The sequence below is a fragment of the Rhipicephalus microplus genome, chromosome 2 (assembly GCF_043290135.1).
Source record: "Rhipicephalus microplus isolate Deutch F79 chromosome 2, USDA_Rmic, whole genome shotgun sequence".
In the NCBI taxonomy this organism is placed as follows: Eukaryota; Metazoa; Arthropoda; class Arachnida; order Ixodida; family Ixodidae; genus Rhipicephalus; species Rhipicephalus microplus.
In genome coordinates this window covers 280,887,304-281,003,827 of record NC_134701.1, presented here as the reverse complement: position 1 = coordinate 281,003,827, position 116,524 = coordinate 280,887,304, and the positions used below count along the sequence as shown (strand labels likewise).

Below are 116,524 nucleotides of genomic sequence, written 5' to 3'. Positions count from 1 at the left end.
TTGGATGCAAGAAGGAAGATTAAGCGATGACGTGTTATTCCCCGCGCCCTGCTTTTGAGGGGGAAATAAACAGCTCTCGGGATGCAACACTAGCGCTCCTCGGCCGCCAGTGAAGCTCATTCATCTTTCACTTTTCGGGACAAGAAATGACGTCAATCATGCGTCACACTACTGTCACCAGGGTCAAAACCCTTGGGCAAGCGTCGAGCAGGTGAGCGGAGCTTCGGCGCCGCTTGCTCGAGAACTACTCGAGAAAAACGAATGCCCAGGAGACTGGCTGCCCGAGTGAATGATCAGGTCAGGATCCAGGATCACCCCCCGACCCCCAACCTCCATAATTTACGCCACTGAAGCACAGAATAAATAATGTCCGGGCAGGTCCGACCAACGTTTCTAGAACTAGTTTCTAGAACTAGTTCTAGAAACGTTGGGTCCGACTGAGTAAAGGTAGGGAACAGCCCTAGCGCCTTCCCAACCCGGCCTCCCTCCTACGCACGCCTATGATTGTCGCCGCTTGATTGGGTGTCTCAACTTGCAGCCCCCAGCGCCGTGTTGCCTTATACCACCAGGTGATTTAACTTTCGCACCTTCCATATTTCCTAACAAAGCGCACGTATCAATGTTAGGCGACTAAGTCGACAGAGCTTTAGTGCGACACGTATAGTTGAAATGAACACTAGCACACGTTTTGGCGGCCCTGCTGGTGCTATACTCGTGACGCTGTGATAAACTTTAGCACTAGTACGTCTTTGAAGCACTTTTACATCGCACACTTCAGTTTGAGAAAAACAAAATATTGAATGTAAACGCGCGTAGTTTTTAAACATAGCATATGCTGCTGTTGGCAAACATCGTAGTTCTTTTCGTCTTTCAGTATTCTTGGTTTCGATTTCATTGTCTTAGAAATGTAAGAAACAAATAGGGGGCCGCGTCGAGGACTGTATTTATGAAGTTCTCATACTCGGGCACTTTCCACCCGACTTTGACAAGACTATTTTAAATGCCCAGACAGTCTGATGCTAACTTACTTGAACTATTTAGTTCATTCGCTCTTTCTCGTGTGCCGCAGTCAGAATCTACGAAGCTACCATCAGAGGCAGCGCGCGAAGGTGTATATAATACATATTTATGGATTTCCCACAACAGTGATGTGTGTGCATACATCCTCCATTTAATGAGAACATTGGCGACGCTCAAAACGCAGTGTATGTTGTAGTTCGCACATGTGTGAACTGAATCATTATTTTTTTTTACTCGCTTAGACCATTGTACATACCATGTAAATACGTGTCTGATATTGAATAAAGAGTATATACACTCACGCACGTGCATGTAACATGAACTGCTTCTGCATCACATGCCCAGAACACTTTTAATAAAGAGATCATCTCCCTTGCCGCATACCACAACATGCGAACAAGGACACCACTAACGCTTCGCCTTGCGTGCGTTTATACATGAAGTGGCAGAAGGACATATATCTTCTGCTCATGCGAACTTGGGCTTTCCTAGACGGCGGAGAAGTGTCTTTTTAGGCGAAAACCTTAGGTGGCCCCACCAAGTGCAGAAATTCACCGTCGGCGTGAACACGATAGATGCGAGGTCGCCATCACGCGATGACGTCACAGGTCATTAAAATTTGTGACGCCGCATGCTGACGTCATCATCACTTGGTCAAAAGTAGAACCGTTACGAGACGCGGGGAAACAGGCATAAGGTGCCCTACAGCTTGCAATGCCCCCTTAAAAACATTTATCCTGTTCGCTACGGGAATGCACCAACCTGGCTATTCGCACAATGAAACAGGGAACCGGTCGTGGCCGTATACTGGACAGTCAGGACTTCACTGTGGTAAGTTGCAGGTGACAGAGCAATAAGCAATGTTTAGAACAGAAAGCCTTCGGAAAATGTGCATTTCACCTTCGCGTCTGTGGTGAATTGGTAAAAAAGCTTGTGAGCTTTTACAAGGTCTTCAAACGACCTTGACCTCATTTGACTTTTATGGAACTGTCATTGAGCTTGAGCGAGACTCTCAGTTCAGCTTATCAATACAAACTTGCTTTAAATCTATGAAAATTTGGAATGTTATTCTTTGCCATTCCAGATATTGCTGAAACCCTCTATACTGTCGAAATTTGTAATGACATCGTCTTAAGGCGATTGGCATGGCCACAGCCTCACCCTGCACTAATCAGAGCTCCCAAGACGACAAATACAACATGGCGGATTTCGGCAAACATTCAATATAGCGTTCCTGCTGGAGCTTCCTTTCAAAAATATTTTTTGCAAGCAATAACGCTGAAATGAAGAAAGCATAATGTGGGAGCTTCGTGTGGCAATCGGCAGGGATAAAATGTCGAGCTTGTCACCGTGTAGCAGGTCTGCGTTCGTGAGTGTCAGGAGGCCAATCACCGTGCTTTTTAAAGAGCTGAACACTCGTAAAACTCAAGAAAAGGGGAAAAATCGCTTCACCGACGGAGCTTAGGACGGCACAAGAGGTAATGTTCTCCTTCACCCACCCTACCCGAAGGAAACTGCTGGACCAACTTTCAGTGAAGTTCATTCATTCATTCATTCATTCATTCATTCTGATGTGTGGGAATCTGTTCATTATCTTCACTACCAATGAGATAGATGACCGGACCCACAGTGTACCACTATAGTGTAGGATGCCGTATAGGTTAATAACAGACATACAGCATTACAAAAAGACTGCTATATGAACTCAATTTCTGCGATACTTGCCGTAGACATAAACACAGCCAAGAGAGTGAGCGTACGGCACATAAAGATACCTGAAATACTCTTGTGACACGGCTGAAAGAGCGTCCGTGGAACGATTTTGACATTTTGACAGCAAACCATTCAACCAGGCTGTTTCCCGCGGACTCTTGCTCTCGCGGACTGTGGTCGTCGCGCAAAAGAGACCTGTCAATCAAAGTAACCAGCTATCGCTCAGCACGAACAGAGCAAGCAAAAAAGTAATTTTCATTTTTCTGCAGACGGGCAACATTGAGTCACCGAAGAACTGGATAGTTGTAAATATTTAAAAGCCAATATACCATGTCGGCTAAAGATAAAGCCGCAATTTCAAATGCGTTTACACGCTGCGACTGCACGTAGCATCTCAAGGTGATACAAAAATTCCACTGTCATTTTGCAACTTCTTTCCATCGGGTGTATTTAACGTCGAGATTGGGATATCCAGATGCGGCCTTCTACCGTATAATACATGTACCCATGCCTATGGAGCCTGCTGTTTATTCGGCAAGGTTACTATGACAGTCGCTTATTTTTTTTTATTTGTGAAAGTGCGTAACCCGTATCTCTCTTGTTCTCTTCTTTATTACCTCTCTCCCTGCGTTCCATAGTAGGTCACGAATTGGATATTTATCTCTTGGTTGATCTCCCGCGTATGACACGTATATTATTAAGGCGCTAGCTGCTCTAGTGGAGTGGTTGATCTCTTCGGGTGTATACGCAGCATGTATATATTAATAAGGATTAAGTTGAGTGAACGAAACGTCTTGTTGGCTAAGAGATTTGTCCCTAAATAAAATACCGACATGCACACCGAGAGCTCACAAATGCCTGAAGCTCCGCCGTAATTAAGCATAAAAATGTTATGTTTGATGTCGGGGCACGTTAATGAATATCAGATGGACGAAACTTCCGGAGCCCTCTTATACTAAGGCGTCTATCATAATCATATCGTGGTTTTGGGACGTTAAATTATTATTATTATTATTATTATTATTATTATTATTATTATTATTATTATTATTATTATTATTATTATTATTCTTATTATTATTATTATTATTATTATTATTATTATTATTATTATTATTATTATTATTATTATTATTATTATTATTATTATTATTATTATTATTATTATTATTACAAAGAACGAGTAGCCGAACCATTCATGCCGCTTTTCTTGAGAAGTGGCATAAAGACTGGCGTGCGCTTTCTGGTTTCCGACAATCGCCGTCGTGAACAAAGCGAATATCCGGGGGGAAAAAAAGAGGAAATTTAATGCTACATCGAAACAATCGAATGTTACTTTAAAAGGTGACCGTTGAGGTTACGAAACAGGAAAAAAGTCACAGTTTGACCGCAAGGGCGAAGTGATGAGTGCGACAACGTATTGGGATGCCATGTGATGAACGGCAAGGTCATCGAAACTTGGAGCGCGTTGCCCAAGCAAAAAGGACGCACGAAAGGAATACACACAAGATCGGCGCGTACTAGCAAAGTTCACAGTGAGACACCGCGCACATCAACCATAAAGGACACACGAAACATTATATACGCACAGATATACAAAGTACGTGCACGAGCTAACAAGTGCCACAGTAGTTATACCATACTCTGTGCTTGAACAGCACGCTTTTTTCGCTCACGGGGCCCCCATTTGCAGCGAATTAAGTGATCTTTCCGTACTCCGCAACTTAAACGCAATCTTTCCGGCGAAAGCACATGGCACAAACTGCCCCCGCGAGAAGGTTAGCGTGTGCACGGGCAAGGGCGAGCGACCTCGCCCCAATAGGCAAAATGCAGGTTACGAGCCAACGCTACAGTATACACTGTACCACGGAGGAAGCTTCCACCGTGCACTGTACCAACGCACCGTGACGAGTGGGGCGCCATGCGCGCACGTCGCGCCATCTCGATGGTTAAGCAGACAACACGCTGATATTCCTCCGAGATTGGCGTATAGCCAGCGGTAAATGGTGTATTTATAAATAGCTCGCCGTTAGCATACTGCACGACGTGGGTTGTGCTGTGGCCGAACGGATGGCGCCGCGCGCTGCGGAGCGAAAAGTGACCCGTTCGGTTCTGCGTGTCAGAAAATGATTTTCTAAATTGACTGTTATCATATTGATTGTTATCATATTGTTATAATTGTGCATCTTATTGTTATCACATCTGTACGGGCTAGTTTAATATGAAAGTGGTCAAAACTGGTTGTTGGGCTAGTTCGTTATATAAGATAATTTTAGCGCAACCACTCGCAAACACTCACACAAACACCCGAGTAACACACAAGACACTTTATTGCTCCTAAATTTAGGAGCAATAAACAGTTAGTAGTAAGCGCCGAGTGTTGTGTGTGTTACTCGGGTGGATGTGTGAATGTCTGTGCGTTGTAGAGGCACGAGGTGGCGCTAAACAACTGGCCCGTAAGTAAACCGTGTAGAAGGACTGGGCCAGATTGTCACTCGGACCAATGATTGTCACTATTTTTATTTTACTCGCATACGTCTCAGTTTTCCGGTCACAGACAACGATAATTTTTCGCTGACAACCAACGACGTCAACACCAAACCTGGCATTTTTGCGAAACGAGCTCTTTATCGCCCTCGCGTTTAAAACAAAACTGGCATTCTGGTGTGCATATACCACCTGCCATACAAAAACACACATAAGCAAAACTAGTGTATGTACATACAATACCAAGCAAAATTCGCATATGTATGCATAATACAATCTTTATCGACGTGTATGCACACAAAAACAACTGGCAATGATCGCGAATTTGAGCACGGTGGGCTTCAGTCCCCGTTCCTAGACGAGAAATACGACGGACGCGCATGTACGTTCCTCGATAGGAAAACTACAGTATTCCCATGAAAATCTTCCTAATATTATGGGGCTTTTGTGACATAGTTACATGTTCAATTTCACGAATACCATGACACTACCTGGACTGCATGGTAAAGAAACATGAGTGTTGGTGAAATAAAGGCGTCTAGCATAGTGACGCCACTGCTACGTAAAGGCGGGTATCTGCCGAGAAATTGTACACTTTCCGAATGAAAACATATAAACAAACATAAAAGCGCTATTTGCAATAAATAAGCCCCGCCGCGGTGGTCTAATGGCTAAGGCACTCGGCTGCTGACCCGCAGGTCGCGGGTTCAAATCCCGGCTGCGGCGGCTGCATTTCCGATGGAAGCGGAAATGTTGTAGGCCCGTGTGCTCAGATTTGGGTGCACGTTAAAGAACCCCAGGTGGTCGAAATTTCCGGAGCCCTCCACTACGGCGTCTCTCATAATCATATAGTGGTTTTGGGACGTTAAACCCCACATATCAATCAATTATTTGCAATAAATAAATAAACCAATATTCATAATAAATAAATAAATAAATAAATAAATAAATAAATAAATAAATAGTAGCCTTGCAAGATTGCTGACCATTTTTCTATCGAGTTAGGAGCAGCACTTTTGAACATTTTGGTGAATCTATCTATTTGCGACACGGTTGATGAGGGGATGCTCGCAAAGGATCATGCTGGTGGGCCTGTCAATGCATAATAAAGGAGAGATCGGCCTTGTTTACACAATAGAACATAAAAAGAAATAGGCAAGACAGTGAGATAAATGCTGAAGTTGACCTTTCGTGTGCCTCTTTTATCTTCGAGTTGCCGATAATTCTGCGGTCTCCATGCATGACTTCTGATGCGATGTCGTGCGGATTTTCTACCGAGTAGCTCAAAATGCCCGCGAAAAAACGAAACGTTTGTTTTTGCAGCGCCATCTCGTGGCTAAAAAGCAAGATCTCAATGCTCAGGGCTTTGGCGTGTGACTGGGAGATGGCGCGAGTTTTCTATCTTACAATGCGTATGCACATTGGTTTGCGGTGGTCACGTGGTCATTACGTCCAGCCCACTACCGCCCGTAGACGGCGGCAACGGCAACCTGCAAGTTCGCCTCTGTGTGTATCTGCTTTGCCCTGTTTCTTTTTTTTTTAATTCATCTCTCCGAGTGCAATATCGGCGCGGGTAAAGAGGATCGAAATGGAAGTGTCCCAGAGCAGCTAAGTGGACGGTGAGTACGTCTCCGAACCCTTTTATATTGTCCGATGGGATTCATCCGGAAACGGGCGGGGAACCCGCGGAGCCGGAACAACCAGTCCGTGCGAAAAGGCCGGCTCGCCTGCTACCTTCGCTGTCACAGAGAGCGATGCCGGATGGGAGGCCGGCCGACTCGTCGGGCGGGACGCACGTTTTTCCACTCTCCGGCGTTTGTTATGCGCACCCCAGTGACCGCAGAGTCCGTGTGCGGTCAGCCGCCGACCCTGGGATGGTGTCCGGGAGCAGGCTTTGGAGCGGCGGGGACGAGGCCGCATTGGACGACAGATAACGGCCCGTGCGATGGATCGGCTCGAGAGCTGGGGAGAAAACTCTCCTGTGATGCCGAACATATCCGCTCTCGAACGGTGAAATGAGTGCGCTAAGCCTAGCCAACTAACAGCACGACCACTTCACTCGCTTTTTCGAGCCTCGTATTCGGCCGCGAAACTTCTCCGGCGCGAGCGTGGTCACGTTTCGTGCATTTCGTAGTTGCTGTCCTTCCCCCACAATCGAAGCTGTGCGGAGTGAATGTAAGTGGGATGCGGTGTTCTTACTGTGTTAAAGACGAATGAAACCGTGCTTTCCAAACTAGTGCGTGTGGCAAGTATATATATTTACAGTGTGCAGTACAATTGACACGCGATCACCCCTAAACTCCCGAACGAAGCAGCCTCCGTTGGGCCTAGAGCCAAGCTCCTTAAGTACTCTCTGCAGGTAGGCGACACGATCGTGCGCGTGGGGTAAAATATGCGAACCGCGTCGTGGTCCCGCATGCAGAAACCAAGTTCGATTCTCATCCAAGCGAGGTACGCCTGTTCGTTGCGCTCGTTTCGAAGCGAAAGTGCCGAGAAAACGCCCGAGCACTGCCCCCTCGCTCGAGAGTCGTGCAGCGGTAGCGCAGCAAAGCTCGCTTCCAGGATGAAAACGTTTAGGTCAGGCTTGTCGGCGCTCTCTCCGATGCGCGCTCCCGCGTCTGTTTTTCGACATGCTAGAGAGAACGCGGGTTTTTGCTGATATTGCCGGCCGCACGAGCACTGCTTCACTGTGACTCCTACGCGCGCGGGGCCAATTAGAGGAATTGCTTTCCGACTGTCCCTGTGCCGCCGTCGGCGGTGATGCGCTGCTGCTTGCAACCACTCCCAACACCGCCAGCCGTCGCGCTGGTCGCCCCGCAGAGCGGCTCTCGTGTGGTACGGCGATAGACGGTGTGATACCGACTCTAAAAAAAACTCTCTCCTTCGTTCTATTGTAAATCTCCTTACATGTGTGAATCCTTTCGTCGCCTTATCGTGGTCTTCCCTGCACTGACGCCAGCCAAGATTCGGCGAGGGCGTTGCATGGGCGCCCTAACGGGATGGATGTTTCGCACCGACTGCCGTCCTTGAAGCTGTAGTACAACTGGTACAACTACGCTACTCATTTTTTGTTTTTAGTGGAACGTGGTTTCGCGACCGCTTGCCCGTCGTCGAACAGCGTGCTTTTGCTCGGCATGGAATCTCTCTCGCGAAACTTCGACAGCCTTTACGTCATGCTCCTGCGCCTGTAATCCGACATGCTGTCACCAGCATGGGTCAGCATAACTTGTGGAGCTCACTCAGACTCGCTCATGATATATATTTTTAGCTTCGGACTCACTTGGACTCAGACTCGGGAATTTTTTTTTTTTTTTGAGCTGGGACTCACACTCACGAAAGTTTTCTGCAGCTGGACTCACGCCGACTCAGACTCACTGCTTAATTTGAGTACGAGTGAGTCCTAGTGAGTCGACTCACGAGTCCTTCAGCCTAGAATTGGCACCTTTGAGCATAGTGTCAATGATCCTTATCACCTATATCTCACGTAATCGATGCTCTTTTTGGTGTTGTTTGACATAGTATGTTCGAAAACGAGATCTAAGTGATTTCAAACCGGTAAGGTAATTTTTCATGGAAGAAATGACAGTATAAGATATAATGATAAAAAAATTTCATGGAAGAGTTGGTGGGGGGAAGTTCAAGGCCACCCTCTTTACGTAATTCACGCCTATAATTAATAAATATAAACGAAACCGTTTGGAATACCTGTGAGCGGGCTTGAGTATATAAACACGAATCCATTTAAGGCTGACAGTAATGCTGAAGATGACCAGATAGGGCCTTATGCCAGCAAAATAAAGTGGATAGTCACTCAGATTCGCCCAAGAAATAAATTTTTGCACTTTGGGCTCACTCGGACTCAAACTCACCGACATTTTCCTGGCCCAAACTCACTTGGACTAACACTCACGATTTTTCTTTTTTTTTCTTTTGAACCAGACTCACTCGTACTCAGACTCGCGAAAATATTACTCACCCGGACTCACCCGGACTCACCCGGACTCACCCGGACTCAGACTCACGGCTCGATCTGAGTCTGAGTGAGTTCGAGTTAGTCGACCGCTGACCTATGGTCACAAGTGCCTGCAGTGCAGCTGGGGCAGCTCGTCAGCGCACTGCAAATTAAATATTACATGCATTTTCGTCGGCGCTGTCGAACGAATATTTTCGAGTGTCGTCAGTCGAGCTCCTCCGTGATGAATTCCGGGCTGTAAAAAGCAAATAGCTCTCTTACGCTCGGGAACAAGCATATTTTGCGCTGGAAAAAGAATAATATAAAAGTAATAATAAATAATAATAATAATAATAATAAAGCTTCGCTGGCGGCTACTCGCATGCACGTATCAAGTGCGTCATGCCTGCCAAATAATAATAATAATAATAATAATAATAATAATAATAATAAAAGTGCACTCTTATGTATACAGAAAGAACGAAATGTAGCAACCCTGTTTTAGAGCCTGGCTTCAATACTTGCGCAATTTTGTTTTTACTTGAACCGCTTAGCTGTTTTTCTTCGTCAGCGCGATCTAATGAAGACGAGGAATGCATCGCACATGTCATTTGTAGCTCGCAAAATTTTGCTAAATTCGCTGCCTAAGTTCGTAAATGCGCTTTCTTTTTTGTGCGCTAATCTTCCTCTCTAGCCCACCATAACAAGATCAGGTCGCTTGTCGTCAGGACTCCACGCAGGCCAATTTAGTGGGCCGCGACTACCAAACCTTGGAAGGTGTACATGTCTCCCAAATCAAGTGTGGACCCAGAACTTTCGTTGAGGTCGTATATGTGACACCTCCAAAGACAAACGATGTGTATATCTAATAAATTCTTCTATTATAATCAACGAAATGTTGACTGTTTCATTGAAATATTATAAACATATATATCAACGATACCCAATAGGCGTGCAACATAGATACCTTGCGCCCTCATGAGTTACTTATAGTATTGTACACTTTACTATAATCTTAAAGAAGCAGGTACCAATGCCCTTCCCACAGTTTAATTACATTCACTTTCTTCCACGCAACACGTCTGGCAGACCGTCCGTGTGTGATCACGTCTGGCAGATCTGTGTGGCAGATCTGTCTGGTAGATCACGTCTGGTAGATCGTCTGGCAGATCACGTCTGGCAGATCTGTGTGACCATCTGCGCTAGACGTCCTCTGCGTAATGTTTTGCGTGATGTCGCGTACCAGTTGTAACGGTGTCATCATCGTTCGGTTGGTGATGGACAAATGGAAAGCTCAAACAGTCGGCATGGACGAATGCTTTGCGAGATGTCCGCGGAGTGGGTATTCGAGAGGGAGAGTGAAACAGTATAGGAGGAAGGAGGGCGGTGATGAAAGCGAGCGAGTGAAATCACCCGCCATTGCGCCTGCATGTCTGCGCGCACCGTCCTCAACTGGGTCATCTGGAAAGCGGCCCCGCCTGCGCGCCGGAGAAATCGTCGTCGTCCGATCCGGTATCATCAGCGTCGTAGGGCTTCCCGGTTTCCACAGGCTGCTGCCGCCGCTTGTGGACGTTGCGGCAGAAGCAAACGGCTTCGTTCGCATCGTGTCCTTTCACCGGTTTTTCTCTCCCATATATTTTTTTCATCCTTTTCTTTATGATCATCTTCTTCTTTCCCCTCTCAAACCTGTTTCCGCAGGCTTGCTTGTGGCTTCGCAGGCTACGCGAAAAGTAGACAACGTTGCCTGCTTCTATGCCCTCTTTATCAAAAAGTCCAGTCTCGGCAGCTGCTGTCCTGCGTGATGGTTTAGGCCAATTCAGTGCAGCGTCGCACAATCTAGAGACCGAGTGCATACTTGTTGGAAACCACTCGTATGACTAGTTTTCGTACGGTAGGCTGCTTAACCAAACCGGGAAAGAGATAGCAACGCGTGAATGGGTTCAGCAGTGGAAAAAGGTCTGATTATGCCATCAAAGGTCCTTTTACGCCGCGCTGCGAACTTCCAAGTGCATTGAAGGCAGTGCATCTATCTATAGAGAACTTCCATAGAGGCAGTGCACTCCCGTAGAGGCACTGCGAAGTTAATTCGCGAAAGCTATGGTTTGAAGCTACCGAAGTTCCTTCGCATTAGATGGATGCATCTTGGGTTGCGCAACTCTTGTGAATGGCCATTGAAGCGAATTTCTAGTGCGCTTCTGGTTGTTTAGCTCCAAGTTTTTGTCTCTACGTCTTTTTTTTTTTCTTGAAGTACCTGCGTCGTACGTGCCGGACAAGTGTATCGTATCCTCTTACCGTATAGATACCTCACTCAGAACGCTATCAGGTGGCGTGAATAGTTGATGAAGGTAAATGACACGTCCAAACATAATAATTATGACGTAAAAGTTACGTATGGTATAATTTGCCTCCGCCTCGTAACATTCTTCTGATTTTAAACTGACATATAAACTTTCCTCATTCGTGCTTAGCATATCATCGATTCTCACTGTACGTGGGATCTGCCAATTTTTTTTTTATTAAATTAGTTCAGCCAGCGAAAGGCAGTGAGTGGCAAAGTGGTTAGTTACAGAGGTGAAATGCCCGCGGCAAAGAATAAAGAGTGCGATTTGGTGCTGCAGTCGAATGATATCAACAAATAAATAATCTACCAAAGAAACAAGCACAGAAAAATTTGCAAAAAAAAAGAAGAAAAAAATCTTCCCCGCGCTTCTTATGCGTTCGTCGCGCTCCCGACGCGTTGCGAATCTTGGGAAAAGCACAGTGCTCTCACTTTCCGGACGCTGGACACGAGCTTTTCCTTTATTCGTGGAAGGCTTCGGCTACGCAAATCGTCGTCAAATTAGCGCCGCGCGCGGTAAACACACCAACGCCACCACGCGAGCGATTAAGTAAGTGCCACTGCATGTTCTGCTGCTGGAAAACTTTGCCAAAGGATTCCATTGCCATCGTCATTTATTATTCCTTAAGGGCCCTGGATTGGTCGTAACATAAAGGGGCTGGGGAGGGGACGTGGTAGTGAATTATATATACAAAGGTCACGGTCACAGATTCCGTGCGCAGGATTTTCCTTCAGGAGGAGAGGAAAGGGGGAGGGGCGAATGTTTGTCGCAGCGCCCCCACTCCGCCCCCATAGACGTTCGAATACAACATTTGGAGTAAGCTTAGTCGACATTGTTGTCGAAAAACATGCTTAGCCATAAACCTGCTCATTAGAAAATGACTCGAAAGGTCCGACTCAGTTAATGTATAGAACTGAAGTGACACCCCCTCACACCGGGGCGAACGCCGATGGCCCGAGTCTCACTTTCCTTGCAAAGGACACTGCATAGAAAAACGATTTTTCTGCGATCAGTAAGTTACAATGTCATAATACCGAGAGCCCGTACTCTAACCGACGCTTGGTGAGCGAGAAAACACGCAAGAGAGAGAGAGAGAGAGAGATAATTGGCGGCAGCGACGCAGAAGTAAGGTTTCCGCACCAGCTCAGCTCGCTGTAACGTCGAAGATTTCGATGGCGTATGCTAGAGCCTACATGTAGTTGTTTATTGGCAAAAAAAAAAAAAATTGTTTGCATTGTGTTCCAAGGAAACCCATAGTTTTAACATGGCGAAGTTCAGAAGATTTTTTTGAACCAATGCAGCCAAAATACGCAAGAAAACGTAGAGATGAGGGACTTCACAAAGACGTTCACATGCTGAAAATTATGCGTGACGGTTAATAATGGAAACATTGACCTTCATTTTAGGTTGTCGCAATTAACCCGCATGATGGCGAAATTAGTGGCAGTAGAGTTCTGAAAGGCAAAGTTATCTCTCGTAACTGACTTAATATTTTATTCTAGTGTGCCTTTGAAGAAGTCCTGAAATGATTTTCCTAGTTATGATTAAATGACCTCGTTATTGGAGCTTGTTGCTTCACAACTCGATTAGCTCAATAGTTAGTTTCGAATCCGTCAAGTGCGAGCGGAGTGACGGAGTTGTGTCGCACGCCTTAAGTGTTTTCTCTCTTGTCCCGAAAAACAGTCTGGTAGCTACTGAGGAGGAGATGGCAGGGGTAAAGAAGTTACGTCACGTTGTTAAAAAAAAAAAAAATCAGCGTGAACATGACGGGGTACGGGAAGAGAAAGATACAGTAGGAGCACTCTAAAACAACTGGTTTATTTTTAAATAAGGAAAAATATAAACTGAACACAAAAAAAAAACTCAAGCGTTCACAGAACATTTAGGTGACGCCAAAGAAATGGTTGAACTTGCGTGCCTCGCAATCTAGTAAACAAAACAGGTGGTTCAGATATACGGTATACCCTTCTTTTTGATAAATACTGCTCGAGAGAGTACACGTGTTCTTTTGTATTTGTGTGTCATCGTAATGACAGCGTCACTGAAAAAAACAAAACATAAGGTTTTCACCCACTTCATCTGCGATCGGCCGAAAAGTCTTAGGCAGCGCTCGTCCTTCTCTGTCCTGTTCGCGCTGATTTTCAGGGGCGAAGCTTCAACGCACTCGCCGCGGCAAGTAGAGGGGATGTTTCAGAACCCCTTCAACAGAACACGCAGGTAACGGAGGACACGGATCGCCCACGGATCTCTCATATGCCGTTGCGTTACCTGTCGAAGACGTGATCTGGATGCAATCGGAGAAGCCTCTGCGGTTTCAAAGGTCCGTTCGGCGCGGAAAGGGAGCGCAAGGTGCACGTACAGGGAATAAAATATTGACGGACAGTTCGGCCAAGATAGCTCTCTTCTCGACGATCGCACATGCTGCAGCGATAGTTTCAGAAACTCGTTTGCGTCCGTAGAAATCATTCCATTCGTCGGAGCAACTACAGTTTCTGAGTTGTACAGTATTCTCATGCATTCAAGCGCGACATCATTTATTTTTGGTCCCCAGAGATGATGCCGTCTCTGATCTACGTGTTCGAAATCACGTTCATGTGAAACTATGAAACGAAACTAAAGCAAACTACTTAGTCCTAAAGTTAATGCATAGCTCGTTCTTTCGTTTTTCTCTCTTAGACGCAACCTTAACCAAAACCAACAGATAACAAAACCAAGGAAAGTATTAGGGACGCTATTAGTAGTGTTGTAATTGCATTGCAGCAATAGCAATATAAATGCGAAGAAATTAAAGGGGCCGTAAAGGCGACTTTCCGCATGGCAGGGACCGAACCCTGCTACACCGGCCCCGCCGCGGTGGTCTAGTGGCTAAGGTACTCGGCTGCTGACCCGCAGGCCGCGGGTTCGAATCCCGGCTGCGGCGGCTGCATTCTCGATGGAGGTGGAAGTGTTGTAGGCCCGTGTGCTCATATTTGGGTGCACGTTAAAGAACCCCAGGTAGTCGAAATTTCCGGAGCCCTCCACTACGGCGTCTTTCCTAATCATATGGTGGTTTTGGGACGTTAAACCCCACATATCAATCAATCCTGCTACACCGGTGTAACGCGTACGATGCTCTATACCAACTGAACTACATGATTGATTGGTTGATTTGTGGGGTTTAACGTCCCAAAACCACCATATGAGTATGAGAGACGCCGTAGTGGAGGGCTCCGGAAATTTCGACCACCTAGTGGGTTCTTTAACGTGCACCCAAATCTGAGCACACGGGCCTGCAACATTTCCGCCTCCATCGAAAATGCAGCCGCCGCAGCCGGGATCAACTGAACTACAGTGCCGGTCATCCTCACACCTCTTCATTTCTCTCTGTCTTCGCGTGTAAACCGGGGGGGGGGGGGGGGGTATAGTCAGTGCCGTTCGTAGTATGCACGACGTTTAGTAAGGAACACTCTTCTTTTTTTTTCCCTCTCTTTCTTTTTTTTTTTGCCAGCTGGCGTCACGTAGCGTGTGATCTTTTTACTACCTGGCAGCTGGCAAAAAAAAAAGATAAAACAAACTCGCCTGCTCGCATACATGTGAACGTTGAAAATGAATTAACTTTTTTATTTTCCCTCTTACTCTCTCTGTGTGTTTTTTTTCTCGCATTAGGTGTATTTTAATATAAATTCAGTCTTAAACATATTTGTAAGGCTCACAGAAAAAGTACTCCACGCTTTCTTGGCCAATTGCCCTGAGTGATTATGAGCCATATTTTTTTTTAAAAAAAGGGTTGGTTTCTTCTTGCCTGCCGTCTTGTCGTCCACTTCATTTTTTTTTTTACAAATTTGCGTCCTACTAACTAGAATACAATCATAAGCCTACAAAAAATAGCGTCTTTGATCCTTTCCTTGGCCTTATTATCTGCTGGTTTTCACTGAGGTTGTCTCAAACATCCGAGTAGTTAGCATATGAACATCCTAGCAGCCGTATTCTCTGCAGCGCGAGACGTGCGCGAAAAAAACGTGCAGACACCAGTCGGGCAAATTTTTCGTCGCAACTGTCGTGGCGAGTTGGATTTCCGCTCACCGGTATCTATATTTTGGTCGGTTGCCCTTTACGCACGTGTGCTTTTGCAGCCTGTGTGTGCGTGCGTACATACGTACAACGGTATGCGTCTCGTTAAAGCTTCGTCGTCACTCACTGAGCGTCTGACAGGTGTCGACACGTGCGTCTGGATTGGAAAGAACGAAATAAAAGAAAGAGAAAAGGAAAGGAAGGAGAAAGAAGCGACAACTGGAGACATCGTCCAACCAAACGCCTGGCATGCTTGTTTATATGCGTTCAGGGTGGAAGAAACGAGAACACGTGGAGACTTGCGTAAAGAACACTCAATCAACAAGCAAAGCAGAACGAAGATCGAACGACTAGTACGTGTGGATCAAATCTGCTTCTCATAATTGATGCGAATCGAAACTTCAATAATAGGTTGTTTGAATGAATGACATCGCAATTATCAGCCTGACTAAGCCCACTGCAGGGCAAAGGCTTCTCCCATGATCAGACCAATCAACCCGGTCCTGTGCTTTCGGCTGCCACGCTACACCTACTCGGTCTCATCTGCCCACCTGATTTTCTGTCTCCCTCTCACGCGCTTCCCATTCCTTGGAATCCAGGCAGTTATCCTTGATGACCGGTGGTTACCCTGCCGACGCGCTGCACGCCAGGCCCATGTCCATTTCCTCTTCTTGATTTCAACTGTGATATACATAACCCTGGTTTGTTCTCTGATCCACTCTGATCTTTTCTTTTCTCTTAAGGTTACTCCTCTCATTTTCCTTTTCATCGCTCGCTGCGTTGTCCCCAATTTAACTTGACCCCTCTTTGTAAGCCTTCAGGTTTCTGTTCCGTAAGTACCAGTAAGATGCAGCGGTTATATACCTTCCTCTTGAGGGATAGTGCATGGCAATCTACCTTTTATGAACAGTGAATGCCTGCTGAATGTGTTCCACCCCATCCTTATTCTTGTAGTTAGTTCAGTCTCATGGTTTGGCTTCGCGGTTATACTTGTCCTAATGAATATGCTTTACAACTTCCAGTGTATCTCCACCTATCGCAAAGTGCTGTTTTCTGCCGAGATCGCTGCAGATTACTTTAGTTTTGTGCATATTAATTTTCATACCTACTCTTCTGCTTTCCGTGTCCAGTTCAGTAATCATGAAGTGTAATTCGTCCCATGAGTTACTCATCCATGCAATGTCGTCAGTGAATTGCAGGTTACTAGGACAGTCTCCGTTAACTCTTATTCCCAACTCTTCCCAATCTAGGGCCCGGAAAACCTCCTGTAAACACATGGTGAATATAATTGAAGAGATCGTGTCTCCCTGCTTTCCTCCGTTCTTTATTGAAATTCTGTCGCTTTCTTTATGGTGAACTATCGTGGCTGTGGATCCGCTGTAGATTTCTTACGGTATGTTTATATAGGTTTCGTTGATGCCTTGGTTCCGCAGTGCCTGCATGACTGCTGATATATCGACCGAATCAAATGCCTCCTCGTAATCTATGAAGGCTGTCTACCGGCGTTGGTTGTATTCCGCGCGATTCTCTATCGCCTGATTGTTAGTATGAACATGGTCTATTATTATGTAGCCTGCACGAAATTCTGCTTGGTCTTTTGGTTGATGGAACTCTATTGTTATCTTCATTCTATTAGCGATTACTTTTGTAAGTAGACAACTGGCACTAAGCCGAATGGTCCGTAATTTTTCAGGTTCTCGACGTCCTTTGTTATAAACTAAGGTTATGTTGGCATTCTTCAAAGATTATGGTAACCTCTCCTTCAGAAGACACTTCGTATACAAAGTGGCCTGTTTCTCAACTGGTCTGACTTTACCTGCGGTCCGAACCAGCGGTTTTGCCTCTTCACATTCTCTCTAGGGCTTTCTTTACTTCCTCTGTTCGTTACTGGTGGTATGCGCGATTCTTCTGCTTTACAGCTCCTTGCGTTATCACCCTGACTGTCTCGGCTGCTGTACAGATCACTCTAGAACTCCTCCCCTATCTCAACTATCCTATCAATATTGGTTGGAACTTTGCCTTCCTTGTGTAATAATTAATACATGTGATGCATTGAACTCCTTAAGTAGCGTAATGGAGTAAAGGCGACGTGAGCTATGGTGTGTATTTAAGTGCTGCTAAACCCATATTCTAGTCCCCCATAGCTCGTAACAAATGCCACGTAATGCACGTGCCAAACCGAAAGATTGAATCGTCGACAATGTTTGGTGTAACCATCCACGCAGAAGAGAATGGCTGTGCAGAGGCGCTTGCGCATTGATTCATTTCGGGACTATTTATACCATTGTGCCTGGCGGTGGCTAATCATGCATCATAATTCATTTTTCTGAAAGGGCAAATGTTCCGAGTGTTACAGTGAGCATCGGATCTCTTTTAAAGCTGAACTCGCAGCTAGGCGTACAACTAAATGGATAAGAAAAAAAAAAAGAAGGGGCCTAAATAACACAACAGTTAGGCTATGTGTGTTATGTGGTTCTCGCTAGCATAACGGTCACCCAGCAGCTAGATTAGCATGTAAGGCAAGTAGTCTAGCCAACATTTTTTAGCTTTTAGTTACAACATTTATTTCTCTCTCTCTACGCAAGCGTAAAATGAGTGTTTCCGCATACGTAAGGAGGCGCAGGTAATTTTCACAGCAGTAAGACTGCACGCCCCGAATGCGTTTATTAGTACTGCGCCAAGGAGAGCAAGAAGATGATTCAGCTCGCCATCCTTGGCTGCTGTGCTCGATTGTGACGTCAGCGCATTGATCATTAAAGCAGAAATAGTTAGCCGCAGATGCGTCCACAGCCTATGGCGGTTGGCGTCACATGTGTACAGGAGCGCGCACGATGCGAAGGAAATATACCCGATAAATCATCAGCATATATTGTCGCGCGATCATTTACGAGCTCGTAGCGAAGAGATTTGCTGAAATGTGAGAGAAGATGTTCGGTTCTCCCCCCCCCCCCCCCAGCTCCTCCCTTTTCGCCACCGCACTCATGAAAATGGCTGATTTTTTTTATTGTCGGACTATGATCGAATGATTGACTCCATTGATATATGGTTCAGCAATACTCATTGACTTGCTTCAATACTTCGTCGACAATATTTCTGTTGAGCACTATGCAATAAAAAGTGTCATTGATTCATTTGTGCTGAAATAGAAAGAGGAAGTGTTTTGTAAACGATATTTCTGTTGTTTCGATATCGAGTTCATTGATGGCTTTTCAATTGAAAGTCGCGGGCCAATTTTCAGTCCAGGTCAACAGTTTCCTCAACGGTATTTTAATTGAACCATCACGTATTTTCGATGCCATCTGTTGTCATTGCTCAATAACTTCTTGTTTTTTTTGTTTTTTTTTAATTGGAATTTTTGCAAGGGCGGCACGTTTTGCTCTCAGCGCAATCGTTGCTGCGACACGCGTCGGTGGAATACCGTGAATTTTGCGTATTTTAGGTGTCCGTATAGTTACGAAACAAAAGCAAAAAAAAAAAAAGGAGCGATCGCGGGTGTGTCGTATACTTTCTCCTCACAGTCGCCCCGCCACGGTGGTCTAGTGGCTAAGGTACTCGGCTGCTGACCCGCAGGTCGCGGGATCGAATCCCGGCTGCGGGGGCTGCATTTCCGATGGAGGCGGGAATGTTGTAGGCCCGTGTGCTCAGATTTGGGAGCACGTTAAATAACCCCAGGCGGTCGAAATTTCCGGAGCCCTCCACTACGGCGTCTCTCATAATCATAAGGTGGTTTTGGGGCGTCAAACCCCACATGTCAATCAATCAATCAGTCTCTCATTATGGTCGCCATTTCGAATATCGGCGCGCCTGAATAAATGCTCGGTGGCCAGTCACCGGAGCGATACGCAAATGACATGGCGGATAAGCGTCTTTTTTTTTTTTGTAATTTGATCCTGTCGGCGCTATACACGTAGCGCAGAAGTGTTTCGCATGAAAGTATATAGAGGGGAAAGAAAATACCTTTTTTTGCGTACCACTACTGCGCTATAAATAGCCTTCGCAAGATATTAAACCAGCTATATAGTCCAACAACTCGCTATTTCGAAGGGAATCGCTCACAGATTGCAATCACTGCTCGACAGCAGTATTCGCGGCTCGTATACCGAAGCGCCTTCATATTAAAAAAAAAAAAAAACGGCTTTCGCTAAAATGTTTCGCAAGAGGATGCTTCAACCAATCGTAAATGTGAATCATATTCGCGAAGCCAGCTGCTCGCCATTTGAGAAACGCACTTATGCAAGTAAAGTTTTGGGAAACAGACAGACGATCAAGTGGGGCCCTTAAAAAAATAATAGTAAGACTTGCGCGAGTGAACTAGCTTTGTTAGCGTGCACTCCCGAACAGTTGTCACCGGTGCAGCGCTTATTCGCACCTCCACGGCACGAGGTCGTGCTGCTTTGAATTGCTTTGGCGTAATTTCAATGTGGGCAAATTGCTATAAAACTTTCAGATATCTATATATTCATTGACACACTTTAGTGTGGTATTTGGTGAAGATTACCCGCCACGGGGGTCTGTGCGTAGTTAACTCGACTGCTGAGCCGAAGGTCGCGGGATCGAATCCCACACTCTTAAAAAAAGCGCAGTGCTACTTACTAACTTTGAGGTACTAAATTATTGTCACAACATTCTTTACCTAATTAGTAACTGCAGGTAGTAGACCACAGACATTTACTACCTCTAATTGCTTCTAAGGTAGTAAACGTCTGTGGTCTACTACCTGCAGTTACTACTGTAGTAGTGAATGTTGTGACAACAATTTACTACCTCAAAGCTAGTAAGTAGCACTGCTTTTTTTTTTTAAGAATGCAGCTGCGGCGGCTGCGTTTCGGAAGTGGCGAAGTGCTAAAGGAACGTGTACTTATATTTAGGTACACGTTAAAAAAACCGCGGCGTGGTCGAAATTTTCGGTGCCCTCCTCTACGGCGTATCTAATAATTACATTGTGGTTTCGGGACGTAAAATGTCAATCGCATATTGCGACGCTTAAAAATGACAGCCCTCCACTGCAAGGCGAGGTCTACATATGAGTGGCGAACACAATATAGCGTCCGATATGACGTCTGGTTTGGACTGTACGGCAGTCGGATCGGACGTGCGTCACACTGGGCAGACTTGTGTCGTCCGTGCGGTCCGCGGTGATCACGTCGTTGCATCGCCACAGCCAATGGCAGCACGGGAGCAGCACGGGAGCAGCGCGACTGCCCTGAAGGTGCGCCATACAGCGCTTTTTTTTTTTTTTTGAGGTGAGGTATTCTTTATTTATTTATCGTGAATACATTAATATCGAATACATTATTTATCGAAACTCCTGCCCCGTGTCCGCCGTTATAGTCCTTTCCAAGGTTGCACTAACGTCAATGCTGACGGCCTGCTTGCGCACAAGTTCTCTGGCTGGAAAAACAACATTCGCCACGTCACCGTTAACGCGGCAGCTATGAAATGCAGCCCATCGGTATTCTAAATTCGAACAGGCTTTTTTTTTTTTTTTTTTTGCTGTGAAGAGTACTACGCTAGGATAACAAAAATCTGAGAAATAGGTCTGGGCCACGCAGCAGGCAAGGCAACAAAAGAAGGGGCGTAGTGATAGAGACTGTTCAAACTCCCCCCCTTCCCCCCCCCCCAATTTTTAGTGTTGCATGCGGATATATACATGCAAACGCATGAGCATACATGAAGTGTAGTTCAAATCCTCCCCTTTCTCCGAAAAAGAATGTCTGACTACGCTACTAGAACAGAAGATGGGCGGGGCAACATGACGAAATCGTAAGCAGAACAACGTATCGGACAACGAACTACTTGTATTCCGGTTCATATTAAAGGTACCCTAAAGTGCAACAATGCATTGGTTTAGACTGATGAAGTGAACTCAGAACTTCAAATGTCGTTCATTTCACTATCGTAGTTCATTATTTGTGGAGAAAATCCATTGATTGATGACGTATCGATGACATATCGCTGGTCTCGCCGATATCTCTGCGTGTGACGTCAAGGATTTCAACGTCTACTTTACGTATTTTGGCAGCCTTGGCTCAACAAGTTTTCTTGAAACTTGAAATTGTAGTTAAGTCGTCGGAATCGGTAAATTTAAGTCAATTTTGTTTATTTTAAGGTCGATCGAACCTAAAACCAATTAGAGCAATTAAATCAAATCAATATGGATGCGAAGACAAAGAAGAACACGCTGGATATCACAGCGAGTTATTCAGAGGGGCAAAATTAGGGTTTACGCAGGGATAAAATGAGGTCGTTTGGTGGAAGACGGGGTAAATTAGGGATCATTGGCAGATGCCTTCGTCCTGGAGTGGACACACCTATAGGCTGAGAATGCTGGTGTTGTTTATAGTGATGATAATGATGATGATGATGATGGGCGCCATGTCGACGGACTGACTATCGCCGATGGACTGACTATCTGGGAGCCTGTGGCACACACATGCTACATAAAGTTCAGATAACGTAATCAAGATTTTCCAAACACCCCCACAATCAGATAATTAGAACAATGTTCCTTGCTCTGTGACAATCTGTGAACCATTGTATGCATCCAGTATATTATGCGTTGAATTGTACCATTTATGGTACAATTCCATGCATTATATACTGTCACAGGCCCACCTGTATACTGCATGTGACCGTCCCCCCTCACCCGGGGCCCGTGTCATATCGCTAATTAAATTAAACAAGTAAACTCGACTCTGGAAAATCACCAACCCTCAGATTGTGGGGCAGCGATTCCACATAAACGGAGCCAAGTAGGCACCCGCAACCAATGAGGCACTGGACCCGCGCTTTTACCGTCAATGTGGACGTTCTCTCTCCAAATAGCTACCATAGCTTCACAAGAAATGTATGCGCACTCGATTAGAATTAATTTAAACGCGTCCTATAACGCAGCCGGGCAACGAGGAAGAAACGTGGCGTGCCAAAGCGCCGAGGAAGAAAAAAAAGAAAAAAGAAGCGAGCGAAACAAGCGAAAAGTGTGGCACATCTAAAAACACATTTACACTTGGTGTACATGCGTGACGTAAAAAAACTTGCGTCAATTATGCATGCGTGCTCGATAGTGTGCAAAATGACCGTGCATAAAAAGAAGAAACAAAGAATAAAGCGGAACTCCGCCACGAGTATATGGGTGATAAAGTTAGAACACCGGCTACGCGTTCGTCGGAGTCGCCCGTATGTTCCGGGAGGCGATCTATCTACATAGTGCCCCTTTGATTATTTGCATTAAATGCGGGACCCGCTCGTGCTCGGTGTATACATGTAGGGCATGACAAGACTAGTGACGCACTCGCGGGTTTGGTGGTTACCGAGTATACCGAGATAAGTACCGAGGGGATGGAGTGTGCAGAATTGAGGCATATACGGATACACGAAAGTATACACGTGCGCAGATTGCAGACGTAAAACGTGGCCATTGCGCAACACGATCTCGCGGACGTCAGAGGGAGTCGTGCCGTCTCACTGCTGCCTGTGCCAATTTCGGCGCTTCTTCCGTTAAATTACATTTTGCGTAGTTTCAACACGTGCAACTGCAGTGCAAGCGATCTATATCGACGGTGTCGCGTAACCACGCTGTGGTAACAATGAGAACTAACTGACGATAATGAAGAGGAAAGTAGACGGGCGATGCTGTTTGCAGTAATTATGATATTAATGTGAATAAAGCGAACGTAAAGACTTGCTGCCGGCAGGGGCCGAATCTGCAACCTTCGAACTACAAGTTGAGCTACAGCAGCAGTCATCCCCCACCCCCACTCCGGCTCGTCTACTTCATTGGGTACGCATTGTTCCTTCAAGCAGTCGTGGGACGCGCTTGAATAACGCCGCAAAAGACGCCGCTTGCGTGTACAGCGTTGTTTGCGTGTTTTCTTTTTTCTCGGACTTTTATGCTGTTGTTGAAGTACCGTGTACGCAAACGAACTAGCTCAGTATACCACCTTTATATAGAAGACAGCCTGCCGTCTTATACGCGCGCTTGGGTGTGGTGCGCTGGTTGTGGAATTCAGGAACTAAAAAAAAAAACGAAGCTTGCACGAAGCCGCACAATGCTTGAAGCAGCGTATAGCGGGACGATTCTGAAGACTAATCCATGGGTTTTCGTACCCTGTATCTTAGTTATAGGTGCTGTCGCTAGGTTGCTTCTATCTATGCTTGGCTGAAGCTATAGGTGATGCTGGGCTGTTTGGTTTGGTTTGGTTTGGTTTTTTATGGCGCTTAGGTAGCTTAGGCCATCATGCACCAAACGCATGTATCATTCTCTTAAAATGTTGGGAAGCCTCGCCGAGTCCTTGCCTAGGCAAGGGCCTCGAGGATACCAACCGGGTCTAAAAAACCTCGACCGTCTTCTCAAAAGTGGGAAGCCCTATACGAGGTGCTCCTGCGTATTTAGACGGTGCAGTGTATACGTTTAGAGTTTGTCTAAAAAAAAAACCTGCTTCTTTTAGGAAGCAAAAAAACTTCTGCGTTATCAAGAAGCGCGTCTTCACTTAAAAGCAGTGCGGGATGAAGAGGTGTATATGTTCATTGTAAAATACAATAAAATGTTTTTTTTTTTCGTAATTCTTATAGTTTAGTGCATGACGGTAAAATACGATTTACTGATAGCTCGCCTCCGCATTTCGTAGACGCGGAGGTTTGTCGAATATAATGTTTGAAGGTTTGTCGAACACGAATGGGACAGACCCTGCAGCCAAATTTACGCGTTGATTCCTCAGCGCAGAGTGGTTCGAGTTAAACCACGTGACACTGAAATACACGCCACGGATGTTTAAACTGCAGAGGCAGAAAGAACCCCGCTCGGAGACGAAGCGTTTGCACTGTTCACGCATATACACGGGTACATCGTCGTTGGCGTATACGCCTCCCATTGCTTCGGGTTTTTTTTTTTCCCCAGCTGGCTTTCCCATTGGTTAGTATATTCTCTCGATGTGCGTAATGTATACTCGTGGTCTACAGCTCGCCGCCGCGTGGCGCTTCGCGGCCATTTGTCGGGCTAACTGCTGCCTATACTCCATTTTCAGTGGGCTGCTCAAGAGTATAGCGGAGTCTGCTCAATTCGTACATGTTTGCGATGTTGGTAGTTTCATGATAGGCCGCAGTGGCATGAACGGGCCGCCAAGCTAGGCTTGGCGGTCCCTACGTGGGATTAAGCCGGGTGGCGCGGGGTATCCTGTGTGCGTCTTCTCTGGATCAAAATAAAGTTTTAATCATCATCATCATCATCATCATCATCATCATCATCATCATCATCAGTCCGCTGTGGCACATACCCGTTCTTTTTCTGATGGGTCGTACACATTGCGGTCATGGAGCGTCGCTCCAAGGCCGTTTAACAGCGTCGCTGTTAAATGTCACCCTTTCCGTCGTTGGTACCGAATCCGCGGCTTCGAATTACCCGTTAGATTATACTCTACCATTCGAGCTACAACGAAGGGCGCTCGTCGCCTGTCTACTTCTTTGTATGGGGTATTTATGCGTATACTTAATACCTGCGAGTGTTACCCCCGTATTCAGAAACGCTCCTCGACTCTAATTCCATCCTTCACTCGAGTGAGCCGAGCACTACGCCACTGCTCGACTGAAAATGACGCTGCGCTTCTCAAAAACCGCTGCAGAATTTCGCAGATATGCAGTGACATGTTCGGCCAAGAGACGACGCTACCATCGACTTTTTCGAGTCGAGGAGAGCACTTGAGTGAAGGAGCGTTTGTGAATACGGTGGTTAGTCTGCGCTTCTATAGCTATATGCCAAACTTGGAGGCACGTTTTGTGCAAACAAGGCGTTGCCGATGTCGTTGTTGGATCCGCAAACGTCGTAATTTCCCGGTTAGCGAACATGACGAGTGCAAACGGCTTTTGCACTCGTCATGTTCGCTATAACCGGGAAATTACGACGTTTGCGGATCCATGCATGTCCGCCGTAGTTGCATCAATCACTGTGCAGGTCTCAAATGAATCGGTTGGCGTCTGGTGGCGCCACGAACGGTTTCCTCGTTACATGCCGGTGTGGAAACGCTGTCGTGCTTTAATGCCTAGGTTACACATACGAAAACAGCACTTTAAACACCCATGGCGGAAATATATATATATATATATATATATATATATATATATATATATATATATATATATATATATATATTCGCACTCAAGGACTCGCGACAAAAGCATACATTGCATAATGATGCGTACTTCGATGCTGCCAAAATTGCGTCAGTGAAGCAGTTACCGACAAAACACCTATATCGTTTTTCTTATTACGTTGTTTTGAACGCGAGGCTGGAAAAGTTGGCGCTATAACGTCGGCGTGACGTGCTATAGGCACCATCAACGGAAGCGTCATCTGCTTCGGGTAGAGTCACTCTACTTCGGGAGCACCAGGGGAGCACGAACGTGTTTTGAAAGCGAAATATTGGAATGCCGCTTGCGCTATTATGTGATCGAATGGAAGGTCTTCTCTTTTCAGTTGTCCGCTTGACAACACGCGAAACCGCTGCATTATGTATAGCCTTCCCTGAAGGCTTCTGATAAGGCAGACCAGCACTAGGTGGCGCGATGCACGACGTGCGCAACGGAGCACTGTGTCGCGGCCTTCATCCGTGCCGAAGAAGCTCCGTTAAGATTGGATCTTGAAACTCATGAGAGAGAGAGAGAGAGAGAGAGAGAGAGAGAGAGAGAGAGAGAGAGAGAATAAAGATGAAAGAAAGGCAGGGAGGTTAACCATGGCTGAGCCTGGTAGGCTACCTTGCACTGGGGAGAGGGTAAGGGGAATAAATGTCAGAGACAGAGAGGGGGGGAGAACTGTCACTCATGCCGTCTACAAAACGGCAGTTATGTGCCTAACATCACACATGGTGAGTCACATCCGTGTCTTAATCAATTGAGCACATTCCTTGCATTAACCTGTACGCGCGGTTCCATACACCCAAAATCTTGCCGATGGTACAGTGTCCTCTTCTAGTACACTGTACCGATGGTGAAGCCATGATGGTGCCGCTTGCGGTCTCAAGCAGCAGACTTCTGAAGGCTTGCGAGAAGAGGAGTGATGGTGTCAAGCAGTTGCAACACGCTTTGAGCGGTCGGTGGCAGTATCTTGCTCAGCAGCGCACGCATAGCACTGACCAGGGTGCTAACCATGCCGATAAGCTGTCCTTCGTCCGTCAAGTTATGAGGTACCGATGAAGTGTCCCTCACTGTCGAAGTCTGATGCATGTGATCAGGCGCCTAGCTGTATCTTTGGGATTTCGCACCAAGCGTCACCTGCATTCCTGGTAGAGGCATCATTTTCCTTTTAATCAGAATGAAGTGTCAGCTCCACTGCTAGCAGAAGTGCCTTTGTTCTTGGAACCGACAGCGCTTGGCCAGAGTGGGAAGGTGGAGGTGGTTTTGGACGTGCTTCGCGAGGCGACCAGGCTATCGTGGTTTTGGTGCAGCGCCGGCGACGGGACCGTCGTCGCGTAATGGATGCAGGTGCTTCTCGGTATGAGATGTCCTCTCTGGCCCTTTTCTTCAGTATTGTTAGCTCCTTTCGAATAAAAGGACAGTCCTTCGAAGAGGCATCATGTGGCCCATTGCAGTTTGAGCACTTCAGAGTCGTGGCCTGGCACGTGTCCTTGTTGTGGTGCCCAGTGCATCGGGAACAGATACTAGAGTTCGTGCACACACCACTTACGTGACCTAACTTCGTGCACTTCCAGCACTGAAGTGGTTTCGGTATAAAAAGGGCGAACTGTGTGTCGGAAGTGCACGGCCCACTTTTACATGTGATGGAAGTGATTCGCCCTTCAAATGTAATTCTTACGCATCGTGATGTTCCGATACGACATATACTTGTAATAATGGCATCTTCCGAAGCCGGCCTAATCAAGACTGGTTGGTCCGAGTTGGTATAATGGCTTCGGCAACGTCATATTGCTCGCTTCTTTGCTCAGCGGTATATGAGAGCGGACTTTCATCCCATTAAGTTCTGTTACTTTACGAAATCTGTCAAGCGCAGTCACATGGTTGACGTCAATCGCTAGGATGTTCTTTTGGCTATTCACTCTTACTTCCTGTACTTCATTCGGCACCAGTGTCTCTAGCTGTGCAGACACGGCTTGCCGGCCTCTAAAGTTGTCACTAGCGAGAACTGGCACGAAAAGGATGGTTAATACCTCGGTATTCCGCGAAGATCGCGTGCTGGGCTCACTCGAATTGTGTGACGGGCTCAGAAATAGTCTCGTTTCCTTGTGGTTTCTGACGAGCTTGAAGTTGTCGTCCCCTGCTTCGTCACTGCTGACGTAGTATAGGGTTCGGTGTCATCACTGTCAGCGCCGCTCTCGGAGCTGTGGCGCTTCTTAGAAGCAACACCCGTGGTCATTCCAGTGTCCGGCAGTCTTCCGTATAGGACTCTATCTCCATCGCGCACCAGCAGGAGACCGCGCTGGACAGGCGAAATGAAAATTATGCACAAAAAAAACCATGGAACTCAAACATTCGGCATTCTGCCACACCAGCACTTCCTTGAAAATTTCATTTCGTAATGCCAACTGCCATAAGCAGCAAAATCATCAGCCGAGAGCCAGGCAATCAAATAGACGTGGTCCAGCACGTGCTTAGCATCCTGGAACGCCAGTGGCCGAAAACGGCGCCCCCACGGGTTTGACGCGAGTAGGTTGCTGCTCTGGGACGTCCGAGCACGCTAGTGTATCGCTTTAATCCCCCTACCCCTTACCCCTTTATGCCGGATCGTCAATAAAGTTGTTTCACTCACTCACTCATTTCGAAATTGCTGGCTGCATGCGCCTGTTGTAGCTGATGGCTCTTAACAATTTTTTTTTGAAACTCAAAAAAATCGTTAAGAGCCATCAGCTTGAACAGGTGCGTGCAGTCAGCAATTTCGAAATGAAATTTTATGCTTCGGATTAGTGCTATATATGGTGTTCGATGAGCAGCAGAAAGTGATCACCAATACACTAGCTCGTGCACGCTAGCCGTCTAAAGACGTCTTTCTCCTAAAAGCTGGCCCATATGTTGCCCACTGCTCGCAATTAGGTTGATTCACTCCCAAATTCAAGTTCGCCCACCCCCACCCTATTTGTTTTCTACGCAATATTCTTTGTATGAATCCTTGCCCAGAACGGTGCCACGCCTTCCGCGCTATGGACGTAATTTTGCCACCGAAATTGCCGCAGAACTTACGAAAAATGCCGCATTTCGTAACTCCGCGTAATTGCCTCCATATCTTGTTTTTACTGCGCTTTGCATCTTCTTAATGCAATGAATTTTTAATTGCGACACCTATAGCTCACTCGGAGCCTTTTTATACCGTTGTTGTTTGGAGTCCAGCCAACGTTGTTATGTGACATTTGTTCGCTTTGGCAGTGTACTGTGCCGCATGTTTCGCCTCGTAGTCTATTTCTTCTATATAAGTAAGCCTACAGTCTTTGGCTTTGTTAATAAACGAAGAAAGAAAAAAAAAGAAATGCCCAAAAACGTATACAAAAAGAAAGTCTTGGTGATAAGATTTGAGCGTCCACGCAACAACGGTTACTTGGTTTTAAATATTCACGATGTGCTGCGCCCGCATGATAGCTTAAATGAGGGTTCATTCTGACGTGCCCCATTTATTTATGCAGACAGGTCAATGCGAGTCATGATGAAGTTGGTATTCAGGGATTGTCTGCCTTTCACTCAAGAAGCTCGATTGCGGATACCCGTCGCGACAACCGCTCGCACTCACACAGTGAGCGATTGTGTGATTTTTTTTTTGATCATCCGAGATTCTTATGTTTACTGAAAAAATCTGCCTGCGTTTCGATAGCTCTCACAGAAAAGTTCGAGCATCCACGCAATAACGGTTACTTGGTTATAAATATTCACGATGTGCTGCGCCCGCATGATAGCTTAGATTAGGCTTCATTCTGACGTGCCCCATTTATTTATGCAGACAGGTCAATGCGAGTCATGATGAAGTTGGTATTCAGGGATTGTCTGCCTTTCACTCAAGAAGCTCGATAGCGGATACCCGTCGCGACAACCGCTCGCACTCACACAGTGCGCGATTGTGTGATTTTTTTTTCTATCGTCCAAGATTCTTATGTTTACTGAAAAAATCTGCCTGCGTTTCGATAGCTCTCACAGAAAAGTTCGAGCGTCCACGCAACAACGGTTACTTGGTTTTAAATATTCACGATGTGCTGCGCCCGCATGATAGCTTAAATTAGGCTTCATTCTGACGTGCCCCATTTAATTATGCAGACAGGTCAATGCGAGTCGTGATGAAGTTGGTATTCAGGGATTGTCAGCCTTTCACTCAAGAAGCTCGATAGCGGATACCCGTCGCGGCAACCGCTCGCACTCACACAGTGAGCGATTGTGTGATTTTTTTTTCTATCGTCCAAGATTCTTATGTTTACTGAAAAAATCTGCCTGCGTTTCGATAGCTCTCAAGAAAAGTTCGAGCGTTCACGCAACAACGGTTACTTGGTTATAAATATTCACGATGTGCTGCGCCCGCATGATAGCTTAGATTAGGCTTCATTCTGACGTGCCCCATTTAATTATGCAGACAGGTCAATGCGAGTCATGATGAAGTTGGTATTCAGGGATTGTCTGCCTTTCACTCAAGAAGCTCGATAGCGGATACCCGTCGCGGCAACCGCTCGCACTCACACAGTGAGCGATTGTGTGATTTTTTTTTCTATCGTCCAAGATTCTTATGTTTACTGAAAAAATCTGCCTGCGTTTCGATAGCTCTCACAGAAAAGTTCGAGCGTCCACGCAACAACGGTTACTTGGTTTTAAATATTCACGATGTGCTGCGCCCGCATGATAGCTTAAATTAGGCTTCATTCTGACGTGCCCCATTTAATTATGCAGACAGGTCAATGCGAGTCGTGATGAAGTTGGTATTCAGGGATTGTCTGCCTTTCACTCAAGAAGCTCGATAGCGGATACCCGTCGCGGCAACCGCTCGCACTCACACAGTGAGCGATTGTGTGATTTTTTTTTCTATCGTCCAAGATTCTTATGTTTACTGAAAAAATCTGCCTGCGTTTCGATAGCTCTCACAGAAAAGTTCGAGCGTCCACGCAACAACGGTTACTTGGTTTTAAATATTCACGATGTGCTGCGCCCGCATGATAGCTTAAATTAGGCTTCATTCTGACGTGCCCCATTTAATTATGCAGACAGGTCAATGCGAGTCGTGATGAAGTTGGTATTCAGGGATTGTCTGCCTTTCACTCAAGAAGCTCGATAGCGGATACCCGTCGCGGCAACCGCTCGCACTCACACAGTGAGCGATTGTGTGATTTTTTTTTTCTATCGTCCAAGATTCTTATGTTTACTGAAAAAATCTGCCTGCGTTTCGATAGCTCTCACAGAAAAGTTCGAGCGTCCACGCAACAACGGTTACTTGGTTTTAAATATTCACGATGTGCTGCGCCCGCATGATAGCTTAAATTAGGCTTCATTCTGACGTGCCCCATTTAATTATGCAGACAGGTCAATGCGAGTCGTGATGAAGTTGGTATTCAGGGATTGTCTGCCTTTCACTCAAGAAGCTCGATTGCGGATACCCGTCGCGACAACCGCTCGCACTCACACACTGAGCGATTGTGCGATTTTTTTTTTTTTATCGTCCAAGATTCTTATGTTTACTGAAAAAATCTGCCTGCGTTTCGATAGCTCTCACAGAAAAGTTTGAGCGTCCACGCAACAACGGTTACTTGGTTTTAAATATTCACGATGTGCTGCGCCCGCATGATAGCTTAAATTAGGCTTCATTCTGACGTGCCCCATTTAATTATGCAGACAGGTCAATGCGAGTCATGATGAAGTAGGTATTCAGGGATTGTCTGCCTTTCACTCAAGAAGCTCGATTGCGGATACCCGTCGCGACAACCGCTCGCACTCACACACTGAGCGATTGTGTGATTTTTTTTTTATTGTCCAAGATTCTTAGGTTTACTGAAAAATCTGCCTGCGTTTCGATAGCTCTCACAGAAAAGTTCGAGCGTCCACGCAACAACGGTTACTTGGTTATAAATATTCACGATGTGCTGCGCCCGCATGATAGCTTAGATTAGGCTTCATTCTGACGTGCCCCATTTATTTATGCAGACAGGTCAATGCGAGTCATGATGAAGTAGGTATTCAGGGATTGTCTGCCTTTCACTCAAGAAGCTCGATTGCGGATACCCGTCGCGACAACCGCTCGCACTCACACACTGAGCGATTGTGTGATTTTTTTTTTATTGTCCAAGATTCTTAGGTTTACTGAAAAATCTGCCTGCGTTTCGATAGCTCTTACAGAAAAGTTCGAGCGTCCACGCAACAATGCTTACTTGGTTATAAATATTCACGATGTGCTGCGCCCGCATGATAGCTTAGATTAGGCTTCATTCTGACGTGCCCCATTTATTTATGCAGACAGGTCAATGCGAGTCATGATGAAGTTGGTATTCAGGGATTGTCTGCCTTTCACTCAAGAAGCTCGATTGCGGATACCCGTCGCGACAACCGCTCGCACTCACACACTGAGCGATTGTGTGATTTTTTTTTTATTGTCCAAGATTCTTAGGTTTACTGAAAAATCTGCCTGCGTTTCGATAGCTCTCACAGAAAAGTTCGAGCGTCCACGCAACAACGGTTACTTGGTTTTAAATATTCACGATGTGCTGCGCCCGCATGATAGCTTAGATTAGGCTTCATTCTGACGTGCCCCATTTATTTATGCAGACAGGTCAATGCGAGTCATGATGAAGTTGGTATTCAGGGATTGTCTGCCTTTCACTCAAGAAGCTCGATTGCGGATACCCGTCGCGACAACCGCTCGCACTCACACACTGAGCGATTGTGTGATTTTTTTTTTATTGTCCAAGATTCTTAGGTTTACTGAAAAATCTGCCTGCGTTTCGATAGCTCTCACAGAAAAGTTCGAGCGTCCACGCAACAACGGTTACTTGGTTTTAAATATTCACGATGTGCTGCGCCCGCATGATAGCTTAGATTAGGCTTCATTCTGACGTGCCCCATTTATTTATGCAGACAGGTCAATGCGAGTCATGATGAAGTAGGTATTCAGGGATTGTCTGCCTTTCACTCAAGAAGCTCGATTGCGGATACCCGTCGCGACAACCGCTCGCACTCACACACTGAGCGATTGTGTGATTTTTTTTTTATTGTCCAAGATTCTTAGGTTTACTGAAAAATCTGCCTGCGTTTCGATAGCTCTTACAGAAAAGTTCGAGCGTCCACGCAACAATGCTTACTTGGTTATAAATATTCACGATGTGCTGCGCCCGCATGATAGCTTAGATTAGGCTTCATTCTGACGTGCCCCATTTATTTATGCAGACAGGTCAATGCGAGTCATGATGAAGTTGGTATTCAGGGATTGTCTGCCTTTCACTCAAGAAGCTCGATTGCGGATACCCGTCGCGACAACCGCTCGCACTCACACAGTGAGCGATTGTGTGTTTTTTGTTTATCGTCCAAGATTCTTATGTTTACTGAAAAATCTGCCTGCGTTTCGATAGCTCTCACAGAAAAGTTTGAGCGTCCACGCAACAATGGTTACTTGGTTATAAATATTCACGATGTGCTGCGCCCGCATGATAGCTTAGATTAGGCTTCATTCTGACGTGCCCCATTTATTTATGCAGACAGGTCAATGCGAGTCATGATGAAGTTGGTATTCAGGGATTGTCTGCCTTTCACTCAAGAAGCTCGATTGCGGATACCCGTCGCGACAACCGCTCGCACTCACACAGTGAGCGATTGTGTGTTTTTTGTTTATCGTCCAAGATTCTCATGTTTACTGAAAAATCTGCCTGCGTTTCGATAGCTCTCACAGAAAAGTTTGAGCGTCCACGCAACAATGGTTACTTGGTTATAAATATTCACGATGTGCGGCGCCCGCATGATAGCTTAGATTAGGCTTCATTCTGACGTGCCCCATTTATTTATGCAGACAGGTCAATGCGAGTCATGATGAAGTTGGTATTCAGGGATTGTCTGCCTTTCACTCAAGAAGCTCGATTGCGGATACCCGTCGCGACAACCGCTCGCACTCACACAGTGAGCGATTGTGTGTTTTTTGTTTATCGTCCAAGATTCTTATGTTTACTGAAAAATCTGCCTGCGTTTCGATAGCTCTCACAGAAAAAGTTCGAGCGTCCACGCAACGACGGTTACTTGGTTATAAATATTCACGATGTGCGGCGCCCGCATGATAGCTTAGATTAGGCTTCATTCTGACGTGCCCCATTTATTTATGCAGACAGGTCAATGCGAGTCATGATGAAGTTGGTATTCAGGGATTGTCTGCCTTTCACTCAAGAAGCTCGATTGCGGATACCCGTCGCGACAACCGCTCGCACTCACACAGTGAGCGATTGTGTGTTTTTTGTTTATCGTCCAAGATTCTTATGTTTACTGAAAAATCTGCCTGCGTTTCGATAGCTCTTACAGAAAAGTTCGAGCGTCCACGCAACAATGCTTACTTGGTTATAAATATTCACGATGTGCTGCGCCCGCATGATAGCTTAGATTAGGCTTCATTCTGACGTGCCCCATTTATTTATGCAGACAGGTCAATGCGAGTCATGATGAAGTTGGTATTCAGGGATTGTCTGCCTTTCACTCAAGAAGCTCGATTGCGGATACCCGTCGCGACAACCGCTCGCACTCACACAGTGAGCGATTGTGTGATTTTTGTTTATCGTCCAAGATTCTTAGGTTTACTGAAAAATCTGCCTGCGTTTCGATAGCTCTTACAGAAAAGTTCGAGCGTCCACGCAACAATGCTTACTTGGTTATAAATATTCACGATGTGCTGCGCCCGCATGATAGCTTAGATTAGGCTTCATTCTGACGTGCCCCATTTATTTATGCAGACAGGTCAATGCGAGTCATGATGAAGTTGGTATTCAGGGATTGTCTGCCTTTCACTCAAGAAGCTCGATTGCGGATACCCGTCGCGACAACCGCTCGCACTCACACAGTGAGCGATTGTGTATTTTTTGTTTATCGTCCAAGATTCTTATGTTTACTGAAAAATCTGCCTGCGTTTCGATAGCTCTTACAGAAAAAGTTCGAGCGTCCACGCAACAATGCTTACTTGGTTATAAATATTCACGATGTGCTGCGCCCGCATGATAGCTTAGATTAGGCTTCATTCTGACGTGCCCCATTTATTTATGCAGACAGGTCAATGCGAGTCATGATGAAGTTGGTATTCAGGGATTGTCTGCCTTTCACTCAAGAAGCTCGATTGCGGATACCCGTCGCGACAACCGCTCGCACTCACACAGTGAGCGATTGTGTGATTTTTGTTTATCGTCCAAGATTCTTAGGTTTACTGAAAAATCTGCCTGCGTTTCGATAGCTCTTACAGAAAAGTTCGAGCGTCCACGCAACAATGCTTACTTGGTTATAAATATTCACGATGTGCTGCGCCCGCATGATAGCTTAGATTAGGCTTCATTCTGACGTGCCCCATTTATTTATGCAGACAGGTCAATGCGAGTCATGATGAAGTTGGTATTCAGGGATTGTCTGCCTTTCACTCAAGAAGCTCGATTGCGGATACCCGTCGCGACAACCGCTCGCACTCACACAGTGAGCGATTGTGTGATTTTTGTTTATCGTCCAAGATTCTTAGGTTTACTGAAAAATCTGCCTGCGTTTCGATAGCTCTCACAGAAAAAGTTCGAGCGTCCACGCAACGACGGTTACTTGGTTATAAATATTCACGATGTGCGGCGCCCGCATGATAGCTTAGATTAGGCTTCATTCTGACGTGCCCCATTTATTTATGCAGACAGGTCAATGCGAGTCATGATGAAGTTGGTATTCAGGGATTGTCTGCCTTTCACTCAAGAAGCTCGATTGCGGATACCCGTCGCGACAACCGCTCGCACTCACACAGTGAGCGATTGTGTGTTTTTTGTTTATCGTCCAAGATTCTTATGTTTACTGAAAAATCTGCCTGCGTTTCGATAGCTCTTACAGAAAAGTTCGAGCGTCCACGCAACAATGCTTACTTGGTTATAAATATTCACGATGTGCTGCGCCCGCATGATAGCTTAGATTAGGCTTCATTCTGACGTGCCCCATTTATTTATGCAGACAGGTCAATGCGAGTCATGATGAAGTTGGTATTCAGGGATTGTCTGCCTTTCACTCAAGAAGCTCGATTGCGGATACCCGTCGCGACAACCGCTCGCACTCACACAGTGAGCGATTGTGTGTTTTTTGTTTATCGTCCAAGATTCTTAGGTTTACTGAAAAATCTGCCTGCGTTTCGATAGCTCTTACAGAAAAGTTCGAGCGTCCACGCAACAATGCTTACTTGGTTATAAATATTCACGATGTGCTGCGCCCGCATGATAGCTTAGATTAGGCTTCATTCTGACGTGCCCCATTTATTTATGCAGACAGGTCAATGCGAGTCATGATGAAGTTGGTATTCAGGGATTGTCTGCCTTTCACTCAAGAAGCTCGATTGCGGATACCCGTCGCGACAACCGCTCGCACTCACACAGTGAGCGATTGTGTGTTTTTTGTTTATCGTCCAAGATTCTTATGTTTACTGAAAAATCTGCCTGCGTTTCGATAGCTCTCACAGAAAAGTTTGAGCGTCCACGCAACAATGGTTACTTGGTTATAAATATTCACGATGTGCGGCGCCCGCATGATAGCTTAGATTAGGCTTCATTCTGACGTGCCCCATTTATTTATGCAGACAGGTCAATGCGAGTCATGATGAAGTTGGTATTCAGGGATTGTCTGCCTTTCACTCAAGAAGCTCGATTGCGGATACCCGTCGCGACAACCGCTCGCACTCACACAGTGAGCGATTGTGTGTTTTTTGTTTATCGTCCAAGATTCTCATGTTTACTGAAAAATCTGCCTGCGTTTCGATAGCTCTCACAGAAAAGTTTGAGCGTCCACGCAACAATGGTTACTTGGTTATAAATATTCACGATGTGCGGCGCCCGCATGATAGCTTAGATTAGGCTTCATTCTGACGTGCCCCATTTATTTATGCAGACAGGTCAATGCGAGTCATGATGAAGTTGGTATTCAGGGATTGTCTGCCTTTCACTCAAGAAGCTCGATTGCGGATACCCGTCGCGACAACCGCTCGCACTCACACAGTGAGCGATTGTGTGTTTTTTGTTTATCGTCCAAGATTCTTATGTTTACTGAAAAATCTGCCTGCGTTTCGATAGCTCTCACAGAAAAAGTTCGAGCGTCCACGCAACGACGGTTACTTGGTTATAAATATTCACGATGTGCGGCGCCCGCATGATAGCTTAGATTAGGCTTCATTCTGACGTGCCCCATTTAATTATGCAGACAGGTCAATGCGAGTCATGATGAAGTTGGTATTCAGGGATTGTCTGCCTTTCACTCAAGAAGCTCGATTGCGGATACCCGTCGCGACAACCGCTCGCACTCACACAGTGAGCGATTGTGTGTTTTTTGTTTATCGTCCAAGATTCTCATGTTTACTGAAAAATCTGCCTGCGTTTCGATAGCTCTCACAGAAAAGTTTGAGCGTCCACGCAACAATGGTTACTTGGTTATAAATATTCACGATGTGCTGCGCCCGCATGATAGCTTAGATTAGGCTTCATTCTGACGTGCCCCATTTATTTATGCAGACAGGTCAATGCGAGTCATGATGAAGTTGGTATTCAGGGATTGTCTGCCTTTCACTCAAGAAGCTCGATTGCGGATACCCGTCGCGACAACCGCTCGCACTCACACAGTGAGCGATTGTGTGTTTTTTGTTTATCGTCCAAGATTCTTATGTTTACTGAAAAATCTGCCTGCGTTTCGATAGCTCTCACAGAAAAAGTTCGAGCGTCCACGCAACGACGGTTACTTGGTTATAAATATTCACGATGTGCGGCGCCCGCATGATAGCTTAGATTAGGCTTCATTCTGACGTGCCCCATTTATTTATGCAGACAGGTCAATGCGAGTCATGATGAAGTTGGTATTCAGGGATTGTCTGCCTTTCACTCAAGAAGCTCGATTGCGGATACCCGTCGCGACAACCGCTCGCACTCACACAGTGAGCGATTGTGTGTTTTTTGTTTATCGTCCAAGATTCTTATGTTTACTGAAAAATCTGCCTGCGTTTCGATAGCTCTCACAGAAAAGTTTGAGCGTCCACGCAACAATGGTTACTTGGTTATAAATATTCACGATGTGCGGCGCCCGCATGATAGCTTAGATTAGGCTTCATTCTGACGTGCCCCATTTATTTATGCAGACAGGTCAATGCGAGTCATGATGAAGTTGGTATTCAGGGATTGTCTGCCTTTCACTCAAGAAGCTCGATTGCGGATACCCGTCGCGACAACCGCGCGCACTCACACAGTGAGCGATTGTGTGATTTTTTTTGTTTATCGTCCAAGATTCTTATGTTTACTGAAAACATCTGCCTGCGTTTCGATAGCTCTCACAGAAAAAGTTCGAGCGTCCACGCAACGACGGTTACTTGGTTATAAATATTCACGATGTGCGGCGCCCGCATGATAGCTTAGATTAGGCTTCATTCTGACGTGCCCCATTTATTTATGCAGACAGGTCAATGCGAGTCATGATGAAGTTGGTATTCAGGGATTGTCTGCCTTTCACTCAAGAAGCTCGATTGCGGATACCCGTCGCGACAACCGCTCGCACTCACACAGTGAGCGATTGTGCGATTTTTTTTGTTTATCGTCCAAGATTCTTATGTTTACTGAAAACATCTGCCTGCGTTTCGATAGCTCTCACAGAAAAGTTTGAGCGTCCACGCAACAATGGTTACTTGGTTATAAATATTCACGATGTGCGGCGCCCGCATGATAGCTTAGATTAGGCTTCATTCTGACGTGCCCCATTTATTTATGCAGACAGGTCAATGCGAGTCATGATGAAGTTGGCATTCAGGGATTGGCTGCCCTTCACTCAAGAAGCTCGATTGCGGATACCCGTCGCGACAACCGCTCGCACTCACACAGTGAGCGATTGTGTGATTTTTTTTGTTTATCGTCCAAGATTCTTATGTTTACTGAAAAATCTGCCTGCGTTTCGATAGCTCTCACAGAAAAGTTTGAGCGTCCACGCAACAATGGTTACTTGGTTATAAATATTCACGATGTGCTGCGCCCGCATGATAGCTTAGATTAGGCTTCATTCTGACGTGCCCCATTTATTTATGCAGACAGGTCAATGCGAGTCATGATGAAGTTGGTATTCAGGGATTGTCTGCCTTTCACTCAAGAAGCTCGATTGCGGATACCCGTCGCGACAACCGCTCGCACTCACACAGTGAGCGATTGTGTGTTTTTTGTTTATCGTCCAAGATTCTTATGTTTACTGAAAAATCTGCCTGCGTTTCGATAGCTCTCACAGAAAAGTTTGAGCGTCCACGCAACAATGGTTACTTGGTTATAAATATTCACGATGTGCGGCGCCCGCATGATAGCTTAGATTAGGCTTCATTCTGACGTGCCCCATTTATTTATGCAGACAGGTCAATGCGAGTCATGATGAAGTTGGTATTCAGGGATTGTCTGCCTTTCACTCAAGAAGCTCGATTGCGGATACCCGTCGCGACAACCGCTCGCACTCACACAGTGAGCGATTGTGCGATTTTTTTTTATCGTCCAAGATTCTTATGTTTACTGAAAACATCTGCCTGCGTTTCGATAGCTCTCACAGAAAAAGTTCGAGCGTCCACGCAACGACGGTTACTTGGTTATAAATATTCACGATGTGCGGCGCCCGCATGATAGCTTAGATTAGGCTTCATTCTGACGTGCCCCATTTATTTATGCAGACAGGTCAATGCGAGTCATGATGAAGTTGGTATTCAGGGATTGTCTGCCTTTCACTCAAGAAGCTCGATTGCGGATACCCGTCGCGACAACCGCGCGCACTCACACAGTGAGCGATTGTGTGATTTTTTTTGTTTATCGTCCAAGATTCTTATGTTTACTGAAAACATCTGCCTGCGTTTCGATAGCTCTCACAGAAAAAGTTCGAGCGTCCACGCAACGACGGTTACTTGGTTATAAATATTCACGATGTGCGGCGCCCGCATGATAGCTTAGATTAGGCTTCATTCTGACGTGCCCCATTTATTTATGCAGACAGGTCAATGCGAGTCATGATGAAGTTGGTATTCAGGGATTGTCTGCCTTTCACTCAAGAAGCTCGATTGCGGATACCCGTCGCGACAACCGCTCGCACTCACACAGTGAGCGATTGTGCGATTTTTTTTGTTTATCGTCCAAGATTCTTATGTTTACTGAAAACATCTGCCTGCGTTTCGATAGCTCTCACAGAAAAGTTTGAGCGTCCACGCAACAATGGTTACTTGGTTATAAATATTCACTATGTGCGGCGCCCGCATGATAGCTTAGATTAGGCTTCATTCTGACGTGCCCCATTTATTTATGCAGACAGGTCAATGCGAGTCATGATGAAGTTGGTATTCAGGGATTGTCTGCCTTTCACTCAAGAAGCTCGATTGCGGATACCCGTCGCGACAACCGCTCGCACTCACACAGTGAGCGATTGTGCGATTTTTTTTGTTTATCGTCCAAGATTCTTATGTTTACTGAAAACATCTGCCTGCGTTTCGATAGCTCTCACAGAAAAGTTTGAGCGTCCACGCAACAATGGTTACTTGGTTATAAATATTCACGATGTGCGGCGCCCGCATGATAGCTTAGATTAGGCTTCATTCTGACGTGCCCCATTTATTTATGCAGACAGGTCAATGCGAGTCATGATGAAGTTGGCATTCAGGGATTGGCTGCCCTTCACTCAAGAAGCTCGATTGCGGATACCCGTCGCGACAACCGCTCGCACTCACACAGTGAGCGATTGTGTGATTTTTTTTGTTTATCGTCCAAGATTCTTATGTTTACTGAAAAATCTGCCTGCGTTTCGATAGCTCTCACAGAAAAGTTTGAGCGTCCACGCAACAACGGTTACTTGGTTATAAATATTCACGATGTGCTGCGCCCGCATGATAGCTTAGATTAGGCTTCATTCTGACGTGCCCCATTTATTTATGCAGACAGGTCAATGCGAGTCATGATGAAGTTGGTATTCAGGGATTGTCTGCCTTTCACTCAAGAAGCTCGATTGCGGATACCCGTCGCGACAACCGCTCGCACTCACACAGTGAGCGATTGTGTGATTTTTTTTTTATCGTCCAAGATTCTTACGTTTACTGAAAAAATCTGCCTGCGTTTCGATGGCTCTCACAGAAAAGTTCGAGCGTCCACGCAACAACGGTTACTTGGTTATAAATATTCACGATGTGCTGCGCCCGCATGATAGCTTAGATTAGGCTTCATTCTGACGTGCCCCATTTATTTATGCAGACAGGTCAATGCGAGTCATGATGAAGTTGGCATTCAGGGATTGGCTGCCCTTCACTCAAGAAGCTCGATTGCGGATACCCGTCGCGACAACCGCTCGCACTCACACAGTGAGCGATTGTGTGATTTTTTTTTTATCGTCCAAGATTCTTATGTTTACTGAAAAAATCTGCCTGCGTTTCGATGGCTCTCACAGAAAAGTTCGAGCGTCCACGCAACAACGTTACTTGGTTATAAATATTCACGATGTGCTGCGCCCGCATGATAGCTTAGATTAGGCTTCATTCTGACGTGCCCCATTTATTTATGCAGACAGGTCAATGCGAGTCATGATGAAGTTGGCATTCAGGGATTGGCTGCCCTTCACTCAAGAAGCTCGATTGCGGATACCCGTCGCGACAACCGCTCGCACTCACACAGTGAGCGATTGTGTGATTTTTTTTTTTATCGTCCAAGATTCTTATGTTTACTGAAAAAATCTGCCTGCGTTTCGATGGCTCTCACAGAAAAGTTCGAGCGTCCACGCAACAACGGTTACTTGGTTATAAATATTCACGATGTGCTGCGCCCGCATGATAGCTTAGATTAGGCTTCATTCTGACGTGCCCCATTTATTTATGCAGACAGGTCAATGCGAGTCATGATGAAGTTGGTATTCAGGGATTGTCTGCCTTTCACTCAAGAAGCTCGATTGCGGATACCCGTCGCGACAACCGCTCGCACTCACACAGTGAGCGATTGTGTGATTTTTTTTTTATCGTCCAAGATTCTTACGTTTACTGAAAAAATCTGCCTGCGTTTCGATGGCTCTCACAGAAAAGTTCGAGCGTCCACGCAACAACGGTTACTTGGTTATAAATATTCACGATGTGCTGCGCCCGCATGATAGCTTAGATTAGGCTTCATTCTGACGTGCCCCATTTATTTATGCAGACAGGTCAATGCGAGTCATGATGAAGTTGGCATTCAGGGATTGGCTGCCCTTCACTCAAGAAGCTCGATTGCGGATACCCGTCGCGACAACCGCTCGCACTCACACAGTGAGCGATTGTGTGATTTTTTTTTTATCGTCCAAGATTCTTATGTTTACTGAAAAAATCTGCCTGCGTTTCGATGGCTCTCACAGAAAAGTTCGAGCGTCCACGCAACAACGTCACTTGGTTATAAATATTCACGATGTGCTGCGCCCGCATGATAGCTTAGATTAGGCTTCATTCTGACGTGCCCCATTTATTTATGCAGACAGGTCAATGCGAGTCATGATGAAGTTGGCATTCAGGGATTGTCTGCCTTTCACTCAAGAAGCTCGATTGCGGATACCCGTCGCGACAACCGCTCGCACTCACACAGTGCGCGATTGTGTGATTTTTTTTTCTATCGTCCAAGATTCTTATGTTTACTGAAAAAATCTGCCTGCGTTTCGATGGCTCTCACAGAAAAGTTCGAGCGTCCACGCAACAACGGTTACTTGGTTATAAATATTCACGATGTGCTGCGCCCGCATGATAGCTTAGATTAGGCTTCATTCTGACGTGCCCCATTTATTTATGCAGACAGGTCAATGCGAGTCATGATGAAGTTGGCATTCAGGGATTGGCTGCCCTTCACTCAAGAAGCTCGATTGCGGATACCCGTCGCGACAACCGCTCGCACTCACACAGTGAGCGATTGTGTGATTTTTTTTTTATCGTCCAAGATTCTTATGTTTACTGAAAAAATCTGCCTGCGTTTCGATGGCTCTCACAGAAAAGTTCGAGCGTCCACGCAACAACGTCACTTGGTTATAAATATTCACGATGTGCTGCGCCCGCATGATAGCTTAGATTAGGCTTCATTCTGACGTGCCCCATTTATTTATGCAGACAGGTCAATGCGAGTCATGATGAAGTTGGCATTCAGGGATTGGCTGCCCTTCACTCAAGAAGCTCGATTGCGGATACCCGTCGCGACAACCGCTCGCACTCACACAGTGAGCGATTGTGTGATTTTTTTTTTATCGTCCAAGATTCTTATGTTTACTGAAAAAATCTGCCTGCGTTTCGATGGCTCTCACAGAAAAGTTCGAGCGTCCACGCAACAACGGTTACTTGGTTATAAATATTCACGATGTGCTGCGCCCGCATGATAGCTTAGATTAGGCTTCATTCTGACGTGCCCCATTTATTTATGCAGACAGGTCAATGCGAGTCATGATGAAGTTGGTATTCAGGGATTGTCTGCCTTTCACTCAAGAAGCTCGATTGCGGATACCCGTCGCGACAACCGCTCGCACTCACACAGTGAGCGATTGTGTGATTTTTTTTTTATCGTCCAAGATTCTTACGTTTACTGAAAAAATCTGCCTGCGTTTCGATGGCTCTCACAGAAAAGTTCGAGCGTCCACGCAACAACGGTTACTTGGTTATAAATATTCACGATGTGCTGCGCCCGCATGATAGCTTAGATTAGGCTTCATTCTGACGTGCCCCATTTATTTATGCAGACAGGTCAATGCGAGTCATGATGAAGTTGGCATTCAGGGATTGGCTGCCCTTCACTCAAGAAGCTCGATTGCGGATACCCGTCGCGACAACCGCTCGCACTCACACAGTGAGCGATTGTGTGATTTTTTTTTTATCGTCCAAGATTCTTATGTTTACTGAAAAAATCTGCCTGCGTTTCGATGGCTCTCACAGAAAAGTTTGAGCGTCCACGCAACAACGGTTACTTGGTTATAAATATTCACGATGTGCTGCGCCCGCACGATAGCTTAGATTAGGCTTCATTCTGACGTGCCCCATTTATTTATGCAGACAGGTCAATGCGAGTCATGATGAAGTTGGCATTCAGGGATTGGCTGCCCTTCACTCAAGAAGCTCGATTGCGGATACCCGTCGCGACAACCGCTCGCACTCACACAGTGAGCGATTGTGTGATTTTTTTTTTATCGTCCAAGATTCTTACGTTTACTGAAAAAATCTGCCTGCGTTTCGATGGCTCTCACAGAAAAGTTCGAGCGTCCACGCAACAACGGTTACTTGGTTATAAATATTCACGATGTGCTGCGCCCGCATGATAGCTTAGATTAGGCTTCATTCTGACGTGCCCCATTTATCTATACAGACAGGTCAATGCGAATCATGATGAAGTTGGCATTCAGGGATTGTCTGCCTTTCACTCAAGAAGCTCGATTGCGGATACCCGTCGCGACAACCGCTCGCACTCACACAGTGAGCGATTGTGTGATTTTTTTTTTATCGTCCAAGATTCTTATGTTTACTGAAAAAATCTGCCTGCGTTTCGATGGCTCTCACAGAAAAGTTCGAGCGTCCACGCAACAACGTTACTTGGTTATAAATATTCACGATGTGCTGCGCCCGCATGATAGCTTAGATTAGGCTTCATTCTGACGTGTCCCATTTATCTATACAGACAGGTCAATGCGAATCATGATGAAGTTGGCATTCAGGGATTGTCTGCCTTTCACTCAAGAAGCTCGATAGCGGATACCCGTCGCGACAACCGCTCGCACTCACACAGTGAGCGATTGTGTGATTTTTTGTTTATCGTGCAGGATTCTTATGTTTACTGAAAAAATCTGCCTGCGTTTCGATAGCTCTCAAGAAAAGTTCGAGCATCCACGCAACAACGGTTACTTGGTTATAAATATTCACGATGTGCTGCGCCGGCATGATAGCTTAGATTAGGCTTCATTCTGACGTGCCCCATTTATTCATGCAGACAGGTCAATGCGAGTCATGATGAAGTTGGTATTCAGAGATTGTCTGCCTTTCACTCAAGAAGCTCGATTGCGGATACCCGTCGCGACAACCGCTCGCACTCACACAGTGAGCGATTGTGTGATTTTTTGTTTATCGTGCAGGATTCTTATGTTTACTGAAAAAATCTGCCTGCGTTTCGATAGCTCTCAAGAAAAGTTCGAGCATCCACGCAACAACGGTTACTTGGTTATAAATATTCACGATGTGCTGCGCCGGCATGATAGCTTAGATTAGGCTTCATTCTGACGTGTCCCATTTATCTATACAGACAGGTCAATGCGAATCATGATGAAGTTGGCATTCAGGGATTGTCTGCCTTTCACTCAAGAAGCTCGATAGCGGATACCCGTCGCGACAACCGCTCGCACTCACACAGTGAGCGATTGTGTGATTTTTTGTTTATCGTGCAGGATTCTTATGTTTACTGAAAAAATCTGCCTGCGTTTCGATAGCTCTCAAGAAAAGTTCGAGCATCCACGCAACAACGGTTACTTGGTTATAAATATTCACGATGTGCTGCGCCGGCATGATAGCTTAGATTAGGCTTCATTCTGACGTGTCCCATTTATCTATACAGACAGGTCAATGCGAATCATGATGAAGTTGGCATTCAGGGATTGTCTGCCTTTCACTCAAGAAGCTCGATTGCGGATACCCGTCGCGACAACCGCTCGCACTCACACAGTGAGCGATTGTGTGATTTTTTTGTATCGTCCAAGATTCTTATGTTTACTGAAAAATCTGCCTGCGTTTCGATAGCTCTCACAGAAAAGTTTGAGCGTCCACGCAACAACGGTTACTTGGTTATAAATATTCACGATGTGCTGCGCCCGCATGATAGCTTAGATTAGGCTTCATTCTGACGTGCCCCATTTATTTATGCAGACAGGTCAATGCGAGTCATGATGAAGTTGGTATTCAGGGATTGTTTGCCTTTCACTCAAGAAGCTCGATTGCGGATACCCGTCGCGACAACCGCTCGCACTCACACAGTGAGCGATTGTGTGATTTTTTTTTATCGTGCAAGATTCTTATGTTTACTGAAAAATCTGCCTGCGTTTCGATAGCTCTCACAGAAAAGTTTGAGCGTCCACGCAACAACGGTTACTTGGTTATAAATATTCACGATGTGCTGCGCCCGCATGATAGCTTAGATTAGGCTTCATTCTGACGTGCCCCATTTATTTATGCAGACAGGTTAATGCGAGTCATGATGAAGTTGGTATTCAGGGATTGTCTGCCTTTCACTCAAGAAGCTCGATTGCGGATACCCGTCGCGACAACCGCTCGCACTCACACAGTGAGCGATTGTGTGATTTTTTTGTATCGTCCAAGATTCTTATGTTTACTGAAAAATCTGCCTTCGTTTCGATAGCTCTCACAGAAAAGTTTGAGCGTCCACGCAACAACGGTTACTTGGTTATAAATATTCACGATGTGCTGCGCCCGCATGATAGCTTAGATTAGGCTTCATTCTGACGTGCCCCATTTATTTATGCAGACAGGTTAATGCGAGTCATGATGAAGTTGGTATTCAGGGATTGTCTGCCTTTCACTCAAGAAGCTCGATTGCGGATACCCGTCGCGACAACCGCTCGCACTCACACAGTGAGCGATTGTGTGATTTTTTTTTTTATCGTCCAAGATTCTTATGTTTACTGAAAAAATCTGCCTGCGTTTCGATAGCTCTCACAGAAATGTTCGAGCGTCCACGCAACAACGGTTACTTGGTTATAAATATTCACGATGTGCTGCGCCCGCATGATAGCTTAGATTAGGCTTCATTCTGAGGTGCCCCATTTATTTATGCAGACAGGTCAATGCGAGTCATGATGAAGTTGGTATTCAGGGATTGTCTGCCTTTCACTCAAGAAGCTCGATTGCGGATACCCGTCGCGACAACCGCTCGCACTCACACAGTGAGCGATTGTGTGATTTTTTTTTTGATCGTCCAAGATTCTTATGTTTACTGAAAAAATCTGCCTGCGTTTCGATAGCTGTCACAGAAAAGTTCGAACGTCCACGCAACAACGGTTACTTGGTTATAAATATTCACGATGTGCTGCGCCCGCATGATAGCTTAGATTAGGCTTCATTCTGACGTGCCCCATTTATTTATGCAGACAGGTCAATGCGAGTCATGATGAAGTTGGTATTCAGGGATTGTCTGCCTTTCACTCAAGAAGCTCGATTGCGGATACCCGTCGCGACAACCGCTCGCACTCACACAGTGAGCGATTGTGTGATTTTTTTTTTTTGATCGTCCAAGATTCTTACGTTTACTGAAAAAATCTGTCTGCGTTTCGATAGCTGTCACAGAAAAGTTCGAACGTCCACGCAACAACGGTTACTTGGTTATAAATATTCACGATGTGCTGCGCCCGCATGATAGCTTAGATTAGGCTTCATTCTGACGTGCCCCATTTATTTATGCAGACAGGTCAATGCGAGTCATGATGAAGTTGGTATTCAGGGATTGTCTGCCTTTCACTCAAGAAGCTCGATTGCGGATACCCGTCGCGACAACCGCTCGCACTCACACAGTGAGCGATTGTGTGATTTTTTTTTTATCGTCCAAGATTCTTACGTTTACTGAAAAAATCTGCCTGCGTTTCGATGGCTCTCACAGAAAAGTTCGAGCGTCCACGCAACAACGGTTACTTGGTTATAAATATTCACGATGTGCTGCGCCCGCATGATAGCTTAGATTAGGCTTCATTCTGACGTGCCCCATTTATTTATGCAGACAGGTCAATGCGAGTCATGATGAAGTTGGCATTCAGGGATTGGCTGCCCTTCACTCAAGAAGCTCGATTGCGGATACCCGTCGCGACAACCGCTCGCACTCACACAGTGAGCGATTGTGTGATTTTTTTTTTTATCGTCCAAGATTCTTATGTTTACTGAAAAAATCTGCCTGCGTTTCGATGGCTCTCACAGAAAAGTTCGAGCGTCCACGCAACAACGGTTACTTGGTTATAAATATTCACGATGTGCTGCGCCCGCATGATAGCTTAGATTAGGCTTCATTCTGACGTGCCCCATTTATTTATGCAGACAGGTCAATGCGAGTCATGATGAAGTTGGTATTCAGGGATTGTCTGCCTTTCACTCAAGAAGCTCGATTGCGGATACCCGTCGCGACAACCGCTCGCACTCACACAGTGAGCGATTGTGTGATTTTTTTTTTATCGTCCAAGATTCTTACGTTTACTGAAAAAATCTGCCTGCGTTTCGATGGCTCTCACAGAAAAGTTCGAGCGTCCACGCAACAACGGTTACTTGGTTATAAATATTCACGATGTGCTGCGCCCGCATGATAGCTTAGATTAGGCTTCATTCTGACGTGCCCCATTTATTTATGCAGACAGGTCAATGCGAGTCATGATGAAGTTGGCATTCAGGGATTGGCTGCCCTTCACTCAAGAAGCTCGATTGCGGATACCCGTCGCGACAACCGCTCGCACTCACACAGTGAGCGATTGTGTGATTTTTTTTTATCGTCCAAGATTCTTATGTTTACTGAAAAAATCTGCCTGCGTTTCGATGGCTCTCACAGAAAAGTTCGAGCGTCCACGCAACAACGTTACTTGGTTATAAATATTCACGATGTGCTGCGCCCGCATGATAGCTTAGATTAGGCTTCATTCTGACGTGCCCCATTTATTTATGCAGACAGGTCAATGCGAGTCATGATGAAGTTGGCATTCAGGGATTGGCTGCCCTTCACTCAAGAAGCTCGATTGCGGATACCCGTCGCGACAACCGCTCGCACTCACACAGTGAGCGATTGTGTGATTTTTTTTTTTATCGTCCAAGATTCTTATGTTTACTGAAAAAATCTGCCTGCGTTTCGATGGCTCTCACAGAAAAGTTCGAGCGTCCACGCAACAACGGTTACTTGGTTATAAATATTCACGATGTGCTGCGCCCGCATGATAGCTTAGATTAGGCTTCATTCTGACGTGCCCCATTTATTTATGCAGACAGGTCAATGCGAGTCATGATGAAGTTGGCATTCAGGGATTGGCTGCCCTTCACTCAAGAAGCTCGATTGCGGATACCCGTCGCGACAACCGCTCGCACTCACACAGTGAGCGATTGTGTGATTTTTTTTTATCGTCCAAGATTCTTATGTTTACTGAAAAAATCTGCCTGCGTTTCGATGGCTCTCACAGAAAAGTTCGAGCGTCCACGCAACAACGGTTACTTGGTTATAAATATTCACGATGTGCGGCGCCCGCATGATAGCTTAGATTAGGCTTCATTCTGACGTGCCCCATTTATTTATGCAGACAGGTCAATGCGAGTCATGATGAAGTTGGTATTCAGGGATTGTCTGCCTTTCACTCAAGAAGCTCGATTGCGGATACCCGTCGCGACAACCGCTCGCACTCACACAGTGAGCGATTGTGTGATTTTTTTTTATCGTCCAAGATTCTTACGTTTACTGAAAAAATCTGCCTGCGTTTCGATGGCTCTCACAGAAAAGTTCGAGCGTCCACGCAACAACGGTTACTTGGTTATAAATATTCACGATGTGCTGCGCCCGCATGATAGCTTAGATTAGGCTTCATTCTGACGTGCCCCATTTATTTATGCAGACAGGTCAATGCGAGTCATGATGAAGTTGGCATTCAGGGATTGGCTGCCCTTCACTCAAGAAGCTCGATTGCGGATACCCGTCGCGACAACCGCTCGCACTCACACAGTGAGCGATTGTGTGATTTTTTTTTTATCGTCCAAGATTCTTATGTTTACTGAAAAAATCTGCCTGCGTTTCGATGGCTCTCACAGAAAAGTTCGAGCGTCCACGCAACAACGTCACTTGGTTATAAATATTCACGATGTGCTGCGCCCGCATGATAGCTTAGATTAGGCTTCATTCTGACGTGCCCCATTTATTTATGCAGACAGGTCAATGCGAGTCATGATGAAGTTGGCATTCAGGGATTGTCTGCCTTTCACTCAAGAAGCTCGATTGCGGATACCCGTCGCGACAACCGCTCGCACTCACACAGTGCGCGATTGTGTGATTTTTTTTTCTATCGTCCAAGATTCTTATGTTTACTGAAAAAATCTGCCTGCGTTTCGATGGCTCTCACAGAAAAGTTCGAGCGTCCACGCAACAACGGTTACTTGGTTATAAATATTCACGATGTGCTGCGCCCGCATGATAGCTTAGATTAGGCTTCATTCTGACGTGCCCCATTTATTTATGCAGACAGGTCAATGCGAGTCATGATGAAGTTGGCATTCAGGGATTGGCTGCCCTTCACTCAAGAAGCTCGATTGCGGATACCCGTCGCGACAACCGCTCGCACTCACACAGTGAGCGATTGTGTGATTTTTTTTTTTATCGTCCAAGATTCTTATGTTTACTGAAAAAATCTGCCTGCGTTTCGATGGCTCTCACAGAAAAGTTCGAGCGTCCACGCAACAACGTCACTTGGTTATAAATATTCACGATGTGCTGCGCCCGCATGATAGCTTAGATTAGGCTTCATTCTGACGTGCCCCATTTATTTATGCAGACAGGTCAATGCGAGTCATGATGAAGTTGGCATTCAGGGATTGGCTGCCCTTCACTCAAGAAGCTCGATTGCGGATACCCGTCGCGACAACCGCTCGCACTCACACAGTGAGCGATTGTGTGATTTTTTTTTTATCGTCCAAGATTCTTATGTTTACTGAAAAAATCTGCCTGCGTTTCGATGGCTCTCACAGAAAAGTTCGAGCGTCCACGCAACAACGGTTACTTGGTTATAAATATTCACGATGTGCTGCGCCCGCATGATAGCTTAGATTAGGCTTCATTCTGACGTGCCCCATTTATTTATGCAGACAGGTCAATGCGAGTCATGATGAAGTTGGCATTCAGGGATTGGCTGCCCTTCACTCAAGAAGCTCGATTGCGGATACCCGTCGCGACAACCGCTCGCACTCACACAGTGAGCGATTGTGTGATTTTTTTTTTATCGTCCAAGATTCTTATGTTTACTGAAAAAATCTGCCTGCGTTTCGATGGCTCTCACAGAAAAGTTTGAGCGTCCACGCAACAACGGTTACTTGGTTATAAATATTCACGATGTGCTGCGCCCGCACGATAGCTTAGATTAGGCTTCATTCTGACGTGCCCCATTTATTTATGCAGACAGGTCAATGCGAGTCATGATGAAGTTGGCATTCAGGGATTGGCTGCCCTTCACTCAAGAAGCTCGATTGCGGATACCCGTCGCGACAACCGCTCGCACTCACACAGTGAGCGATTGTGTGATTTTTTTTTTATCGTCCAAGATTCTTACGTTTACTGAAAAAATCTGCCTGCGTTTCGATGGCTCTCACAGAAAAGTTCGAGCGTCCACGCAACAACGGTTACTTGGTTATAAATATTCACGATGTGCTGCGCCCGCATGATAGCTTAGATTAGGCTTCATTCTGACGTGCCCCATTTATCTATACAGACAGGTCAATGCGAATCATGATGAAGTTGGCATTCAGGGATTGTCTGCCTTTCACTCAAGAAGCTCGATTGCGGATACCCGTCGCGACAACCGCTCGCACTCACACAGTGAGCGATTGTGTGATTTTTTTTTTATCGTCCAAGATTCTTATGTTTACTGAAAAAATCTGCCTGCGTTTCGATGGCTCTCACAGAAAAGTTCGAGCGTCCACGCAACAACGTTACTTGGTTATAAATATTCACGATGTGCTGCGCCCGCATGATAGCTTAGATTAGGCTTCATTCTGACGTGTCCCATTTATCTATACAGACAGGTCAATGCGAATCATGATGAAGTTGGCATTCAGGGATTGTCTGCCTTTCACTCAAGAAGCTCGATAGCGGATACCCGTCGCGACAACCGCTCGCACTCACACAGTGAGCGATTGTGTGATTTTTTGTTTATCGTGCAGGATTCTTATGTTTACTGAAAAAATCTGCCTGCGTTTCGATAGCTCTCAAGAAAAGTTCGAGCATCCACGCAACAACGGTTACTTGGTTATAAATATTCACGATGTGCTGCGCCGGCATGATAGCTTAGATTAGGCTTCATTCTGACGTGCCCCATTTATTCATGCAGACAGGTCAATGCGAGTCATGATGAAGTTGGTATTCAGAGATTGTCTGCCTTTCACTCAAGAAGCTCGATTGCGGATACCCGTCGCGACAACCGCTCGCACTCACACAGTGAGCGATTGTGTGATTTTTTGTTTATCGTGCAGGATTCTTATGTTTACTGAAAAAATCTGCCTGCGTTTCGATAGCTCTCAAGAAAAGTTCGAGCATCCACGCAACAACGGTTACTTGGTTATAAATATTCACGATGTGCTGCGCCGGCATGATAGCTTAGATTAGGCTTCATTCTGACGTGTCCCATTTATCTATACAGACAGGTCAATGCGAATCATGATGAAGTTGGCATTCAGGGATTGTCTGCCTTTCACTCAAGAAGCTCGATAGCGGATACCCGTCGCGACAACCGCTCGCACTCACACAGTGAGCGATTGTGTGATTTTTTGTTTATCGTGCAGGATTCTTATGTTTACTGAAAAAATCTGCCTGCGTTTCGATAGCTCTCAAGAAAAGTTCGAGCATCCACGCAACAACGGTTACTTGGTTATAAATATTCACGATGTGCTGCGCCGGCATGATAGCTTAGATTAGGCTTCATTCTGACGTGTCCCATTTATCTATACAGACAGGTCAATGCGAATCATGATGAAGTTGGCATTCAGGGATTGTCTGCCTTTCACTCAAGAAGCTCGATTGCGGATACCCGTCGCGACAACCGCTCGCACTCACACAGTGAGCGATTGTGTGATTTTTTTGTATCGTCCAAGATTCTTATGTTTACTGAAAAATCTGCCTGCGTTTCGATAGCTCTCACAGAAAAGTTTGAGCGTCCACGCAACAACGGTTACTTGGTTATAAATATTCACGATGTGCTGCGCCCGCATGATAGCTTAGATTAGGCTTCATTCTGACGTGCCCCATTTATTTATGCAGACAGGTCAATGCGAGTCATGATGAAGTTGGTATTCAGGGATTGTTTGCCTTTCACTCAAGAAGCTCGATTGCGGATACCCGTCGCGACAACCGCTCGCACTCACACAGTGAGCGATTGTGTGATTTTTTTTTATCGTGCAAGATTCTTATGTTTACTGAAAAATCTGCCTGCGTTTCGATAGCTCTCACAGAAAAGTTTGAGCGTCCACGCAACAACGGTTACTTGGTTATAAATATTCACGATGTGCTGCGCCCGCATGATAGCTTAGATTAGGCTTCATTCTGACGTGCCCCATTTATTTATGCAGACAGGTTAATGCGAGTCATGATGAAGTTGGTATTCAGGGATTGTCTGCCTTTCACTCAAGAAGCTCGATTGCGGATACCCGTCGCGACAACCGCTCGCACTCACACAGTGAGCGATTGTGTGATTTTTTTGTATCGTCCAAGATTCTTATGTTTACTGAAAAATCTGCCTGCGTTTCGATAGCTCTCACAGAAAAGTTTGAGCGTCCACGCAACAACGGTTACTTGGTTATAAATATTCACGATGTGCTGCGCCCGCATGATAGCTTAGATTAGGCTTCATTCTGACGTGCCCCATTTATTTATGCAGACAGGTTAATGCGAGTCATGATGAAGTTGGTATTCAGGGATTGTCTGCCTTTCACTCAAGAAGCTCGATTGCGGATACCCGTCGCGACAACCGCTCGCACTCACACAGTGAGCGATTGTGTGATTTTTTTGTATCGTGCAAGATTCTTATGTTTACTGAAAAAATCTGCCTGCGTTTCGATAGCTCTCAAGAAAAGTTCGAGCGTCCACGCAACAACGGTTACTTGGTTATAAATATTCACGATGTGCTGCGCCCGCATGATAGCTTAGATTAGGCTTCATTCTGACGTGCCCCATTTATTTATGCAGACAGGTTAATGCGAGTCATGATGAAGTTGGTATTCAGGGATTGTCTGCCTTTCACTCAAGAAGCTCGATTGCGGATACCCGTCGCGACAACCGCTCGCACTCACACAGTGAGCGATTGTGTGATTTTTTTGTATCGTCCAAGATTCTTATGTTTACTGAAAAATCTGCCTGCGTTTCGATAGCTCTCACAGAAAAGTTTGAGCGTCCACGCAACAACGGTTACTTGGTTATAAATATTCACGATGTGCTGCGCCCGCATGATAGCTTAGATTAGGCTTCATTCTGACGTGCCCCATTTATTTATGCAGACAGGTCAATGCGAGTCATGATGAAGTTGGTATTCAGGGATTGTCTGCCTTTCACTCAAGAAGCTCGATTGCGGATACCCGTCGCGACAACCGCTCGCACTCACACAGTGAGCGATTGTGTGATTTTTTTTTATCGTCCAAGATTCTTATGTTTACTGAAAAAATCTGTCCGCGTTTCGATAGCTCTCACAGAAAAGTTTGAGCGTCAACGCAACAACGGTTACTTGGTTATAAATATTCACGATGTGCTGCGCCCGCATGATAGCTTAGATTAGGCTTCATTCTGACGTGCCCCATTTATTTATGCAGACAGGTTAATGCGAGTCATGATGAAGTTGGTATTCAGGGATTGTCTGCCTTTCACTCAAGAAGCTCGATTGCGGATACCCGTCGCGACAACCGCTCGCACTCACACAGTGAGCGATTGTGTGATTTTTTTGTATCGTGCAAGATTCTTATGTTTACTGAAAAAATCTGCCTGCGTTTCGATAGCTCTCAAGAAAAGTTCGAGCGTCCACGCAACAACGGTTACTTGGTTATAAATATTCACGATGTGCTGCGCCCGCATGATAGCTTAGATTAGGCTTCATTCTGACGTGCCCCATTTATTTATGCAGACAGGTCAATGCGAGTCATGATGAAGTTGGTATTCAGGGATTGTCTGCCTTTCACTCAAGAAGCTCGATTGCGGATACCCGTCGCGACAACCGCTCGCACTCACACAGTGAGCGATTGTGTGATTTTTTTGTATCGTGCAAGATTCTTATGTTTACTGAAAAAATCTGCCTGCGTTTCGATAGCTCTCAAGAAAAGTTCGAGCGTCCACGCAACAACGGTTACTTGGTTATAAATATTCACGATGTGCTGCGCCCGCATGATAGCTTAGATTAGGCTTCATTCTGACGTGCCCCATTTATTTATGCAGACAGGTTAATGCGAGTCATGATGAAGTTGGTATTCAGGGATTGTCTGCCTTTCACTCAAGAAGCTCGATTGCGGATACCCGTCGCGACAACCGCTCGCACTCACACAGTGAGCGATTGTGTGATTTTTTTGTATCGTCCAAGATTCTTATGTTTACTGAAAAATCTGCCTGCGTTTCGATAGCTCTCACAGAAAAGTTTGAGCGTCCACGCAACAACGGTTACTTGGTTATAAATATTCACGATGTGCTGCGCCCGCATGATAGCTTAGATTAGGCTTCATTCTGACGTGCCCCATTTATTTATGCAGACAGGTCAATGCGAGTCATGATGAAGTTGGTATTCAGGGATTGTCTGCCTTTCACTCAAGAAGCTCGATTGCGGATACCCGTCGCGACAACCGCTCGCACTCACACAGTGAGCGATTGTGTGATTTTTTTTTATCGTCCAAGATTCTTATGTTTACTGAAAAAATCTGTCCGCGTTTCGATAGCTCTCACAGAAAAGTTTGAGCGTCCACGGAACAACGGTTACTTGGTTATAAATATTCACGATGTGCTGCGCCCGCATGATAGCTTAGATTAGGCTTCATTCTGACGTGCCCCATTTATTTATGCAGACAGGTTAATGCGAGTCATGATGAAGTTGGTATTCAGGGATTGTCTGCCTTTCACTCAAGAAGCTCGATTGCGGATACCCGTCGCGACAACCGCTCGCACTCACACAGTGAGCGATTGTGTGATTTTTTTTTATCGTCCAAGATTCTTATGTTTACTGAAAAAATCTGTCCGCGTTTCGATAGCTCTCACAGAAAAGTTTGAGCGTCCACGCAACAACGGTTACTTGGTTATAAATATTCACGATGTGCTGCGCCCGCATGATAGCTTAGATTAGGCTTCATTCTGACGTGCCCCATTTATTTATGCAGACAGGTTAATGCGAGTCATGATGAAGTTGGTATTCAGGGATTGTCTGCCTTTCACTCAAGAAGCTCGATTGCGGATACCCGTCGCGACAACCGCTCGCACTCACACAGTGAGCGATTGTGTGATTTTTTTTTTATCGTCCAAGATTCTTATGTTTACTGAAAAAATCTGTCCGCGTTTCGATAGCTCTCACAGAAAAGTTTGAGCGTCCACGCAACAACGGTTACTTGGTTATAAATATTCACGATGTGCTGCGCCCGCATGATAGCTTAGATTAGGCTTCATTCTGACGTGCCCCATTTATTTATGCAGACAGGTCAATGCGAGTCATGATGAAGTTGGTATTCAGGGATTGTCTGCCTTTCACTCAAGAAGCTCGATTGCGGATACCCGTCGCGACAACCGCTCGCACTCACACAGTGAGCGATTGTGTGATTTTTTTGTATCGTGCAAGATTCTTATGTTTACTGAAAAAATCTGCCTGCGTTTCGATAGCTCTCAAGAAAAGTTCGAGCGTCCACGCAACAACGGTTACTTGGTTATAAATATTCACGATGTGCTGCGCCCGCATGATAGCTTAGATTAGGCTTCATTCTGACGTGCCCCATTTATTTATGCAGACAGGTCAATGCGAGTCATGATGAAGTTGGTATTCAGGGATTGTCTGCCTTTCACTCAAGAAGCTCGATTGCGGATACCCGTCGCGACAACCGCTCGCACTCACACAGTGAGCGATTGTGTGATTTTTTTTTATCGTCCAAGATTCTTATGTTTACTGAAAAAATCTGTCCGCGTTTCGATAGCTCTCACAGAAAAGTTTGAGCGTCCACGCAACAACGGTTACTTGGTTATAAATATTCACGATGTGCTGCGCCCGCACGATAGCTTAGATTAGGCTTCATTCTGACGTGCCCCATTTATTTATGCAGACAGGTCAATGCGAGTCATGATGAAGTTTGCATTCAGGGATTGTCTGCCTTTCACTCAAGAAGCTCGATTGCGGATACCCGTCGCGACAACCGCTCGCACTCACACAGTGAGCGATTGTGTGATTTTTTTTGTATCGTCCAAGATTCTTACGTTTACTGAAAAAATCTGTCCGCGTTTCGATAGCTCTCACAGAAAAGTTTGAGCGTCAACGCAACAACGGTTACTTGGTTATAAATATTCACGATATGCTGCGCCCGCATGATAGCTTAGATTAGGCTTCATTCTGACGTGCCCCATTTAATTATGCAGACAGGTCAATGCGAGTCATGATGAAGTTGGTATTCAGGGATTGTCTGCCTTTCACTCAAGAAGCTCGATTGCGGATACCCGTCGCGACAACCGCTCGCACTCACACAGTGAGCGATTGTGTGATTTTTTTTTTTTTTGATCGTCCAAGATTCTTACGTTTACTGAAAAAATCTGCCTGCGTTTCGATAGCTCTCACAGAAAATTTCGAGCGTCCACGCAACAACGGTTACTTGGTTTTAAATATTCACGATGTGCTGCGCCCGCATGATAGCTTGGATTAGGCTTCATTCTGACGCGCCCCATTTTTTTATGCAGACAGGTCAATGCGAGTCATGATGAAGTTGGTATTCAGGGATTGTCTGCCTTTCACTCAAGAAGCTCGATTGCGGATACCCGTCGCGACAACCGCTCGCACTCACACACTGAGCGATTGTGTGATTTTTTTTTATCGTACAAGATTCTTATGTTTACTGAAAAAATCTGCCTGCGTTTCGATAGCTCTCACAGAAAAGTTCGAGCGTCCACGCAACAACGGTTACTTGGTTATAAATATTCACGTTATGCTGCGCCCGCATGATAGCTTAGATTAGGCTTCATTCTGACGTGCCCCATTTGTTTATACAGACAGGTGGTTCCGCGTGCTCACAGGCGTGCTGCAGAGCCCCTTCAAAAGGTCGAAGGTTCGTCGCAGTTCTCCGTCCCTGCTACATCAGTGAATGTGGACATTCGACAGAAGTCTGTCTGCTTGGCTGTGAAACTGGGAGATGATTTTATACTCTAACCAATAGTTTTGAATAAACCCGACGTTTCAAAACTGGCTCGATTCCTTAAGGGTGACTGCGGGACTACGTGGTAGCGGCGTCTTCAAAATTTTTGAAGAAACCCGACGTTTCGAAATCGACTTGGTTCCTTCCTCAGGGTTGACTGCGGGACTACGTATAGCAGCGGCGTCTTCCAAGTGCTTTGAAGACGCCGCTGCTATACGTAGTCTCCGCAGTCACCCCTGAGGAAGAAACCAAGTCGGTTTCGAAACGTCAGGTTTTTTCAAAACTTTTGGTTGGAGTATAAATCGTCTCCCTATACTATATCAGTGTGCTGGGTTAATTTTGCGCCCCCCCCCCTCTTCCTACCTACGCGCTATTCGCACCACACTGAGCGGGACACCTGCCGCATGCCAGCGGAGGGTGGCAGGTGTCCTGGCACGTGCGGTGCGGCTTTGTGGGTAGAGCGTGGATAGTCCCAACGCCGACTAAATTTCAAGGCCGAAAGGCTGCCGCAGTGACGTCTGAGGTTGGGGGCCCAGTTGCCCAACTGAGCATGCTCAGTAAGACTTTTTTTTCCACAACTTTTATTCGGCCCAATCAAGCCGCAGCAGCTGCGAGAGCGGGAGCGTTTGTTCTCCTAAAACGTGAACGAAACACAGGCTGTCCGCCTGTGAAAGGCCCCCACCCTCTGACGTCACTGCGGCAGCCTTTCGGCCTTGAAATTTAGTCGGCGTTGATAGTCCGTTATGATTCAAAATGATGGTCTCTCGCGCCGGACCGTCGGTGTTTCTCTGTCCTTTTCCGTGTCGCGTGTTATACTAGACAGTCAACACTGCACAGTCCTGTATTGATTGATTGATGTGTGGGGTTTAACGTTGATTGATTGATATGTGGGGTTTAACGTCCCAAGACCACCATATGATTACGAGAGACGCCGTAGTGGAGGGCTCCGGAAATTTGGACCACCTGGGGTTCTTTAACGTGCACCCAAATCTGAGCACACGGGCCCACAACATTTCCGCCTCCACCGGAAATGCAGCCGCCGCTGCCGGGATTCGATCCCGCGACCTGCGGGTCAGCAGCCGAGTATTTTATCCACTAGACCACCGTGGCGGGGCTTCTGTCTGAATGGTGTGATAAATGGGTGTAAGTTCATTGTATATATTTTGGTAAACACTGTTTGCTCTTGTATTATATTAACTGTTCCTACATTTGTTAGATATTTGATTGTTCCTGAAATGTTTCATATAATTTAGTTACTTATTGTATTGCCCTCCTGTTACGCTCTCAGATTAGAGCATCAGTATTCGAAATCAATCAATTAATTAATATTCACTTCAACGCGAAGGTCGTCTCAGAAACGAGGGTGCACGACTTACTGTACGTGTTTCGGGTGGCTGGTCACTATGGTGTATTCGGTGCATACCGTGTACTCGCGGTTTGATTGATATGTGGGGTTTAACGTCCCCAAACCACCATATATGATTATTTCGACCGATTATTTCGAAAATTTCGACCACCTCGTGTTTTTTTTTTTTTTTCAACGTGCACCCAAATCTGAGCATATGGGCCTACGGCGTTTCCGCCTCCATCGAAAATTCAGTCGCGGGATTCGATCCAGCGACCTGCGAGTCAGCAGCAGAGTACTTTAGCCACTAGACCAGCGCGGCGGGGCGTGTTCTCGTGGTCGAACACAACCAGGAACAACGATTGCCGGAGGAAGTCTCGCGACATAGCGCAGATCGCCGAGCGACCATTTTTGTCGGCGTCCTATCGCGGGGCCCTCGAGACATTGATAAGACATTGCCCGGTTCCTTTCAATCTTCCCTCGCGTCGTTTGCGTTCTCAGTGGAGTGACCTGACGTAATAAATCGTTGAGCACCGCTTCGTCGGCTGCGCAGCCCGCAATGCATACATAAGAAAACGGATCACAGATTAGTGTTTAGTTGAACGAGTAATGTACAACAACCTCGGAAAGGAGCAGCGCTTCGAGATTGGTAATAGTGCACTTGAAGTTGTAAAAGACTATGTCTACTTAGGGCAGGTAATAACCGCAGAGCCTAACCACGAGATTGAAGTAACTAGAAGAATAAGAATGGGATGGAGCACATTCAGCAAGCACTCTCAAATTATGACAGGTAGATTGCCACTATCCCTCAAGAGGAAGGTATATAACAGCTGTATCTTACCGGTACTTAGCTACGGAGCAGAAACCTGGAGACTTACAAAGAGGGTTCAGCTTAAATTGAGGACGACGCAGCGAGCAATGGAAAGAAAAATGGTAGGTGTAACCTTAAGAGACAAGAAGAGAGCAGAGTGGATTAGGGGACAAACGGGGGTTAAGGATATCATAGTTGAAATAAAGAAGAGGAAATGGACATGGGCCGGGCCGCGTAGGCAGGATAACCGCTGGTCATTAAGGGTAACTAACTGGATTCCCAGAGAAGGGAAGCGGTTTAGGGGGAGACAGAAGGTTAGGTGGGCAGATGAGATTAAGAAGTTTTCCGGGTATAAATTGGCAGCAGCAAGCACAGGACCGGGTTAACTGGAGGAACATGTGAGAGGCCTTTGTCCTGCAGTGGACGTAGTCAGGCTGATGAGGATGATGATGATGATGAACGTGATTATACGACTGCACGCTGCGGAAAATTCGCATGCGGGGGGGGGGGGGGCGCTCTGCCTCGTTGTTATGTTCGTTCCGAATATAATCGTTGTTAGAGCTGCGGACAGTGTTTCGTGCGTTCTTTGAACCATATCTGTAAGCCTCGACACAAGGTCTCGCAAGACTTGAATGCGTAAAAATTTTTCGGCCGGCCTCTAAAAACCTGTTTCATTCCTTATAAACTTTGCGGTATGTACAGTACTGTCTACTTTTAAAGGGAACACTCGAATAAACGCTGTCCATATTGCTGGCCCTGGCCAATGTATAACGAAACAATCTTCAGCGGCACGTCACGACTCTGATTGATTGATATGTGGGGTTTAACGTCCCAAAACCACTATATGATTATGAGAGACGCCGTAGTGGAGGGCTCCGGAAATTTAGACCACCTGGGGTTCTTTAACGTGCACCCAAATCTGAGCACACGGGCCTACAACATTTCCGCCTCCATCGGAAATGCAGCCGCCGCAGCCGGGATTCGAACCCGCGCCCTGCGGGTCAGCAGCCGAGTACCTTAGCCACTAGACCACCGCGGCGGGGCGCACGTCACGACTCTGTCGAGAAGAGTCGGAACTGCCAACCACCTGCAGCCTTCTGCAAATCTAAGCCACTGTTATTCTGTTAGAGAACAAAGTACAAACATGCTGAGCATGCAAGTGTTCCTTTTAACAGTGAACCCGTCTGTACGTATTAAATCGTACCATGCAGTGCAATGAATCGTTAAATATTTATAATAACAGAAACCCGACTTTTCGCCAGAAGGGTGAAGCCATGAATGTGATAGCAAGAAATGGAAATGTTATGCGAAGTAACAATATAGTGACCATTAAATCGTACCATGCAGTGCAATGAATCGTTAAATATTTATAATAACAGAAACCCGACTTTTCGCCAGAAGGGTGAAGCGATGAATGTGATAGCAAGAAATTGAAATGCTATACGAAGTAACAATATAGTGACCATTTCACGATGCAGGTCCTCACGTTTGGTGTCTATGCGTGTGCCCGCTTGATTTAAACGTTGTACGTTCACTCCGATTTTACGTTTCATTACGCACCGTTGAAGTTATCAAGTATTCGATAATTAATTCGAAAGACACCTTTGTTTACAATATAACACTTCGGAATTCGCCAGAAAGAGACCGTGTACAAAAATAAACTGTATTTTGCGACCGTGCAGAGGAAAAAGAAAAAGTAGCAGTATGATGACGCAAACGAAACGCACGATGCTTTCTGCAACAGAAATCTTCGGAGCCTTAGATAAACTCATCACGTTTTCCGGCATTTTACCGCAAGTGCAATGTTTTCCAAAAAACAAAAATAAATAAGCATTCGGTTTTTCTCTGTAACTCTGTGGTACACAAATGCACAAATAAGATTTTTTTTCCTTTTGGAAAAGTTTCAATGCACGCTTCGGACTTCTTAAGACCTTATGTGTCGTATAGTATAGGCGTATAGGCGTCAATCGAAAATTAAAATTTATCCTCGCTTACGTACTCCGATGCCAAGGTCGATTTTAGGGGTGAGCGCCCCGAGATGCGCGCCGTTATTATTTAAGAAGGTTATTATACACGAACCAATCAACGACGACCCTCACAAACGTGCATCTGCCTACAGCAGTTATTTCATTTATTTTTCTGTTTATTAGTATGAATGAATTTATATGTATTAGATTAAGTATCCATGGCTACATTTGTATGTAACTGCATGTTTACGCGTGGTTAGGGGCACCTCTCTCTCTCTCTCTCTCTCTCTCTCACACACACACACACACACACACACACACACACACACACACACACACACACACACACACACACACACACACACACACACACACACACACACACATATATATATATATATATATATATATATATATATATATATATATATATAATAAGGGAAAGAAGTGTATACCTAAGGGCTTGTTTTTTCGTGTTTTAACACAATATTAATGAGACCTAACAGACAGTAATGCCAAGGAATGTACAGGGGAAGTTATCAAAACCAATGGAACGTAAATAAGAAGAAAGAAAAGTGGATGAAAAAATAACCAGCCGTGGGCAGGAATCGAACCTACGACCTTCGAATAACGCGTTCGAAGGTCGTAGGTTCAATTCCTGGCCACGGCTGGTTATTTTTTCATCCACTTTTCTTTCTTCTTATTTACGTTCCATTGGTTTTGATAACTTCCCCTGTACATTCCTTGGCATTACTGTCTGTCATATCTTATATATATATATATATATATATATATATATATATATATATATATATATATATATATATATATATATATATATATATATATATATATATATATATATATATATATATATATATATATATATAGGGACATCCCCTTAACATAGCCATTTTTGGCTTTCTATGCCAGCGAAAAAAATTCATGGGGTGGGGGGAGGGGGGCACGTGCTTGGTACGCCACCCCTTGGCTACGCCCCTGATGGGGCTTCCCAGTTATCACGCAGCAGTATTTAAAAAAGAAAGAGAGGAAAGGCGTGACGCGATGTACACCTAGTGCATATCGTTCCCAGTATACTGAAGTAGCCGCTACTAATTATCTCGTCAATCACTTTTACCTAATTAGTCTAATTATATCTATAACTCATAAAGTGTTCACTTAATTATCAAAATGATAATCAGACAAATGTGCACATGTTGAAGTGACATCTGTCGGGGCTATTTCCGACAACGCATTAATTGCGTGCTCTGTTTTTTTTTGTGTTAATGAAGAAAGCCAACGGAGTGTGAAAATTAACGCGTGACTGCGCTCACACCCGCCAAAGAAGGCAGCGCCCTCAAATAATCTTACTGGAAGCAACCGCTTTGCCTCTTTTCTGACGGCGTTTTGCACATTGCGAACGGCACAGATCAGATGCCACCGACATGTGTCGCTGTTTTGCAGGGATTCCTTCCGCTTGATTGTACGTCGCTATCACCCATTCACATCTTACGGTCAACTGTTCGCGGTCACATCACTGTTCTGATTAAAGCGATTACAGCCTGACTGTGTAAGATCAAGGTGGCGCGTTTCTTTGGACGGGACGTGGTAGATGGCGCGATCCGTTTTAGAGGCGAAGCTCCTTGATGGGTACTGGCACAAAAACCTTAGCCTCGCGTTTTTCTGCTGCAATGCGTTGCTGGAGACATGTTAGTCATGACACGACCCATCGTTATTTGCAGCATGCGACAGATAAATAATTACAGGCCCCTCATTATCGATCAGTCTCAGTTTCGGTTTGAGAGAGTTCCGAAAACTGGGTGCAACTGTCGCCACCTAGCGTGTGCAGCTCTTGACCACGTCAGCGCACAGAACTGTGACGCACTTCCGCACGGTCCGCATCGAGAATTACTTTCGAATAGGAAACGGGACTGGAATGTCGCCAAACACAAACCTTTCTAAAGGCTGTTTCACATGCCGCGATTGCAGCGAAAAAAAAAAAAAGTCGTTCCGTTCGCTCCAATCGCTCTGTTCGCAGCCGTTGCTAATGGCGGTTTTGTTTCACATGCGCCGCGAAGGGTCCACGATTTTCGCTCTGCGACTGGAGCGGCGAGTTCTTGCCACCGCTCTTAGTGACAGACACGACTGTAATATAATAATATGTGCATTATGATATCATGAAGTTTGCGTGAACGGTAACGAAGGGCCCACTTGTTTCGTTATTGAAGAACACTTTCCAGTCGAAATTCATTTTAAAATGCACAGCATCGGCCATTACCAAAACAAACACGTCGACTCTATTTCGACGGCTTGACCGGACCAGCCCTATTTCGACGGGTCTCGCCAAAGATCGCTCCCGCCGCTGCGATCAGAGCGAAAATTTCCAACATAATGGAAGCTCGCCGCGGACCACTGCGGTGGGAGCGAACTGCCTTTTTTTTTTTTCGCTGCGAGCGAATTTGCAGCCTGAAAATAGCTACTTTTTGTGTCATGTGAAACGGCATTAAGCGTGCGCCACGGCCACACACTCACAACCAGCCGCCGAGAAATATAGACTTCGGGAACTAACGCGGCAAAAGAAAAATGACGGCTGTGACGTCATGATAACTTGTTTTGTTGACCGCAGCGTGGTGACGTGAGGGAAGTAGGGGGTCACCTCGGAATCCCCTCCGAGGGTGTATAAAGCGCTATGCAGTCGGTCGCTCACGCAAACTACGAAATGAATTAAAAATTCGTTCCATGCTATATTCGCTGTTGATATCTTGCAGATGATATACGAATGTTCACGAGAATCGACTCCGCAGGCTATCTCGGCCCCGAAATTTTGTGTCAGTACCATCCAGCCATGCCAACCTTGTCAGTCTGTCCATCCCTTGTGTATGTGGTTGTAGGTGGCCACTGGTGGCACATACCCACCACCCGCTCTAGAGCGGTTTGGTTCCTGGTCTGACGGTCCTGGTCTACCCGCTCTAGCGCGGGTCATGGTTCCTGGTCTGACGTTCGGCAATGCGGTCTTGTGCATGAGATCAGAAGTTCAGGCAAGATTAGAAATTAAGCAACGTGGTATAGGTAGGCTTGCTTTAGGGGCTCACGGGAATACACCAAATCAGGGAGTACAAGGGTATATGGGATGGACATCATTTGGGGACAGGGAAGCTAGCAGCGAGATAAAATTTGAGAATCGATTGAGAAAAATGGGGGAGGAGCGTTGGGCTAAGAAGGTTTTCAGCTACTTGTACATGAAGAATATCGATACAAAATGGAGGAACCGAACCAGAATCATTGACGGGTAAATACTTAGAAAACAGCAGGGGGCCAAATCAAAAACAACTATCGGTTAATAAGAAGGTGAAGGAAACGGAGACTGACATGTGGATAATTGGCATGATTAAGAAGTTCGCACTAGAGATCTATCGAACTTTTAAGGAGGAAATCGCCAAGGAAAGGATCTATGATAATACTCGGGGTAGTTCTCTACTGTTTGAGGCCAGGACGGGAGTACTGCGAACCAAGACATATCGGGCCAAATACTAAGGTGTAGACACCGTATGCAGTACGTGTGGAGAGGAAGAAGAAAATGCCGAACACTTGATAATGTTCGGTAAAGGGCTTCACCCTATAGTTCAGGATGATGGCGCACAGTTTTTCAAAGCACTGGGGTTTAGTGACAGGGAGGGCAAAATAGACATTAAGCGGGTAGAAATAACTAGAAGGAGGTTATCTGATTGGTGGCTAAAGTGAAGGCACGAGTGAAAATTAAACTGTTCACTGCAAAATACCTGTTCTCAACTTCACTATTTAAAGGGAAAAAAAAAAGATAAATCTAGTTGTTGGTTCACTAAGTATTACGGCTAGGTGGCGTTAGCCGCCGCCCGATCTAAAGGGTACAGCCACATCAATCCATCCATCCATAAGGGATGCTGGCGCTGAACGGCCGCACGTATTAGGAAGCCCGCGAATTCGTGTTTTTATGCGAGTTAATTTGCAGTCGCGCTTCTTGACGGCTTCACGAGTGCAGGGAGGACGAGAAGTAACACGAACATAGCGGCGCGCTGATTTCACCGGGCTCTGTCAGGCCGAGCTATACCGGTTTGATATATGCGTTCGAGTTTTATAGTATGCGCGTTTTATTTTCTTTTTCAAGCTATCAAAACCCCATTATTTGCATGTCTCAGTATATAATACTGCTGTGTACCACTATGCATATCTGACGAAAAAAAATCAGATTGTCTTTTTTTATTTTTTAGTGGTTACAAAATAAAAAAAAAATCGTTGGTCTTCTTATGGATTCACCTGAGACGACTTGTTTATTTGTAGCCTGGAATCCATGGCACATACCCACTGTGTAGGATTTGCCAAGAAAACATATAGTATACTATAAGCGGTAACTGCACGAATGATTACAAAAAAAAAAGAGAAAAGACAAAGATGTAAAACGAAGACATTATCAAAAAATAACAAAGATTTAGAGAGTGAGAAAAAAATGAATTCATTATTATATTAATTATACCTTGATTTCGGGAGCCGACCAGACAGCTGAGCGTGCCAAACCCGATTAATTTGGGATTTATTTCTCATATTTATTGAAATTTCGAAAATTACTCTCCGACTCTTCCTTATTTTTGAGTATTTGTTAAATGGGGCCTTATGTTGAAATCTGTTTAGCGTCTGGAACGAAACTGAACACCGCATCAAATACATCTCTGTGGCGATTTCCCAAAACGGAGGCACCGAAATTGAGAACAGTTTCTGTGGTAAAGCTTAAGCCGAGCTTTGCAAACGGAATAGCTAGAAGTCGTTTCTTAATTACTGCGTAGTTACGATAGTTTCCTAGCATGTTTCGTAGTATGTTCGATAGTTTCCGATTCTTCGCAGAACGGACAAATAGGGGAGAGTGTCAGACCAGCTCTGTGTAAATATAAAAATCTAATGGGGGAACATGGCACCGCAGGGGCGTAGCCAGAAATTGTTTTCGGAGGGGGGGGGGGGGGTCAGAGGCATCAGCTTTTCTCATAGACGTCACTGTCGGGGGTAGTTTAAACAAATGGTGCACATGTGTCATGAGATCCCCCCTCTTCCGATGCGATTGGTTGTGAAGAGAGTAAGCATAAGTATTGCAAGAATGATTGATTGATATGTGCGAGGTTTAACGTCCCAGAACCACCGTATGAATATGAGAGACGCCGTAGTGGAGGGATCCATAAATTTAGACCGCCTGGCGTCCTTTAACGTGTAACCAAATCTGAGCACACGGGCCTACCGCCTCCATCGGAAATGCAGCCACCGCAGCAGGGATTCGATCCCGCGACCTGCGGGCCAGCAGCCGTGTACCTTGGCCACCAGACCAACGCGGCGGGGGCAAGCCATTGATCTCCTGGGTAAACTAAGACACGGATGTGAGTTCGGAACGGTGGTGAATACGTGTGTAATGGAAGGAGGACAACGCGCCAAGTTCCCAGAATGCGTACGTCGTGCTGTTTCTGCACACGGATAGTCCACACGGATAGTCCACACGGATAGTCCACACGGATAGGCGTGCGCAGATGATCAGTGTTTTTGTTTCCCGGCGTCGCGATGTCTTGACGTTAGCGTTCTCAGTAGTGGGTGAAAGTTACAGCTATCGGGTGAGCCATGCCCTACAATCTTGCCCCGATTTTATCGAGGGAGACACTCCGTTGCGCGACAAGGCGGGAGGAGGTGGCGAATGTTTTCAGGAGGTCGGCAGAAGTGCAGTCGCACGCCTGATAAGTGTAATTGTATAGGTACATAAGAGTAGACACAAACTACTATAGGTCGTTTTATCGTAGCGCTCGTCTCTGACGCGCGCATTGTTGGCTAACGCGCGCATTCGGTCGTCAGTGGACAAACTTCCCCGTTTGTTTTTTTGTTTTCAACTACACCGCCATGACGCATTTGTTGTGCGGTCCCTCCCCGTTTGCACAATTACGAGTTCTCGATATAGATGATCTTTCCTTGCAGCTATAACGTCGTGTACGGAGAATAACGACAGGAAAAAAAAAAAGAAAAAGAGAAGCTACATCGTCAGGAATCCCTGAGCTGGCGGAGTGATCGACGATCAAGGCGGTTTCCTCGTCGTCCGAGTGTGGCGCGTCCCGTAAAATTCGCCCCCCTTTTACGTAGTTTCGCGCGAAGTATCCTCAAAGTTGCAGTCGCGAGGTGATTACTAACGCCAGTTATCAAAGCACGGCTGTGTATAACTGGTATTCAATTAGGTGGCGAGGGAGAGGTGTAGAAAGAGAGAGAGAATTCGGCGGCCTATACGTGTGACGAGACTTCATCTGTCGATTTAGCAGCGTTGCGTTCGGGAGAGAGAGCGATTCATTAACGGCGACGACAAAGACGTTAGAAACTGTCCCGCGGTCAACGTTCAAACGTGGTAACGTAATTTACTAGTTATGTGCACACGGCTGGAACGTCAAGATGACGTGGGATAGTATCCCAGCTTAAATGAACGAACTAAGCACTCGCAACAACAAAAAATAACAATAAATTGCGCCTGTTTTTCCTCGCAGTGCACAGCGGAGCAATAGTTTAACTCACCCCCTCACCCTCCCACTATCGGTCCTCCTCTCCTCATTGTTTGCGTCGGTGCCAAACTTGAGAGCGCGCCGCGCCGGTTCTTATGTTTTCGAATGCCCGTGTGCGTACACAGTGGCTCGAGAGGAGCTCCACTGTGCGCACCTCCGCGCCATGGGATCCTCAGGTCTGCTACCGGCAAAAGCCGAACAGCCGTCGTCGCAGGCACACAACGAAGCGACGCGTGCCGCTAAGGAGCGGAGCTCAAGAACTGCACCATACGTCGGTGAGCGCACGGATATACTATAAGGTGGTTTCCGTACTTTCTGGCCTCGCCGAGTTGTTTGTTTCAAGCGATAGATACTTATTTGAACAAACCCCCCCCCCCCCCCCCTCGTCGAAAACGTTTGTCATAAAAAAAAAAAAAAATGTTCGAAGGCTGGACTCTAGCGATTCATGCGAGGTTTCTTGATTCTTTTATCTACCGCGGACCCCTTGACAACTCCTTGACTATTTTTCTCGTGATGTCCTGCGTGTCGTCTTGAGCGTCACGTCCTACGCATCTCCAAGGCCTGCGCGTACGCTCTCATGAGCGAATTTCTGTACGGACACATGATCATGCTGTAACATCGAAACCCGCGTACAAAAGTGTATATATATATAACGGGTTTCACCACAAAGTTGGAGCTCGTTCATTACATATATGATATTAAGGACTGAGCCCGCGGGACTTTACAGCCGTGAGTCTTTTTTTCTTCCGATTCCATTAATTTCAAAGCTTTTTTTTTTTTTTGCACGTAGTCAATGTTCTGCAGAACCACGCCTCTCCCGTGTTGTCAACGGAATCGGATGATTGACCGCGAATGGTTGTTGGTGAAAGTGGTATATGTATAGGTAGTATTGAGAAAACGACATCGATACACTGTTTAGTGTATAGTGTGGTATATACCACATATAATGCTTATTTAAGTGGGTAATGCCACTTTTAGTTTTCGTGTCACAGTAAGCTGAGCTCGTTGATAGCCGGCGTTGTGCAAGCGCGCGGACTGCCACGAATAATTGACGTTTTCTGTGCCCTAATTAAATAATTACCGAGTGTTCTCTTCGCGTAAAGAAAATTCAAACGCACCAAGTGAGGGCATCACCTGGGGCCAATTAACGCTGCGGGGCGTTCCCCGCCATAACTACCAGTTTTGAGAGGCACTTCGTACACCCTTTCAATTATCGCGTCAGCAATGTTCTAATATACCAAAGTTGCTGTGGAGGGATCGAGGCACTTCATTCCAATGTGTTATGCAGCAAAAAGTAAACGGTGGCGATGAGGAAAAATGAAATGAAATGAATGAAACGCGCATGGTCGGCCCTGAACCTTTGTATATTTTATATAGTATATAGATCACCGTCGACGATGGCTTATGGGTTGAGAGAGGCTGGGCGCCGTCTGCTTATTTTCATATATAACACGTTCCCCTCCTTCAAAGATCCGGGCGGTGTTTATGCATAATTGTAGGCGATCGTCCACGCCTGGGAAACTTCATATTTAGCGAAGTAACCTTGTTGAGCGAGTATTATTCCAATCGGGTCTGTCAAAAACCAACGAAAATTTTTCATGCTGTGTTTTTCTTAGCTGAAATGTGGCTTAGCCTGGATCGTCTCGACGACAGACTGCTTTTTGTCCATTGACATAAATGTGAAACGCTTGCTGCAGTGAAGCTGTTATAAGGAAAGGTCCTCAGAGGTTTTCATGCAGCGTATTCGCCGAATGGTGACGGCGTCGTCAGTATGATAATTCGTCTATAGAATATGCTTTAAGACGCAATGATTAGTGAATATAAAAGTTACCTATAGCGCGTATGTCAATCGAATACTAGGCAACTCACATGTGCTTTTTTTTTACCAGGGTGTTTTTTTTTTTTCTGTATATGTACAGGGTGTTTCAATGTGTCCAATATTCTTTAAAGATCAGCCAAAGGTGTTATTTTCTCGCTTTCGTCACAGTTGTGTTTACTGGCTGGCATTTTAAGAGAGTTGAAGACATCATTTGTAAGCGTAACTTATGTAAGAGTAAGTACATAATTAATTTTTCAGTTATCGGAGTTAGACAGTTAACTCAAATGGGAGAATTTAAGTCCTTCATGCGAAGAACCCATTGCCGCTTTAAGATTTCGGAAAAGTGGCCTCTAGTAATAACTGCGAATTATTGAAATTATGTGAAATCCTGTGGCGAAACCGAAACCAAGCGACCAATGAGCGTAACAAGCAGTCGACTACAGTAACGTCACTGTTCAAAAACAGCAGTTGCTGGGGTGCAGTTCTTCCCCTTTCGTTAAGGAATGTGCCCCATGCGTGCTGTAATTGCAAGCGTAACCCACACACCCACACAGCGAAGTCGGTTGATATAACAAAGCTCCCTCATTTCGGACGTCCCAGACGAGTAAGGCAGTTGCGCTCTTTCGCGCTTCGATTTCGGTCTCGCCACATAATGTAGGAGAATTTCGTTATTTCGCTGTTATATACTAGAGGCCACTTTTTCAAAATCTCAAAGTGGCAATTGGTTCTTCGCACGAATGACTGCAATCATCCCATTAGACTTAATTACCTAACTTAATTACTTAAGAAGTTAATTAAGCTATGTTTCCAATTACTCTTCCAAATGATGTCTTCAACCTTCTTGAGATGCCTGCCGGTACAGAAAAAGCAACTGCGAAGGCAGCGAGCAAATAGCGCCTTTTCCTTTTTTTTTTTTGAAGAATATTGGACACAATTTCTTGAAACGCCCTGTATATAGTCCGCACTCTTCCTCACGTCGCCTCGTTTGTGTCGGCACTTTCTAAAATGTCAGCCGAGAGTTAGCACTGCGACACCAGCCTACGTGCCCTGACAAGAAATACTGTTGTGGTCTGAAGTAGAACCAAAACATAACGAAACCGCAACATGGACTTTCTGACATTTTTTTTGTAGAGCCGCCACTCAGCGGCCAACCGCGTCAGCGCCCGACCCGAGAACAGCTATAACGACTGCTGCGGCTGTTCAAGCGAGGCCGCTAACTGTACACAGTGCACGGCAATTCAGTCTCTCCGATGGAAGGTTGCGTCGCTGCACCCGACGCACTGAGACGGGTGCATCGAATGTCAACACGACAATTAATGATTCGACACAAGCACTCGCAGTGACGGAAGTGTGTGTATAGACGATGCTGTTTGCCGCATGCAGTATACACGTGTGATGTAGCATGCCAAAGTGCACGAGACTCCTTTTTCTGTGCGAAATCTCGGTATGCTTGGTCAGAGCCCTATGAAATGGTAGATTATTATCGATTAAATTGCAGCACAAATCTAGATGTGGTGGCGATGTGGTGATGGTGAAAAAAAGAAGAAAAAATAGCAATGTGATCTCTAACTTTCCATTGATTTATTGCAAGATGGTACAAAGGCTATGTACCATTCTCCCCCCCCCCCCTCTGTGAAGCACCAAGCAACATACTATTACACATCACATCATTGTGATCACACCTGCTAAAAACTAACTTAGGACAGAAGGAAAATTCCTCTGTCGCTGACACTTGATTCCCCCAGTTTCCTGTAATACGATAGGCCTCCAACAAGTCTCGCGCGACCACGTTTTACTTCGTTTTGTGCATTTTCGGGTGCGCAGACAACAGACTATAGCTGAAAAGCGTGCTATCCCGAAAAGCTCAACGCTTATTGCTGGCATGGTTTACGCGTTTTATGAAGCGCCGCAGCAAGAATGGAGAAAACGAGAGAGAAACTGCGTTTTTTTTTATATTTGGGCTCGTAGTGGCCGGAGGGGTCCTTAAGAGTGAGAAGCCCCTTTCCGTCGACGCTGCATTGCTTTGCATATACTCGCGCGTGTGCGAACTGCACATGCGTGATACATTTTAGGAGCGAAGCTCCTTAAGGCGTGGGCTGTGCGTCCCCTGTATGTAGCCACCTCTCGTTCAGTTCTAAGTATTACGCTAGCCACCGCCCGATCTAAAGGGTACAGCCATATCCATCCGTCCGTCCGTCCGTCCGTCCGTCCGTCCGTCCGTCCGTCCGTCCAAAAGATGCAAGATGTTATAAACTAGACGGCGGTACGTGTAGTTGATTATGAAAGATGCGAGGTGTTATAAAATAGGAATGATGCCACATATGGCGCGTGTCATCGTTCGATATAGTGCGGCGACGTACGCTAGGGGGAGCGTTGCAATAAAATCGAGTGGGCAAAATGTACGGAGGATTCATGGTTTACCAGGTTTACCTCCGGAGCTTCGCCCACTCATCATCATTCACTTCGTGGATATGGCGACATTTTTTTCTTCATCGCGCGATTGCACAGCAGGACCCGTGTTTTTGTGGGCGGCGCCGAGTGCTCGGCGGGTGACCACGCGAGACAATGGAGAGTAACGTAGGCGCACTCGTCGAGTACGCGAGGGGCCGTGACAGGAACGGCATTGTTGGCGTGCTTTCTCTCGGAGCGCGTATACTCGGTCGACAGCTTCCCGGCGCGCAACGCCAGCCGCAAACACTGGCCGCTGAGCCAGCGTGACGGAAGGCGGCCCGCCAGCTGCGACAACGCACACAGGTCCCCCGATATCGTGCACCCCTGTGCACATGCTGTTGCACTGTTGCACGATCACTTGGTGCTCGAGCACAGCAGTTTCACCTTCGCAACACTTGGGGATGGAATGGAACTTTGCGCAATATTAATGGCGCTATGATTATGACGGACGACGTTGTGCAAATGTGGCCCACTTGGGGTTCGTTAACGTGCACCAAGTATACGTACGCTCTAAAAAAAGAGCGAGTAAAAAGGTTGTCTTTTTGTCTCACAACAATAATCGTCATCAATATTGCGTTACATCCTAGGGCTATTGCCCTGCGCCCGGTACATTCCGGTAATTATCGACATGCCCATTATCAGGGTTATATTGCATTCCCGATAGGAAAGTGGCCAGCGCCGAGTTTTCAAAAACGGAAGCGCACGCAAGCCTGATGACGATTATTGTTGTGGGACAAAAGGACACCCTTTTTACTCGATATTTTTTTAGAGTGTACACAAAGAATCGGCTTTTGGGCGAGCTGGTTATTCGTGATGAAAGGAAATAGCGCCAAAAAATGTGAGACATGAAGAAGAAAGCTATACAGGAATTGGGTTACACTGTAGCTTTCCTCGTCTTGTCTCACGTTTTTTTTTTTGTTTGTTTTTCTACTCATCCTCGTAGGTGGTCCTCTAGACTTCTGCCTCCATCGTAATGCCGTGGTTCGAATACTGGACCTTCGGACTCGCAGTCGAGCACCATGGCCACTATACACTACCATGGCGGGTTCACTGCGATACCAAGGGACGATGGGAAGATTATTACGCGTGGATGAGCAATCGCGAGGACGACTTTGCCTCGTTACGACGAAACACAGCGTAACTAAGTTACGTTAAAGCTTTAGAGCGTTGTATACTATAAAAGCTGCGCGTATTACGCGTTTACAGAGATGGAGGTACCGTCTTGGAAACTGCTTGCACTAATTCATTTTAATTCGGAATTGAGCATTTGTGAGGCACAACATGCGTGCGCGCGCAAACGTTGCTGAGCAGCGTATATAGGTTTGCCCGACAGGCGCAACGATCAGCCAAGTGCACGCGATGCCTCGAAAAAAAAAAAAAAAAACTCGTTATAGCTCGCCCGAGAGAACTTCACGGAACCGGGAGAGCCCGATAAAGGAAACGCAGTTTTGCTCTCTTGCAAAGGGGAAAAAAAAAAAAAAACTAACATTGCTCTGACACTCGAGCCGGCGGTAGGCGGAGAATAGGAGCACGCGATGTGGTGCGTCAGTCAGGTGCAATCGCCGGTGAGCCAGTGTGTTCGCAGGGCAGAAAGTGGCGGAAGGGACCCGTCAAGCCGCCTACGATCTCGACGAGGCATTTCGAAATGGGCGTGACAGATCACTAGAGTGCACGCCGCTGTCATGATACATACACGCGCCCAGACACGTCATCGGTGCAGCAAAAGTTTGGGAGGAGGGTCGGTTTTTCCTTTTCTGAACATTTCTTTACGCCCTTTGTATGTAGTGTATACTATACAACACACACGCACACGCGTGCGCGCGCAGAGAGAGAGAGAGAGAGAGAGAGAGAGAGAGAGAGAGAGAGAGGGGGGGAGAGGGAAGCTGACCTGCCAGGAAGAAAGTTGATTGATTGATGGATTTGTGGGGTTTAACCTCCCAAAACCACTATGTGATTATGAGAGACGCCGTTGTGGAGGGCCCCGGAAATTTAGACCACCTGGCGTTCTTTTGCGTGCACCCAAATCTGAGCACTCGGGCCTACAGCAATTCCGCCTCCATCGAAAATGCAGCCGCCGAAGCCGGGATTCGATCCCGTTACCTGCGGGTCAGTAGCCGAGTACCTTAGCCACTAGACTACCGCCGCGGGTCGGGGCGAAGTTGGCGATACCTTCCGTGGACCATGAAGGGCACGCCTCCGCACAACACTGGACTCCCTTCTCCACACACGCACATGGGAGCGTGAGAACTTTGTCCCTTTTCCTGCAGCGAAATCCCAAGGCACTGCGCCGTGTCGGCTATAGGCAGACAGAAATTAGGCACCTTCTTCCTTTTCCTTACGAACCACTACCACCACCGAATCCTTGCTGCGCTCCTGATGGACACGTATTGTAGCCAAGGGGAATGACGCTTGGTGTACTGTAAAAAAATAATAATAAAATAAACATGCGGAAGGTGCACCGGAATGTTTTGAGCTCTCTTTATTTCAGAGTTAATTTCTTTCTCAATTTATACTGATATGTCCACTTGCAAAACATATTTAAAAAAAAATTGGGTTGGTGTTTGAATTTCGCCTTCAAAAGGAATCGGGTTCCGTGCGCGCTGCCTTCTCAATTGCTAACCTGGCTTCGGTTCTCGGTGGATGCCACCAACCGTGCCCCAAGAAAAAACGCGTCTGCGTACGTAACATTGGCCCCTTCAAACTATGTCAGAATGCCTTCTGCAAGTATACTTGCGCGCACCTGTGTCCGCTACGCCCTAATTGTTCCATTTACAAATCAGCGGATGGCACACTACGCGTCTCTAAGGAAAAAAAAAAGAAACTATAAAGTGATTACGTACGATAAAAAAAAATCAGTTTTTCTTGCCCCATTAAATTTTCACTCCGTTGCATTTTTGCATAAATGTAGATGTTACTTCTTTCCTCTCTTAAGCAACAGTACTATGTCTTTGTAAATGTTACTATCTGCAATTGTTATCTCCCTCTCTCACAGTTGAGAAAAACCAACGCCGACTAAATTTCAAGGCCGAAAGGCTGCCGCAGTGACGTCAGAGGTTGGGGGCCCAGTTGCCCAACTGAGCATGCTCAGTCAGACTTTTTTTTCCACATCTTTTATTCGGCCCAATCTAGCCGCAGCAGCTGCGAGAGCGGGAGCGTTGGTTCTCCTAAAACGTGAACGAAACACAGGCTTTCCGCCGCGTTCGCGGCGTAACTGGGCCCCCACCTTCTGACGTCACTGCGGCAGCCTTTCGGCCTTGAAATTTAGTCTGCGTTGGAAAAACATATGAGCCCTCGATAAATACCCGCGCCCACCCTCTTTTTTCTCTCCACCTGTAAAGGGTTTAAGCGCCTCGCTTGACTTCGGAGCCCTGGAAGCGCAGCTTGTGTAAGGTAGCCGAAACCGCAAGAGGGATCCCCTTATAGGTCGATTTAGTTGCTTCGTTAGAATTTGTTACAGCCCATGACTGCCTCTCGATGCTGCGTCAGTCGGGCGCGTTTCCGTGACAGCGAGGGCGTTGGCCCCGCCACGCGGCGGCCGGTCTGCGCGTTTCGAAGGCCCGCTCTCGGGCAATCGACCGAGCAGCGGCGATCGTCTGTGCCGCCTCGCCAGACGGGGGAAGCTTAGCCACAGTGCGTGTCGCGCTTCCTATCTTTTTCGAAGGCATGCACTGCGCCGTGCTCCCGACCGGGTTGCAGAAATTAGGTGCCTTTTCTCATCTTCTAACCACTACCACCACCACCTTTTTCGACTCTGGACCGCAGCCGCTTCTGGTGTCATCCTAATCGCACCGATGCCGCTGACAGAACCGATAGAGCCTGTCGCATCCCGTTTCCCGCAGTGACCCGGCTGCTGTATTCGCAGGGGGGGGGGGGGGGGTAGTAATTTTAAGTGAAAAGAAGAGAAAAGTGAGCTCAATAACTGTCTCTCAGGGGGAGGACACCTCAACAGTAGCCCATGAGGGATGGGGGTAGAGAAGGGATTAAAAAGATAGGATAGGAGCGCTTACATGGTTCAACTAACGCTTTCAATAAGTCATTTTTACCTACTGCCATTGAAGACTGGAATAACCTGCCTGAATCCATAGTGCACGAACAAAACCCCTTAAAATTTAAACAGCTAATCACAAATCACTTGATATGTTAGTTAATTTACAATTGTTGCCGTTTTATTCCACGTATATATATATATTTCCTTCTGTTGACATTGTTTTTTATCATGTAGTTCACTTTCGATTATGCTTTGTACCATTGACAGTCATGCATCTGTTGAATTGTGTTTTTGCCTCCCCCTTATGTAATACCCCGCAAGGGGCCTTTAAGGGTTCAATAAATGATGATGATGATTAAAAGGCAAAGAGATAGAGAGAGATGAAGGAGAGAGGGAGGCGCAGGGACAGCGAACGACGGAAGTAAGGAGAAGACAGGAAAGATGGACACGGTTGCAGGAGTCCGAGGACGGGGCACCACTGGCGAGAGCTCTTGTGAGCGTCAGGAGATGGCGTAGGGCAAGTCCAGTAGACCAGAGCTACGCTGTCGTCGAAGATCGGCTAAGGAGATGGCGTAGGGCCAGCCCAGTCGGCCAGAGCTACGCTGACGTCGGAGATCGCGAGAGCACGACCGGTCGGCACGGAATCCAGCGAGCGAGTGTATTCGCAGTTCCGGTAGCGCGCGCCGATTATACTTCAAAACGCAGCAGTGCTTTTTGTACGCTACCTTCTTTTCATCTCCCTATCTTCTAATTCACATTTCCACAGTGTATACAGGATAGCAAATCTATCGCGTGTGTAGTTGACACTCCTGCCTTTCCATCCGTTTCCTCTTTCCTCATTCTTTTGCCGACCTGGGCGGTTTTCACGTACGTAGACGAACATATTTTATCGTATCTACTCAGTGTCGACATGAACCAAGGAGCGCTTCATACAAATCACTCCGAAGATTTTGGTGCTGCTTTTAAATTTCGTCGCGACTGATCTCATTACTTTCATTCGGTATTCGCTAGTGATAGCTTGCACCATGAACGCCCGTAGTCAGGAATGTTTTTCAGATGTGGGGGGGGGGGGGGGATATCATCGAATTATGTCAGCCTGCCTCGAACCGGTCTGCTTATTTGCATACGCAGCTCTCTTTTGCTTTTTCCTAAAGCGTACATTTTTCTCTACTATCGATAGTTTTAATACTTGGACATTGAGTAGACGCACTCTATAATACTTCCAAACGTGACATCAGGTATATATGGTAGGTCACGTGTATTGTTCGCAATCCTTGTCCTCTTTTCTCCATTCTTGCTTGTTATAACATGGTCTTCCAGTGGCCGTGGCTCTGAAACTTGAGATATACCGCATTCTCAGACACTAAAGCTCATTGTACGGCTATTTTCTTGCATGTCAAAAGAACACCAGGGGCTGGAATTTAACCTGGAGCCCGCCTTCGCCTAGCGTGCCTTGTAATCAGATCGCCCTTTTCACTACTCCCGTCCCCCGTGTTTTTCTCTCGTTCTTTTGTTGCTCGTGTTTGTGTATAGGTATTTTGTGTTAAAAAAGTAAAAAAAAAGGTCCGACTGGTTTGCGAAGACGCAGCTTCAATATCGCAACGACGTAACCTCGGTGCGATTCCCCCCTTTGCCATTTTTTTCGTTCTCTAAGCGTGACAGGAAAAAAAAAAGAAAATACTAGAGAAACAAAGAAAATGTTGCATAGCAATCAGCTGCGCAATCGAAATTCCGTGAGTGCTGTGTGCGCTCTCAAAATTGCCGGGAGAGCGTCGTGGACTGACGTTGTCGTTGTTGTTGTTGTTGTTGTTGTTGTTGTTGTTTTTTGTTAATACCTTCTGTCATTTGTTGCGCCACACACGAAAAAAAAAAAATGCCTTGCCGCGGAGAAGTGCCCGCTAAATGAGATGGTGAGGCGATGCCATCAATCGAGTCGCGAGAAACGAAAAGCGAAGAAACAACGATCCATCAGAGACATCGCGAAGTTGCCGTTAACATTAGCCGCTTGCATAAAATCTCGCCAGGTCGATTACTGCTTGATCGTTATTTACAGAACGCCTTTTTTTTTTTTCCTGATTGTCACAGCTTACGCTCACCCGTCAACAACAGGTTCTACCATTATACGCAACCTTTCCGAAAGATAATCGTGATGCCCCTTGCAAGAATAACTATTTGGAAACGCCGTATTTGATAAAAACATCAGTATATAAGGGCCGTCGAGCGAGCAGACGACCTTGCAGGGTTCCTTCTCAGTTGATATATCCTCGCTTCGGTTCTCGATGCATGCCTTAGCAGTGTCGTATAAGGAAGTGAACAACTGTGCGCGTAACAGTGGCCGTCTCGAACTAATGTCCACTGCAAGTACGTCACAATTGTTCCATTAGCGAATCGGTAAATGGCTCAGTATGCGTCCATGAGGCAACACTCGAACATATATGTTTACTTTTGAGCACTTTGAAGTGGGTGGGCAGCTTCAATCACCCACCCGTTGACGCTTGACGCGATTCTACACTTCCGCCACGCAAAATTACACGCGTTAAGAAGACTCCTTCCTCTACGTAAAGTGTGTGTGTGTGTGTGTGTGTGCGTGTGTGTGTGTGTGTGCGTGTGTGTGTGTGCGTGTGTGTGTGTGCGTGCGTGTGTGTGTGCGTGTGTGTGCGTGTGTGCGCGTGTGTGTGTGTGTGCGTGTGTGTGTGTGCGCGCGTGTGTGTGTGTGTGTGCGCGTGTGTGCGTGTGTGCGTGTGTGTGTGTGTGTGTGCGCGCGTGTGCGCGTGTGTGCGTGTGTGTGTGTGTGTGTCAATCATGAAGCGACATTTTGCAATCGCAAATTAAGCCTAGCAGGCTAGGCCTCGTGTATACGCCGAGCGTGTTGAACGGTAGTAAAAGTAACGGGTGGCATGGTATGATACTGCTGCACGAGTTCGATTGCTTGATTGATTGACATGTGGGGCTTAACGTCCCAAAACCACCATATGATTATGAGATACGCTGTAGTGGAGGGCTCCGGAAATCTCGATCACCTGGGGCTCTTTAACGTGCACCCAAATCTGAGCACGTGGGCGTATACATGCAGCACTTTCGCCTCCATCGAAAATGTTGCCGCCGCTGCCGGGATACGATTCCGACTAGTTCAATTGCAACACGGAATATCGATTTATTACGGTGGTGATGAGGGACGTTCTCGTAACCGCCAGACCTGCAGCAAATAGGTGCCGCAGTTCTCGGGGCATACTGTTGCGCCGAAATCTAAAGAAGATTTAACAGATTGCGTGTGATGTTTAGACGGTTTCTTTTCCCGCTTCATTCTTGAGCGTGGCACGCGCACACACGCACACACACGCACACGCACACACGCACACGCACGCACACGCACGCACACACGCACACACACGCACGCACACACACACGCACGCACACGCGCACGCACACGCGCACACGCGCGTACCGTAACCGCTACACTACCGCGGCGGACGTTCAACAAAAAAAACGCAGTTTGATACACTAGTCCCCATAAGCTATGATGCAAGTATGCTTGCTGAATTGTAGAAAACAGCCTGCATTTATATTACGCTAGCCAATTGTGAAGATATGTGTTTTGTCCGTGCCTACATATACAGGGACACTAGTCAAATATTTTACGCTAGAGTGCAAGCTTAATGTATGGCAACGTCTAAAACGATAATATTATCAACAGCAGTGCCCTATATACTTACTAGAACATTAAGGTAAATGCACGAGAACACATGCGCTACGCGTATAGGCCATTCGCTAAATGATCCCGATGACGTGAAAGGTACCGACTACAATTATTCACTAGTAATCGAACTAGCCGCACTAAATTAAGAACCTTCCGTGCGAAAAGAGACGCATTAAAATGCTGCTCGTTCGTTTCTGTTTGATTTATGGGAAAAAGAACCGCTAGACGTTACTAAGGGGAATGGCGCGAGCGGCTCAAAAGTTCAATTTTCGCCTGGTTATAAACTTGTGCCATCTAGCGGTACCCAGTTTAACCAAGCACGTCTGCCATCTCGGAGGCCACGACAGGAAATTGTTCAGCGGCTGTTATTGCTGCTTTGGCTCCCGCCGCTGCTTTCGTTTTTCCGCTACTAGTGTCGGCGGCCGCGCAGTAAAGCCGGGCAATTTTGTGCACGGCAACAGTGACGAGAGACGTTCCTCTTGAGGCGGGTAATTAGAAGTGCGCTAACCCGGAACCACTAACTAAAACGTGATTTTATTTCAAAATAAGCACAATTCCTTTGCACAAAAGTAACACTATACGAGGTTTCTGGACCGCAATTTCAACAATCAACGTTGAATTGATAGTTGCCTTTAGTGTCACTTTAATTCGTCGTCCTAGGGATGTTGGCTTTATTTCTTACTCTGGTGTGTTATCTATGCTTTTGAACCTTAATACAAAAAAATCATGTGGTCCCGACAGCATTCCAAACATATTTCTTCGTCGCTATGCTGAGTCACTGGCTAAATTTCTTGTTGTTTTATTTCGTACTTCTTTAATGTATGGCGAGCTCCCCGAAGACTGGAAGATAGCTCTGGTTGTACCTATCTTTAAAAAGGGCGACCGCCTATGTTTTCAAAATTACCGTCCAATATCACTAACATCTTCTTGTTGCAAACTAATGGAACACATTGTCGCCACTCGCATTCTTGAATACTTAAACGACCATAATATTCTAACAGGTTTCCAGCACGGGTTCAGGAAAGGGTACTCCACCGTCACACAGTTAGTTACAGTATTTCATTCGTTTGCACACACCTTAAACAACACCGGTCAAATAGATGCAATATTTCTAGACTTCAGTAAAGCATTCGATAAGGTACCACATGACAAATTAATTCTTAAGATGCGAAATATTGGCCTCCCCGAAATTCTGGTCACATGGGTTGCAAATTACTTGACAAACCGCAAACAACTGGTCATAATAGATGGAATAGGGTCCGGCTATCTTGATGTCACTTCGGGAGTTCCTCAGGGAAGTGTGCCGGGTCCATTGCTTTTCATACTGTATATAAATGATATTGTTAATGAAATTACAACTGGTGTGCAAATTCGGTTGTTCGCGGATGATGCAGTCTTGTTTCGGGATGTTTCGTGCTGTGCTGATCAGTGTGAACTTAATACCAATCTTACTAATATACTTGAATGGTGCAAGAACTGGGGAATGGTGCTGAACGCCGACAAAACACTGTATCTTCGCATAACACGAAAGAAAGTTCCGCACGACTATCAAAACACACTAGGAACATCGCCATTGAAACAAGTCACCAGTCATAAATACCTTGGTGTCACACTAACCAGCAATCTCTCGTGGAATTTACACATTGACAATATTTGCTCATCTGCCTTTCGTAAGCTATGCTTCTTAAAACACAAACTCAGAAATTCCCCTTCTAACGTCAAGCTCCTCAGCTACTTTACTTTTATTAGACCTAAGCTCGAATATGCCTGTATAGTCTGGGACCCCTACACTAATCACAACATCCGTAAAATAGAAAGAATTCAGAGAAAAGCTGTAAGGTTTATTTATTCTAAATACTCACGTACTGATTCTCCCTCACAAATAATGCTTGCTAACAAAATCCCCAGCCTTGAATCCAGGAGAAAGTACTTCCGTCTTGATTTCCTTTCTTCACTAAGTAAAGGTGCACTGTCCATTGACCCATCTCCGTTCTTGTCACCGTTACAAACAAGACCTACTAGGCACCACAACCCGAATGCTTTCGCCCCATATTTTGCTGCTACTGACACCTTCAAGTACTCTTTTTTTCCGCGTACGATACAAGAGTGGAATGAATTACCCCCTGTATAAGTGCCTTGTTTGCTTGTATTGTTTGTATTTTTGCATTTTATCTTCTTGTGCCCCCCTGCTTGGACCTAACCATGGTCTGCAGTATGTATTAAATAAAATAAATAAAATAAATAAACTTAAGTTGTAGCCTGTCAACTGTTAAGTAAAATATATGGGACGTCACCATTTTGTGTGACTCTTTGCAAACTTTCCTTGTCCCCTGCAGTGGCCAAACGCGCGTCTCTGCAGTTCGTACGATTCCCAAGTGGCGATCGCGTTTTGTTTCATTTATTCCAGGGAACGTACAGGCAAGTAAAAGTACCAGAATTGTATAGCAAGACAAACCCCCAATGTCATTATTCGAAAAAAAAAATCAGGAATTCGTTAACTTCTGGTCCTGTACATGGAGAGTACGTCGCGCTTAGATTTATGACTTGCAACACAGGAGCGCGTGGCCTCACGAGCTCTAAAGAGGCGCATGGCTTAAACTTGCTATCATTTCCACCACTAAGTGGTATATTCTCAATTGGCATCACGATAAGGTGTGAAAACAGCATTCAGTGATGGAAATAAAAACTAGTGAAGCTATATGGTTGTTATTTGAGCTCGAGAAGCCGCGCACTCTCGCGTTTCAAATATGTGTAATGAGCGCGACTGTATACACGGGGAATGAATTGGGGCATATCTTGCATGGTAATCTCCCACCTAAAACTAGCGTTACTACATCACTTAATCTACAGTAACATTGCCCGAAGCATTGGAGCATTGGTTACTGATAGGAAAAAAGCAGCCCATGGAGAAGGGACGTTGATTTAGCCCTCATAGGGAAATGAGAACACAAATAAAATAGAAGACACGATAATCGCATGCTGGTGTCCGCACATCAGTGACCTCCGCGAACAAAGCGACGAAATCACAGCCGCGAAAATCGGTTTATGCTGCATATGACACTTTCGACTTTTTGATGTAGATCTAACGGTGCGAAACAGTATTTAAAAAAAAAAAAGAATCAGGAGTGCTTTTTCTGCCAGAAAAATGGGGGAAGCAAAGTTTGGCGTGTGCGTGCCTAACATGCGGCTTTTTTTTTTTAATTCTATGATGAACCCTTTCCCTCCCCAGCGGAAACGAAACGGCTGTGATTGTTTACGGGCGGTGTGTGAAGGCGCGCCTATACGCAGTTGGCGTCGTGCACCTATAAGGACTCGCGTTCTGGCGCTCGGAACGTGAAGTGGTGCGTATACACATTCTTGCAACGACTGAATGTGGTTACGCGCAATGACAAGTTGTCCGCGACAATAGATCAGACTGCCACATCAGAAATGGCTGATCGCCGTCGATCGAAATAACGATTTGATCGAGAGAGAGAGAGAAAGAGAGAGAGAGAGAGAAAGAAAGAGAGAGAGAAAGAGAGAGAGAAAGAGAGAGAAAGAGAGAGAGAGAGAGAGAGAGAGAGAGAGAGAGAGAGAGAGAGAGAGAGAGAGAGAGAGAGAGAGAGAGAGAGAGAGAGAGAGAGAGAGAGAGAGAGAGAGAGAGAGAGAGAGAGAGAGAGAGAGAGAGAGAGAGAGAGAGAGAGAGAGAGAGAGAGCGTCGGTTGTTGCAAAACGGTGAACACGCATTTGAACGGCCCACCTTCGAGGGCCACGTTTCTTCCGGCACCGAGGTTTTTCGCGTACGACAACGCCGCCGAAGGCCGCGTGACGAGATTTCAATTTCAGTTTATTATTCATTTCAAAAAAGTAGTACAGTAATATTAATATACAGACGAGGGTCCCAAAGTTAAAAACTGTGACGGGACCCTCGATGCATTATAACAATCAATAAATCAAATCAAGTTAACAAGCAACGAGTGAATGGAAATCAATTATACAATATAGAGTGATAAGTATTTATTATAGGCTAAGTGACACATCAGGGAACAAAAAGCAAGGCAAACAAGGAAAGAAAAAAGAAAGAAAGAAAGAGATTCTCTGGACAAAACGTGATGTTGTCGCGGAACGCCTTCAGGTCGGTGCCCGCGGATGCCCGCACTCGCGGCCCTGAGCAGCAGCAGCAGCCGCGGAGTTGAGGAAGCGACCGGCACACGGCGATCAGCTCAATCTATTTGGACGCCTTCGGCAACGACTCGTCCATATCGCGACATCCTGCGCGCTTCCGCCTTCATCTCGCTCGAGTGGCGGCGTCCCAGGCGGAGCGTCGCTCTGCTGCGAAAACACGGCGCGATAAGCGCGCGCTCCTTCTGTGAGCATTTGAAGCGTCCGTCCCCGATTATCATCTTGTCTCGCTCGTGTTCCGTAGTGCCGCCACAAGTACACGTCTGCCTTCTTGTGTGACTATGCGATTCCTAAGAGAGAAAAGAAGATAAAAGTGAGCCCCGTAACTGTCTGCATCACACTGCGACACCTCAACAGTAGTTCACGAGAGATGGGGGTAAGGAGGGATTGAAAGGATAGATCTAAAGGTATAGAGAGAGAGGGGGTGAAAGGAGAGAGCGTTGCGCAGGGACAGCGAGACACCTTCACTTCACTTTATTACCTTAAAGACCCCCTGGAGGGGATATTACATAAGGGGTGGGAAACATACAACAAATGTAATACATATGCAGGATGGGTACAAGTATGAACAGGGGTGACCAATACAGAAATAAAATAATACATGTGCATGATCAGTATACATATTAACAGGCGTAACACCTTGCCAAAAAAAAAAGACAAAATGAGAACCAGTGGCACAAAAAGGAACAATGTAATGTACTCAAATTGAAAATAAACAAGTGACATTTTGTGTAAATGTTGAGTGGCACATTATGGTGGCGAGATCAGTGGAAAGGCCATTCCAGTCGGAAGCTGCACGAAAAAAGGAGGAGGCGGAAAATGTCGTGGTATGGGCGCGTGGCCGGCCGACATGAAAGGAATGAGTGGTGCGGTGACATGTGCGGGCAGGAGGCAAGATATAGAGCGGGTGGCCGAGTTGACTGTGATAGAGCTTGTGGAACAAAATGAGGCTGGAAACTCGGCGACGAATGTCAAGGTTTGAAAGATTGGATCTAGAACCAAGGAGAAGATAGCAAAGGTGGACACGGTCGTAGGAGTCCGAGGACGGGGCACCACTCAGCGAGAGCTCTTGTCGGCGTCAGGAGATGGCGTAGGGGGAGCCCAGTCGGCCGGAGCTGCGCTGTCGTCGGAGATCGCGGGGGCACAACCGGTCGGCCCGAAATCCAGAGAGCGAGTCCGTGCACGTCTACCTTCCAACTTTTGTGGTAACCGGTTCTCACGTGTTGCGTGTCGGGCGTCTCGTCCCTGACGTGTAGATACACACCTTCTTTCGCAAAGCTCCCCCGTTTGTTGACCGCACGTGATTATCATGGAGGGAAATGCGAATAACAATTTTGGGGTTCCACCTGCCTCGATAAAGCTCGCCGTAGTCCCGAAATGATGCTGGGCGCCTGGAGTTCTTCCAAGTGAACCTACACAGTACGGAGGTGTTCTTTCACTTCGTTGCCATCGAGATGCAGCTGCGCTGGACGGCAATCGAACCCGCACCCTGTAGCTTAGCTTCGCGACATTTTTATAAGATATGCGACGGTTTGCGCGAATCCGAAACAGTCTAGTATGTGTGTACATCCAGATACTAAAGGGGCCATGGCATGGTCACGCAACAATTTGTGGTTATCAGCGAAAATAAAAGTAGGGGGCCTATCTTGCATATACATATATGAAAAGGGGACTAAGAATATTCGAGTGCAAAACAAGCCATGCTCACCGCCGGCGGCTGCCGTTTTACCGTGGCGCGTGTGACGTCACGTGCTGCGTCCAGTGGAGTCATCGTCTTCGACCATATGCAGTCCAAGCCGCTGCAAATCGTCGTCTTAGTGCCAAGCTAAAAAAAAAAAGCGAAAATAGCTCGATTACACGCACAAATGACCGCGAAGCAGAATCGCTCGCCTGAAAACAGACGCTTGCTCAGCAAGCTATACTTGCTATATACGTCACGGTGCATATTAGAACTGTACCAGTGTTGCCGTACTTTATAAGGGCGCTCGCGTATTTAGAAAAAAAAAATATTCAAACACAGATTAAGTGCGCGAACAAAGGCGCTGAAATTTTGCCAGCTTATTTGCGAACGCACGCGGATTAACCCCCGTAACACTGATTATGATCCAAAACACGTGATAAAGTTTATTCTTCCAACTACAGCGGCGTATTTCTTGAGCTTGCATAACTATCGTTAACACGCATGAGCAGTGCGATGTGGCATCATGAGGCATCGTGAAAGAAGGTGTTCTGTCGCTTTCCGAAGGCTCTTGTCGTTTTAAATTTAGCGCCCACTTTGCTCATATATGAAATAGATTTCATGGTGTTCACACGTGATGGCAATTCAGCGTGTAGTGCCTCGAATGACAAGATAATCTGCGCGCGCACTTCGGCATGATGCACTGGCGTATGCGTTAAGATTTCATTAACGACGTTTAGTGACCACAAGGAGCGCGTTCTTACAATTTGGTTAAAATCACAGACGCTGACTGATTGATATGTGGGGTTTAACGTCCCAAAACCACCGTATGATTATGAGAGACGCCGTAGTGGAGGGCTCCGGAAAAATCGACCACCTGGGGTTCTTTTAACGTGCACCCAAATCTGAAAACACAGGCCTACAACATTTCTGCCTCCATCGAAAATGCAGCCGGAATTCGATCCCGCGACCTGCGGGTCAGCAGCCGAGTACCTTAGCCACTAGACCACCGCGGCGGGGCAAAATCACAGACGCTGCGTGACGTTTGGAAGGAGCCCTATGGCACATTGACTCGTCGTTTGCGGTTGCTCTGATAGCCGTGTAAAACTCCTGTGAAGCAACCAAGCTGGGTTTCGCGATGTCCTTTACTACGGGCCTTTGTTGCGTTAAAGCTAATAAGTCAATTTGTTTAAACGATCTTCAAGCTGATATTTAAAAAAAATATATTTTATGTCAGAACAGTCCAATTGTGCGTATGCAAATTGATATATGGGCTCTAGCATGCATTGTGAAAACACGAGGTCCCGCACGCAATCAAGGCAATTTGAGTATACATTTGATGCAGCCGGAGAAGTAGCTCATATTATATCGAGCAGCAGATGAGCGAAGGTATAAGCGAGCCAATTGAGCAGGGCGTGTTGTTTTTATTCAACCGCTGATTCATTACTGCCATTGAAGTTAATTTTCTCCCCCAATCATGATTACGATGACCGATACCAGTCTTGCGAGCTGCCCCTCAGAATGAACGCCCGCGTGTTTTCATTGCCCGAACGATTGTCGGCAATTGCTGGCATTCTGCCACCGGCTCATTCACTTAGCTATAAAGCTGAGGCTTAATTAATCGCATGCCACTGATCCAGACAAATCTAATCTAAACAGCTAATAACAACCGCGTGTTGGTAATTTGTACACCTCTCCACGTGTTTCGCAACACAACAGCGCCCGCTGTAGCACAAATACCTTCAACTTTAACTTACGTGCTTTCGTGGGTGTCGACCACATTTTGTTTCGGGGATGTAACCCCTTGTTGCATCGCGGTGGAGGAGGAGGGAGCGCCCCTGTTGCGTTCCTCCCCTTGCTAGCGCCCATGCGTGCATTAACTATTCTTTAATAAATGTGTTTAGTTAAAGAGATGGTGCACCTATGTGTGGCTCTGGTTATCCTCTAGTCTTACGTGATGACCGTCGTCGTGATGTCAAAAAATCACAAAACTATACAAAGTCAGCGCATAAACTGTAATGTTCACAACTCAGTCGCAGCACATCGATGAATATGTTCAGGCAATCGGGAAGTTCGCATAGCACCACATTCCGTTTGTTGGAACTATTATACTACATCGAGTACATTTCGCTATTTGGGTCACTATTCTGGTCGGCCACCCTGTTTTAAAATCTTGGGGGGGGGGGGGGGGGTATTGGGACAAGGGCAAGAAATACGGGAAAAGAACACTATGCGAGAGGTCGACGGAACGACAGTTTTGGAAAGTCGAATAAACATAATGAAGCATTGGTTCCTTTTGTACCTTTTCCTTCCTTTTCTTTACGGCTTGATCGAAGGAACATAGGAACGTAGCAGTGCTGCAGCTACACTGCAAAAACGACACGATTGAAACCGCGATGAGACCGGTTTAACGGAATTTTTTCCGTAGATTTGCTGCACGTCTCGCTGAAAGATCGTATATTTGAATGTGGAGGAGGCATCCGGCTCTTTCTTCCCTGTCTTGTCAATCGTGTGCGACCGGGATGGAGGTGTACTGACGCCTATCTTATATCTGGGTGTGCGCCTGCTAAGTCTGGGCGTTAACTGGGGCGCATCCATGCCAAAACAGCGAAGTACGCGGCACAGGCAAGAACGCAAGGAACGACGCGCCTACCTCGAGCTGACGTTTACTGCGTGCTGCGTTGGAAGTATACAAGGCACACAAGAAGAAGCGAACACAGGGACAAGGGAGTGCCTCATGTCAAATACCGCGGTGCAGCACCGTGAGTGCGCGCGTGGGTATCTGAGAATTCAATCTCCTCATGGAAACGATTAAAGTGTGCTTACGAATGTTGCGCCGTTCAATGCGTAAGCTGTAAACACTCTTTGAACAACGCTTCGTCAACAGAGATCCCTCAAAGGACTTTATCGGATTTACTTGGGAAAACAATCTAGGCACATACCTTTGCCACGACAGATTGCGGGAAAGAAGGCGGGGCAGTTCGGCCGCCGCAACAAGTAACTGCGTCACGCGTACGGTTTACCAAAATAAATATATAAATAAATAAATTGGTTATTGCAGTTTTGCTGTACCACGAAACCATATCATAGCGTCGGCGCAGAAAGTAAGTGGGCCGCAGCAGTGTTGCAGTCTTCGTAAGCAATATAATGTTCACGCACTATCGAAACATTAACGCCTTTCTGCCTGTCTCTCTCTCTCTCTCTCTCTCTCTCTCTCTCTCTCTATTTTGTAATTTTTCACTCTTCATAGGTTTCGAGTGTGGTCTGGTTCACGTACTTTCCACGAAGATATGGAAAGCATGGACGCTCAGTGCCACCCGTACTCTCGCGTCCATGACATAACCACCCTCCGTGTGATTGCGACCGCGTGCACATCATATTCGTAGTCGGCTAGCAGCCAATAAGAACGGCTATAGGCAGTCGCGAAAAAAAAAAAAAAAAACGCGCTTAAGCCTCTCCGTATCTTTAAGAACAAACAAACAAAAGTACGAATAGCAAGTTACGCTTTGAAAAAGATTAAACTTTTGCGTTCCACATTTTCGAAACCGCGATACGATTATGGCGCACGCCGTACTGAAAAACGACGGGTGGTATATTGACCACCTGTGGTCTTTTTACCGCGTACTTAAAGTATACGGGGTTCTTGCGCTTCGCCCCCGTCGGAATGTGGCCGCCGTGACCTAGAAACTCAACTCGGGTCGTAGTGCTTTAAGGCACAACACGGCAGCCACCACGGTGGGATGCGCAGGTAAAAATAAATAAATAACTAAATAAGTAAATAAATGTGTCCGGTACACGTTTAGGGCGCGAACGTTGCAGTTGAACGGAAGTTTGCCAACGAATGCAAAAGTCGTGTGTGTGCCCCGCCGCGGTGGTCTAGTGGCTAAGGTACTCGGCTGCTCACCCGCACGGCGCGGGTTCGAATCCCGGCTGCGGCGGCTGCATTTCCGATGGAGGCGGAAATGTTGTATAGGCCAGTGTGCTCAGATTTGGGTGCACGTTAAAGAACCCCAGGTGGTCGAAATTTCCGGAGCCCTCCACTACGGCGTCTCTCATAATCATATAGTGGTTTTGGGACGTTAAACCCCACATATCAATCAATCAATCATTCAATCAATCAAGTCGTGTGTATGGTCGATGGAACACTGTCCTCGTCAAACTTGAACTCGCTTAGCCGCGTTGTAGCTGTAACGACTACTTCCGTTGTCGAATGGTGCGTAACGTCCCTATACACATCAGCGCGCTCTTCTTTACTTGGACCACTGTCGTTGTAGCAGGACTGATAGATCCGGTTAAATCAATTTCACAGCTGGTGTAGCCTGCGGCCTGACTGTAACGCAATGTCGTTTACCGGCTTCCTTGAGTTTCGTTTCATCTTTCTCACTGGAACACGCGCAGTCGTCCGTCTTTCTTTCTCATTAGTCCTCCCGGCTTCCGCTGCCCGAGTTGCGGGCAAAGCGGCTCACTTTGAACAGAACTGTGCTCTGGGCGAAACGCGGAATATTGCATCAAGACTTCACATGGCGTTCATGCAGCTACCCCACGGGCTTTCGTAGTGTAGTAGTTCGTCACGGTGAGTGAGAGTGAGTGAATGAAAACGAATAAAAGAAATAGACAATGCTTTCTTTTTTTTTTTTTTTCGCCCGGAAGCTGGCTTCACCTTAAGAATCCTTGCACTCCAACGTAGCCTGTTTTTAGGACGAAGCGATAAGTGTCTCGTTCAAGCTGTAGTATTGTTTCGAGTGTACGTCAGCAGGAAAACACGGGCAAGCCATTTTCTACAGGCTGCTATAAAATGCGTTACTTTTTTGTTTTATCTTTTTATTTCTTTACCTACTTACCTAATCTTTTTTTTTTTCTCGTTACATTTCTGAACGAACGGGTAAGTGCGCGGTTTCGCTGCATTTGATATGGCAGCACTGTGCTCAGTTTGTTTCGTTGTACACGCAAGTAGACGCTTACGAACAGAAATGTGCAAAAAAAAAAGAAAAGACTAAATTACAACAAATGGACTTGATTGAGAGTGCTAGCTGCTGGCCTTGCGACCAACTGGGCCTCCACTTCTGCGGGCTACAAAAAAAAAATGATATAATGACATGTTTACATCTTTTAATTTTAAATGAAGCGTCCTGGTTTCGAGAACGAATGCGAGCTATGTTATTTCGAAATTAGAGAGGTGCTGGCTGCTACTACTAAGTAGTAGTAGTAGTAGTAGTAGTAGTAGTAGTAGTAGTAGTAGTAGTAGTAGTGTTATACTTAAAAAATTTCACAACAGGTACATTTAACAATGATAGATTTCGCGAAGGGCGTCGGGGAAGCTTGTTGAAAACGCACACACACACACACACACACACACACACACACACACACACACACACACACACACACACTGCGCGCGCACAAAATAAGTAAATCATACGTCCCCTCCAGCATTGCAAAGACTGCATATTGTGATCACTGGACAACTAAGGTAACCTTATAAAAGCCCAAACGCTCAAAAATGCCTACTGCGTACTAAATCGACGCGCAGCTGCAGAGCCACAATGCGCTTAGCATATTTCCCGCGCTTCCTGGAGACGAGGTATGCGCTTCTTGGCCCCGTTCTGATCGCGCTGGCTGCACGCCAGAAATGTAGGACCGCGGCCTCGCGTGGCGCCTTTCTTTAAATATTTGTACGTTCGAAATAAGGAATCGACCGCGCGATGGGCAGGTTACAGGAGCACACGGCTGCGTTTACGCACCGCGACGCCCGCTTGCATATTTTCTTTCTCCGTGTAAATATAAGAAGTCCACAGATGGAAGCTTAGCGAGGGTCCCGTTGCAGTCTTGTACTTTGGGACCCTCTTCTGTATATTTTACTCCCTGTAACTTTGTTTTATGACATGATAATAAACTGATTGATTGATTAAACTGATTGATTGATGAGTCTCGCGTATAGAACGCGCGCTCTTTCGATCAACGCGCGACTAGACGGCAGCTAAAACGTTCCGCATGCGGGTCCAATAATTCCATATGTTTCCATACAGAATACATATGTTTCCCATATATATATTCCATATATTTCCGTAAGACTCTTACGGAAACATACGGAATTATTGGACGTCGCATACGGAACGTTTCAGTAGCTAGGGGAAGGAAGTTTCGGCTTTCTGGTTGCGTCATCCAGTTGTACGCTTCCGGGATTATTCATATTTAAGCTTGTACTCCGATACTGAACTACGGTAATGTCGCTTGCGTGATACAAGATGACCTACACGCTAAGAATTCAGTGCAATCTCCGATCAGTAAATAGCGGCGTATACCTGCCCTTTGTGCATTCTAACTGCACTCGAACGCGCATATGTCGAACTCATAAAAAAGAAAAAAAAAAGAAGGAAAACGCGGTTAGTTTTGTATGTCGGACTATTATGTTTCAGTATACGACCGTCAACGATTTTTTATTTTATTTTTTTATATTCAAGCGAATTTAGGTGTTAAAGTTTGCTTCACTGCACCGCTTCGCAATATTATAAAAACACGCTTTTCACGACAGTACACGTTTTTCTTCCTCCTTTCTGATTTTGTATTTTTCCGCTGTTTGTATATAGAAATATAGAAAGGCAGAGATACGATATACGGGAGACAATATCTTGTAGGTCTAAATAGGGCCTGAAAATATTCACATGCTGCTGAGCGTACTCGCCGGACCCTATAAGGGTGTACTCTGGCCAGGTCTGTAGCCAGAAAGGTTATCAAGGGGAGGGGGGCTTCAGGTGAACAGGGTGGCGGGAGGGGAGTGACTTGGCTGCGGGCCTGACTCTGGCTTGGCCCTAATCTCGGCCTTGTCCTTTTAACATCGCACTTGATCAGAGCGCTGCTTAGAATGCTATACGCAGCGGTGGCGTCTGTTCTACACGTTGCTATACTGATTATCACCGGTTTTGTGGAGAACGGCAGGTTGCTCAGTTTTTACGACATCCGTGGGTCGCGCTATCAAAACAAGCGGAGAAGCGAAAGGCGACACTAGCCACCATAGCGACACGGTGACACCCCGCACTGCCATGGAGGAAGCGCACGGCGATCCAGGGGGCGCAATGAACGAGGAATAATGAGAGAAGCACATGATGGCAAGCGTTAGTGTCTCTATAGCCACTATAGTTTCGATTTGCTCCACGCGGCGCTCTCCAAATCGACCTCTCGCTCTCCAAAATGCATGTCGGAATGTCCAGTTCCGTGAAGAAAAGCGAAACATTTGTGAGGAAAAGCCGACTTCTTGCAAGGCGTGTTTCGCGCTAACCCATGTTCGATTCGATATACCAAGTGTTCCGGATATTTAGTTCGACGTAGCCGTACATTTTTTTTCTATGAATTGGCATACTGCCGTGTTAGAAAGCAGTTCGATATAAATGGTAATTTGGTATACCAGTCTTCGACTGTACTACGCAGTTCACGCTCTCGATACGTCACACTAATATTTATTTGAGCGATCGTTTTCCTTGACACAAATGCTGCGGCGGAAACCGTCAAAAGGGGAAAAAGCGTGCACCAAATTTACTTTGAAACTTAGAACTTATGTAGGCCCGTGTGCTCAGGTTTGGGTGCACGTTAAAGAACCCCAGGTGGTCGAAATTACCGGAGCCCTCCACTACGGCGTCTCTCATAATCGTATAGTGGTTTTGGGACGTTAAACCCCACATGTCAACTTAGAACTTAGTTTATGATTTTGCATTACGCTATCGTCACCGCGTCTGATTTGGCACTGGTCGCGCTCGTTCCTTCAGCATCCAAACTTCGTCAGGAGATCGTTATCTTTTCTTTAAGAGATGCGTTAGCCCTTAGCTGCTGTCCATTTTGTCCGTTTTTTTTTTTTTTGTCATATGGCTAACAGAATTTTCAAGGCAGTCTTAAAGGCCGTCCAAAATCTAACAAAGCAAATGCTTCGACGGCACTGCGTTCGTATCGCACAGATAAAATTAAACTTTTCAAGCCACGAAGAAACTTGATCGACTCTTGACTCCTATTGCTCCGGCGTACACGTGTGCTCTCAGCAAAGCGGCGCGGTCCGTCACGCCAACTCCGCGCCCAAGACATCACGTGACGCCTCACAGTGAAGGCCCAAGACGATCATAGTGAAGGCCCAAGACGCCTCACAGTGAAGACCCATATCAAATTCGAGGGTCAGATCGATTTCGGTTGCGCTGCTGCGCCCCGCACGCCACTTCCAAAATACCGCCCTCGCAACGCGTGGTCACGTGCGTGGCCCGGTACTACAACCCGGCGCTCGCACCGGTTGGCCTAAAAGCTCGCTTTTGGCACTTCACGCGTCGTGCGAGGCCTAAATCGGTTTCCGTTGCGTGGCGGTAAAACTGTGCAGCACGGCCGAGGAAGACAGCGCGTGCGTGCGTCGAGCCAATCGGGCAGAGAGGCGTGCCGGCGGGCAGTGTTGTCCGTGCTCCTCGGTGTGTTACGCCAAAAAGGTTACGCACCCGCCGCGTTTCCTCTCGTCGAAAATAGAATACAGACGACGCTTCAGAAAGAACACCGCGTTTATACGATTGATGTTAGTAGGGTCAGCTAAATGGTATACAACTAGTGCGCTTTTACTCTTGCGACAGCATTACGGAGGACTTTAAAACCTTAACACGGGTGAATGCAGTGGACGCATTCCATCTAATACGTAATTTTTGGCGTTGCCTTGGGGGCATGCAGGGTTGGTCCTGGCCTTGTTTATGGAAGGGCGGCAAGTGAGTCCTTCGGGGGAGAGAGAGCTCAAGAGGGGCAGGGCAGGCGAAAACTCAGGGGGTAGGGGACTTGTGGTAGGGGCCGCCGCCCGTGACCTCTGCTGGCCGAGCCACTTCCAGGGGGGCAGGACCCTCACCCCTAGAATTTTTTTGAAAGTTTTGCGTGTGCGTGCGATGTACGTATATACATGCACACATACTCGTCCGAACGTACATAAAGTACACACAGGGTGGTTGAACCACACCTATTCATTACCCCTCGCCCCCCCCCCCCCCGCCCCGAAAAAATAAAGTCGGATTATATGCTCCTCCTGTCCAATATAATGTCATTCTTCGTGTTTGAATGCTCACGATTAGAAGTGTACTGAGTCTACCAGCATAAATGAAAGAAATATAAGATGTTCGCATGCAGTAGTGTTAGTCATAGAAAGGTCAAAGGAGTCAACCCCCGCCCCAATGTGGTCAGGCAGGGGGGGGGGGGGGCGAACACGCCTTGAAATTGCTTGCCCCCTCTCAACCGTGAAATTTCTCTTTCAGACATTTTATATCTGATTGGCTTGAAAGTTACGTAGAGGACATTAGACTTTTTAAATGCCTGTATTTTTTTTGTAGCATGTACCAATAGCACATATTGGTGTTAAAGATGCAAATACACATTTATTTTTCAATTTGGTTTCAAAGTATAATTTTAATTTTTGAATCAGTAAAAATAAAACCTGCAACATTTATGAAACAGAATGGTCGCCATAGCATGATGTGTGTCACCCCTTGGGATTTTTTTTTTTGTATTTACACCAGCGTTTGCATGGCTCCGACGATAGTCACTTGATCGCTGTAATGCATGTATAGGTTTGATTTCTCCAAAAATTCTAATAGTTCCCTAAGCGGTGCCTTGCTTAAATTTCCACAAAGCATTGGCGAGGCACAACTCAAAACCGAAGTTTGTGCCTTCCTGTATGCTTTACACCATACCTGCATTTGCTATTCTATTCCTTCTTTCCAGCTCACAGTGTCTGATTTCATTTCACTCGAAACACAGCATGCTCAAAAGGAATGGTCGGTTTCTTGTTCACTGCAGCCACCTGTGGAGAAACCACAATGGCAGCAGCAGGATGCCAAGCACAGCAAACTCCGCCATCAGCTGTGGCGATCGAAGATGTCAAGGGCTCCATGATCGCACAGTTCTACCAGGACCAGGTGGTCTTCCTCACAGGAGGAACAGGGTTCATTGGAAAGGTGAGCCACATCTCTCAGTTTTATAGATTGACATTTTACTTATTTTTAATAAGTCTAGAATTACTGACACCTGTCGTCTATTCTTATGATATCATGATATACATTACATTCATTTGGCCACTCTAGAGAGTAATTAAATTGCTCCTTGTGAGACATCTGTGAGAATGTGTGACATTTTTTAATTGTTGAAACTTTCCAGTAATCAATCAGATTTTTGGTTTGATTCACAGTTTAAACAATTAAAATGTGCCAAATAATGTCCTCTTAATTATTTCATTACCAGACCTATTCAAATTGATCACCAGTGATCGAAGCTTTGGGATTATTGATTTTGGCATGTTAAATTTGTTTCTCCTGCACCCAGCACTTTCCAGTAGTTAGCCTAGCTGCTCAACTTTCAGAATCAATTTGAATTGTTTCGCCAACATGGTGATATTTGACAGACCTTTGCACGAACCAATGTGTGTGTATTGTTGGGAAAGTGCACTAGGCTGGCAAACTTTACAGAAGTGTGTGCTCCTTGTGATATGGTACAGTAACATCAAAGTTATGTAGCATAGTTAAAGGGAGTTTGCCTTGACTGAGAGTTATCGAGTAGCACACACAAATACCTAAACAGCTCATATTGCTTGCAGGCAATGTCGAAGCCACTCTGACCATGTGACTCGATCGGCTTAATATTCGGAACACATAATGCTGTTCAGTTAGAAGCAAGTTCTGAGCTAGACTGTCTCTTTTGCACTTTCCATTTAAGACTTTAGCATGCTGCTTTGTGAGGCTCATAGCAAAGAAGGTGCTCTGATAATTTCTCATTGCATCACCAGAAAATATTTATACACAGCAGTTGTTATGTACTGTGAAGTCACTGCTGCAAGCACCAGTGAGATCTGCTTAAAACACATTTCTCTAAGTTCATCGAGGCTAGAGTCACCGAAATGCTTCCATGTGGTCTGTCAAGTCCGATTCAACCCTGTTTGCACCTATCTTCTACTTTAGCTTGATATAGTTAAGCTCCACTGAACTGGTTCATGGAAAAACATGATCAAAACAAGAGATCTTAAAAAGAACTTCTTTCTGGGAACATTTCTTCTTTTTTGCTGATTTAGATACACAAAAATGGAACTCAAGTACTACTCTTGTTCTCATGGTATACAATCTACACATTTTGAGCCTCTGGTTTTAATTCAATGACTCGATGGTTTCACTGCAACCACGTTTCAGGTTCTGCTGGAAAAACTGCTTCGGTCATGTCCTGGTGTGAAGCAGGTCTACCTACTGGTGCGAGGCAAGAGTGGGGAAGGACCCGAAGCCAGGCTTGAAACAATGCTCAAATCTAAGGTAATTTTCATACCCTGCATAATGGCCGTTTCACATGGTGCAATCAATGAAAATGAAAAGACTGCTGAAAATGATTCCCTAAGTATTGCATGTAACATCTTAGTAGTGTGCTTTTATGTCACTATGAGTACTGTGGCAACTGCTGAGCCTTCTCAGAATATTTCTTTTAAATTTCTGACACTTTTTCACAGCGAAAGTTGTTATGAGATCACAAAAAGGATCACGTGCGGCGCTGTAGTTGTCCGTTTCCACCAGTGTCCTCAACTACTATAGCACGAAATAACAAAAAAAAGTTTAGTAAATAAAAAGTTGGCCCCGTATCTGCATATAATCTGCAAATGTTGTCGAAAGATGATAGTCTTGCGTGTGGAGAGAGTGAACAAAACATTTATTTGATGTTCTGCTGAAGAAAATCGGTAAATGGTATTCTGGAGGCGCTGCGTTAGAGTGCCTTGAGCGTGCAGCAGAGGCGAACGAGCCCATCAAGTCACGTCACACGTGAGACATGACCGCCATCTGGAAGTTTTTTTCAAAAACAAAGCGCGTGGCTCTGAGACGGGTGTGCGCGCCCGCCTCAGAGGTGATAAGTTGTAGAACGCAAGGCGAGGGGTAGGTGCCACCACCGTCTCGTTTTAGCAAAGCGTTGGAAACACTCGCCTTTCCGTGCAAGCGTTGGATGGTCAGTGCAGCGTGATAAGCGCTACGGTCCTTAAAATTACTTATGTATACCTTTTTTAGTAAAAGACGCACTTGCAGAATATATACGTGTTGTTATGGTGCCCCAGACATGCGCAATAATTGCTTTTTAATCAACAAAGTGTGAATGGTGAATCTTGAGCAACATAAGTGGGCGCTGCAGATGGGGTCAACCGTTTCAAATACCTGATGCTGTTAAGAGTGGACAAACAGACAAATGTACAGACAGGCAGACAGACGAACAGACCAAAATTTTTGCTTCGAAGGTCCCCAAGAAAGACTATCGTATTTAAAAACACCAAGGACCCAATAGAATTTGAACCCAAGTCCCCTGTGTGCCAGCTTGGTATTCTAATACTGAGCCATGCCAGTGTTTGGGACTCCTTTACAAACTGGCCTTAAGCAGGCTTGGTGTCGGGGAAAGCAGTCGCATCAATATGAGTAATAAGGTGTTTTGGAACAGCAAAGGGACAACCAGGTATCACACAATGCGAATTGCTTAACGAGTGGGTTGTCGAATGCTCCAACCACTTAAAGCTTGATCTTGTTCACCTTTTAACTGTGGCGCATACCCACTGTTGGGGATTCTGTTCTGGATTACAAAAGCTTCTGCCATAATTCTTCATCCTCGCCAGCCACAGCATAAAAAAATTGCACAAAGTTCATTGCAAGTGTGCAGCGGGTACCACGCTTCTCCAAAGAAGGACGAAGGGTGGCATAGTGAATGCCTGCCCACTACACAATTATTGGTGAGGCAGTGGGTACCCTGCAGCTGTGCTTGCAGCAGCTACCCAAAGAGCGTTAAAAAAGGCTCCGAATGGCCGCTTTTCCAGTTTTTGCTGTGGCAGTGCTGCGTGTTACGCATAGGCCTGGTGGTTTTTCTTTTAAGACGAGCCGTTTGCACATCTTGTTTTTGTGAGGTTCAGCTTTTAGTCAATGCCGACTTACACAGTGATTTCAGTTCATAAAACTCATAAAAAAAATGGGGAGGGGCAATCAATAGGCTATCGCCATCTTTGCTTGGCACTAGATGATGTTGTAAATAACAATAGGAACCACTTATTAATTTGATTTTACCAAATTAAGCCACCCTGTAAAAATATGCTAGTTACTGATCACATACTCAGAACAAACTAGTGGGAATTTCATACAGATCCTCAGGATAGCTGAACTTGTTCTGATCAACCCATAGACAAGCTGTGTCAGTTTCTGTGGCCATTTCATCTAGCTTCATGGTAGTGCGAATAAGCCTTGCATTTGCACCAACTAAGCCCCCATAGCAGTTTTACTTGTGTCAAGTGCTTCAGCTTCTTCTGACAAAGCTGCCTGCTTGTTTGGTTGCATTCATTTATCCATTATACTGAGTCTAACCACTGGAAATAAAATCACAACAATTTCATGCCTACGGTAAATGAAATGAAACCATATATTGCATATAATCTCTTGCTTGCACTTCCTGTGAGCTGCACCTCTCAAGTCAAGTGCCTGGTTACTGTGCTGCTGCATTGGTGTTTCACCACCACATGCCGTGTTTATGCTGTAAATTGGTTCATTGTGATACCACTGAATAAAATATAATATGTGTTCACCTATTATGGTCTTTGGCAGAAAAGTTTGTTATCATTAAATCCACCGTGTGTGGTTGAGTGCAGTTTCATGTGCTTTATGTTGTTTGTCAGCTTGCCTCCAGGGTCGCTCGGGTTGATGCCAGTGCATATTTCATAGCCACCAGAACGTTGTGAAGCATCGTTTTGCTTGGAACTTCCATAAGACAATAGATGGTATGCTGATTGTACAAGAGCAGAACATCATGGTATCTATTTTATCAGATGACACACAACTCACTGTAGCTGTTCTTTTTTTTTTTTAACAGGTGTTTGAGCGACTTAAGCAAGAACAACCAGGTGCCCTTGAAAAAGTACGGGCAGTAGCAGGAGACCTGACTCAGCCGAACTTGGGGCTCAGCACAACTGACCAGGCTACCTTAGTTGCGAACGTCTCAGTTGTCTTCCACTCAGCTGCCACAGTCAAATTTGACGAGCCTCTCAAGTGAGCACTTTTGAAAGCTATAGGAATACTATTAACAGGCTATCCATGCATAAAAAGTTACAGAGCATTTGTGAGGTCTTAAAGTACAGAATGTAAATAGTAAGGTAGCTCAATATCATTTGTAGTTCTCTATGCACTGAAGGCATGAGAAACTTGTCGAGCGACTTTTTTGTGGAAGCTTACATTGCTTATTAGCAAAGAGAGGCCACTGAGGCTTTTAGGCGGCCTTTTATTTGCTATTGGCAAAATACAGTTGGTAAAGGAACCCTATAAATTGTACAAGCATAGAAAATTGGGCAAATTGGGTTTGGTTCGTGACGACGTATATCGTTGTGTGCAAACATGGCAAGAAAGGGACAGAGTGGAAGAAGAGCGCTGACTACTAACTGATATTTATTTTGCAAAAAAGAAAAAATGGATGTGTAGAAAATTATTCTAAATGAATGACTGTCTTTTGATGACTGGATCATGCTGTGTAACTTACCATTACTTGAAGTGGTAAAGCTTATGCATATTCAAGCATAAGCTCCACCGGTGTGATGCATGAAAATTGGAGTGGCTCAGAGTCTGATGCGTGACTTGTTCATTTCTCTTTCAGACGGGCGGTTCAGCTCAATGTTCTGGGTACACGGCGTGTAGTGGACCTTTGTAAACAAATGCCAAACCTTTGTGTGAGTCACTACACAATTTATCAAAGATTGACTGTTCAGCTTTGAATTGTGTAAATTTTTTATTACTAGATGCATAATGTATGCTGTATTGTGCTTGCTGTTTGGCATCACAATCTACAAAATTCTACTTGCTGTTATATCACTGTGTGCTTTCTTTCAGGCTCTTGTACATGTATCGACAGCATATTGCAACTGTGATAAACCAGAAGTAGATGAGGTGATATACCCCCCACCTGTAGATCCCCAAAAAATTATAGAAGCTGCTCAGTAAGTATTTCTGCAAGGGATGTTTTCTCTATCACATTTTCTCAACTAAATCATTGTGTTTACGTAGTGATATCGCTTGATATAGCACAATTTGAATTTTTAGATGAGAGAACCACGGGTGCTCAAATATGAGCATTGTTTAAAAATGCAAGTGACAAGATGTGTGCTGAAAAAGCTAGGAGGCTGTTTTTTTCCTTTTGGCCAAAAACCAAAAAGCCATATATCCCCTGAAGAATGAGTCTTCTTAATGCAAAGTTGCCCGGCACATATGATGGTCATGCTGTGCAGCCGAATTCTTCAAGGGAAAGGTGCACGGAATACTGTATGAAATGCTGCCATAGTCTGCTTGTGTGGCCATGTCGTAGTCAAAGCTTTCACTTTTAGTATTACTACTATTACCGCTGACATTACTATCACTATCATCATCACCATACCTCAAGTCCACGGCAAGGCTTGGGCCTTTTCCAAGCATAGCAATCTGATGGGTAGCCATATTTTTTTTTAAAGGGGGGATGGGAGAGGGTAGGTTGACCATACTTTGTGTATGTTTGTGCATGTGTGCACAAGCATACATACGTGTTATGTGTGTATGTATGCCTGTATACACTACATGCAAAATTGAAAAATTTCGAGGAAGCAGATTGAATCTCTAACCTTCCCCCCTTGGCTACACCAGTGATAGGAAAACCGAGGGCCACCCTGTGGTTAATAATTGCCTAACATTATCATTATGTTTCACTTGGTGCTTCCAACAACTCTTTTCCCCAAATGTGTCAGTTGCGCATCTGTAGCACTGTTGAATCTGTACTTCTAAAAGTATAGCAAACACGCGAAGATTTTTTTGCTCATAGTATCGCCGCGTGACGAGTCGGTGGTAACCAACAGCAGAGCGTACTGAATTCCTCTGCAGGTGGATGGATGATAAGATGATGGACACTATGAGTGGATTCCTACTCGGGCAGCGGCCAAACACCTACACCCTTACCAAGGCGCTAGCTGAGTCACTGGTGCTTGACGAGAGAGAAAAGCTACCAGTCGCCATAGTCCGGCCTTCCATTGTCACTGCCTCATGGCGGGAGCCCTTCCCAGTAAGAGGCACCTAGCATTACTCGCAGTCATTAGAAACCGTGTGGTAGCCTTCAACTGTCTTCTTCTCATAGGAATGGAACCTATGGATTGAATCGTAGCATACTGTTGTTCCTAATTCAGCTGAAACACCAACACTTATGGCTCAAAAGCCTCTGTAAACAATTGACATGAGTTAATTTTTGCTCTCTTTCTTTCCAGGGTTGGGTAGACAACTACAACGGCTTCACTGGTATCATAGTCTCGGTATGTATTGACTGTTCAAACAAGAGTACATCAGCTTGTGCTGCTTATGAATATTGATATCAGTTTAACTCGTTTATTTTCAGTGTGGGCTCGGCTTGTTGCAGTCGGTAATTGTCGAAAAAGATCGTATAGCTGATGTCATTCCTGTGGATGTTGTGGCTAACATGCTCATCTCTGTCGCCTGGCACACTGCCACAACAAGGTACGGATGGAAACTGCATTCTTACACTCTCACGCAGCACGTCCGTTCATTTTTTGTGGCCTGAAGGCTTTTGTTTTGTGAACTGTGTACAGCGCTGCAATATAGATGGGGGGGGGAGCAGGGGGGGCTTAGTGCACCAGTGGGTTGTTATGTGTAAATCAATGCATGCAACTGCTAAATGTGAAAATCAGCCGTCTGGGGAAAAAAAGAACAGCTGGATGAAGCTGATAATCATAAGTCGTTATCATAAGTGCAACCCACTCTGAAAATATTTGTAATGCCTCATGTAACAAGTGACATATTTTTATGTCCTGGCCAGTGGCGGATCCAGAAAAAGTGCGGTAGGGGCGGTAATTTTTTATAGTTCTTTGAATCAACTGCATTTATGAATAGATGCTTAATGTATTACATTGTTGCTATACGTTTTCATACCCAGATCATGGCTCACCGATAAGTTGCATAAGTTACCTGCGTGAATAATGCAAAGCTTACGCACCTGTGAAGTCATTCTTGTTCACCAGAAAATTGCAACATCCAGCTTGTAATTTGAATAAACAATCAATAACTTTTTCCAAGGAGATTGTTTCTGCACCACAAAAAATAGGTGAATTTTCATAAACATACACTGGAATTAATTACCGCATTCCGCACGTGATGCTTGTTAAACTGAACAAGCGTAAAGAGAGAATAAAAAGCAGAGTGCAAGTTAGTAGCACTGGTTGTATTTTTGAGCATTTATGCGATGCCAAAACAGCCGTTTTTACTATCACAGGATGCTTAGCAAGAGAGGAAAAAAAAAAATGAAAAGCATGTAGTGAAGCCACCTAAATGCGTAAGCTCACCACATGTCAAGAATTTCGATGACGTCCACTTGGGCGTGGTAAATTTTCTATCAAAGATGAGTGTATTTTGAAGCAACCAAACTGTGTGCTTGACAAGTTTCCAGGAAATTACTGCACAAGTACAGAATGAATTAGAGAAAATATTTCAATATCTATAACATCACATCGACCTACCAATGCTGGGGTATAGGTGGGACATTTAGGTAAATGAAGGATGAATTTTATTTTACCTTCCTGTTGTCAATCTCCCGCCATAATATTAAGTAGGATAGAGTTTCGAAAGGACAGTTTATTAGTCTAAGTGAACTTACTATTTTTCATTGCTATGTATAATGTTGGGTTGAATGGGTATGTGAGCATGCCAAGCATTGCATGATTTCTTTTTGCAGGCCAGAACATGTTAGGGTCTACCACTGTACAAGTGGTACCTTACAGCGACAGACTTGGGGCGAGGTGACTGCGACGACGCAGAAGCTAATTGTTCGGCACCCACTGCCCCACGTCATGCGCTTCCCGAAGGTTGCTCTGACCAACAGTGCAGCGTGGCACAGTCTCAACTTGTACTGCCTCCATTACCTGCCTGCATGCATAGGAGACCTTGCTTTGCAGTTGATAGGACGCAAACCCAGGTCAGTAACTATTAATTGGGTTTACTGAAGTTCATAAACAGGCTCAACACGGCTAAACCTCACTAATAAAGATATTTATAGAAGAGAAAGCTGAAGCAGGAGGTAGGCTTTATGAGCACAAAGATAGGAATTGGAACTACCGAAAATTTTGTTATCCTATTAATACCAATGAACGAGTTCTGGCATATTGATTAGAAAAACAAATATGCCAAACCTGGACTGTATGTACAAAAGGTGTAATGGATGAGCACCACTACCTTGTGCTTCTGTACATGATTTCTCAGGCTTGCATGTCGTGAAGTCAAGTTAGCAAGTCCTGAAATGCTGAATGCAGCCTTAAAGCTATTTTCATGAATATGAGTCTGCTGTGGCACTGGTAATTTAGCTATTAGAGATAGAGATAGTGGCACTTAAAATGCATACGCAGAATAGTCTACAGACAATCAATAAAGTAACTGGGCTATTGCTGCTTTTTTTCAGCCACCCTGCAGGTTTTGAAATAAGCAGTGTCATATCTCTCTCGCTCCATTTAGTTCTACCTATACATACTATATGTATTGTTGTGTTAAGCTTATGTTTGTCCTTTTTACATCTTCCTTATCATGTATGCCCTAATGACCCCTCAATGCTTTCTAAAACAAATAGTATAAAATGTTTTTTCTCCAATTACCTCCTGCCACATTACAGATTCATATCCCTCTATCACAAGGTTCGTAAGGGCATCGATGTTGTGCAGTATTTTACGACTAACGGCTGGCTGTTCCGATCAAACAATGTGGTGGCGCTCGTGGATGAGCTCTCCTCGACAGATAAGCAAGTACGCCTCGCTTTCATCTTTCAGCTTGCTAACTGTGCGAACAAGATGCTCTTGCAGTGCCCGTATCTTCAACATGTTCTCAAACAACACATCGAGGAACAGTTGCCAGACAGGGCTTCAAATAGAGGACCATCTAATTTGCAGAAGTGCCATTTAGTCTAGAATCATTTCATTTTATTAAACATGTATGTGTTCAGGAGTAGTTATTAGTTTTGTATTAGTGTAAATGAGTTATGAGGCTCAATTTTGTACTTTGTAAAGGAGTCTATACCATCTTTTAACATATGAAGGTGCCATCGTGCATCTAGTGTCCTATGCCTGTATGTAGTATTTATTAAAGCCAAAAACGAGTTTCTTTTTCACATACACCATTTGCATAGATTTTTCAAAATAACCCTAGCAAAAATTCTGATAGAAAAACTGATAGGCTATCAGGTTATTGACAGTTGTATCAGTCTGTAAGTGTATCAGTCTATGAGTGTATCAGTCTATCAGTGTATCAGTCTATCAGTGCACCAGTATATCAGTGTACCAGTCTATCAGTGTACCAGTCAGTGTACCAGTACTCGTGTGCCAGCCTATAAGTGTAGCATTCTACTCTGATAGGCCCACAAGCGAATCGGTGCTTAGCCAACTGGCAGGTGCACCACTACATCAGAGCAAGCAGGACACAAATATGAACACAGAAATCAAACAAAATATTTTATTTGATGTGCCATTCCTTGGTTAATCTTTTGATTTCATAAAGTCATTAATTTTGTTTGCCAAAGCTTTATTGAGGAGTTTCTTCATTTGCTCAACCTCTCCAATCAGAACGGTGTGCTTCAAAAAAAAAGGTTGAAGAAATCTGCATGATCAAAAACAAAGCAAGTTACAGGCACTTATTAAGCGACAATTATGTGCACTCTAAATAGAGGAGTCAATATGACAAGAAAATAAGTAGTTCTATCAGTCTGCCTCTCTAATATTGTTTAAAGTTAGTTTGTGGATTCTTGCATAAAAGTACGCAGCTCCAGTAGGCAAAAGCTACACTTGAAGCTTTAGTAAGTAATTATAACACAAGTTGGCAGTGAAACCTCGGCTGATTACGTGCAAAAATGGAGCCACTAACTTCCATGAATTTTGGTCAGATTGCAAAATTTCAGCTACCTGAAAACACAGCATATGTTTCTTTCTCCTTGGGAGATTTCGCCTCCCCTTTAGACCGATTGGAGGCTGCGCCAGTAACACTTCTACCGACTTGGCCTGCTGTATAAAAAATGGTAACGGCCGCCTCACGAACAAAACCGGTCTGTCTTTTCAAGCCCATGGGGTGATTGTACAACCTCTTGGGAACGGCAATTCCTTTGCTCCGATGCACCTATAAAACAAGTCAAAGATGATGTGCACACATTAGTTTGTCAATGCACATTTTCTCATTAAAGCAAAGCAATATATCTTCAAGACAAAGCATACTAGAGTTTTACAGTACCTCTCTGTCAGTGGGCACATAATTGATAAGCAGTGCAGCCTCCCTCACACTTGACTGGGCTACTTCAGGGCTGTCCGTGGTCGCTGTGGCGGTTCCAGCGTGGCAGCACATAGTGGTGGCAAAGGTGCAAGTCATTTCTGTTTTTGAGGCTTGCGGCTGCAACATCCGCAAAGGACAAGGTTCTTTGCTGCAATGAAAAAGTAGAGTGTTAAGAAATAAAGTATATTGCACCCTTAATTGTGATGGTACCATCCTAGGTGTGCATGGTCAAATAATATATATGATAAACATAGCATGCAGTTGAGATATGCAATTAAAAAGTAATGATATGTTGCATGTCACTTCTCAAAACCATGGTGTGATTATAGGGGATGCCGTAGTGGAGGGCTCAAGAAATTTTGACCAAGTGGTGTTCTTTTTAATATCCATCACACTGTGAAAGTTGTAAAAGCACATTTTCAAGTGATTAGAAAAACATGCATGCATGTATGCCACCCATGAGCTTACATCGCATTCTGCTTTTCAGCAAAATTGCACGCTATAAGAATAGGGCAACTTGCTGCTGCATACAACCCTAGCAGCATTGCGTTACAACAGCTTATGAAGAAATGATAAACCTGTTTGGAAATTTTTGCTGTAAAGGGCATTTTACAGTAGGCTTATTCTTTCTAATACTTTTGTATTTTGAGCCCTGAGCATATATATTCACTTCTTTCAGAAGCTCTTTCTCTGTTCTTTTTTTCAGTATCAGCAAACAGCAGGCCTCCCTGCTGCTTCTTAAAACAGTTGCTGACGTGCTTTGTCTTCTGCTTAACAGCAGCTTGACGTCATGTTTCTTACAACTGCAGACAACCCAACACACAAATTTCACTGCTAGTTCGCAAGCACAAACAGGGCGTATATCCACACAAGCAAAAATAATTTTAAACCAGTCAATTGTACAAAAAAATGTGACTAGGCTGCGCTCATACCACGATAGAATAAAATAAAATAGCCCTTCAGCATACTGCAACTTTACTAACACCTTCAATACTACGTTCCGGCGCCCGCGCAGTAGTGGAGCAGCGATGCTCTGATATATTCGCTAAGAGGGCGGGGAGTATATCAGAGTATTGGTGCTTCATGTGTGACACGGCACCACGTGCAGAGCAAAATTGGCTGTCGATTGTAATTGCGCCGCAGTAGCACATCAGCCGCAATGTCAACGATAGCCAAACTTGGTTGTCGGTAATAATTACGCTGCAAGTAGCATATCAGCTGCAGTGTGACCAATCGCAACTTACTTTTTTAACCGACTCATTGTCCACTTCATTTGAACTGCAGCTATCGGAGGAGTCGCAATCGGGTCTGCGGAATGGATGGTCGTTTTTCTGTTGCATTCCTTGCGTCATCCTCGGTGCCTAAGAAAATATGACCAGTAAATAACTTCAGAACGACTGCTTCTTCCTCTTTGTTTTCGTATTGGGAATACAAGAGGCTCGTACTTACCGTAAAGCTTAATCACTTGAGCGTGATAGTGGCCGCAGTGTGTGTTATCCTTCTAGAACACCCGGTACCACTTGTGAGGATCAAAATTGCCTGTATACTTCGGATTGATGTACTTACATGCACTTACCGGGACTATTAATTTTTTATTATCATCGCCAAACCAAACATCTTGGAGAATAGCGAGTGTACAGGCGCGATACTGCGCAATTAAGAGACGCAACAATGTTCACATGCACTACACACGCACCAAGGCCGCCACGAACTTGGTATTGATGACGATGGCAGTGCCATTTCTGGATCTCCCAAGTAGTTTCTGCAACCACGAGTCCACGACTTCTTCCTCAACACAACGCAAATTAGTTTTTGAAAACAAAAATTATTAATTGCAAAACATTTACTTCATGTTTTTACAACCTTAGAGGGTAGTTTTTTTAGAGCTCACAGCAAAAAATGTATAAACAATAAATGCAAATACTGTATAATGGTGACGCTATGCATAGCCTCCAAGATGGCAAACGCGCAATGACAGGCGCGCAGCGGCAATTTCAGAGGTCATGCGCTGTGTCGCCATATTCGCGTTGGTTAGGCTAGGTGGCGTTAGCCGCTGCTCAACTTAAAGGGTACAGCCATATGAATTCGTTCATCCATTTATCTATCACATTAATATGGCTACAATCATCTAGCCATAATGGCAGTCAGCGACCACCATGGCGACGAACACTTTCCTCCGTGGCGACCACAGTACAATACACCTTCACCACGCGAGGGGTTCTGAAAAGTCACTACCTCGCGCCGTGATCTCGCGGCACATGTTATAGTTTTCGGCGAAATCCGCGCCGCGGGCTTAACATTCAAGGCACAGCGAGCAGGTTGTGAATGTGAAGCCTTGGTCCATGTAATCGATCTTTACCCGTTCACTTATTATCAGTCCCGCAGCCTCACTTTGCGTGGACACCATCAAGCGCGCTATTTGAAGTTTGTGTCAAGTTCGACGAGAGATGGATTCAACTCAACCCCAGCCTCGATCAAAAAGAAGAAAAAAAAAAAAACGCTATTTGGAGCCTGAATCGCAATATGTAGTACCTCGGACAAGGAGCGGTGGAGGCGCAGTCGGCCAACCAGCTACACTCAGCAAGAGCATTTCTCAGTCTTTAGCTGGTAATTGATGTTCTGGAGTAGCGGCCTTCGACACGTGAAGTCTGAGTGATGCGCATGGTGACAGCAATGAAAATCCTGATCCCGACGACACTTACGGCTTCGAGGAAAACTCGCTCAGCGATTCCGACCAGACTGCAGATGCGGCTCGCGACAATGTTGGCATGAGCGACACTTTTTAAATGCAACAATGGCATGTATTTTACACTGGTGCATGTCAATAAACTGCCAGGCTCTGTGTGTGTGCTCATGTGTGTGAGGCTTACATCAAAATTATTCAAGAACCCATCTCACATTGGTATTTGCTCAGAAACAGAGAAAAAAAGTTGTGCTTGAAGGATGTGGCCAGTGTGTTTGCACATGAAAGTTGGATGTGTTTGCTACGTTGCTGATGTACCAAACTTGTTTAAAACTTGTGACATGTATAACCAGTCTAATATGAGTTTAGCAAGGTAGGACAACTAAATGTAGGCTCGATCCTTTCTATTGTTGTTCTCTTCACAACTGAACTTTTTTGATGATAGGCAGTTACTTGTGTGTGTGTGCGCGTGTGTGTTTTGCAGTCAAATGCTTTAGCCTTAATTAGTACATGGTTTTTGATTTATCAATCTTGTGAGGATTACAGGCAAGTAATATAGCAGGTCTGTGCCACCGCTTGGGCTTTGTGTAAAGACACACCTGTGAATAACATATGCTGCTATCAACATATCAGCCAAATCTTGCAGCTGCAAGTGACTTTTTTCATATAGATGACTGCGCTCACTTCGAATTTTCGGATGCCTGTATGTGGTGTAAAACAACTGAAAGCATGTTATTGGCCTATAGCCAAAATAAATCAAGAGCAGCGTTTTAATCGAATGTGCTTCTTGCCACAGTGTGCTGCCACATGCTGGCACTGCTGTCCAAAATCTAACATTGCATAGTCACACTCGCACATGGGAATGGCAACACGAAAAAGCTACGGTGTTTCTTCAAGCATGCTCTAGCTCATAATGAGTGCTTACATATCGCACTTCTTTACTGCCATTCCTCCCTGTAGTTTTTGGCGCAGCTTGTTGGGACCGACGAGAAAAAAAAAAGAAAGCGGTTGAAGTGCGCAATAAAACCCTCAACTTGCTTTGAAATATTTCTGGCAGTGGATATGCGAGGCATTAAGTATTGATGATGAGGTCAATTAATGATTACTCAAAGAAGCATTTCATTGTTTATTCAAATTATCTCATCCAGTATGGATTATGACACTAATGTAGTGGCTCATCATTAAAGGCAAAGCACTATGTGGGAGAGACAGCTGGGGTTGGCTTGTGTTGTGAAAGGGAGAAACTGCAGCACCACCCCAGGCTTTCGAATCAACGCCGCTTGGAAAAATTATTGTATCAGTAAGCTCATTTCACAGTAGTGGACTGATTATTAAGTTATCTCCCTTGGAATGTTTACTGGCCCTATAAATTAAAATTTAGAAATTATGTTAATATTGCTCTGTGATGAGGAGTTTTGTTTGTATTGTTTCAAGTTATGTTTATACTGTCATCTGATAAGCTTTGGATACTAGTATCTTGAAATTTCTAGGGGTCATCTATCATTGTCAGCATTAACTGTGTTGCTATCTGGCACCTGCAATCCCATTTGTACACAGAATAAAGCGTTCATCTAGGCTGAAAGCTGCTTTGCATATTTAAAGCTCAGTTTGTCAATTATGCACCGCCATGAAACATTGTACATTTTATTCTACGCATCCAAAAACTGCCAGTTGCACTCTTTGAGTCATCATAATATTTCACACAATAGTCGTCAAGTGTTCAATAGAAAACACTGATACACTAATATACATGCAGAAATAACCAATGACATATATGTGGGCAGTGTGTTCAAAAAAAAGAAGTACCGTTAAAATGACAGTAATGCATCTTGAAGATCCGATAAATGAACAAAAGACTAAAAACCTAAAGACTAATATATGCTATAGAAATGACCAATCAAACTTATTCAAAAGCTGGTAGCACTGGTAAGACTGTGTATCATGAACAAAAGACTAAAAACCTAAAGACTAATATATGCTATAGAAATGACCAATCAAACTTATTCAAAAGCTGGTAGCACTGGTAAGACTGTGTATCAGTCTGATATGAGACTGGTAGCACTGGTAAGAAATTGTATCAGACTGATATGAATGTCTATAAGAACTGGTAAGACTTCGTATCAGTCTGGTACAAGACTGGTACAACTTATAGGAAACTGTATCAGACTGATACAGACCTCTATCAGAATTTTTGCTAGGGAACAAATGCATTTTTAGTCATTGTCGAAAAAACATCCTCCTAGGTAAAACAGTTCATAGTTTCCAAGGCCCTACAGAGTGCATCAATGTTTGAATGGTCATGAAACATATTCATGATGGTGTGTTTGTGGTACAGCGTCCTTTGAAAGACATGCTGCTGAAGAGGTGATATGAACTTTTACGAATGTTTTCATGCAATTGAATAAAGTGTTTCAATGCAGTATCATTAAAAAAAAGCTTAAAATATCAGATTATAACCACTCTAATACATTTCTTGTGAGACTGCGAAAAAGAAATGCAGTAGCCAGAAAATGTATAACACTAAAATATAAAAAAGTGCATATAAAAACAGGTGTGCATTGCACACAGCTCCACCAAACAAAAACTTATTCATCAGTTAGAGGTTTAAAGAAGTCCTTGGTGAAAGACTGGACTTTCCTTTGCACCTCTGCCAGAACAAAGCCACTCTCCAGAACCTGGATGGCCTTGTGGCTGTCTACACTGCCACACTCATTGGCACGCCTACCAAGAACACATCCAACACAGTGACAGTTCGCAACGTATCAGGCAGGAATGTTCTAGGAATAGTGTTTGAAAAAAAATAGGGGGGGGGGGGGGTAGCACATCAGATGCGCTATTAAAAGGTTGTAGGTTAAGTCTCTGCCTACGGCAACTTGATTTTAAATTAAGTTTCATTCTATTCCATTTAAGTCATAATTATGGTGCTACATTCAAAACGTACATATTATGTACCCTGTACCTTCTGTAGCTTGGTTAGTCCTTAGTTTCATCAGGTTGTGTCAAACAAAGAAGTGAACCCTTGATCAATCTCTCTGTGTTGTTCATGAGCATCTGTAGGTTCTCTGTTGGGACTAAACAACAGAAACGTTATTACGAGACAATAACTTGTAAGCGAGGAACAGTGTAAATAGGGGTTGTGCTCTATTGCTCTTGTTACTAAAAAAAAATATATTGCATATATGCACCCTCTATCCTCCGCTGAAACACCACCTGGTTGCTGAGAAGTGATGTATACTCAAACCTCGATGTAACAAAGCCGAACATAATGAAGTAGTGGTTATAGCGAAGTGATTAAAAAATAGTCTTGCAATATATAGTGTGACAAATAAACCTTTATAATGAATTTTTGGATATAACAAATTTATTTTTATGTAAGATGCAACTTTGTTATAATGATGTTTGAGTGTGCATACATAATATATTACAAAACTCGTTTCCTTCATTGGGCCGATGAGATTGAGAAGTTTTCAGGTATAACGTGGCAGGAGAAAGCACGAGACTGGGTTGATTGGCGGATCATGGGACAGGCCCTGAAGTGGGTGTAGTCAGGCTGATGATGACTGAAAAAAGAAATTTTTTTTTCCACTAAAAAGTATGTAAAGTGGACATATAAACAATAACATTGTTTACGAAAACTACTTTGCCAGCATAGCGCTATGAGCAATTGTGAGGGGAATACAAACGCACAACCTGGGCAGCAGAACTCGAAGCTGGCTTACGTTTTTACATTGTGAAATGCTGTTCTTTAGTTTGCACATCAGTTGAGGACAGACTTGCAGCATTTCACAAATCATTTCCCGTAACTTTGGGTATCAATATTAGTGAAAAGCATTCTGTGACAGAAGCAGCACAAGTCCAACACTTGATTCTTTGAATTAATTATAAGGTAGGAGAGCCACATATAATAAGACATAAGATTTATATTACAAAGCAATACCAGGCTTTTATTTTTCTAAGTAGAATTTCAAACAATTTTTTTTTTATTGTTAGGAGCAGGCAGAGCTTGCATTTTTCCTGTGAGCATGCAAGGGTACTTTCTCGTGAAAATAAAGCACAGATAAATTTTGGCTTGTTGCCTGGTTGTTTATGCGAGACCTTTTTGTTAAAGTGAGCAGATGCTTGCACACATCACACTCCTGCATGTGTGTAGTTTTGGTTTGTGAGGGTACAAAAGGACCTCCTTTCTTTTGCAGTTATTCAACTTTGATGTGCGAAACCTCGAATGGTACTTGTACTGGGAACAGTATATATTGGGCATTCGCAAGTACCTCTTCAAGGCTGAAGTTTCCAAGCTCCCAGAAGCGCGAAAACACATGAAGTGGTAAGTTAATGCAAATCACAAACCTCGTTATTAAAAGCTTCATACAAATAAGAAACTGTCTTAGATGCAAGATAAAAAAATCCCGAAGAAAAACAGCAGTAAATTTTACTTTACATTTCAAGCCCACATTTCTTTATAACACATAGAATTTTTAGCTAACATTATAGTGGTTTGCATATTTCGTAGCTTTAATTCTACAAACTGGTGGTTTAGATCTAAACAAGCAATATCAAGTAAGGCTTCAACAGAAGCTTGTCATCATGACATTGTTCTGTTTTCTGCTCGATATTTTTCACACAAACGAATAAATAAATTAAATGAACATCGTGTGGGCTCTGATTGATTGATTGATATGTGGGGTTTAACGTCCCAAAACCACCATATGATTATGAGAGACGCCGTAGTGGAGGGCTCCGGAAATTTTGACCACCTGGGGTTCTTTAACGTGCACCCAAATCTGAGCACACGGGCCTACAACATTTCCGCCTCCATCGGAAATGCAGCCGCCGCAGCCGGGATATGAACCCGTGACCTGCGGGTCAGCAGCCGAGTACCTTAGCCACTAGACCACCGCGGCGGGGCTCGTGTGGGCTCTGCTTTTTCATTTAATTAATTTCACCCATTGTGCAAAAAGTAGTGTATGGCAATTTTAAAAAAAGTCTGTAAACTTTTGTTAATGTCAAATAAATGCACATTAATTATTTAATAAGACAAAACAAGTTAATAAGTTAATTAGTGATTACCTTATAAATCCCATCCTCTATTGTAAACCATATGTGGCAGACACTGTCACGACCTAATTTCTGTTGCATTGTGTTTTAACAGTGACATGCGTACATTTTTAATATTTCTCAGTATAGTATATCTTTTTTATTCCTAGCCACCAAAGCAAGGTTTAAAATGAACCAGAAGACATCAGAGATTTCATGAATGCTTACATGTTTTTCTTGGCTGAAGTTTATCAAATAAAGAGCCATATTTATAGTACTATTAAAGTTTTGTCACTATTTGCCCTTTGCTATTACTATATCATGAAACTATCATAATTAATAAATTAAAGTGTAATTTACTATGTTACTGGGAAAAGTTCGTAGAAATATATTAACTGATAGCCTAACTGTGCAGTAACAAGCTAAATACAATGACTGGTAGTACTGTATAAACAATTACTAGCAGTACATACAAAGAACTGTTAATTATGAACCATAGTGTGTATCCGAGATGGTGGACACCATAGTGGCCTCCGAAACAGTGGGCGAGTCGACACGCCGCATTTCGCCATCACAGAGGCCATGCTTTTTACCAACAGTGTTTTACCAACAGAAAACGATGGAAACATACAGTAAAAGTAGCAGGTAGGCATTACAATGGAGCAAGTCTGGTGCCCCCTGTGTTGTTTAATTAAATGTAGAAGCACAAGTAACAGATTACACGATAAGTGCCTACTAAAGAAAAAGTTTGGCAAATGTTGTTCAGCTTTCCTACAAAAAAAACATGATATTCTCGTGCTTCTGTTCGATGCTATCACTTTGCAGTGATCTGTTGACACTGTTTGTGGGAATGTGGCACTCCATATGAAGCAGTAACTTGTACGAGGTACTACCCTCACAAAGCCGTGACAGTACGTGAACAGTAAGACAGCACATGACCTCTGAAGCTCACACAGTAATCCTGCTCTGGGTAGAAACCAGGGAAGCCTGTCAAAAAGGGCTAGAGCCGAAATATGTACACATGTACACTGAGTGGCTTACTTACATGCTTGCTCTTTACACTTTGCACAGCCACCTCATAAAAAAAATAAAAAAAGCTATTGCATACTAAAATGCACAGAGATATGCTGATATGTTCATGAGGATATGCTATTTTTTCATTACATAGCACACAGAACAATATATTACACCAAGAATTGAGACTATCTCGAAAAAAGGAGAGTGAAATTTCATCATTGCCCAAAACCTATGTTCCGTCATGAGGTTGTGTTTCACAAATATACTTTATGATAATGTTTCTCTCTCTCACTTTATTTCACCTTGTCTTTCATTATAGGCTTTATATCATGCACTTGTGTCTCAACCTGCTTGTGGTCACATTTGTGTGGCGACTGCTCATGACACGGTCGCAGACTGCGCGAAACCTCTGCTACTTCATGCTGACCTTTGCCATGAGGTTGTGCAAGATGCTGCCCTCCCTGCGTACCCTGTGATCTCGGCTGTCACAGATGATGCGGTGACAACTGTTCAGTGCAAGATGACGTGCACCAACAACGACCACGGCTGCTGAAAACTGCCCAGCTGCCCCAGTGGCCACAGAGACTGTTTCAAATGGCCACTTTTCCCACCATTCCTCTTGCTCCTGGCCATGCATACCCCTACGCATTTGTCACTCGAGGAACTAAATACCCTGGCAGCTTCAAGTGAACATGGCTATGTGAATCCTATATGGCAACTCAAAATGAATGAGGTGTTGCTGCTGTCACTTAGGTCACTATTGAAAACACTTTCCACTTCATGGGCACTTTGTATTTGCATACACTGTATGTGCTCAGATTAGCCGAGCACACATGCGCAGACATGGTCTTTACACAGTGTTTACAATACTACATAAAATATTTACTATCTCAGCAGTCTGTAACTAGCTGGACTTTCCATGCCAACGCTATTATTCACTGCAGTCCAAGCACAGCTTTACCATGCTGCAATATTGACAAAATGCTGCTTGTAGCTGGCTTTCTCGGCAAGTTGCACACTGTGAATTACATTGCAGTGGAACCGTATAGGGAAGTTGAGGCTCTCTACCTTATAGGCAGCCTCTCCAATTTTCCCCACGCTTATACAAACTATCATTAATCATGATAGGTGTAGAATTGCTATGTTAAAACTAAGGAGAACAGTTATTCTTTCGTTGACACCTTAAACATACCGAGGGCCAAAATTTGTAACAATTC

General features: G+C 45.2%; 2 protein-coding genes across 4 annotated transcripts; one reads left to right on the top strand and one right to left on the bottom strand.

Moving 5' to 3' along the window:
• Positions 1 to 6,700: 6,700 nt before the first annotated feature.
• On the top strand, positions 6,701 to 116,086 carry LOC119179768 (fatty acyl-CoA reductase 1-like). 2 transcript variants are annotated; one of them, XM_075882121.1, is made up of 13 exons: positions 6,701 to 6,839; positions 96,066 to 96,223; positions 97,445 to 97,561; positions 100,131 to 100,306; positions 100,905 to 100,977; positions 101,138 to 101,244; positions 102,155 to 102,332; positions 102,532 to 102,576; positions 102,660 to 102,778; positions 104,010 to 104,249; positions 104,937 to 105,066; positions 113,453 to 113,580; positions 115,627 to 116,086. In XM_075882121.1, the coding sequence occupies exons 2-13, from the start codon at positions 96,086 to 96,088 to the stop codon at positions 115,781 to 115,783; spliced, it is 1,608 nt and encodes a 535-aa protein (XP_075738236.1). In that variant the 5' UTR covers positions 6,701 to 6,839; positions 96,066 to 96,085; the 3' UTR covers positions 115,784 to 116,086. The 2 variants fall into 2 exon arrangements, with proteins under 2 accessions (XP_075738236.1, XP_075738237.1); XM_075882122.1 differs by lacking the exon at positions 6,701 to 6,839 and adding an exon at positions 68,558 to 68,748.
• Positions 105,756 to 108,281, bottom strand: LOC119163626 (uncharacterized). 2 transcript variants are annotated; one of them, XM_075882123.1, is made up of 6 exons: positions 108,143 to 108,281; positions 108,026 to 108,077; positions 107,821 to 107,937; positions 106,538 to 106,724; positions 106,216 to 106,426; positions 105,756 to 105,913 (listed from the first exon to the last, which is right to left on the bottom strand). In XM_075882123.1, exons 3-6 carry the CDS (start codon positions 107,847 to 107,849, stop codon positions 105,891 to 105,893), a joined length of 450 nt encoding a protein of 149 aa, XP_075738238.1. In that variant the 5' UTR covers positions 107,850 to 107,937; positions 108,026 to 108,077; positions 108,143 to 108,281; the 3' UTR covers positions 105,756 to 105,890. The 2 variants fall into 2 exon arrangements, with proteins under 2 accessions (XP_075738238.1, XP_075738239.1); XM_075882124.1 differs by having other exon boundaries at positions 108,153 to 108,278.
• Positions 116,087 to 116,524: the final 438 nt, after the last annotated feature.

Bases quoted from the DNA above. Each gene is read 5' to 3' on its own strand.
- LOC119179768 (XM_075882122.1), top strand. From the start codon at position 68,637: ATGGGATCCTCAGGTCTGCTACCGGCAAAAGCCGAACAGCCGTCGTCG. The intron at 102,577-102,659 runs GTATGTATTGAC...GTTTATTTTCAG, and splicing joins TCACTGGTATCATAGTCTCG to TGTGGGCTCGGCTTGTTGCA. The intron at 104,250-104,936 runs GTCAGTAACTAT...GCCACATTACAG, and splicing joins TTGATAGGACGCAAACCCAG to ATTCATATCCCTCTATCACA.
- LOC119163626 (XM_075882123.1), bottom strand. From the start codon at position 107,849: ATGAAGTGGACAATGAGTCGGTTAAAAAA. The intron at 106,725-107,820 runs GTAAGTTGCGAT...TTTTCATTGCAG, and splicing joins ACAATGAGTCGGTTAAAAAA to CAAAGAACCTTGTCCTTTGC. The intron at 106,427-106,537 runs GTACTGTAAAAC...CTTGTTTTATAG, and splicing joins ATGTGCCCACTGACAGAGAG to GTGCATCGGAGCAAAGGAAT.